The 144179-nt window shown below is 40.1% G+C and overlaps 1 protein-coding gene across 1 annotated transcript; it reads left to right on the top strand.

The window, feature by feature from the left end:
- The first annotated feature begins 28623 nt into the window (after positions 1 to 28623).
- On the top strand, positions 28624 to 125328 carry LOC146319448 (polypeptide N-acetylgalactosaminyltransferase 10-like). Its single transcript, XM_084730044.1, has 13 exons — positions 28624 to 28897; positions 52677 to 52779; positions 56654 to 56792; positions 62044 to 62210; positions 95046 to 95231; positions 98851 to 99034; positions 106296 to 106413; positions 113636 to 113743; positions 117562 to 117783; positions 120785 to 120901; positions 122297 to 122446; positions 123530 to 123764; positions 124558 to 125328. The coding sequence occupies exons 1-12, from the start codon at positions 28739 to 28741 to the stop codon at positions 123692 to 123694; spliced, it is 1818 nt and encodes a 605-aa protein (XP_084586170.1). The 5' UTR covers positions 28624 to 28738; the 3' UTR covers positions 123695 to 123764; positions 124558 to 125328.
- Positions 125329 to 144179: the final 18851 nt, after the last annotated feature.

The following is a 144179-nucleotide window of genomic DNA, read 5'->3' as shown; positions in this document are numbered from 1 at the left end:
TCAGGTGAAAATAGTTGCATCTGCAATTCCAACCTGAGTGCAAAGAGCATCTGCCAAAAAAAATAATGATGGAGCAGAGAATCATGCCTGCCAAAAATACTGAAAAATCAACCTGTTATAATTTCTCAAACAGTCGAAGATGTTGGCACCATCATCCCAGCAGCAGAGGAAAACACTGACCTCAAACTAACCACATCAGCAAAAACAGAGCGTGAAGGAAGAGTTGACTGTAAATCAAATCTTGGTGCTTATTTTGAAATGCTCCATAAAAAAAAAAAGTTTCATTAAATGATTCAATAAATGCTCCTGAAAGTCAGAACAAGGAGACAAAAACACCCCCTTAAAAAGTTAATTCTTTACTCTGACAGACGCACACACATGCTCACTCTGTCATACACTCATACATATTCACCACCTGCAGTCCTTGTATAGAAGCAGCAGACCTAATCTCTGCCACATACTGTTGGGTGTAACACGGCATGAAAGATGCATGCACGACATTTTGGAGAGAGGTTACACCCCACGAGGGAATGACTTTCACTCCGTTTCGTTCAGATTGGTTCGTTGTTCTTTTTCAAAAGTAGCAGATTTCTCCGTGCCGGGCTGCCGAGTTTGAAAGTGAATTGAAAGTCGTTCTGGCGGTCCAGGACTGGGCCTTGTAGTGTTTTATAAAGAATTGAGTTCTATCAGCCAAGCTCAGATGGGTTTTACTGTGGAGGGAAGGTTATTTTGTGGTTTCTAACTAGGTTTTGCTGAGTAATGAAGGTCATTCGGTATCTTCTCTGTAAAAAGGCAAGGAGTTTTATCTCTGAATTGCAAATGGGAATGACTGCGGAATTAAGGTCACCCTGTGGGTCCATAATAATGCGCTGTAATGTTAAAATGAATTGAGTACATTTCCCAAGGGCCTAAATCTGTTTGCCGGTTGAATTGAATCCATTGTTTGCTTCAAATAGAAAATATCTAAATGACCCAAATATATTTCTGTGCTAGTGTCAACAGCTGAAAACTCAGGTCCAAAGCTGTTTTAGCTCTATTTTTGCTTCACAGGTCAGATAAAATGCTCTTAAAACTATAAAAAAAAGAATAATAAGGATCACTTACAGCACTGGGGCCTGTTTAACAAATTATGTATTTAAACTGTAGGTGATGTCATATTTCACAAAAAATTCTCTCTCTCAAATTGAAGATACATTTGCACATCCTATATGGCTTTTTCATGCTTATGCATGGACTGCAGGTGTGGCATTAGTTTTGATTTGTGAAATGTTTTAAAACGAGCAGGAGCAAAATCATGCAATGTTCAAATTCCAGCTTACACGCTGCAAATTTGCACCTGCACCTCAGACCAAAACAAATGGCCGTACATAGACAATAGAAATATACAATAATTTTACCTTGCAGATCATCATTCAAACTTCATTCAAACTCAACAGAAACACTTTCCATTTTTCCAACAATTACCAACTTTAAACCTTTAACTCACTGAGTTAGATGTGAACATATTTGCCCCGAAATGGGTTGCAGTTGCTTTATTCTAATCCTTAGAGGCAACTGTGTAAAGTACATCCCCTAAAAGTATTTGTTTTTGACAGGCTAAGAAAGTTTTTGCTTTTTTGCAGCTTTGTTTAGTCCGGTTGAACCAAACCCTGGAGCATTTACCACCTTGGTGTGGTTAGTTTGGGTTTGTCAAAATGCTGGACTCAAACTCTGGTCTGGAGTAAACAACCACTCTCTCTCTCTGGTCTTCCTTGAAAGGTTGATCCCATTGTATGTGTCATTTCATTGGTTAAAAAATGTCTTCCTGTTTTGGTGACTGGTGAACTAATAGCTAGTATGTTTGCCACCAAAAAGTGGACTGGCAGGGGACAAACCTGGACTCACAACGAAGTGAGAAATGCCTGCATGATTAAATGATTTAATACCTGCTGTCTTATGAGAAATTAATATGCACAGTCCTCTAAAGTCTGTGCAGATCAGCACTAACATGAACAGAATCTGGCAGTACTCAGTGATATTCAGGAATTAAGGACCACACATTAGGACAGAGATACCCCTTAAAAGCAACCAGACTCCAAAGGACATATATAGTAATTTTACCTTTGCCGGTCATTAAAAACCACATTTTTTGCTGCTGCTGTCACCATTTGCATGAAGTGGGTTCCACAGTGTTGCCTGTTTGGCTGGTGGGGAAATATGCCTTTTTAATGTATTAGACAGACATAATGTATAAAACATGGAAAATACATTTGAAACCTCCTGCAAGACCTCTGAGACCTGTAACCACATTATCACAACAGAACAGACTTTACAATGATGACAAGAATTCAAAGTGCAAACTCCCAAAAAAGTAGAGTTTCAGTTATGAAAAACAAACTGAAACAAGTTCATGCTGGTAGGTTACTGTGGATCCACCAATCACAAACGAAGCACTGGAGAAAATGAGGAAACTGAATGCTCAGCATCAGTTAAATGAACCTTTTTTACATGGCAGCTAACATCAGCCAGAAAATAGCAGCCACTTAAATCCTGCAATCTGGTGACTCTGAAAAGATGTGTCCATTCCATTACAGCAATGACCAACAGACACACACGCCCACTCATACATCTCTCTATGATGGTCCAATTAAAGTAATGCTTTCTGGCGAAATGTGCAGCTCTTGCTATATTGCAAAATGAAACAATAAAAAAAGAATAATGTTTTTTGTCTCAGACAAACAAATCTTTTGCTTGGCTCTGAACTGCCACAGCTCAGCCAAGTACTTGTTGCGTGCCAGCGAATCTGTATCTTGAAGGCCAACGTAAACATAAAACTTGAAAAACAGAACCCACTGGCTTGTAACATTTACAGGCCAGTACCCTGGTTCCAAAAAAATGTAATGAATAATAAATTCTTGGATAGAGATAGCCTTTGCCATGCCAAAGTCCCACGTTTTTACTGCAAGCCTGCAGAACTACAGCTGAACTTTCGCTTAACCCAGAGGGGATTGGGAAATTCAAGACTGGCCTCCTTTCAGTTGTAGTAAAGTTCAAGAGCTGGGAAACATTAGTTCTGATACTTTGACAGCATGCAGTAATCAAGAAGGCCGTTCACAGTGTTCATTTTAGGTTTTTTCATACATGAAAACATATGGGGAAAAAATTCTAATACTATTTTTACTTTACTCCCATGATACTTTTTCTCATGGTAAGCCATCTGCATCCAGATGCTACCTGAAGCTGGTGGTGGGTATACATTGAAATCATTTTGGGAAAAAGAAAGTATTTTTCTTTCAATGAAAGATGTAGCAGCAAGAAACAGTTGTGCTAGTTATGAAAAGTCACATAAAGCCCTCTTGAGTATTAACTTGCAAGGCAGCTGGATTTGCAAGATCGCAAGAGCACAAGATCAAGATCATATATCTGTTTGTGTCCCCACCAAAAGTGGAGCAGCCAATCAGTATCCTAGGATGGACTACTGTCAGTTGGTTTTAGGTGTGACATCAGGGAGAAGCATCCATGGAAGCGATTTGTCTCAAACAAATAATGGCGGCTTTTGAAGAGGTCGGTGAAGATATTGCAATAGCATCAGTTATTTCAGAACTGTTATTGAAAGAAGGGCAAAGAATGGCACTTAAGGCCTTCCTTGAAAAGATGACTGGCTTTGGCAAGAGTTTTAATCTTAGCCGTTAGACGTGATAGACAGATGGTTCATCCAATCGCCTGCCAAATGTTTTTTGAAAATGCCTGTCCTTTTCCAAACAGTTTCTAAAGATTATTTCCTAGTGTGACAAACCATCTGGTGTGTCAGGTTACATGAGCAGGTCCTTAGTAAGGGAAAAAGTGAGTAAAGCGGTCTTGTTTCATTACTCTCTCTTCATGCGATACACATGCAGATGAAAAACGATTCACTCATGCATCTGATGCATCGAACTTTAATGTATAAGATAAGAGTGCATCGGTTCAGACGGCCTGTATCAGAAAATATCTGAACATGAATTGAAAACAAATCGATGCAGCACTTGCATATTGATATATCTCATTAGGACGCGCTTATGTTTCATTTTTGGCATCAATGAAGTGCCGCTGTAACTTTGGTCTGTTTTTTCTCCTCCGCCTGCACCGCTCTCGCTGGGCGTGTGCGGCCTTGCTCACCCCTTCTCCCTCCCCTGTGTCTCTTCTTCATTTACTCAAAACAGACGGTGCTGAAAACAGCGACAGAAGTGACACTGTACCGCCAAACTTTCATAATGCGCAAGTGTGGAATAAGTTTTGGGTTTTATGAGAAAGATGAGAAACGCTGCTGCAGATCATTTATGCAAAACGTGTCTGACAGCAGAGAACAGAGCCACGAGTCTGACTCACAGAGACGTCATGTCACTGTTAGAGCAGGTAACACAGAGCATCACTGTTCCTTCACACTAATCAAAACCACAGCACTCTTCATATGAAACAGAGCAGCAGATCATCTTGCTACAGAAATACTAATATTTGAAACAGTTCTCTCAGATCTCATTTACACATGAGACTCAAAATAAGATGTTAACACCGCTGTAATGTCCCCTCTCTATGTCTACTGTTACTATATTTAGTAAAACTATCAGGATTTCTTTTTGTGTCTCATAGCACTCTCTAATGGAGCATTAGTTAAATCAAAATGTAAAGATTCACACATTGCATTGTCTTGTATTGCATCATATTGTATCGTGACAGAGCTAATCGTCGGTCATTTAAAAATTTCTAAGATGTATCGTATTGTGGAACACGTATCAAGATACGAATAGAATCCGTCTCAGTCAGTGAGATACACATCCCTAACTTCCACTGTACCTTTTTGGAACAGGCAAAAATATTACATTTTTATTTTCATGCAAAAAACCTGGATGGTTTTTGCTCGAAACTGGATGGGATTAACATAAAGTGAATATTTCTGTAACAGGGATCATTTGAGTACAAGGGGCCCCCCCACATGGTGACAGTCTGTGATTTGTTTGCACATAGCACCGTGCTGCTCTGTTGCTAAGACACAGCTGGGATCCAGGTATATTTCTTCAGCTGCATTCAATATTAGCAATCACTTAAGGCTTGGATTATAAGCAAGTGATGGGTTGTTGTCATACAAGTGTTTATTGGGAGAAAATCTAACAGACCTTCAAACTCAAGTGTCCTTGTAGATAAAAAAAAAAAAAAAAAAAAATATTGCCAAAATTCACACGTTTTTCTGTAACACAGCACAGTATTGGAAATAATGACAGACCAAAATATGCCCAAGAACTCCGCTCTGTGTATTTCAACACCACTGAGTCTCCTAGAGCATCATTATGTCCAAGACCTCTTTTTATAATAGCAGACTGCAACAGAAAATAAGCCCGGACCCATTAGGACACCATCATATAAATGGGCTGTAACTTCCAATGAAAATGTGCCCTGAAATTCTAATATGAGGTAAATTATTGAACTAAAAATGGATAGAGCAGAGACTGCAGTCCAAAGTGGCTCTCTCCTTCTACATCAACCACAAAATAACACGGAATCAAAACGCAGCGACCTTTCTGTGCGTCATTCATATCCCTTTACTTATAGCTTTGTGGCTAACCAAACATAATGCTCTTACATACTGTGCACTAACGTCACTGTGGCTGGCTGCTCATCACTTTTACAGGACAGCCAATGGAGAAATACAACAGAGACCTACACGGGGCTAGTGAGCAGCATCCATTAGCAGTGAACAGTATCCATGGCAACAACCGTGTTCATTATTATGTCCCTATCAACAGGACACTAATGGCCGATCTATATCAGTTTTTATCTGTTGGAAAAATGCAGGATAAGAGCAATAAAGTGGGAAGGCCACCCATGAGTGCATCCATTAAAATAAAAAACTTGCTATGGGGAGAATGTTAAATATTTCCTTGGCAGTGTGTTCAGAGAGAAAAAAACATTACTTCAATTTGAACCTGTGGTGGCATGTTGTATTTTCTACATGGAAAACTGAGTACACAAAAAACTTTCAGTATTTACAATACAGTATTTACAGTACTAGTGTAATATAACCTATATGTTTTAAAGCCAAGGCAGCATCATGTGTGGTATTATTTTCATCGTTTGAGTGTGTGTGTGTGTGTGTGTGTGTGTGTGTGTGATCATGGCAAAATGTGGTCCTGGGACACCCACTATAATACGAACTACCACGGAAGCACTACTGACTACTCATGAGTTGGAATGTCAGCATGTTGACGGGCATCGTGGCTGTTTAGTCGGAACTTAAGATCTTAAAAAGATTGCCTCCTCTGGGAATTTTCAACATTTATCTTGTAACAACTTACCCGAGTGATTGACATGTTCGAGTTTCTTCCCTCAGGGAGACGATCATCCCTGATGGGTTTGTTTGACATGTGTCATGCAGAACATGCTCTACCTGAAGACAAGCCACTGACTGTACAGTTTTACAATACTGTTGTCTTTAGCTTGGACTTTTCTCGGTTTCTGAGGGTAGGCATGCAGGGAAAAGTTTGGGAAACACTGAGCTATTGCATCAATTTCTCATTCTAACATCAAATCTGTCATCTTTTTTATCCCTAAAAGGTTTCATTGCTGGTTGCATTTGTCTTTAAATGTTTTCCTTTCTGCCATTTTAAACAGCGTCAAACTGTTAATTTATAGTGAAACAATCTTGGATGTTCACCCCGTGTAGTCTCCACTCAGGGACCCATAAACAGTCAGGATGAACCCATTTTCCAGGCGATCTGGCTTAATTTCTTTCTTTCTTTTTTTTTTTAAGCTAGTTTATATTGCTATCAGAATTAATTAGACAATGTTGCTTTGACTGCTCTACATGTTACAGTTTTAAATGTATCAAATAAACATTTGCATAAATCCAGGACTCTAGAGAGAGGCTGGTTATTTGCAGCCTCCATATCAGTGCATAATTATATACTCACAATGCAATTTTGCTGATGCAACGCCGACCCAATCGCTGTCTGTCAATTACCTCTTCACTTTTACTTATTTCTGTCTTTAGTGGCTGTAGGTTGCGATTCGTCTCTGTGCTCTCAGAGCCCCTCTGGCTCCCAGTTATCAGTCATTTATTCTCTAATCTCTCCGTCCAGGAGCAGCCTTGGTCTGGCTCCATATGGCAGAGAGCTGAGGTGGCAGCTGGCCCTTTATCACTGCGCAGAACCCGGCCAGGTTACACACACTGACACACACCAGGAAAACACACGCATGCAAACAGAGACGGTGCAGACTGCAGCAGCACCTGCACTCCTGCAGGCCCTGGCCAGATTACACACTGCGTGACAAACACTCACATGCAGTATAAAATGAACACGAAGACTAACATGCACAGGAACAAAAACACAGGTTGTTCAGGGCAAACACAAGCATTAGTGCGCACATAAATTCATCAGAAACTGGCACAAGTACCCGTGGGAGAAGGAACACGCATGAATGCAGACAAAAAGGTCTCAGAACATGATGTATTAGACTTGAGTATGAAGACTGTGACAGATTTTATTAGATTTATTAATATTACTGAAAAATCTGAATGGAGCACAAACAAATCCAACTCTAAGTGAATACAGTCAAGCACACGGTGACAAAATCTCACATTTTGACCAGAGAATCTTCTTTATTCACAGTCAGTTCAAAATCTGTCTTCTTCTGCAGCTCTGTCACTCTCCTCCTCCATCAAAGGTTTATTTTTGCATTTTATTGAAGGGGGTACAGCTGTTGGAAGTTGAGTGCCGTCTGTGGGTGCCCCCTCTGTCATTTTGAGCAGCTCCTCATTGTTCATTCAAAATGATGCAGCACTCTTCATGTCTCAGTTAGAAATCACTCCCTTTCCTGCACAGTTTGTTGGAAATCCTACAAGGGACACATATTTACCTCCACCTCAGAGGTTGTATTTTTGGTTTGGTCTGTTTGTTTGTTTGTTTGTTTGTCAGCTAGACTACAGAAAAAAAACTGCAGGCCTGATTTTTCTGAAACTTGGTGGAAGGGTGTAGCATGGGACAAGATCCCATAAAAGTTTGGAGAGGATACACAAATTATTTTATTAATAATTTTGTTAACATTGTGAGATAAGTCACTGTAATGGATGGCAAAATGAACTGGATCAGTTGCAATTGCACAAATCCATCTTAATTAATGTAAATAATATAACAACAACAGAACAGCCACCTCAAACATCAGTGTAGAAACAAAATGCGGCAAGTATGTAAAAAAATTGTCTAAATGATCCTTACTGATTTTTCCAAGTTAGTTCCAAAATAAGCCTTTTTAATTATATGCAGACATATAGTGGTTGTGCCTGCAGACATGTACATCAGACTGGACTACAGGTTTTGGTGGAGGTCTTATCATAGTGAGTTTTCGTTGGATGAATGCATCCGCTGTTACACTTCAAATGAGATGAGAATAAAATCTTCTAAAACATGTACAGGGTCAGTCATTCATGTTTTCTGGGGATGCAGAAAACGTCTTGCAAAGAGGTGTGTGATCTGACCGTTAAGGTCTTGAGGATTCTGTCTCACATTTGCCAGTACAGGACCTCTTTGCTACAGAACTGGACAGGAAGCTAGACCCCATGTCTGCACAGAGAATCTGCATAATATCAAAAATAGTTTATACTTTAAACACATGGGAACCTCTTATGGATCTCTGACCATCCACCTAGACTGCTTAGATGTGCTTAGATGACTCCACTAACCATAATGAAATTATTAGTATCATTATTCTCTTCTATTTATTTATATTTTTTTAATTTGCTTTTATTTTGTGTTGATTGTTTTTTTTTTTTCTTTTTGTTCCAGGTTATTATTTTCTCCCCATTAGGCATACCTACTATCATTTTATCTTGTCTTTACTGTCTGTGTACTCATTCTGGCGTATTTGTTTGTAAAATGTTGAAAACAAATAAAAAACTAAAATTTTCCCATCAAACTCTTTCTGAGAAAGTGATCAGTGTATTTCCTAGCATGCTGAACTTTCCATTCATCTGCAAGTAGTCTAAGTAGTCATCTACAAGTAGTTTCTCAATGTTCAATCCCTTAAGCAGACAAAAAAAAAAACTGGTTTTCTCTTTTAAAACAATAGCCGTTTCCACTGCAGTAACATTCCCCGGGGACTCCTTCCACTTCAAGGGAAGAGGAACTGTGTGGCATTAATTTGCCCTCCAAAAAGTCTCTCTGGAGGGGCAGTACTTTCCAAAAGTAGAGGATCTTTGAGGTGGGGCCTGCACGTTTCTGACATTTCTGATTGGTCGAGAATTCAGAGCATTTCATTGGTACATTAACCATTGTAGAAATGCGGAAAATAAAAAGCTCAAAGGACCTCTTAGTTCCTTGAAGTGTAGTTCCTGGGACTAAAGGCAACACAGCTAAAGCGATATCCTTGTAACTGGTCAACTGCCTTTATGTGTCCCAGAAAGTATCTATTATTATTTCATGTGTCTTCATGTCTGTCCAGTGCAAATCTTTTATTTTCCACTTATGATTTTACTTTTTTACATTTTTAGATCTGTTAAATAATTCTGTGCTCCACTTTGAGGTGGAAAAAAATCAAATCAGGTAAACATGTAATTGCTTATTGTGCACAAAACTCATTATTTTGAAATATTTAATCATTGTGAAAATATTGAATCTGTGGTCGTGTGATTAGCTGAAAAACTGTCTTTACATACTCCTTGTAAAGCAGCCTGACGCAAATATTTCCTCCGGGGCGTTGGCTCGTATTTACAATCAATCCACTCGTGCAACCTGGTCCGGTCTTGTCATGCTGGCCGCGTTGTGTAATGGATGGGACAGAAGCTGAATCATCCAGCAGTCTAATGTATTATCAATTACTTGATTTCTGCCCGCTCTCAGTCAGATGCATTGATACAGTGTGGGCTGACAGTGAAAGCTCCATTGTCCAGACTGCCAATAGAGCTCAGCTAGAGGCCAAACTGGCATCACTAATCTATGTAATGAATGTGGTGAGTTAGGACAGAAGACACACTGTGTAAGGGCAGCTCATTAATCAGGTGCAATAATCTACTGTATCATCAATAAGTTGATTGCTGACTGGCCGGAGCCAAATCTATTGATACAGCAGCGAGTTTCTTCTCTAATGTGTAATGAATGGGAAGTGTGTGTGTGTGTGTGTGTGTGTGTGTGTGTGTGTGTGTGTGTGTGTGTGTGTGTGTGTGTGAGGAAAGAACACTGTAGCATCCATTATCTCCATTACAGGCTCATTTGTAACACTGTTCAGGACTTACGCTTAATGCCTGGTGCACGTTAGAGGATTTTCAAATCTTAACCACAGAGACCACAGACATAACAGATTTTTAACCAGTTTGTAATATTTTAACCGTAAGAGCACACACACCAGATGATTCCATTAAGACACAGGACCACCTGCTTGAGGTTTATGCTAGATGATTTCAAAGTGGCGATTCCAGGAATGTGATCTCGTAGGATGGCGTATAAATAGCACACCACTTTAAAGGACATTTCGTGTGTCATGTCTTTGCATTTTACACTGTTAAGTGGTATTTTATGAGTTTTGGGTGGGCAGGAAACAAGGTGACCTATATTGTCATGGTAAAAACCAACAGAAATCTCAAACCATGACACCTGACTATGATGACAGAGCTCATCTTGCTGTTATTTCCTGTTTTATTTTGTAGTTCTGGTCTTCCCTCGTGTGTTTTGTCTTTACTTACTGTCCCGCCCTTTTGATTGCCATTTGTTTCACCTGTCTGTCCACCTGTGTCTTATTAGGTCTTTGTCTATTTAGTCCCTGTGTTTCTCTGTTTCTTTGTCAATTCATTGTTATCTGAGAGCAGATACAACACAAGCAAGGATCTAGTCCCTCAAATGTCAGCAGCACACACAAATTTATGCACAATGTCTGTATGTCTTTCACCATTACACAAACATCAGTATTCACATTTACATCAGAGGTGGGATTACAAATACAGAAGGCAATGTGAAAATGCTTTTACTGATGATATCTCTTGAAACTGTAAGGATTCTTATGTCTGCAGAATGAAATGCATAAACTCATTTCAGCCAAGTCTCCTCTTGCAGCATGAAAGCCACTGGAATAAGCGATCTGTATATCTTTCTCTGTCAATCAATATGGAAACGATCGCTTTGCTCAGCTTTCATGAAGAGAAATCACAAGGGAAATAAAGGCAAAAAGAAAGATGGAATTGGAGTATAAAAAAAAAAAAATCTCTCATTCATGAATTCATTTTGACCAAATCTCCTTGTGCCTGAGTAGTTCATATCTCTGCTTAATGTGGTTTCATGCAGACGAGGATCTGAAGCTGTGAAATGCAAAAGGAGCTGCACAACGGCAGATACCGCGAGTCACTCACAGCCTCAGTCAGAAAGAGAAGGAGGACTTAGGGAACACTGTAAAGGCGGCATTTTCAAGAAGAAAGAAAAAGATAGGATGTGAAACTTCACTAAAGCAAGCTAATACATGTCTGAGGAACTGAACGGCAGACCAACTAAAATCCCTATCCTTTAGTCCTGCCATTGGCAGCACTGTTTTAGCCACGAGACTGTTAATGCCTTGGACACAAAAATGTTTTGCTGTCATCTTTGTGATTTCTCTCTCAGGCTTTTGATAATGTCGATGTTTCCTTGATTTTACAGATTTAAGTAACATTGGTTTTAGTTTAGGTGTTTGTTCATGGAGCCTGAATTACCTGATTCATTAAGTTCACTGACTGGCTGTTTTTACCGACAACCAATGACGTTCCCTGAGGTTCAAGTTTGGGTCCAGTTCTTTTCACCCTTTATATACATAATATTTTGTAACCACTTGTCATGCATATTTATCCATGGATGATAAAATATTGTACTGTATTGCCAACTCCGCTTAACTAGCAATAGGGAACTTGCAACACTCTTTTGATATTCTCCAAACTGCTTTTATTGATCTTAAACTTGTTTTGAATGCACATAAATCTGAGATGATCTTATTCTCTAGAGCAGGACTATGCATGGATTCAACATTGAAAGAGTTGCAGAATATAAATAGATGGAAAAAAATCGTATTGACAACCTTGTTATCAACCTGTCATATTTTTTTTCTATGTAGAAACAGTACTTTCCTATGTTTTCTAGGAAGAAGATCATTGAAGCCTGTCTATTTTGGATTATGATGATGTGATTTATAGACATGTCATTTAAAAGCTCTGTTGCCTCCTAGAGGGCACTTCGCTACGTGGTCTTCACTATAAAGGCACCCTAGAGAGGAATTCATCATGTTTTCACCACAGGAAGGACACCCAGAGGGCACTTTATCATGTTTTCTCCACTGGAAGTGCGCCCTATCTAAACCTAACCAAAGATTTACAGAGAGAGTAACAAATGCATTTGTTTGATTCAAATGCACCAGTCTTTATGTCTAAGAAAAAAAAAAGCATTAAATCAAATAACTCGGCTGTAGCTGCAGGAATCACAGATGAATCTCATATTTATTTTACTTTCCAAAAATGTCATCTAATCTGTTTCCTCCCTGAGACTGAGAGCTTGAGCTGTGAGCTGTCAGTTTTCATCCGCCCAGCGAGAGTTCACATCATGTACACAACCGCCTGTCATTTAAAAGCTCTGTTGCCCGATGTCCCAGTCGTTTTGTCAAACAAGGTGACAGCTGGAGAACAAACACAGCCGCTCACCAAGAACCAGCAATGTAAATCAAAATCACTTTGGGTTTTAAATTGAAGCTGGAAAGCTGGTGTGACAATGTGAAAACTTCCTGAGCAGGAAAAGCAGGGCACCAATCTATTATATATAATACAACAGATATTTCAGACGCACCGTGGGAGTCTATTTGACCTTTTTTAATCCACAGTGGGTTTCAGCTCTGCAACAACATGATCTATTACGGAGGCAAATGTATATAATCAATTAATACTGTTTGCAGTATTAATTGATTAAGACTGAATTGCACTGACCTACATGGAAAGTCTCAAATTCCCCACCCCTCATTTTCCTCATTTGGAGGTAGAAAAAAGCAAAGTAGACCAACTCCTTTATCCAGAACAATGAATAAAAAAGACACTATATTTATTTTACACATAAAGATCAGCAGGGGTGGAGGTTGTACACAGAGGGGCATCATCACGTTGCAAAGTTGTGATGCACTTCTGATTAAACAGTTCAAATCCCCGCTTTAGATCAGAACCATTTTATTAAGTGACTTAAACCTCAACAACTACTTCACCTCTTTAATAAACACATATGGGACCTATTAACTTTTCAACCATTTAGAGGCACATAGAGGTCAGCTAATTTTCTCCCCTGTTGATGAACTGGGATTAAAACGATCATGTGAGATTACGGGAAGCATAAAGTAGGATCCTGTGGTTTTGGATCTTGATCCACATTAGTTACTAGTGAAGATATCTCAGTGAGCTGGGGTACAACTTTAACCTCTGTGATGATTGGTAAATACAGACATTGCACACTCTATTCTCATTCCAACCCATCATGTACTGATGAAATGTAACCAGCACTCTGAAATTGAAACAACACGCACCCACTGGCTGCAGTATCTGACGTGGTCAGAAAGTCATTTTTAGCACGTGATTAACGCTGTGAAAGGCTTGCAGTTTGGTTAGGTTTAGGCACAAAAGCTACATGTTTAAAGAGGCATTTAAGTAGCATGAAGACAAATAATCAGTCAATATTATTGAATTGTTGATTCTGAACCAAAATGTGTAATCAGCCCTAGAAGGAAAGATAAACACCCCAACAAATGACTTAATCTCAGCCTGATCAGCCTTACAAATGGTTTACAGATTTTACAAATGTTTTTCTGTGAAAAACCACCATTCTTTCTCAAATATTAAACCATGTTTCTGTAAGGAGTGAGACGGTAAAGAAACTATAATGAATGTACGGTTTCTTTTTGCTCTATGAATACAGTTAAATTTAGCGCAGAGAAACTCACAGAAGCAGTTTTAATTAACATTCAGTTTCGTTTTTGTTTTACAACTTTTCTAAAGTTGTTTCACTTTAGTCATTTGGATGGAAACGTAGCTGCTGTCCCAGCACTTGGCCCAGCAGGCATCCTGAGTGTTGGATGAGGTCCTGCATTATTTGACTTTAATGAATAATAGATAGAAGCTCAAGCTGAAAACACTCCATTCTCTTTGACTTGAAATATCTAGTATGTCTGTTCGATTACAAAAACAAGGCACTAGCAGGGTTGGAGCAAGAAGGCACTGAAGTGTAGCTGTACAGCATGATCTTATTTCTCATCTTTTTATTCCCTCAGTCTGCTCTGTCTCTTCAGACTTTATAACTCAGCGCACTCTTGTTTCCTCCCTTTGCCTTTCGGCTAAGCATACAAAGCCTCCAGACTGGTGTTTACATATTTTAAGAGTGGGAACACATGGATATGTCTCGGCTTTCAAGTCATATTCACTGCCTCATCATAAGAAGATGTTTTTGTATTTATATCTGATATGCTCATCCAAGGAGACTTATGGATGCATGATAAATAAGCTATAATAATTAAGTTCATAAGTAATAAGTTCATCTTCAGTTCAAGTTGCGCCCTTAATGGTAAGAAATGGTTCGCTAAACCAGTCACCCAGACAGGGTACAATACTATTGTTCTGTCACACCATTATATCACAATAATCTGAAAAATGTCCCACTGGACCAAAAAAATGCCCATTGCTCTGAAACTGCAACCCAAACCTAACCCACACCAACTGAGGTAAAACACTCATGATTTTATTTGTGCATCAGAAATTTATCTGCAACAATAAAATTGTTCGAAATGACGTTTGGTATAAGGCCGGTACGATTAAGGGCAAAACACGCCAATTCAACATCATGGACATGAGCAGTAGACACTGAATTAACAACTTCAGGGAGAATGTGTATTTTTTTGGAGCAATGGCTGTTTGTTTTTAGAATAACAGGCTGTAAGAAAAATGGGCTTTACAATACAACATTTTGACTATTAGGTTTAGGGAATAATGGGCTGTCGGAACAATGGGCAGACTCCCCTCAACAGGGATTGTCCAAAAATTGGGGTTACAGGTTACATAAAATAATTTTCCAACCACCCGTTATTCTGAAACTCCCAGCTCGGTCACATTGCCAACTCATCAAATACAGACGCTTTGTTGCTGCCCCTTGGTGACTCATAGAAATGTGTGCATTTTTTGGACCATCGGAAAAACTACACATCATACTGTCTTCTACTCATCATCGACATGAGGATGCTTCAGCCTCTGTCTCGGGATAATACCATGTATGTAGCTGCTGTGTGCATATTTGGCCCTTTTACAGGCTTCTCAATTATAGGATGTGTTGGCTGGAAAGATTCAAAAATCCAACAGTGTTTTCAACAAGCACATACTTTGCTTAATTAGCAAGCTAGCTGGAGCTGATTAAACCTAGTCTGTCATTTCAGCTGGTGGTGCCTCTGTAAAACCAAGGACCCACTGTTCAGAAAATTACTAAGAATTTTGAGTGATGCATTTGCAACGGTTATCAGCATAAATGCCTCTTGCAGGAATGCAAGCTTGACAGGTGGAGTGACAGTATCTAAGTGAAGCTAGCACATGGACAATTATAATAATCTACAAATATCTGCTTTGGAAAATGGTTGTCAATCTAAAATGGTTGGCACAATCTCTAGCTAATTGGATAAAATGTGCAAAGTCACACGTATGGTACTTTAAATACAGCACTCATTATCTTTCATCTTTGAAGGTCAGCTTGCTAGAAACTGCCATTCCTACTTTGATCTCTCTATCTTAGGCAAATTCAACACCATCTGCCAAACTCATCAAGGCTGCTGTTTGTTTAGACGCTGATGAAGTTATAAAGGGAGCAGTGAGGAGAAAATAAGTCAGAAAATGTGAGGAAATGTGGATTGGCTGGCTATGTTTATGGAAGAGGGGGAGGCTTTATGAAGGTATTTGGTTTGCAGGGGGTATGAATATATTTGACTGGCTGGGTACGATCACCGCTCAGAGTGGTTGATGAAGCGGCAGGAAGGGGCATGCGGCGGAAACAGAGACGGACAAACAGTGGCAGCAAAAGATCAAAGTATTGGGGTGGCAGGGTAGGGACTATTTTTTCTTTAATGGTTCTAATTTTGAAAATGGAGATGGATAGCTGGGGGTGGATCCACATTTAGAGGATAATCAGAAAAACAGAGCTGCAAAGTGACTACAGAGCCATGTTGGTGGATGCAGAAACTCTCACTTTTGTTCCTAATGGAGACAGATCCATCAAACTTGAGATCAGCTATTGTCAAAGGTAACACTCAGACCCCTCATAATGGCAACAACAGTTACATAGCAGTGCCTCTAGCATCGAGCTAAAAGCAGGAAAAACTGTCAGTGTTACTGAGACCATGTAAATGCAAAGCTATTTTAGGGAAAAGATACAACTGTAAGAGAATCTCCAGTATCACTATATCTCCTTACCCATATAAATGGAGCAGATATATCTTAGACATAATTTAATATACAATGCAAAGTTTTTTAAGCTTACAGTGACTGTGGTTAGTGGTGCATTTTAGGTAGATTATCAGGAAGGAGATCAGGAATTTGTGACTCAAATGTTGCTAATATGTAAGGGATAATGTAATGCAGGTCATTATTGCAAAATAAACCCCAACAGAGTGCTGCAGAACTCGAAGGGGTTTATTTTGTAATAATGACCGGCTCACTGTACATTATTGCATGTAATACATAGTTACTTACAAAGAAAATAATTTGGTGCAAAATATGAATTTAAACAGCAATGGCTAAACTTCCATGGGAAGCTAAAATATTTCAGTCCTAATTTTGGGGTCTGCTTCGTCTTCTTTATGGAGATTTTGAACTTCTCCCTTCTGGCCAGAGATTCAAAATACCGATGACTGAGAGGGTGAAGAAGAATTTTATCTTTCATGCTATAAGTCCATTGTTCAGGATGATTCAGCTCATGATCAGTTTCCATATAATATTTATGGGTGATGATGGTGGCCTTGTTTGAATCATGGCTGATTGGGTGGGATGATAATGGCCATCTAATGAAAATTAAATGATGAAAGTTATAATCCCCAAAATTTTTAATTACATCAAACCCCATTTTGATGGTATTTATGGCCAGCATTCCTTCAGGAGTATCTTTTCACTGTATTTGTTGTATTCTTGAATTGCCTCTCTTTACACCTGATGTGTAATGAATCCTTTTAGCCCACGGTTTGTCTGGCTGTGCAGCAAACAGATGGTCCTCTGCGAGCTGCAGCAGTTCAGTGAGGTAGCTGTCATGCACAGGTACAGAAAGGTACAGTGAAATAGCTGAATGGGGGTGGGGGGGCTGGGGCTGCATAATTAACTCCTGTTGCCTGGTTTAAGGTTGCCTCCAGTTTTCTGCTTCTCCCACATTGCTTTCTTTGCAGTCCCAATTAATTTTCAGGATTGGTTGTCTAAACACAAGTGGGGGAAGTAAATGAGTAAAAACCTTTCCTCCTCTAAAAACAATAAGGTGTGAGTTTTTCATTTAGGCATAGAAAGGAGAAAATCATAGATGATATCCAAGAAATACAAACTTTAGGCACGTAAATACATGCTGAAGATTCAGATTTGTCTCCTGATACCATATATACAAAAGAAAGCAATTTTTCCACAGGATGCTGGAGGCTCTTACTTTATTTTTCCTACTTTTGAATAGTTTCTAAACTCCTTGGCTGGGAAAAAAAAAAGACAGGAACCAACAAAAACATGGTCACTCACTGGGGTTTGGTGCTTTTGTTTTTCATAACATTCTCAAACTCTTCACTAACTTGTATATCCTTTAAGGACAAAACTTTGAATAAAACTGGCATAAGTTATGAGATTTCCAGCCATCTTGTATGATACAACATGCATCAGAGGGACAGACTGGGCCTTTGGTGTGCAGAAAAAGAGAACACAGCGTAGAGCAAGAGTTGACTTCTGAAACCCACAAACAACAAATCTCGCATGGCTGCAACAGAGAGGAGGACATTATGAAGAGCTTGGGGGCCAACACTGACACATCGGAGAGCAACAAAAGCCAACAACAGGCAACAGAAGTCTGAAAATGGGCACAGCAGACAGTAAACTGAGACGATGGGGCCTGTCTATTGTCCCACAAGTGAGACTCCGTCCTTGACAATGTTCAAGGCAACAACAGAAGTTACTCTGGGAAAGATACGACCACCTAGCAGTGCCTGTGATATTTCTAAGGACGGCAGCAAAAGTACACAGCCAAAGCTGTCAGGGAAACAAATACAGAGGGAGTTAATATAAGGGACCAGAGAAGACAGATTTACAGAGGGCTCTGGTCCAGGAGCAGCTCTGGGAATGTAGCAGCCTAATCTTTCTTTCTCTGCCAGTTACACCATGAGTCTGAGGGAATACTGATGGCGCATAATTAATTTATACACAAAGAGAGCCGACTCCATTATTGTCAACACAGAAGGATCCTTGCGTGGAAAATGTTTGATTTGGCTGGCACACACTACAAAACAGAGTGATGGTGTTTCTATAATAAAGTCAAGCTGGAAGACTTTGAGTTCATGAAATGAATTAATGAATTCATTCAAGTGACAAATGTGATTTTAATCTGTGACATTCAGTGCATTCCAGGGTTTATTACATGATACAGTGTTGTAACTGACATGGTTTTACTCTCCCTCAGCCTGACTTGTCTGTTGGTTTCCTTCATGTTCCACAACTGGTGCAGCGCCCGTTTAAAACATGAGCGTGTTGATTGCTTGGCCACTTGTTTCACGTCATTTGGGGGCAGAAGCTCACATGAAACAAAGCAAAATCTATGAAATGGTGATGCCAAGGACACAGTTAGGAATGGGCATTTTAGGCAAATATAGCATTCAGCTTAATAGTGAGCATGAGATAATCAACTGGCTGCTGTCATTGCTAGATTTTTTGGATTTTTGTAGGAAAAATAATTTATGCCTAAAGTTACGTTACTGATGCTTGAAGTACATGCGAGAAACAAAAGGCCAAAACTTACAAGACTTTGCTACATCTCAGGTCTCTCTTCCGTAATCTGTTCTTAAATGTAGAGAGTGACAGAGAGCCATTCGACATTTGCCATTTGACAGTGTCGTGATAAAAGTCTGCTCTCAATACGCTACACAAAGGCTCTCTAGTATAATGTACAAGCTCTCTTACTGGTTGACGTCTGTGCCATGGTTCTGATCCGTCCTCCGCACGGCTGCAAGCTCCACCAGCAGCGTTTGAGAAGTGTTTCAGCAGCAGAGCATTTTGCCCGCCTGATTATGTTCACTTGCTCAGATTTTGTTGATTAGGTCCTCCTATATAATAGTTTCTTTTCTGTCGGTCTTTATGATCATGAGGCTGCACAGGGTCTTTTATTTTGAAAATTAACCGGATTCTCCCTGCCTTGTCCGTGTCTGACTTCCTGCCCATTCAGTCTGTTCTGTGTTAATTGATGCAACATCTGTCAAAAATACACTGGCCTAAATTTGAAGCGGAGCGGACTGGGGAGCTGCTTCTGGGACACGCCGCGCCGCTGCTGGTGGCTGTGGATCGCTCCGGCTGCCTCGCCATGGCTGCAAAACAATGCAACCACGCCTAGTGGAAATTGAGGGAGTTAATCTGGGGCTAAGAAGGTTCTAAGAGTGACTGTAAAATACTGTGTATTCCTGGCACTACAACACACTACTAATAAACATGTCCTTCAGATCTCAAGAGATCAATGAACAATGCTATCGATGATTAATGAACAAAAATCACACCAATTACTCATTTACTTTCTACTGCTATCCAGGGAGTCCTGGATAAATAACTCAAAACACATAATAAGATTTGTATACTTTTAGATTAGTTTGTTTCCTTATCATTTCCAGATATAATGACACAATAATACAGAGGCTGCTTTTGAAATCTTTTTTTTTTTTTTTTGGATGACTTTCAGGTCTGTTTAGATCATGTAGAGATTTTATGGCTTCCTCTTTGGGATGATTCTCCTCCCTAAACTCCTCTGTGCTTGCTCACATGATAGATTACTCCGTTACAGATTTTGCCAGAAAACCTGAGCAATTATATAGAAAGCTTCAGATCAGATGAGAATAGTAAAGTGGAACCATAAAACAATTCTGCTTCAGTTCCACTCTTCCACTCAGCATACCAGTCATGCCTGATATTATTTCGTTCGGTCTTGCCGTGTGCAACCGTAATTTCTCTGGTGAATTACCACTTCTTGACCTTTCATGGCATTAAGAAAGGGCACTTTCACACATAAATTGTGTATGGAGTATTCCTCCGCCCTCTTTATCACCAACAGAAAGAAAGCAAACGCAGCATGAGAGTGTCATTATGGGAGGATTTTTCCAGCCATATAGGCAATATTAGTGATTAAATGCAAATTTTTTTCTGCCTTGAATGTGCTTACCACCAACAACAATATAGCATTTGAATAGCATCACTGACATTCATTAAAACATAAGTGTGCACACTGGAAGATGTACACAAATCCCAGGATTCAAGTAAATATTAACCCGTAGCACATCCAGCTGACTCAGAGGGTGTTGTCAAAACCTTGCATGTCATTTTACAGCGTATGATATAGATTTTTTAGCTCGCTATTCTAACTTGAGGCCACAAATTTGTTGAGTTACAGTATGTAGATATACATTTATCAATAAATTCTGAACTGCAGACATACAGCCAAATGTCTCAGCCTAAGTTCAATCAGGAAGACTTTCTTTTTACGCTTTTCACTCCTCCTATTCCCTCTAATCAGTTGATTGTGGGCGTTCACCTTCCTCTTTACTATCCAATCAGATTTTGCCACAGTCTCGGTAGCCAGTCAGTTTGCTGCTGCCAAACTTTAAATCGCCTGTCTCTGCTCCATCAGTTGTCATTCAGATTCAGACAGTTGAGCGACCCTCCTCCAGTCATCGGACCAAGGCAGCAGGAGTCCTGAGCCACTTCACCTCACCAGTTGCACCTCATCACCACCACCACCCATGTAGACCCCAGGGGTTTCTCTTCAATACAGCTCCATCACCCCCATGTATATATTTGCATATTGTTTTCACCACGATGGGGTCTAACCGCCAAAGACTTTTCATATTTTATATATCATGCACGTCAGTAAACTTTTACTCATAGTCTCTCCTGACTGAATTAAATATTAATCCTGCTTTTAGGGCTGCTGCAGTTAATTTAATGATTAATCAAAATCCTGTTTAAATTAATGCAACATGTCCTCATACTTAAATACTGCCAATGACTCCCAGAATGACATATGAGGTGTAAGTATGTGATGCCAGTCCTGTGATATTAATTGTCTGACTGATGTTGTGAAACAGCAGCAATTTGCTGAGGGAAAGATCATGGTTTGAGTTAAAATAATTACATTACTCATATCACATGACATAAGGAAGTGTAACAGATAAATTCCACCAGGTGCGGCTGCGTCGCATTACAGCTGCGCGACATGGAACTTCATCTTTCTGTCTGTCTCTCCCTCTGTGTGAATGGTGTTCTCTAGTGTGCCTGGTCCTACCCTTTTTTCGGCAAAGTTGCTCAATGTCCTCCCCAAACAGATTTGAGAAGTTGGAACTACTAATTGTAGTTAAGCCAAGAGTTTTGAGTAGAGTAGAGTTTTCTGGTTTTTCTCTATTCTATATTATTCTACTATGTATGTCTGTGAGTTCTGGACTGTTAGTAGGACAAAATAAAAGACATTTGGAGGTGTTAACCTGATAATGGAAAATTGTGATGTAGAATTTTTGTCAGGATTTGATGGATTTTGATAAACTGGATTGCTAACAGTAATCAAGTAATTGATAGTGACCCTACCTCATATATTTGTTCTGAACAGCTGACAGGTTTTGCAGGCGAAACAGAGAGGATATAGAGCAGATGACTCATCACCTGGAGCAGTTTTTGAGTCATTGGTATCGATCACCACTCTTATCAAACCCCCACAGACAGTCTATATTAAGGGCATTTTGTGCTGCGAGGCAGACAAGAGTTATCCTTAATTCTCCACAGGGAGAATTTCAGTTTCTCATTTACAGAAAGGTGAGATGGTAGTTTGGCTAAAGCTGCTGGAGCAAAAATAATTACCCACATTTATCTGTTTTGTCTCTGGGAAAACCATGCCAGCAGTAATGTTCAGCTAATCACAGTTGAGCTCAATTAAAAAGCAGCATTGTAATGTTGAGCAGAAACTGAAATAGTAGGTACATGGCACAGGTTAATGGGTATTCATAATGTGACACTGTACTGTTTATTAGGTGTTACAGTGATCTCACACATACACAAAATGTGTTTATGCACCTGTTCTGATAGTGTAACCAGTATATATTTATTTAGTTTTGCTTTTTTGTACAAAAGGTGTTTCTTCAGTCTAATTGCATACTGTGGTGGCAAATGAGTTGAGACAGAGGCAGGAACTTAGTGTGAAAGAGGAACAGTTTATTTGACAAATAAAAAGCCAAAGTGATAATGCATGACCTCCTTCTATAGTCTCATCTGTGTATGTGTGCATGTGTGTCCTTGTTTAAACCCAGATGTCTCCTCATTTGGTCATTTCTGAGAACCCCGTCCCCAGATACTTAATTATTTTGGTGTTCGAAAGAATCACGTTGTATCACAGACTATTAGAGTCAATAACCTCTGAAGGTCACAGAACGTTCATGGCGTACACAGAAGGAATAACACTGTTGTTTGTGATAAAGCATAATACAATATATTTATGAGACATATATTGGCACTACATAACACCAGCCTTCAGTCACAGCCCTTGAAGCGTACAGGACAAAGAGAATAAAAGAACACAATGGTGTATATTCAGACGTTCCAGTAATTAGCCCCACTGCAAAACATCTGTATCGTTCTCCATGGTCAGAGACCCTATGCTTCAGACTATGACTCTATAGGCACCCACCTAGTGTCAGATATGCACATACAGGGCTCCACGCTTAAGTGAGCAATAATAAATATGAAGCATCCAGTTAGACTTTCAAGATAAAGTGTACTAAGATGTTCTGTCCTTCCTGTTCCCCTACCCCTTGGTTTTTTACCCATTATTGTTACTCTCCTCATCCCCTGAGGGCTGCACTCCAAAGGAAACTTATCACAGCCAGGCTTCTCTTTGCATGAGCTGGCTCGACAAAACCTATAACCCCAGTCGTGAGAGATAATGGGTGTCACGATGGCGGTTGTCAACTTGGTTTGTTAACTCTGGCTCTCTTCTTCAGACTCTGTGCACGCTCACAGAAAAAAAAAAGGGCGTTTGTTGCAGCACTTGACTCATCTTCTGCACAAAGTGAAGCGATCATGAGCTGCCCACTTCAGTTAAAATGATCAAGTTGTCATAATTAAGAGATATGGAAAATAATTACTGATCAACTGAATGCGAGGTAATGCTGCTGTTTATGTCTAACATGACAACTGCACATTAAACAGTTCAACAGCATAATGCTTAAACCTGCCGTATAAAGTTTGTCTGACACTGTCCCACAATGACAGAGATATGGAGAGCACTTCTGGCCAGATTAAAAGGCAGCCACCTTCGTGATACTGAAAACCCTGACTTTAGACTCAATATATCTCGCCTTGTATCACACCCCTCTGGACTATATGGGGGAACGACAACATTGACACTGCACTCAACCACTTAAGACTCTTGGCGAGTGTGCAACTGAACTTGCAACATTTCTTCTGTTGGCTGTTTAGTGATAAACAGATTCTTTATGCAATTAATAACAACAAAAACATACACAAAAATAATTCCAAATGGTGTTGATATATGGTTTTGCTCTGGCTGATGCTCGTTTCGTGTTGCTTATGATAGGGACGCACCAACTTTCCGATGATAGTTATTTCACATATCTCCTTCAAAGGAACTTGGAATGCAGGAATACATCATTTAAAAAAAAAAAAAAAACATGAAAACATCTTGCTTGGGAATTAATCTGCTTTGTGCACCAGTATAGTGGCAACATGAGAAAACAGCTGCCCAATTACATACTCTCTATATGTATGAGCACGTAATTGCTGGTGTCAGGTATACACATATTTACACTGAAGATAATTACTGTAATGTCAACATACACTCATGAGTGTTCTTCTAGTGTTTGCTCTGTGTATTTAGGTTTGCATTCGCATGCGATTGTCCTTCATGTCCCAAAGCCTCTCAGCTGTGGTGAATGTGGAACACTCCTGTGTGGGCATCATGCCCGAAGCAGGAAGTAAAAGTACGATGCAGCATGCATAAAGTATGGATTTACCACTGCATATAAGAAGGGCTATAAGTGACCCACAGGACTTGCAGGTTGTGGGTCGGGCTGTGCACCACTATTGTCGATGGGTTTCTAAAGACATCTTGCATTGTGGGGGCCCGGCCATAGGATAATGATATCTTAGGAGCCTTGGCATAGAAATGTTTGGCTTATAAGTAAAAGCTGACCTCCTCTTCTTAACCTCGAACTGCCCTGTGACTCATTATTGTTTCAAGTGGCAGCTGATTTGGCTCTTTCCTGTAACCTCTGACACAAGATGAACAAATCCTCATTGCTAAACCAGTCAAGCATCTCCCTAATCTCTCGTATCCCACGGATTTGACAGGCATGCATATACAGAGTGGGGATGAGCGTGGGTTAACTGAAGATTAGCCACATTGTTTAAGAGTGGACTTGAACCCGGGATGCGTTAGAGTCTCTCCCCATGTTAATCCCACTCTTTCTATTCCTGCTCTGGACACTCGCGGAGAGAGAACAGCTCATTCCTCTCTCGTTCTCTCCATCTGTACCAGCCCGAGTTGTGACAATTCAATCTGTTCAGCGTCGTCCGGCATGAATTATGGATGAACCCTGCAACCTCTGAATGTGGTGGGGATTTAAGCTTTATAACTGCTCCTGCTCGTGTCACAGGCTCAGTGTGGATTTGAAAGAGGTTGGGGGAGAAAAAAAAAAAAAATCAAGGTAATTCGCAGAGCATCAAAGCAGAGGAAATGCCAGTATTAATATCCTCTGATGGCTGAGCACTGATTCACTCTTCTGTGCTGAAAGCCATTAGCAGAGCTCATTCAGAGAGGGCCGGGCCATGACTTCCCTGATAAGCAATTACTGAACGTCAATCTGTTCCAATGAAGTGAGCTGTAAAATCTGCTCCTATAGGTCAAATAAACAGAAAGTTTCCATCAAGACTCTTTAGAGGGACAACAGGAATATAGATATGAAGACATAAGTAAGGTGAGGTAATGGTGCATGTATAAAAGAGCTTGACCGTTTTAATGGAACTCCACTGGTGCACTTAAAGTAAATACAACATTAAACTAGAAGGGAGTGCAGACCTCGACCTCCACCTCTGCCAAGGGCTAATGGGTTCTCCCTTGGCTCATGCTACACACTGAGTTTCATGAAAACTGGGACAGTAGTTTTTCCGTAATCCTGCAAACAAACTGCACCGAACACATAACGTCCTTGGCAAAGATAACAAGAAATCATAAATTTAGAAGTAAATACTTAATAATTGAAGTCTTTGGGAACAAACAAACAAACAAGCAAACTAGTATCACCATTTTAAGAAAGCAAAATGTAACATTAAGAAATTAATTTGGGGGAAGCAACGTGGTTACATAATTAACTACAGCTGCTGCTACACAGTGCAGTCCAGCAGATGGTGGTAATGTACCTGTAAAGAGTTTAAATAAGAGACACTGATTGGACGATCTGGGTGGCTGAGAGGTGGAATAGGGATGCAAAAGTCTGGATATATATGAAGGGGCAAGACCATGTAGGGCCTTGGATATGGTAACTAGTATCTTAAAACGATTCAATACTTGACAAGGTGCCAGTGAAGGTGAGATGTGCAGTTGGTTTTAGTTAGCATCCTGGCTGCAGTTTTTTGCACAAGTTGCAGTGTTTAGGTTCGGGCTGTTATGCTGACACAGGAGAAAATGGCCTTATAGGGTCACCTATAAAGCAAATATCTTTGCCGGTGACCCAATACTACAGGTGCATGTGTTTAATTTTTGATCTGGTTGTTTGGGTGTGTAGGAGAAAGGATGAACTGAGAGGTACAGGGTCCACTGAATACATGTTACATCCCTGTATGATCACAGACCAAATTTCTTTTTCAAGGGCACTGCAGCAGTACAGACACTTGCCTTCTCCACAGTTTTTAGCTGAAATAATAGGTGACAAAAGCCCTCAGTCAGAGTACAGAGTCAAGAGTCAGTGGTGTTAATTAAGTAAGAAGTGAGGATCACAGTGACAGTGCACTTTATAATGCAGTAATTATATTCTGTCTCTATCTGCAAGTGTAGCCTTGAGAAACATTGCATAAGAGAAGGGGGAGCGAGGCAGTGGAGGAGGGCTGAGAGAAATGTAACAAAATGCTCCACACGGACGCATGAACAGATATCTGAGAAGTGTTTCGGCTTTCTATTAAGACACAAAAGAAATGAGCGAATACAAAAAGACTCCGAGATGAGAACAGTGACTCATACTGTTAAGCAACAGCAGCAACAAAATGACTGTCACCACTGGTCTGGTCTAGATTCTCCTTTAAAGACCTGACTGGGAAAATCAGTGTTTCGCTGTCAAGTTTTCAGTTTGTTTGACCTCTGTTGGGTGTGGTCAGACATGACATTAACATGACATTGACATATATACATGAATGCTGCATTTGCATTTGGATTGTATGTTAACATTGCTACCATTTTGGGCCTGTCAAGATTGGCCTGTGAACAAATACATGTAAAAGGGGTAGCATTTTTTTTTTATTAAAAGCACCACATTTACATTTCTCAGCAGTGTTTTCTGGACTAAATAAACTAAACCTGACTTTCAGTCGGCATGAGGGTGAGTAGATAATGACTGAATTCTCATTTTTGAGTGAACTATTCCTTTAATGTCTATGCAAAAATCAAGGGAAAACAGACTTCTTCAAACACAGAACAATTATTTACTTCTTTGTTTACTAATAGTTACGAACCTTCACCTAACTGGTATCTCAACGTTTGTTTTTTGTTAGCAGCAGGACAAAAGTGTTTTCTGAATTTAGTGAGTGCTTAAACTGAACAGTGTCAAAGTTTGTTTTTCCTTCTGTCGAAATGAGAAACTGCATCAAGCTTGATGATGGTAATAAGAAAACCACAGGAAGTTTAGCGATTTAACCTTCAAAACAAAAGTATCAATTCTGGCATTAGCAGGAGAGGAGGAACAGGAAGTCTTTGAGCAGAACAGTATAAATCAAAATACTCGAAAAACAAATAATGAAACTGACAGTGTAGTGGCCAAATACTTAAATGTACCTATAAATATGGAGAACGTCTTAAAAAATGAAAATTTACTTAAGCGAAAAGAGGTATTTATATGACTTTAAAAAGAAAAAAAAACATCTCAGTCCCAGAGCAGTGCCAAGCAGTGATAAATTACCACAGAATGGGAGCTGTGCAGAACCTGAACTAACAGCATGGGTCCTTCCAAACTGTGAGGTAGACACTTTCTTTGTGACTTCCCACTGGCTAATCACACACGGTGCACAGAGCGAGTGCACACTGTATAATTTGGTGGATTGTTTTGACACCAGCTAAGCTCTCATTTCACAGCATTCAGGGACAACTGGCTTATAACTACAGCTGAGTTTGAATAGACATTTTGAAGGAAAGCTGTCTGCTGTATTGTGTTCTGTCATTGTTTAGTTGCGAGATGGATTTAGCTTTTTCTGTACTACAGATTTTCTTTGATTGATTAAATTTATGTTAGTGGTTGTGGTGAATCGGTAACTTTTAAAACATGACCAGGCCCATTAACAAAGTACAGCTGTTCACACTATCAGTACCCATATTATATCCACATTGTAGTTCTCATACATCTTTTTTTAGATTTATTGGCCAGCTGTTGATCTTTCTTATTTTATTTTTATTTTTAAATGGTTTTAATTATTTTTTATTGGCCAGTTGCTGTCTTAATACACTGTATACTATTGTTATTATATTCTAAACGGTTTTAACTTGTGTATTATTTATGTATCTGTTTACTTGTGTGTAATGTTTTATCTTTACACTATCCACATCCAGTTCATGTGGCTGCAACTTTCATGACTCATGCTCGGTGTAGCACATTGTGCTTCCATCTGGAATAAAATGTGCTATATCAATACGTTTTTCTTGCCTTTTTCTTCATTTTTTTAGTCATGGTTTTATATTTCATTTGAACCCATTGCTGTTTGCATCATGTACATCGTGTTTTAATGCTGGTATTGTTCATGTTTTGCATATTGGGGAAAAAAGAGAACAAAAAACAAACCGTGTCTAATAAAATTTTGATTCAAAATCGTAGAATTAACTTTAATATGACATTATGAATGCAAAGGAAATCCTTCAACCGTTGGGAATATTTTCCATATGTATGTAATTCCATGAGCATGCTGTGAATTCTCAATTTTTAATTGTGAAACTAGACTCCAGTGTTTAAAGTTTTCTTGACTGAATATAGCGTCAGTTTAACCTTTACCAAACGCTCTGTGTTTACAGGAAACATGCTACTTACTGTTTGATTGTACAAAAAAAAAAAAGTCAAACGCAACGTTACAGGCTAAGGGGGTTTTATTTTGAAAGTCATGACCGGATGTCGCGTCTGTTAGGGTATATCAGCTGTCTTGAAAAGCAGTGCGTCCCCACAGTCAGAGTGAAAGTTGTCTCCGCTTGGAGAAGCGGTTGTAGTCTGGACTCGCTAGTTGCCACCGTGCGTTTTTTCTCCCGGAGAGATGAGGCGGAGAGAGAAGAGGCTGCTGCAGTTCGCCGGGCTGCTCATAGCGGCTCTTCTGTTCCTCCCAAACGTCGGGCTGTGGTCTTTGTACCGGGACCGAGTGTTCGACAACTCGCCCGGCACAGCGGACGGACCGGGCGGCATCCTCTCCATACAGGTAAGAAGAGCTCGGTTATAAAACTCCGCGCGTCGTTGTTGTTTTTCCCACCGAAGTCTTTGTTACTTCAGGGAGAACAAAGACGTGTCGCATTTTTATCGAGCGCCTCCTCATTTTCTTCAATTCAAAGAACCCTGCGCCGCTCAGGAGTCGAAAAATCTGAAACAACTCATGCGGGCGACTTCAGCAGTGACAGAACCAGAAATCAGTTCATTAATTTAAAAGATAGTAGAGTGTGTCTGTGAAGTACACGCGTTCAGCACCAGTTCAGATTCAGCACCATGGAGAGCGCCCTGGTAGTTCCAGTCATACTCTGGTTCAGAATTACAAAGAGCGCCTCGTTAAAGCCACTGCTCGGGTTCAGCACCACGGAGAGCGCAAAGACTTCAGAAGAACAGGCAAGACAGGCAAAACTAAAGTGATAAAACACGCAAATGTCCAGTCAGGGGACACGGTTTAAGATTATGATCTAATTCTGGGAATTTTCATTTAAATTCCTTCTCATTATTACACTCAAAAGGCTAAAAGTAACATGGGAGATGGTAAAATCTGTTATAGTTAAAACTGGTTTTACAGCAGGTTTCTGTTCTGCAGCACATAAGAAAAAAAACAACAGCTCTCCTCCTCAGACTTGAGGAGGCTCAGGCAGGCTGCAGGAGTGCCAGACAAGTGCAACACTGCAATAATAAATGATGACAAGTCCTACACTGAAAGTTAGTTTGTCAATATTTAGTTCAGCCCGTTACCCTGAAAACAAAAGCCCACTGCTCTGAAAATACACTCTGGAGTTGGACTTGAGTGACTGCTTGACAGATTCTATTATATTACTGCTTAATTTAACTGTTATAAACATCTACTCCTTCTAAATGATTATTATTGATTTCTTACGACTCATACACAGACAATCATTCAGCAAACATTCAGCATTAATTTTAACTCTAACATGAAACTGGCAAACAATAACACAAGTTATAAATAAGTATATTACAGATTTCTCTTTTAAATCAGCGGTTGTATGTGTGGTTATTGTCATACAGAGGTTATTGTTCTAATGTAACACACCGAAATCTGGAATGAGATCCTGTATGTGTGGAAAAATTATCCAAGCATGTATCTGTAAGCCAGAACGAGTGCATGTAAAATGTATCTACTGATGCATTCCTGTCTGGGGTTGCGTATTGGAACCAGATCAGTAAATGAGTTATTGTTTTGATCTGGATCTGAAAATCCAGTTTAACATCTTCATTATTTGCATAGTTCTGAAAGGTCATGCAAGGGGGAAGGTTGCCATGGATTTTAAAGGCTCCATTGTATAGTCCTGCTATTGATTCAGTGATTTCCTTTGTGGTGAGAGACCAAATCGGGAGACACAGTCAGATACTGTTGAAAGAATTATTGCATGTAGAGAGATGTGTCAGACAGTATGGGTGAGATATGGTCTGATCTCGTTATGAACATACAGTAGCAGTAATTGTAAAGATTTCCAGCAGCTCCTTAAGACAGATGAAGAGGCACTGAATGTTAAGAGGTTAGATGCTCATCTGCTGTGCAGTAATGTGAGCCGCTGGTTTTATTTGCTGCTCGGTGTTACTGATCTCTGCTCCAGACAGGGTGGCAGTTAGGTGCGCTGCATTCAGCATGTGTGATTCTCCTTTGATAAGCAGCTGTGGACGGTTTCGTTTAGTGATCGTGTTTTAATTGGTGTTAAAACCTCTCAGCATCTGATCTGCAGCCGTTGCCATGGGGAACAACTGAGGCTGCCCCTGGTTATTAGCACAATTGATCTTTCGGTATGAAATATGAAGATGAATGAGAAACAACCAAGACATGATCAGATCATAAAGTGATGTCTTTGAAACTGCTTATTTTGTCTGATCAACTAAAAGATAAAACAGAGTAAAACAGTTTAAGTCACACTGGGGAAGCTGCAGCCAGTATAATCAATCAGTAATGATTTTTGTGATGAATGAATCTTCAGCTGATAAGAAAGCTAAGAGCTAGTCTGAATAAATCATGCTGAAGTACTTTACGTAATTACTGCTGGATGTGTTAGGTGCCTCCTACAGTCGAAAAAATGCTCATATTAAACATTTTGCTCAGATAATTATTCTTAAAACACGCCACATCACATCTAGAGGATCATTGACATCATCACCACCATCAAGTTGCCGTCAGGTGTCTGTTTACACTGTGAGCCACCCGTAGCTCCAGATCTGATTCACAAAGTGTGAAACAGCCACATCTCCACTTTAAATGAGCTGAAAATGGTAAAATTTCAATTTGTCTGAGGGATCCGCTGCATCCACTGAGTCAGACACACACACACAGTTTTAGTGAGGATGAGCAATTTCATTCATTGTGTGCAATATGGTAAATGGATTTGCATTTATATAGCCCTTTTCTAGTCCATCGACTACCCAGAGCGCTTTTACAACTACTAGTTACATTCACCCGTTTGCTCACACAATCACACACACACACACACAATCACACACACACACACACACACACAATCACACAAACACAATCACACACACAATCACACACACACACAATCACACAAACACAATCACACACACAATCACACACACACACAATCACACACACACAATCACACAAACACAATCACACACACACACACACACACACACACACACACACACACACACACACACACACACACACACACACACACACACACACACACAATCACACACACACACACACACACACACCAGCCATTGGTGGTAATTTGGGGTTCATATCTTGCCCACATTACTAGTGCTACTGTCATCCTGCTGTTCGTGCTACTCTCTTTGCTGTCACTCTGTATTTTCCAGTGTCCGTCTTTGCTCCTCTGCATCTTTGCAAAGTTATTTTTAATTTCTTTATCCTCATGTCTGTCCTTGCTTGTATTTGTTTGTTGTTGTGCTGTGATTCACTCTGCTTTCGTTGCTGTCTGCCTTTTGCTTTTACCGTAATTATGGTAATTGCTATAACTTGTTTTTTTTTTACTTTTAATATTTTTTTTATGTTGCCTACTTTACATCTGGCCAGGTACTATGGATGAAAACTAGTTTTTGGCTATGCATGGCATTATTACAGAAATGTTTAATATGCATTGTCCCTGATAAGTAAATAACATAAATAAATAAAGGACTCTTAGACATGCAGATTTATGGAGTCAGAGATCAAACCACCAATTAGTGGATGAACCACAGCCGCCCCTGCGGCCCCCAAATATACTCACATTTGTTTATAGTGTGTTTATTTAATTACAGTAACTCAGAACTTTTGCTCAGCGTGTCCTCACCAGAGAAATGTGCATGTTGGTCGAATATGCAAGCAGCTTATTGCGACTAATATGTCCGGTTGTTGTTAGGTTGTGACCTCTAGTTGGCATAGTAAGTATGACAGGAGAAACACAAGGAGCTAGAAAGTTGGCCTCTAAGGAAGCACAGAGTTATAAGCATGGGCGTAATGTCACATTAGTTATGTCAAGTGACCTACTTAACGTCGTTAAGGTCCGGTAAGCCCGTCACTGCCGTTACTCTCCAGTAATGTCATTTTGGGAGTAATAGGCAGTATTACAACTTGTTGACAGACTGATTTCATGTCGACAAAATAGGTTGTTTGCCAATTTCACAATATGATTTTTTCGATGAAAAACATGATGATATATCATGAATAATATGATATGACACGCCCCTGCTGTTGTGCACTTGTCCTGTGTATGGTGTAAATGACAAAGTTAGTGTGAGAGTCAGGATGTGATCTTTCTCAAAGGTTCACCACCACTTTTCTTAGATTTCTCAGTTTCTCATTGTTTTAACAGAGCAGATGACAGAAGACGAGAAAACTTTATTAGACTTCATCATAAGGACGACTAACTGACTGACTGGTTAATTTACTGGACAGCGAAGTGTAGGTCTAGTTATGCTTTGTTTGTTGAGATAACATTTTGAAGAAGAAAGCATTCATCACTGTCACTTTGAAAATCAGTAATACTGCAGACTTGCTTTAGTGTTTCAGTTGATTTATTCATTTCCCCCAGTTCTTAGTCATTTATCCCCAAGAGTGCCTTTGTGGCGGTGTTGTATATTGTAAGAATTTAAATGAAAAATTCAGGTGCTTTGTGATTGTGAGACAAAGTTCCATTTGATATAATCCTGAGAGAACATTTTGCATAGATTGCCTTTAATATCCCTCCAGACTTCAACATCATAAGGACAAATTATATAAAATCTCTTTATTTGTGGGTTCAAGATGAATATTCTGAGAGAGTGAGATCATAATCACATTTATCTGTTTCAGTGTGCAGTGGTGAGTGGTTAATTTGGTTCAGTTTGTGGTTTAGACATATGGAGGGAGGAGGATCTTCCTGGTAGGTTGTTAGTTTAATACTGGCTTAGCTGATGCTGTTAAAGGGGTACAAAGTCTGTTCCACTTCAAAGTAGTTAGCAGGGAGGAGGTGGAGCGGGTCGTCCACTAACTGCAAGATTGGCTGTTCGATCCTGGCTCGTCTTCTCCACATGATAAAGTGATCTTGGGCAAAACATTGAGCCCCAAATTACTCCCGACGGTCAGGCCAGCAGCTTGCATGGCAGCCCACTGCGACCAGCGTATGTGAAGTGTTTGATAAAAGCTTGTGTCTTAACTTAACCACAGAAGTGTCAGATCAGGAAATGCAGTTAATTTTTACAACTGATTTGTGATGGCTATGGAGGGCACTGACAAATGATGTTATCCTGCCCTCTGCGATCAGAAAAATATGACACTCTGAAGGGTTATTAAAGTGTTTAGTTTGGAGGAAATGCTCAATAATTGGTTTACACAAGACCTGTGTAAAATCAGCCTCATCATCCAGGGTTGCATTGCCTCTGGATGGCTTTGTAGATCTACCTAGTGGCGTCGCTAGGCCTCACTTCTGTACGATGGCTGCCAGGGGAAGCTCAGGCAGGTAGCTGGAAAACAGGGCTGAGAGCTGGGAATTAGCAACTGAGGCTGGGGCAAAGGGGGTTAAGAGACAGGGACTGGAGCCTGAGCAGGCAGAAGTGGGCAGAAAAGGGAAAACGGCATCAGGGTAAAGACACCAGACATCAACGGGACAATTAGAGACATGTTGGCAACAAAAAGTCTGGAAGCTTAGACTAATTGATGTAGAGACTACGATCTGAAAGAGTGGATGTGGCAGGGCTGGGTATTTGTAGAAGTCTTGATTATGGAATGAGTTGCATCTGGTGGGGCTCTGCTCTGACTCCAGCACACCTGTCACCAATCACACACACACACACACACACACACACACACACACACACACACACACACACACACACACACACACACACACACACACACACATTTTATTCATGTAGCATTTAATTATCTTGAAAAAAGGAGTTTGGCACTTGAGGTGTCTATATTTGTTTGTCGTTTCAGACTCTTGCAATTTTTGGCACATTGCAAAGTTTATACACTGGAGTTAACACAAACATCTGTGTCATAGGGCTTAGATGATGTTGTGGAAAAGGAAACTGGTTTAACACCTGAGGCACGTTCAGTCTGAAAACAGTGCACAGCGTTTTGCTACGGTTTCCAGATTGAAAGGCACATTCCTTCAAAACGGTGCACTAAAGTGTGCAGTGGGCTTTGAGATATGTTTTCTCTTGTTTGGCGGGTGTGCCATAGGTGTTACCCAATCATTTTCTGTTTCAATAAATGTTTTGGTATGTTTTGTCAGGGCTTCACATTACCTCAGAGAGTGATACTGGATTTTTTTAAGTGGTCTAAGTGGTTTTGAGAAGCACTGTATAGGAAGCTAAACAATGTACTGCTGTGGACAGGGCCAGCAGCAAAACATATTTTAGACAAGTTAAAAAAATTAATATCGTGTACGCTATATTTTCATTGCTTTATATTGCCATCAAACAGCCTTTCTCCGACAGGGAAATGAAACTGTTTTATCACTGCTGTCAAAGCCACCAGACTCCGAAAACAGTAATTTCACCTCACAGACGTTTCTGATCTTGTTATACTGTTTAGTTCAGTTCCAAACTAACACAATAAAAGATAGAAGTCACACAACAACACAGACACTCAATCTTTGAAAATATTCTGAAACTATATCACAAACTTAAACTGATATTGTTTTTTAGGTGACTTAAATACTGCTGACCCTGTCCACAGCTGTTCTTTGCTTAGCTTCCTACACTGTTACTCCTTGTACTTCTCCAAACTGTGAGCCAACACCCAACTACATAGGTAATACACTGACTATGGAGAAGTACCTCATTCAATCCAACTTCAAAAGCATCCAGACTAACCCTTTAATGTGCCACTTTTTCATTGTCAGCGAAACACACTGGCGACGCTGCCAATCTATCACCAGGCAGCGCCAACATTTGTCATGCATTAGATTCTATTATTAACCCAGAACCTCTTTTACACAGCTGGAAAAAAGGCTTCGAGCATTCATCTTCTGTTCTGGTTTTTGCTTGTAAACTTTTAATAGCAGAAGACAAATGGAGCAGAGGACAAATGAGAAAAAAGGAAGAAACAATATGTGTGTTTGTGTTCTGTGTTTGAGTGCTCCCTGTGGGCTGTTATGGCTTCACTGAAGTAGATAAAAATCAATACCCTTATCCCATTCAGCCTTTTCCCACATATGTCTTGTTAGAGACATTTGTAGCGGATATTTTGTTCCCCTTGTTGGTTTCTGTGTGCTTCACAGTGCTTAAACCATCAGAATAAGATCAGAGTGGATTAAATACAAACAGAATGAGCTGCAGTCTCATTCATACACAATGTCTCCCACTGATGCATTAGATAAAATAGAATACAAATGAACAGCATTCATACATTTTGTTTTTTAAAGATGTATTTACCCAGGGAAGGCAGCAGTCAGGGACAAGAAGGCTTTTGCTTCAGCAGCATCCCTATTTACATTTATTTGGCTGTACTTTTTCCACAACTAGTTCGCTGCTGTTCTGTTGCCCTCAAGCATTTTAGCTCCAGGAATTTGCAGTTTAGGATTCTTTGCTTGCTGCCTCACGGAAAGCTGCAGCAGTAGTCAGCTTTGATTCACAGCAGGTGACACCAAGTAGTGCCAAATAAGTGTCAAAAAGTATCCAAACATCCGCTGAAACTTCTCAAAGCACTCCTTCAGCTTAATACACTTCTTAATCCATCCTTGACCCACATGCTCAGTATGTCCAGAAACTCACTTCTTCTTCATCTTTATTAAATATATCATGTCCTCATAGCGCTGAAGCTTGGCCAGAAATAGAGTATTTAGACTTTTATTGGGAACATAACGGTTGTTTGACTACAGCTTATTTCCTCTGCAAGGAACCAGCCATCACACTTTTCAGACTTTTCCACCAGCCATGGGATGTTTTACAGAAAATACCTGTTTTATGTCTTTTTTTTTTTTTGAGAAAACTCAATCCAACATTGCTTTTGTGTCAGTTTAACAACTTAATAACAATTTTTTCCCCAGTGATACATACTGAAACATACATTGAAACATGCAATAAATGGAACAAAAACAACTATAGGAACTTAACAGATGAGTTAGAGGTGTTGGTAACATTTGTAGAGAAATCCAAAGATGTTTTTTTGGAGAAATTCACAACAACACTAACATGGGAGATAAAAGAAAGCGAGTGGGCTGAGATAACGGATGCACCGTATCTGGCATCCGTTGTGTAGATGCAATAAACAAGAAGCCACATGGATTAAACAACATTGCTTGCAGTACTGTTATCTACCGGAAAAGTGAAAGTTAGGACAGCTTAATGGTTAAAGTTTATTTCAGATTTTGAGAAGTTAGGATACTTGTGTAATAAACATTTCCTGTTTTCAGTAAGGATCGGAACATTGATTCAGGAATTCTTCATCCTGGCTTCTTTCCTTAATCAGGTCCTAACCCTAATTACCATGGTTACCAAACGCTTAAGAAAGGATCTGCAACTTAGGAAGTTTTTGCAGCACAGTTCCAGATCTCTTCAGGCCAGTCACAAATGTTTTGTTGTTTACAAATGGGTTTGATTCAGTGATTGACAGAGGAATATAACTAATCTAGTGGTGTGTTCTAGTATTCATACTACCATACTATATAGTATACCAGAAAAAGACTTATTATGTCCCAATGCATAGTATATGAAGTGCACATACACCAAAATACCAGGATGTCCTACATCCGGTTAGATTTTGCAGTATGCAAGCCAGCACGCTTTTCTAGCTATTCTGACCCACGGACCTCTGTGACAGATGTATGTTCCAAGCACAAAGCTTAAAGAGGAATTAGCATGTCCCAATTATGTGCATATTGCACACAACAGTATGTGCTTCATAAGTACAGGTGCAGTATGTATTAAACATACAAAGGAAAAACTGCCTGCTAAATGAAATTGTGAATTGTGAACCCACCAGGCTCAATAAACTCAGATAAAACTGTCAAACTAGGTAGTGCTGATCGAATATAAACCAAGATTCACCTTTTGTTGCTCTGATTCGTTGTGGCTCTGTCCAGTTGGCAGAGGCGTTCTGGCCCGTGCCTGTCGAGAATGCCCCTTGGAAATGGAAAATGAAATGAATGAGAGGCTGCGGATGAATTTATATCTGTGAATTAGTCTGGCAATGCCGGACTCCCCTGTGCTTTGCATGTGGCGAACATGGCGTCATCCTCCCTCATTCCTGTCCCTTCCTCTGCTCTCAACTCCTCCAAATGGGGATTTGAGAGAGAGATGCCAGGAGGAGATTAAAGGATGGAAGAAATCTAAGCCAGACATCCTGGCTCACTTCAGTGTCATTTTGAGGAAAACTGCAATTAATCACGAAGAACAGCATCTCTACTGTTTTATAATGTGTAGAAATAATTAAGTATTGACTGTAGCTCCTGTACTGATTATAGATTTACTCACTGTTGTGGAACAGTCAGCACTATTCCTTTAACTGACCCATCAGATAACACCAATAACTAAACAGATACACTTTGAAGTATTGTAGCCATCTGGTAAAATAAAAAAAGAAGAAAACCTTACGTATATCCTTGTTCCTCCACTCACTGATGCATTCAAGGAATTGGACCTCGATTGATTTGTGGGTCGGGCTGGAGGAAGGCTTAGTGAGAATGGGAGGAAGAATAATAAGCTGAATGAAAAGCACTCATCGATGAGCATGAACTTCTCACCACACCTCGCAATCGGTGATATGAAACCATTCACTGATTAAGTTGTGGTCAGGAGTGTGAAATTGTTCAGCGTTTCATCCCACACAGAGCTGAGCAGAAGCACTTTATGTATTCTCCGTGTGAGTTGATTTTATTATTAGATTCTAAATACAAGACTCTCCCAAATTTTGCTGTGAAACAAGGTAAAAAAATGAAGAGGCAGAAGTCTTGTTTGGCGTGCTCTTATTTAAGGAAAGATGGCCTTGGGGTAAATTTCCCCCACACTGCACACACCAACGTGGCTAAATGCCTCTCAGCAGCACGCCGACAGCTCTTTGTGCTAAACCAATTTATTTGCTCCTCTTAACCATTGATCGCTGTAGTAGAAGGGATGGAGCGACCTGTCTGCGGCGCCAGGGCTGAGCACAACGCGGCACGGCTCTGCCCAGCAGAGCAGAGTGAAGTCCGTTTCAAATGGGGAGATGTACAGTATGAAGCGACGCTGGAGGGAGGATTAGGTGAGCTGGTGTCCTGGAGCAGCCCAATACCGAATGGAGCCGAGCTCAGAAGCAACAAGCGGAGACAAGTCAGTCATCTGTGGTCTGAATTCTGCTGACAGAGAGACATTCACATGAAAGAGAAGACTGACACCACTGCTAGTCTGTCATGTCACCTAGAGCTTCATATGTGGCTCTAAAAATACTGACACTGACAAAGAGATTTACTTTTTTTGGTGGCCTTCATTGCTGCAACAGTGATCTGCCTCTTAACTCACATGCATAGACCATATAATATGTAGTGGATGGTAATCTTAGGGGACAAAAGAGCTCACATTCTTTACTCAAGTAGAAATACAGATGCTTGTGTAAAAATGACTCTGGTGACAGTAGAAATATTGATTCAACTTCTTTATTCAAATAAGAGTAAAGAAATAATGCAATGTACTCAAAGTATAAAAGTTATGCATAGTTTTTGTAACATCTATAGGTTTTTAGCATGATGTCAACTGGCATTTCTCTTTTTACATGAGGAGGTGAAATTTATCCCACGAGGAGTTGAAATTACTCATCTAAATGCTCGGTGTATTAGTGAAGTTTGGAGCGGGTCTGTGCAGGCAGAGCGGAGCAGGGAGTCGTGGGGGGCTTATTGCGGCGCCACCGTACAGTATTTTGCTTCTGTTATTCCCATGACTTTGTCCGCCTCAGACATGATAATAAGGAGCTTATTTGAGCAGCTCAGATCAGTTTGGATGGGAGCCAGTGGTCGCTGCGATCCCAGCAGTGCCAACACAGCTGTAAATTACCACTGAAACCCCCCAGCTGGTCCATCACAACATGCTTAGAGCTCATGATGTGTTTTTGTGTTCCATTGTTGGCAGTGCAAAATCTTGTGAGGGTGCATAGAATTTCTTTTATTCTCGATGAGATTTGTCTTAAGTGGTCCCTTCACACAAGAAACATATTTTCTAACTTAGTAGCAGTAGTGTCTGTCCATGCATTCTCTTCTCACTACCAACCCGGGATGATCAGGATGGCAACCACGCCTCTATGTTTTCATTTAAAATGCGTACGTTTTACTATGTTTACACTTTGTGTCCACCCTACACAACCCCTAAAGTGGGGACATTAGGAAACACGGCTGGCCCTGTTTAAGTTTTAAAACTCTGGGATTGCATTTCAGTCTGGAAATGGAGACTTTTGGAAACAATGCGCTCCCTGATTGCATTAATCATGTCAGGGACTGCAGAAGCTCATCTTGTTCACCCATTAAAGGAAAGTAAAGTTTGCTGTTTTCCTGTACAAAACACCTGCAGCACCCAGTTTGATCATGGAGTTTTATGTCTAATAAAAAGTCAAGGAAGGAAGCTTTAAAGATTTGAAGTAATCAGGTCAGTACAGGCTCTTAAAAGCCAAACAAACTCTGTATGTTTGCAATAGAGTGTGAACGTATATCAAAGTGTTCAGTGGCAGCAATTTGAGTATGAATTCAGATATCTGCATGTTTCCTAGTTGTATCCGCCAACAGGTTTTATTAATAACCTTTAAATTGTTCAGGGGCTCTGTGCAGTCTGTTAGCAGGTGATAGCAGGAGTGCATCTAGCTGGAGGTGTGTTTGTGTACAGTTGTGTGCTTTGCTTTTCTCAGACTGTGTTAGTTGGGTCCTTACTTTTATTTGTGCACTGTGTGTGTCCCTTTTGGTGTGCGCTTTCTTGATTGTTTTCTTTTGTTGTTGTTGTTGTTGTTGTTGTTGTTGTTTTACCATATGTGTATGCACATATAGATCTGTGTGTGAACAAAGCCTCCCAGCTGAAAAAGTGAAGCTGCAGAAACAGAAAGTGAAAATATACTTCACAGTCAAAAGTATGTGGATGACCTATGATTGCACCCGCATGTGGCTGTTGAACCTCTCAGTTCAAAGCCAACAGCCTCCACTCCTCTATATTTCGTCTTTTCATCAGACTTTGGAACCTTACTGCGGGGACTTTCCCCCATCCAGCCACAAGAGCATTAGAAAGGACCGACGCTGTTGGGTGATAAGGCCTGGCTTGGTGTGGCTTTCAGTGCTCAGTTCATCCCAGAGTTGTTGGGTGGGGTTGAGGTCGGGTCTTTGTGCAGACCAGCCAAGCAGAGGTGTGGAAATTTCTCAACTGCATTTAGATGCAGAAGTAGAAGAATCTGCATCAATGCAGAGATGTGTTTGCAGCCTACACAAAATCATAGCCATACTGGCATTGATTGTTGATTTTCTGACCTTAAATGGATAATTAAGTTGCATAGTTTTTTTTGTTTTTCTCCATGTTGCAATGCTGCTCTCTTGCATTGAATTGTTGGCAACTGTTAGGTAATGCAAAGAAAGAAAGAGGACCTTTGGTCACATTTAAGATGTGCACTGTAAGGAGGGAAACAAGCTTTCACAGTTCCTTTCTCTGATTTACTATAAATTTGGTTAAAATTTGTGATACACTTAGATGGAAACACAGTTACAGTAAGTTCACATTTGTGTAACCAGCTACTAATGGTAATGCACTTAATAAATGTAAAGAGGAGCATATTGAACACTCTGATGTGACCACTATCCAAATATATGTTCACAATTTGCAATAGTTGATTCCTCTTCTTTTGGGCCTGTTTGCATTTTAAAATGAACCTCTTGTGACTGATGGGATGAGAAATAGGTGGTTGTAGTGATATTTTCTAGAAAGTTAAACCTTTTGCTCAAAGTGCTGCACTCTGCCAAAAAAAGCCACCGGGTGCAAGCGCCTTTCAAAAGAGCAGCTGCACTTGGACTGTTTGGCTGTTTTTCATTGCCCTCTGTGCAGTCAGAAAAAAATGAAACACTGCATGTACAAAATCCATGCCACAGTGTCTGTGTGTCCCTTTCCTTATCTTCCATCTCTACTTTGATTTAATAGTTAAACTCAAAAGAGAGTGACAGCCTTCCTCGTGATTCATCTCTGGTCTTTTCATGAAAACAGCAGGTGGTCCAAACATCTTGTAAAACCAGCGTTACATCACAATCCATCAATATCTGAGCAGGACTCTGAGACCACAGGGGGCGCAGGATTCCATGAGTCCTGGCCTCTCTCTGGTCCTCTGCTTGCTCTCTCCCTCTCAGCGGGACTCTGGATAATGACTCCTTTTGGGAGATAATGGACTGTGCAGTGGCCTGTCTGAGCTCCTCTTTGAGGGAGGGGGTCTGGAGTGTCTCGCCGCAGGAGCCTCCGCCTGGAGGTCCTCCGCCTCAAGCTCATGTCTGGCTCAGACAGAATGGAGAATGAACGCCTAGAGGGATTTGCATCTGTATCACAACAGGGCTGCTCAGCCAGAGGAGCGTTTCCATGTGCTGCTTCTCTGAAAGTGTAGTTAATATAGACGCACCTTATCTGCTTTTCAATGGTATCTTTCATGCGTGCTGATAATGTTGCTCTGGTGGCTGGAAGTGTCACTAGAGGATTGTCTGCTATCATGTTAGCCACAATAACTTAAAAAGATGAGTATTTGTGGAATTCTTCTGCCCTGTAGTGGCAAGTAAATAAATATGAAAACTGACTTCCTGCCAGCAGCACCCTACTGAGATCGTTTTGCAAGATTCTGTTTAAATCGATCTAATTTTTAAAAAACTCAGTAGCTAGAGCATTCATCCTTCTTGCTACAGAAATCGTCTGTCTTTCCGATCATCACGTTAAACACTTGTGATGACTCGTTTTGCCCTGGGTGCTGTCCAAAAAATGTTGACAATACATGGAGACACCACTCCGACTGCCACCACGATTGCCCCAAAATGGCTGCTGGAGATTGTTGTTTGCATGATCCTTTTTTATATCAAGCTTGAGCATTCATTCTTCTTGCTGCAGAGATTGAAGGCTTCTGTCGTTTGTGTCGTTGTGTTTTATGCCTGTAATGACATCATTAAATTATGTTACATGCTGTACGAAACATGGTGACAACATAAGGTGGCACCAGAAGATTGCACCAAAATGGATGCTCAGGATTGCTGTTTGTATGATCCTTTTTACATCGATCTAAAGTTTGAAAAAACAGCAAAAATGATGACATCATTATTTGTGGTTATGTGTGGTACAATATGTGGTGACACAAGGTGGTGCTTTGAAGTAGGATTAAGTCAGTAGTTGTGTTCTTAGGTGGGACATTTTTTAGGATGTGAAACATTTGAAGATACGCCAAGAAATTACGTAACAATAAGCAAAAATACCAATTTAAGCACAGTCCAAAGGGTTTGTATGTTCTACACAGCAACAGAGCATTGTTGGCAAGTGTTTGGACTTATGAGTGGACAGTCCCAGAACTTATTCATCTCTAGCAGGGCCCCTCACCGAACTGAGGAAGGAGAGGGTCAGTTAGTGCACACTGAAGTTTCTTGTTCTTAGAAGAGGCATCAGGGGATTTGTGAGCCTCCAGCACAGATTGACTTGTCTGTCAAGTGGGTGAAGGTGGAGGAGGAGGAGCAGAGGGATGAGGTGGAACAGAAAAGACAGGTAATTGCGTCTCTGGGGTTCGAGGTGGATCTGTCTGTGATCTGACAGAACAGGAAGGTGGAAGAAAAAAAAAGAACAGAAAAGCTTCCTTTTCTCACTGCACAGGAGGAGAGGAAACAGAAAAGGGAAGTATTGACCCACGGTGGTCTGATTCGTCCTCCTCAGAGAATGAATGGGCAGCTCTGTTCTTATCAGACTTACTGCTCTGCTGGTAATACCAGCTTCTCCTCTATGCCAAACAAAGGCAGACCAATAGAAGTCCTCTATCTCTCCTTGTTCACTCCTCGTCATTGTTCAGCACTACAGATCTGAAAGCAGCTGGAAACAAGCAAAGTGTGTCTGTTCAAAAGTGGGTGCTCAGCATAAGAAAGTAACAGTTCCTTGCAAAGGAGTAACAACCTTGGGAGCTGCTATTGACTTTGATCCATCAGCTGCTATCAAAAGGTGTCATAAAGCTTAGCTCTTTTATTTATTTAGCTATTTATTTTACTATTAACCATGTTCTATTTTTTTCTATGAATTGCTGTGCCACACTGTTGCATTGCCCATCATGTCAGAGTTAGCCTACATGCTATAGGAAAAACAGCACTGAACAACAACTTGAACTAAGATAAACACAATCTGTGAACGATCAACTAAATATAGGCAATAGATGATGACAAAAATGTAAATAGTTTGTCCTGCAGGTGGTGCCAGAATTAAAGAAGACTTTGAAAAGGTGCATGATTTTCAGTGTATAATGATAAAACACTATAAATAAGAACATTTCACATTAGAGCAGAGAGCAAACTTGAACAATGCGTACTGTGTATCAAAGCAGCCACAGCAAATGCACAGTTATCAAGTGGTGAAGCTGTTTGGCAGCAATGGAGTGTAGTAAACAGTCTGGGGCGTGCGATCTGACGGTGTTTTGATGGGCCATTTGCAGCATGTCAGGCAAGTAACGGAGATGACATAGGATATATATGTCCATGTAGCAAAGCCCCCCTCCTGCTGCAGTAATCATGACGGTAACAAAGGAGGACCTGGGCTGATGTTTGTTAGAAGGAGGTTGGGGTGGATGGATGACTCAACAAGCCATCAAACTTCAGCGCGGGAGATTTGTTTCCACCTTTTGGCAGCCACATTTTTTGTCCTAGGAAGCTAAGATTTGGCATAGAGGCTTGAGTAATGCCAGTTGGCTAAAAGGAGGTGTGGTAATGGGAGTGGCCTGTTGCAAAAAGGTGCATAACTTCCAAATGGATTCACAGACCCACACAAATTTTTGGGGAAAGTTTGGTCATGAGCCACAGGGCAACTGGCAAATTCATGCTTATTTAAAACCAAGGCCATCGTCATTTCCTCGCCTTTGCATGAGTGTTTATTATTGTATCCATGATCCTAAAGGCCCCCTAACGTTATTCAGGTAGTCATTTAACGAAAACATCCTGCCGATCAGGATGTCAGATCAGAACACTGGTCTATTTGTCATTGTTAAATTTGGAGGACTTGTTGAGGAAAAGGCAGGCTGTTGTTCCCTAAACCAAAAGTATTTGCTCACATAAGTTTGGGGGTAAAGGGGTTGGAATTACTTTGTAAGTCAGGCATGATAAATCACGTCTAGTATATACAAGGCTTTTTATATAGGTAGAGTCTATATGCTGGGTATTCATAATAATTGTATCGTGGGTGCATACAATTTGCATGCTTCCTCGTGGGGTTTGGAACCTATCTCAGGCATTACTAATGCCATGGCTGACTCATACTGTAAACACCAACAGATACTGTGCATCTGCTCTTTCACAAATTAAAACACAAATTTGTACAATGTTGTGATTTCGTGCTCATTTCTGCAGAGAAACGCTCTTGTCATTAGTTTAAATATTTATTGTAAATTGTCGACTTGGCAGTTTAGTTGTGCTCCTGGGAATGCTTCTCACTGCAGTAATAAAGCCTTACAGCCAGCACACACAGCAATATGATAAATAACATACAGAAAGCAATACAAACAATACCTCTGTGGGGTTTACCCGGAAAAGACCCACAGGGTGCTTTCAAACAGAAGACACAAAGCATTTGGAGGCTGGACGGCACCATGTTAAAAACCTTACAATCTAACCTCTGTCTCTGCTAAGTTTACCACTGTGCTTTCATAGAAAAGTTAAAAGGTTAAAGTGAGACCTCAGAGGTCACTGGCATTTTGTCCTGATTTTGCTGTCACTTATTTCTCAGGAGAAAGTTTCTCCCTTGTGCCAAAATAAATCCATTAGAGGAGAGTCTTTTCAGCAAAGGTGGTGCCTCAGAGGTTAGCGTGGCCTTTCCATTCATTGTGGCTTTCACTGGCTTTTGAGGTGTTCGAGACCTTTTGAAGTCTGGTCAGGTACGACGTGTAAGACATTGTCAGAGACCAGTGGGAGACAAAATGATGTAGTTAGTAGACGTCAAGAAGAAGGAGTGTGGAGAAGAGTGCAGCAAAAATGTGCAGCAGGGTAAATCTTTCATATAAAGTGCAACTGAATGCTTGTTTGGCTCCACCCACCATAGTTACCTGTGGTGGACAGTAATGAAGTACATCTTTTGAGTATCTGTACTTTACTTGAGTATTTGTTTTTTTTGGAAACTTATGACTTTCAGTCCACTACATTTTACAAACAAACATTGTACTTTTGACTTCACTACATTTCTAGGAAGGATGTTGTTACTTTTTGACTAAGCAAAGCTTTGAAGTCAGCTGTTGGTGTTTTTTTTACTTTTCTAAAATGCAGTTGTTCACACGCTGTGTTCCTCACAGAAGGAAACCAATATTTAATACAGTTATGTCAGAAAATGACAACAGCTGTCCTTTTTGTTTTCGATTGCATTTCTATGCTAAAGTTTTTATAGGTGTTTCTATAGGGTTAGAATGTATTGATATTAGAAAATGTACCTTGTAATTTGTACTTTTGAATAAAAGCTGAAACTCTAGTACTTTAACTCAAGTAAAATTTTGACTGAGCAACTTTCACTTGTAGTTGAGTAATATTTGACCAGGTGTATCTATACTTTGACTCAAGTACTGGGTTTTTTTTTTTTTAGATTTTCTAGATTTTACACTAAAACTGATGGTCAGGATTCAAACTTTGATTCCTCCTGCCAGGATAGCATTTTTGCAACCCCTTTGGGTTTACAGAATCTTGTTTCTTTCTCAGCTGTCATCACTATCATTGAATTTGTTTTCCAGTGCCATTTTCAAAGGTCCTCCAAACTCTCAAGCCTAGTTACGGATGCTAACCTATGATTGGACAGTCGCTGTCTGGGGGACTGTCTCTGTCCATGGTGCTGAAAGAGTTTGTCTCTTTATGTTTTGACAATATGTCAGTTTGTTTGACCCCCCCACACACACAGACATTCACACACACACACACACACACACACACACACACACACACACACACACACACACACACACACACTCACAAATCCATTAAAAGACTTCAAAGTGGAACTCATAATGTTTATCCCCACCTGGGGACAGATATTTTGTAAGCAGCACACATTAGATGAATAGATGAACGGACCATTAAAAGGCAACATGAAAGTTAATTAGCGATCAGTCATGCAGGTGAAAATGGCCACTTCGCTCTCTGTCTCTTCGCTGAGAGCTGAATGTTTTTCTCGATAAAATATGATTTTCCGCTGAGGCCTGTCACTTATCTGACTCGCTGCCTTGTAATTAATGATTGAACAGTTGATGGAGATAAAACACGGGCTGCGGGGTTCATGGTGTGGCTCCTGTCATGCCCTATTAGCTAGTTTGTGCTGCACCTTGAATATTGATGGAGTAGAAAAGTGCCCAGAGCAGAAAATTTGTTTGTGGCAGCGTGAAGCCTGGTCCCTGTGATGATGGCCATTAAGAAGGAAGCAGCAGAGTACTCAGCAGGGAGGCAGAGGAAGCAACACAAAGACAAGACTAAAGCTTTTAAGAGGTGGGTACTGGTGATGCACTTGATCCTACACAATACAGGCGTGTGGCAGTGTAGATTCACTCCTTTATTTGAAATCCTACCCCACCTGCCTTGTTAGTTGAATTGGATCTGTTTCAAGTGTTGAGTGAATGAGAAAGGGTCAGACAACTCTGGGAGTTTTGTTTAGCATGGCGGACGCAGGGGAGGCAGCGTGAGATAGAAAACGAAATGATGGTTTAGCACACACTCTAAAAAAATATCTAAGACTCAGAGCCAGTTAAAAGCTCCCACAGTGTGATGGCGATACACACATGTTGAAGTTTGAGAAGGAAGGAAATATCCCATCACACGACTTGGAAGCTCAGTTGAACGCTCAAACAGAAGATCCATGGTCGCAGCTTTGCAATGGGTGAAAGATCTGAAATACACCTCACAGCATACATAGTTTGATATGTAAAAGTGGTACGTATAACGGTACGTAAAACCACAGTGACTCTAAACATATTGCTAGTAAGGTAGCTGCAAGGTTACAGTATGATTAGCTGAGAATCTTGCCTACTTAAAGGGTCACTATCTGCAATGGAAAACGCAATTGCTATCTGTTACCAAAAGTGAGTCAAAAAAAAGGGTAATAAAATGTAATTAGTTAATCAAGTAATTGTAAAATAAGATGAAAAATAACGCCCACTCATAAAAATTAAATAAAATCTGAATAGAATACAAAGAGTGCATCTTTCAAGAAGATAAAACCCACTGGATTATTCCAGTAAAAGAAAGATAAATCATCAATCATTAGTTAGTTGGTTGGGGTTTTGTTAAAAGTGGTTGTAGGAATTAATCTTTGACTCTTCTGCAATGGATTTTTCTTGAATGATTGAAGTTTCATGCACAAAGACGGCTCTGGAAAAAACCTTGTAGCTCTTTGAATTCTGAGGGACTGACATTAGACTGACTGACTGCACTATATATATACATTTCTTGTCTTGTATGTCTTGGATTTTTTTTTGATTTCTTGTACTGCATTTCTTGTTATTCATCTGTTCTAGTTTGGTTCCTTCTGTAACCTCAAGAGAAAAGGTGCTCCCTTTAGCTGTGCTCTGGTCTGACACAGAATGACAGTAAATTCAAACTGAACTGAACTGAATTCAATTGAAGTGAAATGAATTGAATGAAAATGAATGTGCCTCTATGGTGGGAAGGAAATGGATGTTCCAGTAGAATGCTGGGTTAATGTGGTGTCCAGTCTCATTTCGTGCACATTAGTGCTGAGTGATTACGACAGCTTTTCTGGGAGTTAAATTCCCCTGGCTGTTTGTTCTCTGCAAGGTCCTCTACATCTGCTGGCACGGTCGCCCCGTTTGAGTTGGAAACACACAGATGGACTCTCGCTTCATGTCAGGTCCTGGTATGACACTTGGGGAGAAAATATGAAGCAAAATGAGAAGAGAAGGATGGAGAGACAACTGGCATTTTACTTAAGAAGAATACCCTGATTCCAAAAACGTTATGATGCAAATGCAAAATGCAACTTCTTTTTGACCTGCATTCAGTCAAAAACAGTACAAAGACAAGCTCTTTAATGTTTAATATGTTGGCATGTGCACCACTGTATTCCATCACCTTTTCTTTTTCAACACTCAGTAAGTATTTGGGATCTGAGGACTCTAATTGGTGAAGTTTTGAAAGTGAATGTCTCTCCCGTTCTTGCTTGATATACAACTTTAGTAACTCAACAGTCTGGAGTCCCCATTGTCATATTTTTTATTTTAAATGCACCACATATTTTCAGTGGGAGAAAGATCTGGACTGCAGGAAGGCCAGTCTAGTGCCTGTTCTGTTTTTATTTACGTTGCACAATGCCTCAGCTTTTTTTTGGAACTGGGGTTGTAAAAAGGTTTAACAGAAACAGAAAATAATGACAACCATTTTCACTTTCAATCTTGCGAGGAAAGCTGCTGTTCTTGCAGACCCAAATCAATGCTGAATAGATATCTGTGATCCTCTCCGTCCTTCATTGCAGCTTGCAGCGCGTTAGCAGCGGCTGCTCTGGTTCAATGATCTCCTCAAACAAATTATTCATAATTGACCACTTACTAACACCACCAATCAAAATAATTAGCCGCTGATTCTTTTTTAAAAGAGATGGCACTGAATAATCAGGATGCTGATTTTCCACAATTAATTAAGCTAAAATGTCTGTAGCTTTGTATTTGAAGTGCCTGCTCTGGCGCAATGAATCCAGACAGTCTGTATTTCAAAACTGTCTGTCTGTGATCATCTCAAACTCAACTGTAGTTACATTTTTTGCATGTAATCAGTATTTTTTTTTTTTTAACATATATAGGAATTAGTTGTTTTTATTTGGTTGCATGCTGCTGCTATCCTCAGATGTACTATTTACATTTTTAGTCCACTTAATGGCAAAGCTTTAAGAATAGCAAAATCTTGACCATGTTGCAACTGTTTAGTCATTAGCAAATATTTAGAACAGGACCGTCAAACAAGGACTGTCAAAAGGTCCGATCTGACCAACTGGATGACTTTGCAAAGTGTGAAAATCGCAGACAAATCATTAATTCTAATTTTACAATAAAATTCACTGCTATGCCTGATATATATATTTTTTTTTGGCTAAAATTGCAGTTATTTTTCTGAAGACCTCTCAGGCTGTTCCTCATCTGTGTTGTAAGCCTTAACCCAAACCCTATATTGTTTTATTCTACCGGGGCAATAGGTTTACTGGTCTGTCCCACTTGAGATCAAATCTGGTTGTATGTGATCCAAAAAACTAAAATTAGCTTGACATCCCTGATTTAGACTTTTAGCTGTGTCCCAAATACATGACTAATTCTATGCATGTTAAGAAAGAAGTGTGTTCATGCTGGAAAAGTGACAAAATGATGTATGTTCAAAACCAGTGCACAAAGGAATTGAAGGCTGCAAAAATAAATCACTGCTCTAAATCTCGTTTTCACTCCCAACATGTCAAATACAGCAGCTTGCTCCATTCCCTTATGCTTCAGACTGTGACGCTGTAGATGCCATCAAAGTCAGCTGATGTAGTCTGAAGAACAAGGGAACAACACAGAATTTTCACGCGGGAGACGGGGGTTCATGTGAAACTTACATACGTAAGTTATATAATGTTATGTTACTCACAACAAGTGTAGGGAGGTGGCAGGAGAGTCTGTGCATAGCTCACAAAATAATACAAAAAATGCAATTACACCTAATGGACAGTGAAAAGGCAACCAAATAAACTGATAAACAAGAAATAGAGAAATTATTTAAGAGCATACAGGATGCTTAAGATGTGCTGGATTATTTACGTTACATTACATTAATATTTATTTTTTTTAATTATCATGGTTTTTGCCAGTTGCATTGGAATATTGGCACAGTGTTTATTCTTGTTTTATACAGTATCTACCACCTTGGCTGATTAGCTTGCCTGTGCCTGAAATGTTAAGCAGACAGGAAGCAGCTGCTGTAGGCACTTTACATTCACATGAACACACACACACTCCCATCGCTCACCGTGCTGGTTTGTTTGACTGCACCGTGGTATCAACTAACAGCCTGGTTAATGGTATTCCATGCAGTCAGACGTGTCGTTTGTATTAACAGCATTTCGCTAATTGCATCCTCCCGTGGAGCTAATTAATTTACCGTTGTGCCCTGATCCTATAATATCTTGAGTCACCGAAAGTCATTTTTTAAAGCGGGGAAAATTTCATAAATGGCTGCTTTTGCATTTTAATGCCGAGTAGAGAATAATAGCTTATGGTGATGAGGGTGTGTGTGCGTGCGCACGTGTGCAACAGTGGTGAAATTGAATGTTATTTTCTAGATGTCAGACAAATAAAAACACATTTTTCCTTTGTGTAAACCGCCAGCTGTCAGCAGCACTTTACAAAGAAAAAAATGAAACAGATTTGGCAGATTTTGACAGCCAAGAGGAAGATAAAGTTGTTATAAAATCTGTTAATCTTGTACAAGTGTGAGTATTTACTGAAAAAAATGAGCTGTATCTTTTATTGCACCAATTATTTTTGAATTGATTATATTTATGGAGGAAGTTTATACTATCCTGGTCTCCTCCAGCGTTTTTAATCTTTTTTCTGTCTTTTTTTTCACTCTCAGTTTTTCAAGGAAACATCTCAAGATTTAAAGGCATAACATCCTTTGTTATCATGACAATAATGCTGACGTTTTTCTGGGTTTTATACATGGTACCCCTGCTCCTTTAGAAAAAACTATTAAAGGTTCTATATGAATCATTTACTCCCACTAGATGTTGCAATAGAGCACCAGAATCTCAGACTGAAAGACTTCATAGAAAAATACAATAATCTTACAAAAATCACAGTAATTTTACCTTGCAAATCATCATAAAACACGCTTCATTCAAACTTGACAGAAACAAAATAAAACTTGCACAAACCATCTTGTTTAGTCTTTCCACTGTTCCAACAATGACTGACTCTGGTTTGGTTGAAGTAAAGTCGTAATTCACGGAGTAAGATGTGAAAATATTCTGGCTCTAAAACTCAACTGGCAGCCACGAAACTGGCGATGTTTTCCTCGGAAGCAACTTCACCCATCAAACCATGTCCACTAAAAGTGCTTGTTTTTTGTCTCTTACAGGCTCAGATTGTTAGTGTCTGGTAACATTATGGAAAGGATCTCTAGAGAGCTTTTCGTCTAACCAGAAACAGCCATTATATCGCCAAAGCTGCAAGACATGGGGGAAAAAAAATCTATGTTGGTCAGTATTTCTATTGCTCCAATAATCATCAACTCTGGTTTGGTCGAAATAATTCCTTAATTCACAGAAATAGGTGTGAAAGTAAACAGGGAGGGATGCACATGTGTGCACAGCCAGACTGGCTACCAAAACAAAGAACAAAGAAGCACTGATTACACACCCAGAGGGAGTGTGACTTCAATCTCTGCCATTACTTCACTATATCTTCACATAGCAAATATGCATCTGCTGCTACAAAAATTGAGAAATCTATAATATATTTACTGTAATAAATCATAAAATGACCATGGTATGTCACCAGAGATTAAGGAAACATGCAAAGTTGAAATACAACACCACAGCCCCAGTGTAATTAGAGTTACAATTAATGCAAAATGTTCGCCAAATGAGTAAGTGTCTGCTTATGAATCATAAGAAATTATTACTAATCTTTTAGAATGAGTAGATGTTTACAACACTTAAATTGAGCAATATGTTTATGGAGTCTGGTGGGCAGAAAGCTGGCAGTATTTTCAGAGTTGTGGGTTTTTGTTTTCAGGGTAACGGTCTGAACTTTACATCATCAGACAGCTGACAGTTATAAACAGCTGATCAACTTGCAATGCGGGACTCGTCATTGCCTGTCGTTGTCAAATTGCAATGTTGCACTCGTCTTGCACTCCTGCAGTGCTCCTGCAGCCTGCCTGAGCTTCCTTGTGTCTGAGGAAGAGGGTGTGGGGGTAAACAACTCACAGTTGTTACATGTGTGTCCTTTAATTTTCAGAATCTCACTTGAACTTCGATTTCCAGACGATGATATGAGCAGCTTTGGAGTGATAAATATAAACTTTGTAGCGTTTTGCGGTTGGTGTATTTCGACAAACCGACAGCTGAAGAATCACGGTGCAATTCTTAATGGTTTTTTCTGCGTGTTCCTGTAGGGGTTGAATCAGATGAGGAAGGTCGCCCAGGTGGGACTCGACGGTGTGCGTCGGACCGACTGGCATGACTACGAGGCAATGAGGAGGGATGCTGCTCGCTCGGGTATGTCAGCTCCAAACTGTTTGCTGATGCTGCTCTTTTATTTGAGTTTGTTTGCTGAGAACATCTGCTCTGTTTCAACACAAGGCCACACACACACACACACACACACACACACACACACACACACACACACACTCACACACAAACTGCAGGACTCGGTCTTAATTCCTTCCAAGTGGATTTCTCTCTCTCAGAAGTAGTGTGAATCAATTCTGCGAGTACAGTTCTGAGTTCATAATTAAACACAGTTAATCTTCTACAATAAGCATTGATTTAGCCCCAGGCCCTGAGTGGGAAACACACCCTTGTCTTTTTATTACAATTGTAGCAGATTTAACTGGCTTTTATATGGTATTAGGTGGCAAATGTGCTGGATTTGTGAGAGACTACTGAGGGGTTTGAGACTCTAAAAGATCTTAAAGTAGATTATGTGTACAAAACAATAGTTTGAGGGATCATTGGGTTGTGATGCAAGGGGAGCTATTTGTTTCATAGGTAGATGTTCTTTATATGTGATGAAAGACGACTCACAGTTTGAGCACTTCCTCTGTGTAGATGGGCCTGAGCTCCTGGTTGAAGCATCAGCAGAAAAGATAAACACCTGTCTGTGATAAAAAGGAAAAAAGTACAAGCCTGTACACATAAACATGTAAAGCGAGGGCTAACTTTGACTCCCAAGGTACATTTGGCTAGTTTTAAGTTCTATTACATGTGCTACCAGTGGCAGAGAGAGGCTGAAGATTACACTGTTAAGGAAACTGATAATATAATCTGCTGTTTAAAAGAATTTGCTTTTGTTTCTGGGTCAATATAGCAACAATGGTGCCAAGCTTTGTTTCCAATTGCAATAAAGATGTGCTTTGAATACACTACAGTCCAGCACCAGCGATCTGTAAGTTCTTTGAGTAAGGGTGTAAAGTCACCGTAGACTTAGTAATTACTAATTAGCAGAGCTGGGATTGAGTTGTTGTTTTGCAAGTTACAACTAAGTCTCAAGTCTTTGCACTCAAGTCAAAATCAAAGTCAAGACAGGTCAAGCCCAAAAATGTCATAATGTGCTCTTCACCAAATGTAACAACAGAGCCTCGACTTACGTTCTTTGTGCAGCTTCAAATGTAAAACAAAGCTGGAGGCTGTTGCATCTCCACCTGCAATTTTTGACCTGCAAGTTTTGCATTCTACAATTTGTATTGCAAGTCAACAATGCACATTAGCTTTCTGCCTAGCATGAACGATGATAGCACATCTCAGTAAGCTAGATCAGTATTGAAATATCATATCAATATATTAGGTTTCTACATCTGTGTTGCACAATGGCTGCAGTTAATGACTAAATTATGCTGTATGGCAAAAAAACCTATGCTTTGGGTATGTGTTAAGTAGTTACTTAGAGTTATGTTGTAACTTGGATTAGATTATATTTTATTTCGAACATAATATTAACACAGAAATCAAGAATTACAGATGAACAGCAATCAGGAAATTCACAATGTAACACATGTCTGAAAAGGAGAAGAAAGAAGTGAATTCTTATCAAATCCTAAAACATTTTCTTTTTATTTCATTGATAAATTTTGTCCTAAGCAATACTATGTGCCTTAGTTCCACCATTCACAGCTCAAACAAATCAAACAAAACTAACAATTCAAAACACAGCAGGAGTAAATAAGCAGAATAAGAAGAATATAGCGGTAACAAATAACATCTCCATGGTGCAATTGCTTTTATTTTAATAATGCATTCATCACAATTCTTGTATAACTAGGCTAAGTTTGAACATGCACACAGCTGCTGCTACAAGCTGCTGATTCGCACCTCTGACTAACTTTTCATCCATAGGAACAGCATCTGAGGCTCACGGGTGTTGAAGTAGTATGAGCCATTTGCCAAGGCGCAGTGAGGGAAATAAAACATGATTTCTGAGAAACAAAGTTGAAATAACGGTTGTAGTGACTGTTTAATGATCCAGTATACTCCTGTGTTTCTCTGTTGAGAAGCACCATTAAAAGAGAAATTTGAAAGGGGAATTTAGAATAGGGGGAAAATATATATTTGGAACCAGATGCACCTCCCACTTTGGAACTCTGTTGCTGTCTTTCATTAAACAGGAAATAACACAACACCTGCACCGTGGGATGTCAATCATGGGACTTTGAAATGTCACCGCCAAATAAACTTCAAAAAGAGACAAGTTATTGAGACAATTATTTTGTTTTCCAAGATCTGTCTAGAGCCGTCTCACCATCACCTCCAATTTATTTAAATTTGTTGCACCTGTGAGTTTCTTCTCCGTTTCTTTTATTCCTTGCATAGTGGAACGTTTGTGCCCACGTACCCATCCCTTGAAAATCAAGAATTTGCATGAAGGTAGTTTTGTCACTTTTCAAGTGTAAAACACACATTTCGGACTCAAAGCCTACTGAAAAAAAAAAAAAATCTAGTATGAATGTGGGACACAGCTTGCGTCCCAAGTGTGTGTCTCAAAACCCAAAACTCTAATAAAAATCCTCGTAGCACCCACTGGTTTAGAGCAGCGTTCAGAGCCAGTGCATCCCAAAATTCATGATGAGTTAAAATATGTGTGCTCGTGTGAAATACATGCACACAGTCCTAAATTATGAGATTCCTTTCAAAAATGTGTGTTTTTAGCGAGGGATTACAGAACTCGGTCAGGGAGAATCCTATAAGATCATTTTCAACTAATTTCTTAAGGTTCAGAATTGCCTGAGGAGGACTAGAAAACACAATTTAAGTGATCTATGTAACAAGTTTATTATGCAGGGGAAACGTATGACATTAAGTAGAAGAGTTTATCTCTGAAATGAGCCATTAAAGTGAGGAGTTATTTTCCACAGTTATTACCTTCAGGAATATAGACGGATCATTTCTGCCTAATGGAACAAGGCAGCTCACTTTAATTTGATGCTCTCCTCTGACTATAGATCAGCCTCCATGTGTGCATCCTTGTGTGTTTGTGTGGAGTGCACTGATGAGTGGCTAATGAAACATGCCGCACAGTGTAATTTGATGCACTCCTGAAGTGATCTCAGTTTTTATAATGTTTGTGTGTGGAAAAGAGTTGTTAGAGACTGATGAGGTACATGCTTAAGTGCTATACATCAAGTATTATATACGATATTGATTGTCTCATTCTAGAGCTGAAATGATTAGTTGATGATCAATGACTCAATCGACTGGAAACGTATTGGTAAATATTATATTTAAGTCAGGTTCCAGCCTCTCAAATGTGAACACCGACTGATTTTCTTGGTCTTTTATCATATTAAATTTAACATATTTAAGTTTTGGACTGTAGGTCAGATAAAACAAACTTTAAATAAGTTAACTCTGGATTTGGAAAACTGTTCTAGGTCTTCTTTTTTTTTTTTTTTTACTATTTTCTGCTATTTTAGAGACGAGATGATTAATTGATTAATCATGGATATAATAATACAAATAATTGTTCATGTCAGCCATTTTTTGCCTGGATTTAATGTAAAAAATATGCCTGCACATGACCTAAATTGCGACTTATTAGCTGAAAAAAAACCACAATGACAATAACCCAGAAAATTTACACTGCCTGCAGTGCAACCAGTATTGATTTTTTTTTGGCCATCTGGGGGCCATGATTGAGGGATTAAACACAACATTGATATATATTAGAAAACAGATGCTTAATTAAACATGGAGCAGGTACAGAGCAAATTTGGCATTCGTTTGATGTCATGTTTGACTCCACATGCACGCACAGTGTCAGAGTACTGATGGAGAGTTAGTTTTTTTCACTGATCTGTATGTGTGTGTGTGTGTGTGTGTGTGTGTGTGTGTGTGTGTGTGTGTGTGTGTGTGTGTGTGTGTGTGTGTGATGCAGGTAACGGTGAGCAGGGAAAGCCGTTTCCTCTCACAGAAACTGACCGGGTCGACCAGGCCTACAGGGAGAACGGCTTCAACATTTACGTCAGCGACCGGATCTCCCTCAACCGCTCCATCCCTGACATCCGCCATCCAAAGTGAGTCCTGTGTGTGTGTGTGTGTGTGTGTGTGTGTGTTCCTTCAGGTGACTGACCACTCCTTAGTCCCGCCCCTTTTTGCCCTGTGCTCAACTTTCTCCTTTCATGTTTCTTGTACTTAAATATGTTCATCTAAGTTGAAATTATTCTGAACCGAAAATTGGATGAAAATGGAGTTCAAATTAATGCTGAATTTTTGCTGAATGAGTAAGTGTGTGTTTAAGAGTTGTAAGAAATCATTAATAGTCTTGTAAAAGGCATAGATGTTTATAACTGTTAAACTGAGCAGAATGTTAATGGACTTTGGTAAGCAGTGATACAGACAGCCACTTAACTCACATCCAGTGTTATTTCAGAGTAGTGGGCTTTTGTTGTCATAATAATGGGGTTAACTTTACACTGATTACATTTACTTTAGATTGTTATTGCCAATTTACAAGGTTGCACTCATCCTGCATTCCTGCAGAGCTCCTGCAGAGCTCCTGCAGCATGCCTGTGTGCTATATCTGAAGAGAGAGGGTGAAGGGAAAACACCTCACTTCAACCATAGATCATTTATTAAACAGGATACAACATGATAGCTACATCATAGTTAGCTAATGTTTCCCCAGGTACCAAGTCTGCTCAACTGTTAATGGAGTACAGAGTAAAAAAGGGGCAGGAAACTGAATAGGTCAACCGTATGAAAGCAGGAAGTCAGAACTAACAGTTGATGTTGAATGCATGGCTAGATGGAGAAATTAATTAAAATTCTGTTTGATTAAAGTTTTGTTTTGTCAGTTTATATTAATCTTATTCAAAATCGAGTCCTGAGAAATTCAGAAAAGCAAGCAGCCAATGCAAGATGCACTGTGGAAACAGTTGCATAGATTAAAATGAGAGAATTCCTGTTGCATGAGATGTGCGAGTGAAAAACGTGTCTGAGCCGCTTGCAGTCAAGGCCGAGGGCAAGGTCGATCCTCTAATGAAGTGAGTGAAAAGTGCAGTGCCAAGAAAATGAAACATTTGTAAAGCAGTAGTCATACCAATATGAAACAGTGTCATGAATCTTCTGAATCACTTTATTCTCTGTAAATAAATTCTGCACTACTCAGAATCATAGTTAAGATCAAACCACATCTGGTGTGATGTGTTGTGCTTAGATTGCTTGATATAGTGCATCAGAAATGTCACAAGTAAATATTGTGGCTCAATTCAGGGAAAAGCAGACGTTATTAAGTCTCCGAACACCAGCTGTGTATTCATTTTCCTGGGAACAGCAGGTCATGGACAGAATGTCTGGTACAGTATTTGTCAAGGATTAATGCTGCTGCATCAGGAAACAGTGAGAAAAATAGCAACGACAACTTCAAAATCTTTTCTAAAGTTTTAGAATTTCTCTGTAAGAAACCTGGACCTGTCCAGACTCCTGTGAACCGTGTGCTCCCTTCCAATTTCAAAATGACATTGTGGAAGCCCTTTAATCACAGTTTTCTTCTGCCTGAAAAGAACTTTTCTCTGACACTTGACCTTCCTTTCTCTTTCATGTGGAAAGCAGCTTTGAACGCTTCCTCGCTGCCAGTTTCCCCAGGAGGACTGGTTCTTTTTATCAGTGTTTATAAAAGCAGGCCTCCCTTGACCTTACACAATTCCCGCCACGGCTTGTCTGGCTGACAGGTACGCCGGAATAAATGCAACATCTCGAAACATTTAGCTGGGCTTTTGTAAGGGCTTGAAATTCAGTTCTACAGCTGACTGATGCAGATGCATGAGAAAAAGTGAGTCCTGGTTTTAGAATAATCAGATAGTGAGAATGTGGTGTTTCAACTTCTTATTTAATCCATTCATACCCATTTTTAACATGCATGCAAGCAGTACAGAGCTGCTTCGAATTATTGTGTAAAGTCTTACGACAAGTCAAGACTCCTTCCAGGCAAGTCAGGTAGTAAAATGTTATTAAAATTATTATTATTAATAACATTTTGACCATTACAATGACTCACGCTGCAAAAACAAACCCTACCAGACAGAAATATTCTTAAACATAATCAGTTTGTCTTGTTTTAAGCAATAAATACATAAATAAATTATTATCTCCAATGGCTAGAATTCTTAAAACTTCTGAATTTTTAAAAGATTGTAATGGGTCTTAAATTTAGAAAAAAAAATTTATTTAGAAAAAAGGTCAAATATTCACTGACTGCTGTAATATCTTATCACGACAAAATTAGATATATTTTCTAAAAATGAGATTACTTTTCTAATGTAAAACTTATTGTTTCTCATTTTAGACAAAGACAGAGAGAAACAATGACTTTTTTTTACTTATCTGAAATTCCTTCTTTTCCAGTGTAGTGTTGAGAGTCTTAAAAGGAAAAAATCCAATGAATTTATAAAAACAAATACTTTGATGCTGCATTTCAGCCTGTTCTCCCTCCTAATGTGTTAAATACGGCAGTTTAGTCAGTGCTATGCTTCAAATTATGACGCTGTAGGTACCCCTATAGTGTCATTTCTGGAGGTGCCCTCTAGTGTTATGTTTCAATATGGGGTAAAACGTAAATTGGCGTAGTATAATGTATATGAATGGGTCAAATAAACATTCACCTAGGAGACCAGGGCTTGTGTCCCCTGTGAAACTATGTTGACTTTTTATAATGTACATAACATGTACATATGTAAGTTATGTGAACTTGCATAACTAACGTACTTATTTTAACCTAAACCATGAACTTTTCCTAAACCTCACCACATGCTTTTTGTGTCTTTATTTTCAAATTCTATCAGGACATTGCATATTTATTATTGCTAACTTGACCATGAAACCCTGCACATGCAGAACTGACCCTAGAAAACTACCCACAGCATCATAAGTCCATTGAGTATGCTGCCATATTTGATAAGTTGGGATTGAGAACGGTCAATTTTTTGAGGGAGGACAATCTTTGTTGCACAAACAGTAATTCCACAGACAAAAAGAAGCAACACCGTTTAATAATTCATCCCCAATGCGCTGAACGGAGCTCAGTACAGCTGAGTGCAGTGATGCCACTGACACGTTCCTCCTGCATCAGAGACTACCTGTAATTTTATTATTTACAGCACATACAGCTGTTACCGGCCGCCGACATGTGCTCCGATGACGGCTTACAGCGATCTCCTTGTACCTGATCATCACAGCATGCGGCTTGCGGAGGAGCTAATCATGGGAAGCGAGTTATGTTCCCCCACTGATGGAGAGAGAGAAAGTGTGTAGTGAACTGTGTCAGTCGATCAATGTCTGTGTTCAACATCAGCCTGCGTGTTATTCATTCAAATATGAACGCTGGCAGACAGGCAGGCGGAGTGATCGACAGGCAGTCGGCCGGTTTAACAAACCCTGTCCAATTCCACAGGGGACGGAGGTGTGTGTGTGTGTGTGTGTGTGTGTGTGTGTGTGTGTGTGTGTGTGCGTGCGCGCGCTTCAATTAAATCTTGTCAGTGTGCAGAAATCGAATGTGTCAGTCGCAGGTCTGGGACAGGTTGCCTCTAAGGCACAGACAACATGCCAATCACCAAGAGGCAGACGTTGCCTAGAGGGCAGAATGGGTGAAGGAAGTCGGTGGGGAGGGGGGGCCGGCCACGAGTTGGCGGGGAGAGCAGGTGTGTCCGTCTGATTGGTCACAGGAGGGTGACAAGACGTCTGGCCCCGGCAGGGGCCACATCAGTCCTTGACGCTATTTGTTCATTTAACCTATTTGCATGCTAATAATTCAATTACAGCCACACAAAAGCAAGACTGGGATTAGAGATAAGAGAGCAGTCATTATTTTTGTAATGGTTTTGTTCAGTTTTGGAAGAACCTGACAAAAATGTTGTCCAGCCAAAGGGCATCAGATCAGAAAATGCTAAAATTTGACATTTCATGAGGCACTGAAAAGCAATATATTTTGTGATTTAGTTTGGAGGACTTAATATAATGGACATCAGCACGTGTTTGTTCAGTCTAAGAGGCAGCCGGGACCTTTAGCCAGTGGTGGACTCAGGCTGTCTGAGGGGCAGGATGAAAAAAATGCAAAGGGCATCAGCACATGGAAAGTTGTGAAGTGGTTATGGTAGTGGACTAGTACAAAAACTATATTGCAGCCAACTGCAGCATTTTTCCCCACCTGAAGACAACATAGAGTGCACATTTTCACGTTTTGTCCACTGGAAAGGGCGTAATTTTGCTTGAAAGAGATTATCAGGTCAAATCAAATGAAAACATGCACAATCAAGGTAAAACAGCTAGTAAGTAATAAACTGTGATGACATACATCAAATGCTGTAGATATTAAGGAATTTGTCACTGCATTTATAGCAGAAATTTAGATGTGATGATAAAGGCTTGAGAGTCTGGAAATCCTGAGCTACACAAATTAAATTACTGTTATTATTGTTTTTATGGGTCTTGTCTGTCAAGACCAAACGTAAAAGCTGAGTTTTTATAGAGCTTCAAAGTGGAGGAGGATGGATGAATGGTCATAACACCCCGTTGGTCTCTGATCTACAGTCAATGCTGGTTTCTTCGAACCATGACATCGAAAGACCAAGCAGTTATTTAAACCACATCATGATCCCCAACCAGGTCATTTTTGACTAACCATATGGTGTCAGATCAGGGTCAGATCAGTCCTGCCCTCAGATCAAGGCAGGCAGCCAACAACACATGTTGCTTTGAGGTTCGTTTTTGACAGATGTTTGCTCTCATGCAGTTTTAGACCTTCAGATTTACTGTTAGCTCACGCTCGTCACTGACAAAATAGCTTTTTTTTATTGAGAATATTATCACCTGTGTTTTTATAAATTGTGCTTCATTATTTTGTGCAGCACACCGGGGGACAATTTAAACCACAGATTGATGTGCATGTATATATGAAATGTAATGGGATCTTTGAAATTGTTTTTTCTTTTCTTTTTTTTTTTTTGTTTGTCTCCCAGAGAGGCGAGCACATACAATTTTCACTGTAATAGCAAATGATAGAAAATGGATTGAATTGCGCTTTCAGGGAAGATTGCACGCGGATTTCAGTGAGCTGAGTAGAACTGCTGTCTTTCAGCCTGCTCAAACACATCCATCTGAGCACTGAATCCATGATGCCGAGGAGGCAAGTGTGTAACCAGAGGAAAGGCTGCTAGATGAGGCATGTGAATGAGATGCTTCCATCCTTCAATAAGGTGTACAAAGTCTTACAAATGGCCTCCGCATGAGTATTAAGGACTATATTTCTGTATTTATTGTGCCTGTGTGTAGATGCAAACAGAAGCTGTACGCAGAGAAGCTGCCCAACACCAGCATCATCATCCCGTTCCACAACGAGGGCTGGTCGTCGCTGCTGAGGACTGTTCACAGCGTGCTCAACCGCTCCCCTCCGCAGCTCATAGCAGAGGTCATCCTGGTCGACGACTTCAGCGACAAAGGTACAGAGAACACACACACACTCATCACTGAACAGAACACATACCTGCCCAGGTGATACCCAACTTTGTTTTTCATTGGTAATTTTGCTTCATTTGTATATTTTGGGCTGTTAGTATTTTCTATTGTTCTTTCCTATCCCTAAATGTATGACATAAAAATGCTAAATGTAAATATCAAATTTACAAGTAAAAGTTCTGGGTCAGATAAATAAAAGAGACAATTTCAGTTGGACAAATCAACAAGTAAGACAGGTTTTCCATCAGGGACTTACATGTACATGCTGTGTACAACTTTTTCCACCGTGTATCACCTCGGACAAAATGAAGCCCTCCAATTACCACCTTGCTGTTTTGCACCATTAGGTGCTAGCTGGTGCGGTGGACACTTCAGTGGCACTTCTTAATTAGCCACTAGCACTTGTGCTCAGGTCGTTGTCGCCCACTTCGTATTCAACACGGCTGCTCAAAGTGTTCTCCTGATCTGCACGTCCCTTTGTAATAGTTCCCTTTTGGATTACAGAATTCTTGAAGCATTCATTTTCAGTGTCTTCATTTAGCTCAACTTATTGTCTTGTTATTGCAGTTTAGCTCATGTAATAACAGCTAGTGATCAGGCTGATATTGAACCAAAAGTACAGGAAAGACAAAACTTACTTTAAATTGCATTTCCAGATGGCAGAAGGCCGAGGACGCTGTGGCTGGGATGGGTATTGTTTGTTGCGTGGACACCTAACTGATATCACTCGTAATAGGCTTAACAATGTTGTTCTGGTTGGGTTTTATTCACCCACTGCAGAGTCCTCCTGTCCTGGTCTGAGCGCATCCCACTCCAGTTTGTGATGTTTGTGATAAACAGTTTTTTGCCTGGAAAGCGTGGAGGCGTCCGTGGGTGCAGATTCTGGTTCATCAGCTGGTGCTGAGGGCTGCAGTCACTGGTCATTTAACGATGGCTGCAGAATTTCCACAGGAATGATTAAAGCATTATCATACCTTACGAAACACACCCCACTGCAGTGTGCGCCACTCTGGCTCACTCTGTTCAGCATGTGTGGGTTTGTTTTTGTTTGTGTATCTCTGACTCCTCAGCAGCTGTTTGCAGTAAACATCTCATTTCCATTGTTGCATAGCTTGTGTGCCTGTGTGTGTGTGTGTGTGTGTGTGTGTGTGTGCGCGCGCATGTGCACACCTGTCTGTGTGTTGTTTTCTCTCTAACTCTCACTCTTCACCAGCCCTCTTTAAGAAAGTGTTTAATTCCTTGTTAATTAGTGCTCTCTGTCACGGTCCCTCGTTGAAGGATGTGTTTACCCCTCGTCTCCACGGTAATGAGATGTTCCGCTGCCTCACTCTCATTTAGAGGTTAACACCCATCAGAGCTCTCACACCGAACCCTCCCACTGCTGCTGCTGAGTGGAGCGGAAACAAAAAAAATGGCAAATGCTGTGCTAAAAATAATGTAGATTTTAACACTTCAGGACACAATTAAAAGTCTTGTTACTTTCAAACGTTCGTGCAGGTAATGTAAATGCTGGGTTTTTAAAAGATTCACAAAACTGTCAAAAATTACCATAAGTCTTCAAGATTGTTTTTTTTTATTTAGCACATTAAAACACCATATCCTTGCAAATAACACACACATTTGTGGTTACAACAGTGGTAGTGGTTAGCCACATCATAGCTGTACTATAGCCTTGAAATCCAGTCTCTCCATGTTTTGGTAAAAAATAACTAAATTGAATTTTTTCTGAATTGCTGATACTAAAGACACATGAAAGCATATTACGCTGTTATCATTAATTTAATCTAAATATATAAACTTTATTAAGTCAATTCAGCTCAAAATTTCTAGGTTTTATTTTCACTTTCCATAACAAGTGATGAGTTGGATAAATGTTTGGGGACAGTTCACAAACTCGTAAAATTAAGTTTCCAAAAACACATTATCAACATGCGAATGCCAGACAATTTAACCTTTATAAATATCTACAGTTTATTCAGTATTCATTTTAACTCTGTGTAAAGTTATTACACATTTTAGAGGAGAACATGCTGGCTGTAGCATTGTTGTCAGAGTAGCCAGTATTTCAGGTTTGCATGCTTACGCAGTCTCTAACATATCATGGTCATTTTATGATTTAGAACAGTAAATATATCACATACTCAAAGGAGTCTTGCACAAATGTCCAATCACAGCTCTGTCTCACTCCCTATATGTCAAATATGGCAGCTTGCCCCCCCAGTCCCCCTGCTCTGCAAACTATAGTTGTTTTCACATTTTGTGGTATGCTGCTTAGAGGATGCACACCTCACTTTACTGACTATAAGCTTGTGTTTTCACATCACAGACGATGAAGAAAGGTATTAAAACATGACCTCGAAAAATAGACTTGTGTGGGCTGATGTTGATCTGCAGATAGTCTGCAGGAAAACAAAACGATCAATAAAAGAGTGGGTAATATACAGGCAAGCAGCTGCACACCATGCAGCATAATCGACATGCCCGCTGGCTCGCCCTGCTCGACTCACACATGTGGCTCACCCAGACTTAGGACTAGGGAGCTGGCAGGGTTAAGTCTGGCCCAAAAACTGCAGACATTACAGCTCCTCCGGGTAGTATCTGGATAATTGCAGAGTTGTAGTGCATGTTTGAAAGAGGTTTATGACGCAGTAGGTATCCCTCTAGGGTATATCTGGAGGCGTCTCTCTGGCATTATGTCTTGATGAGCTGTCAAAGTCCAGTGACATAGTGAAAAGAGTGAGAAAGTGCATGTAGAGGAGGTGCGGTGGATGGATGACTCAAAAGAACACAGGACTTTCACCTGGGAGATTTTTTTTAACTTGCCTATCAATCCTGTTATTTTCAACCCAACCAAGCTGTTTTGGGGCCTTTATTTTGAAATGATGGATGTTGCATAATTTTTATTGCTAACTTGATGCTGGAGCCCTGCATGTGCAAGACTTGATGCTAGGGGTTCCCATGCCATAATTTAAAACATACAGGGCCTTTGACCAAGCTCCAGTATTTGATGAGTTGGGAGTGAGAATATGGCACTAATCAACAGGCAACAAGAGAAATAACAACTTCACCTTCTAAGCTAAACCTTGTGAGCAGTTTTAATCAAAATGAAACCATTTATCCACTAAAGTAAACTTTTACATTAGCATTTAGTCAAAGAAATGAATAAACTTTCCAGACAACATTCTTGTCCTTCTACACTCACATGTCCCCGTGGGTGGGAAGTAAAGAACAACTCAGTTGTGTGAAAATAGCCGGGAACCTGGGACGGGTCTGAGCCCTCTGTTGTTAGGATGGATGGGAGAACATTACGCAACCGCAGGGAAGGGATTTAACCTCTGCAGGCCGTCTGCTCTAACACTGCCTCTCACTGCCACTGTCCTTAGATAAGAAATGAGTCGGGCTGTAATTAAGGCTTAAGAGACATGAGGACAAAGTGAACTTCAATCAGTTCTGGTCCCTGGTTGAGTAGCTGGTGTTACAGCGTCGGAGAGAATAATCCAGGGCAAGTTTCTGTGCGGAAAACCACAAATCAATGCTCGCCATTAAACCCTTGCATAATAAATTAAGCAGCAAGTACATTATAGAGAAGGAGAGAAAAGGTGATTTATTATAAAGTGTGTTTCAGACTAACAGTGTGGCACATAATTTCTGGTTCACACATTAATTTACCAAGCTGAGAAATAATATCCTGTGAGAATGTAGAAAAAGGAGGAAAATGAGATGGCATAATGTGGGTGTGAATGAGTCCTTTCTGTGTCTTGCTGTTGCTATGGCTTATTTCTTTACTGTCTTTAAAGATTTTTTTTCCCAAAGTTGAAGTAGAATTGGCTTCAGGGTGGAAACACAATCCACTGAAATAATCAACGTGGATCTTAATTATTAGACTTAAATTATGTGAATAAAAAAGCCCCAAACACAAAGCATATAGGTTAAAACAGCATCAATAAAAAGATACACCTTACGTCTTTTACAGTAAAGTACAGTGTGTGTAGAAACAACACAGCATGTTGACTCGTTTGTGTGGAAAGAATAGAGCCTTCAGGAACATACAAGCCCTGCATAAAGGTCCACCTACACAGGTGAATTTACTTATAAATGAAAGCAACCATATGTCACGTCCTTGTCTTTAGTTATGTGTGTCTTTGTCACAGACTTAGTCAAAGATGTTACCAAGTAAATGACACGTATACCAATTGTCTGTAGATTGAAGTGAGTCAGAAAATAGTCTTAGTGGTGTCGTAACTTTTTACAAGTTTTTACTGTGAAGAAATATGGCCCACCATAAAGCAGCTGGGAGCAGAGGGTAAATTAATCTTAATAATTCACATAAAGTGAGCTGGCATACTGTCTAATAATGTACCTTGTAAACAGCATGGAGTAATAAAGGAAGTGGAGCTGAAACCAACCATATTAAGCACAAGCGACTATCAAAATAGAGAAAGTGGCTCTGCTTCGCCGCAAATGTAATTTGTTTTTAGTAAAGACAGATTACCAAAATAAAGTGTTATAACAACATAAAATGTGATAGATGTCAGCTGTACATTACAGTTTTCTTATTTTATACATTTAAATTAGCCAAAACCTTGGAATTTGTAAAGTCATGTCAAATTAGATTGGTTGTTTTTAGCCAAAAAGGGGTGGAGGCATGATGCAGGAGCAAAGTACATGGATGGGTTGCTCCATTCTGATTGGTTAGGTTTAGGTGTGCACAGACTGTGTTTAACTGACATCTACCTGACCTACTCATGGCTCTTTGGCACCTTTTTCGTGGGATGACATATGCCTTTATTATTCAGAGTTAGTCCAAGGTACATCCAAGCATAGCTTTGCCTCCTTCAACCTGAGTAGAAGGTTAATCAGCCACATTATCGGAAAACACATGTGAGGGTGTGCGGTGTGTTTAAGGAAGACCACCAGGGACCACCAAGGCAATTAGTCAAACACAACAACATATCCTCAGGCAGAGAGAGCAATCCACAACCTATAATCCATAGTAGTTAAAGGGGATCTTGGGATGTAACACAGGATACAAAAGTTTTACTTTGTACCAGTACTATAATGTTTATAGGTAGAAGGTACAGACGCAAAATCTTGAAAACATTGGACACAAGTTCATTTGGATCTTTTCCATTCTTGGATTACCTCCTAGACTTTTACAATAAATAGTGGACTTATCCTCAAGTAGGTTTCTGAAAAGCCATGATGAAGCCCTCAGTGTGGTAGCTACCTCGTGGCTAGCCATATACCCACTGTCACTCATCTGGCATGGTCTTAATTATGCATTACTTTAAGAATTAATATAATTTAAACTTGTGCATTATATAAAAAAAAAATGTACTCCATGTACAGTTGTCAATGAAGGGGAAACTACAGAGACCAAAACCTGACTTGCTTTTGGAGCCAGCCTCAAGTGGCCATCCAAGGACTTGCAGTTTTTGGCACAACCACACTGGCTTCTTCTTTCAGTCTAATCTTTTTTTTTTTAATCAGTTAATTCCAGTTATTGTTTTTTGTTGTTTTGTAAATGGTCTTAGACCTCTCTTACCTACACTATCTAGATACGTGATGCTATAAATCCCAGTGTAGTCCCATAAACAATAAGCTGCAAAGCATCTTCCATGCAATCAGACCAGATGGGCTAGCCTTTGCTCCCCACATGCATCGATGAGTCTTGGGCACACATGACCCTATCGCCAGTTTGCTTGTTGTCCACTTTTGACGGGCACTTGACCTTTTTGGTCAAAGTTGCTCAGATCTTTCCACTTACTCATTTTTCCCCGCTTCAAACACATCAACTTGAAGAACTGACTGTTCACCTGCTTTCTAATATATCCCACCCCTTAACAGGTGCCATTGTAATGAGATGATCAATGTTATTCACTTCACCTGTCAGTACTTTTATTGTTGTTGCTGATGTAGCTAGCTAATTTAACAACTAATAAAACTTTACAAGCATTATGCAAACTTGCATTCACACATAAACACGCACTTAACACACCACTATAGAGACTTCCTTTTTATTGGGAGTTGAAATAAAAGGTCATTATTCTTAGGTAGCTTGTGATCTAATTCTTATTCACAAAACATAATCAATGTATGAGTCATTAACATCCCAGCCCACCCTGACAAAGACACTTTTCATAACGCACACACACACACATACACAGACGGCAAGAAACCCTCCCAGTCAGTTCTGCTGACGCTGAGTTACCTCGCTCTGCTTCACATCTACACAGCCTACAGTCATAGCCTACTAATGCCCTGTTATATTTATATCACTTCATTATGCATCAGAACTGCTTGTAAGAGTTATCCTGAGGCAAACTACCTCATGATGAGGCAGTTTTTTTTGACGTAGTGAAGTTTGCCTTCGAGGTGAGTAAGATTACACATGTTGTAATTATAGAAATGACCTCCAGTTTTATTAATGTGGTTGTTAAAGGACCCCTCCAGTGTTTGGTGAAAGTTAGCATCATTTTCCATATCAGCCTCTCTCACCCTTCCTTACCAACCTGCTGTGGGTGTTGGAAGCTGTTTATCCATAGCTGAAACAAAACAGCTGCTCTCCTCAGTCCCATTTATGTCACTCTTCGTTCAGGTCATTTAAATCTGTTATGTTTTGGGAAAAAAATGAATGGTTGCAATGCAAGGACAGCCTTATGTCCTGAAAAAATGAGCTGATTAATTGGTCAATCAGTTGACAGATACTGATTCAACTTTTTTCATATTGATTTATAGCTTTATGAGCAATCTCATTAAAACGGCAGACATTTGCTGGTGTCTCAAATGTGACGATTTGCGGTTTTTTTGTTTTATTTTATTGTGAAGGAGATATCTTTGGTTTTTAGACTGTTTGTTGGACAAAACAAGAAATTAGTGTCAACTTGTGTTCTAGAAAATATCCTGCCATCTAATCAGGAACCAGTAACAATTTGGTAGTGGCCCTCGATACTCATCCCTACTTGTAACCTATGTGCACTAAGCACATAAAGTAACTTTCATATGTTACATAAGTTAAAAAGAATTTAATGATGACTTTTGGTTTCACATGGGACATGAACCCCAGTGGAAACCCCCGTGTTCAAAGTCTTGTGCTTGTCTGACCCGTCCATCCAACCAGCCTCCTCCATATTTAGACTTTTTTCACTCATCATACCACTTCACCCGACTTCGAAGGCACATCAAAACATGACACTAGAGGGGTACCTACGGCATCATAGTTTGAAGCGTTGGAGCACTGACCGGGCTGCCATATTTAATGTACTGAGAGTGAGAACAGCCTCATATTGTAGCCCCGCTTTGAACTTCTTCACATTAGAACTTCTGCAATACTGAAGATTCAGGATAATTAAGTAAAATGCAGGTTGAACTGCTCATCATAACTTGGTATAAATATTCAAACATTCATGGCACGCATTGATTGTTGCTCTCTGCAGAATCGGCGGGAGCAGCTGTTTGATCCTTCACCCCTATCGTCCCCCAGTTGAGGCTCAAGAGGCTCTCAATGCTTCATGCCTCATCCAATGTGCTACATCTTTCGTTCCCTTTCTGTTGATGTTTCAGATGTGTCAGAAATTGCTATATTGATGCTGCAGTTGACTTCTGTAGGGAACCAACAAACTTGTTATACATTGTCTCTGCAGTCTTGTACTAGAGACTGAAGTTTCAAGGTTTGGTAACCCTCCACATGAGCCTCAGTTATTTCCATAAGAATGTTTTTCTTAACTTCCTTGGATCACACTACTTTGGCAGATGATAGAGAGGTGTGGATCGCATCCTTTGACATTGACCCTCAATATCTGACCATTTGCAGTAGGTTGGAACAGACCTCTTGTTTAAAACCATTCTCTTTGCATCTGAACAAATTTCCTGCTTAAATGACCTGACAAGACTGAAGAATTTTTGGACTAAAGTTCACCATCACCAGGCAAATCCTTTAATCCTATTATTTATACTGCCTACAGTACATGTAAAATACACAAGAGATGATGTACTAATGTTTACCAGATTCCTGCCAAGGAAAAGAAAAAATCTCTTCACTCGTTGACTTCAGGTTTAGATGCCGTCTGTTTCACAGCAAGCTGCAGATGACAAATGCTATTTGTCAGGTGGGAGTGATGTTGGAGAGGTATCATAGCAACAAGAGCCCTGGAGGTATGGTGGGAAAAGTGGCTGAGGGAGAAAACTCTTGTCCTTCCATTCATCAAATCATCCACCCGTCTATACGCACCTGTGGCTCTTTTTTTTTCTTTTTTGGTCTCAAAGTTCACATTTAGGCTTTTCCATAATAAGAGGGTTAGTCATGGTGAGCCAAACCATGAATGTCTGTGAATAGTCGAGCTAAGCTGGCACTGTGTGAATTTTTGTCCACTTCACAGCACAGCAGGGTATAGTTATTTAACGTGATGACGTGTTGAGCCCTCTTTAGCTCACTGTGGCTATTTGTACTATTCCTTCCTATAATATTTGAAACTGAGTGACTGACAAAATAGGCAGAATATGTCCATATGTGGCTGATTGTACCTGTTTTTGTTGAAGATGCTTCGGAGTGTGACACTGTAAGTCCCTCTAACCTGATTTGTGGTGGTGGTCCTTAAGCATTACATATTTATGTGTCATCAAAGTCAGGTGGCATAATTGAGGAGAAAGAAAGTCTGTGTTTAGAGGAAGTGGAGTGCATGGAGGAAATTAGAAATAAGGGTTCCAAATGTGTTTTTTGTGATGGAATAAGGTTGTACCTATTTGCTTCTGAAGACCCTTTTTTGGTTGTCAAAGGTTGTTCTTTGAAGGTTTGTCAAGGGTTATTTGTACCATAATATAAAAGGGGTCTCAGTGAAACCCCTTTGGTGGGTTCTGGACAAAACTCTTGGAATATAAAAAGATTCTCAGTAGTCTATGTACTATATAAGTACTTATGATTTAACTCAAACCACAATGTTTTATTGCCTAAACACCATGTCGGCTCAAACTATAATATATGTTGCTTGGTAAGGCAAAAGCCAGAAAGTGGGATCAGTCATATGCACCAGTGCCTGTACTAGTTCCATTTGGTTCAGAGCATGTAAATATATACATTAAGATTATTCCCAATCCGTGACTCTGTGTGTTACACCCAAAAGTAATCAAGCAGTGCAGGCAATAAAGTTCCATATTTATCCTTTTGTTCTCCTCTATCTTGCATGTCGATCCCATTTCCCATCTTTGGCTGTGATTAGATTCTCAAACCACTCTCTGTTTTTTAGAGTCTCATTTGGTATGGTGCTTTTCTCAGCCTTTTCAATTTACCAAAAAACGTTCTCTACTAAAAGGAAAGGTTTCATGAGATTACCCCCTGCTGCCAAGTAACAGTGGAAAATCAGGAGGCAGCATCTTCATTTTCTTTTTATTCTCTTAATTTTCACCCTGTGGCAGATTGCTGATTTTACACTAAAACGTTTGTCCTCTCCCTCCTACACGCCATGACCCTTTAGTCTTGTTGTGGAGTAAATAATAAAATCTGCTCAGTTCTTCCTTTTTTTCCACTTTCTTCATATTTCTTTAATTACGTGTTTCAGCTGAGGTCAGTTCACAATGTCAGCGGAGAGCGACGCCCACCTCTGCCCTCACTCTTTTAGTGAATGTACAGCCCCAACACGGCTGAAAGCAAACAGCAAATAGCGAAGCTTATATGTGAAAGTACAAACAGCAGCACAGGAGTGAAACAGAGATTCGATATAGAAGCTACAAAATCTCTGAGAGCTGAACACTGAGAGACTGTTCAAAGCAAGGTTGTTACGCTTTCTTCATATTTTCTTTAATTTCAGGTTTCAGCTGAGGCCAGTTCACCATGTCAAGGGAGAGTGACCCCCCTCCATTCAGTCTCTGCCTCTCTGTTTATCCCTCGCTCTGCCTCTCTCACACTCACTCTGTTACCAACATCTGACCAGCAGGCAGCTCTGATTTACAGCCAGCAGCTCAAGCGTGACACTGAGCTACACACAGTGAGCAAGTGTTGCTATCAGAGCTGACAATGGCTCTTTCATATATCCTCGTTTCAACTCTTTCCTTCCCTCATTTCTTTGCCTCTCCACTACAGAACTTAAATGCAATGAAATGTCTAAATTTAAACCCCCGTATGTAAAATATATTCCAGACTTAGCCATTCTCAGATTTGATAACACAGTATAATGGCTGGGGAACATGAGAATAGTTTGTTTCAATAATATCTAAATCCCTTTGTACTGCTAAGATGCATATAGCACATTTGTATCACTATTTTTATGGATTCACAATTTATTTATTTCCCATTTTCAGTTAGAATGGTGGCGCTGATATGAGTTTGATGTCAGTATATCAAGCAAGTAACAGAAAATTTAAATGATCTGGCTTTCATCCACATAAAGTTTCAATTAAATCAACCAGTATAATGCACTATACATCGCAATGCACTGGCATCTGACCCAACAGTTACAGAAAAGTTGTTTTGTATAGATTCTTGAGTATTCTAATGGTTTTTCAGAGTCTGAATTTTCATGGAAAATATGTGATTGAGTGGACTTTCTAACTTTCTTGTGGACCCTAACCCTACTTTCTCGCTTATGACGGAGTCAGACATGGAAGGGGAAGTGTTTCTGGTTGTACAAAAGCACAACTTTATTATTCACTAATTTGGGTAGAAGTGGATCATATTTTAGAGAAAAAATATCCTGATGTCTTTTGGTTTCTCAGCTTCAAGTCTTGGTTATTTGGCTTTCTTGTTGGATACATAGCTTTAATTTACTCGTTGCTAAAGCAGCTAATACAGCACTGAGGTTTTTATGGAGTTTCCTGTTGGAAATATAGCTAACTTAGCTAACTTACTAAACTAAGTTTAGTAACTTACTAAACTAAGTTAGCTAAGCACTAACTGCCCTTAGCTCAGTCAGTTGTGACTTGAGTCCTAGGATGCTGGGAGGCAAACCCAACAAGAAAACCACCTTGATACTGTAACCTGTAGGTTTTGACGATCTATTCCCTGTCGTCAAACTGGCCTTCGTTGGTCTCTAAGGCTGTTCTGGTCCCAGTCTGGTCATGCTGGGAGATGGGCGTCAGAGAAAAACCTGCCTGCTGTTATTCACTAGATCTATCCAACTGTCATACAGCAGCAGAGAAGAAAAGAAGAATGCCTAGAATCACATTAGATTTGCCAAAATTTAAGATAAATGTTTGCACTCTTCCCATTTAAAATTGTCTTTATGGTACTCTTAGAACTTACACTGCAAATTTAACAACTGTCTCTTCAGGACGAGTGCCTTCCTTTCTCTAATTCTTATTTTGATGACCATCAGACCACCCACCACTTACACCACTGTCTGACTAATAGAACCTTTTTTATTGCTGCTGAAAATCCCCCATCCTCTGTGTCCCATTTTACTCATGGTGTTCCCCAAGGGTCAATCCTGGGTCTGTTACTATTTTCCATTTATATGCTGCCATTTGGGAGAGGCCATTATTAAACATAATGTACAGCGCCACACCTTTCAGTCTCTTTCAGTCAGATGAGTCACAGTCTTGAACCCCTATCAACACACGTTAATCCACCTGCAAGAAATTTGGGTGTTTTATTCGATTCTGACCTTAATTTTGATGTCCAACTAAAGAAGGCTGTTAACAGTGCTAAGAAAAGCCCTATGTAAATAAAGGTTATTATTTTCCTCTGCCACTCTTTGTTTAAATTGATTATCCTATGAGTTGTTAGACCCTTAAAGGTGTTAACCCTAACCCTGACCTTAACCCAAATATCATCACATTATCAGGTGAAAATTATGTCTACATCGCCTGACTCTTCTAATGTGATTATAACAACTCCCCACAGCTTCCCCTCTGCTGTGTAAAGATGGTCACACTTGGTACATGGTTGTGTGTGTCTGGCAGCTTAACACTGGTGAATGAGCGTGAGCGATGAATTCTGCTGGTGGAGCCCAAGTCATTTCACGGATTTATGGCCAGACGGGGCAGAATGGAAAGTAGCTCTAACTTGTTGTACAGAAACAGAAAAGAATAGAAAACCGCCTCCTCCTTCTCCACATTAGGGAAGAAAAAATAAGTGCATGGGAGGCGAACAGAGGGAACGCTGCATGTAAGAGTGTGTGCGTTACACTGTGTGCCTTCAGGAGCTTCTTATGTTCCTTCGTGTCAGCCTTTCCTGGGATCAGATCAAAGCTCCTAAAACTGACTCACGCAGATCCACCAGAATCTGTTTAGTCACTGCAGGGACTCAGTATTCATATTGTCAAACCTCACCTCTACTTTCACTGCTGCAACATGGTGGACAGCAGCCAATGTTGCCTCGGATTCCCAGCAGTTACAATGGTTTTTTAATTGAGAGCCATTTTCAAATACCAAAACATCCACAGAAACTTCTCAAACGACTCCTTTTGTATGTTCAGCATCTTCCAAATGCTCATCACTTTGCCAGTACAGGGGCAGCAGTAGCTTGAGGGTGGCAGCAGCTCAGTCCTTAAGTGGATGGAAGGTAGCCGATTTGAGTCCGGCTCAGACCAAAAAGTATGGAGTGGACTAGCAGGTGGAGAGGTGCCAGTTCACCTCCTGGGCATTGTGGAGGTGCCCCTGAGCAAGGCACAGAACTCCCAACTGCTCGAGGCACTTGTGTCTGGGAAGAATCATCAATCTACCACCTCTCCCACAAAAAAATAGATGTGTATACAAGCCTATGTGTGTCTAAAATTGAAAACAAAAAAACTAAGGGGGACTAATAAAGGACATTCTTCTTCTTCTTCTTCTTTTTCTTCTTCTTCTTCTTCTTTTTTTTTCATCTGTCAAGACAAAACTTACAGTGAAAAGCAATGTTATCTGCATGTTTCTTTTTAGCTAAATTATTGGCTGGTCTAGGGTTAGCTAGTGAACAGTGGCACATATGAACAAAATTACCAAAATGCTAACAGTTATATAAAGAAACACTTTGTTCTCCAGCACCGCTGTCATGGACACACTCTGTCCATAGGGCACCAAACGCTGGAGGGTGCACAAAACAGCCTAATTATGGACATGAGAAGAATGCCTAAAACCAGGTATTTTAAAAAACAGTAATTAATAAAGCATGTGTGCAATCACGCTTCGGGCAAATGCTCACCAGCTGTCATGGTTTTCTCCAAACTATATTTGGTAGAATGTCAGCAGTAAATGTTTGGGCATGTTGGTTGTGGGACATATGATTATAACGTTGCTATTTTGTTTCCTTCTCAGACACATCGCCACCATATTATCACCCAGGATTTTGACACCACATGAACACTCACTTCGGGACTTATTAATGAACCCAAATTAACAAAAGCATTGTTTATTGCTATAGCTGCAGGGAACAGTCGTACACATTGACACCTTGACACCTGGGAGCTGGCCAGTGCGACCACAGCCTGAGTCTACTGGCACATAAACAGGACCAGTAGGGAGGTTTGGGGCTTTGTTCAGGAGTCTGACAGGAGTTAATGATGCAGGGGAAGGTGTTACTCATTCATATCCCTTGGCCATGTCGCAGCAAGGTTTCAAAGGGGTGAACTGAGTTGCCAAGTCGTTGGATTGTTTTTGTGTTTAATGACTATTCCCTGAAAACTATGGAGCAACATTCATAGTCAGAAAAACACACCGCATTTCTCAGTTTAGAGAAGCCTATTGTATAAGTCTGGGTGTTAACTTTTCTCCAACTGGTGCTGCCAAATACTTGAATATCTAACTTTTTTTTGGTCTTTATGCACATTTCATGGATAATATTAAGATATCATTTTGGTGTCTTTTGCATTCTTTATCCCAATTACCACTTTATTTGGGAAGACTGCTGCAGGCTATTTCTGTGATAACAGCTGACAGTTGGCATTGGTCTGTGGTGAGTTTCTTGCTGTTGGAACCTCCAACTTCCATAAACTCTTTGTTCTGTTCTTCTGGCCACTGCTACGCTTCTCATGTGAGAGTGTTCCAGTTGGACTGTCCAATTTATTCAAATTTGTTTGTGGGATTTTTACAGTGCAAAGCCAGATGGGTCCATCCTGTTGTTCTTTTTTGCCTTTCTTAGAATTACGGTTACATAGTACCAATAATGACAACAATCAGAAAATATTTCAGTCAGAATAAAAGTCTGCAATATACACACCCCCGGCTGCTCTGCCTCACCTTTGGGCAATTTAGTTTTCTGATTTCCAGTACAGGTTAAAAAGTAAGATAATGCCTCTAATTTCCAGGTTCCTTAATTTCATGGTAAATTCACTGGTAATTATTAAGTAATATATTTGAAATTTCTTAGAAATTAACCATAAACTACCCCCAAATTTCATGGCAAGTATGTGATAATTTGCAAGTGTCATTTTTATGCAAGTAGGTGGTAATTAGCATTTCACATATTTGAACTTTCTTTGAAATTAACTGGAAATTTAATGTTACTTGGTGATTACCACCTATTTACCATGACGTTGTGGGACCAAAGTAATAAACTGATCTAGGAGATTCTGAATTGTAACAGGTCCTGAGGGTAGCTCATCCTCTCCCACTTTATTAATGCAGTCAACAAATTATTAATAAAGAGTGGCTTCAGGGGAAAGATCACAGTAAAAACTCTGCTGAATGCTCAATCCAGGTTCTTCTTTGAGCATGGTGGACTATTAGATTTAGGTGAACTCTCTCCTCCATGTTTGCCCACTGCAGGACCTGTAAACAGGACACTTTATTCCACTATTCTGTTCCTGTGTAAATTATTTTGTTACATTTGTCAATAACATCGATTTTAATTCAGAATGATAAAGACTTGCGTCATGTAATCACGGCCAGTGGAGGAGCCTGTATTTACTCAGTGGGACCACAGTGGCACACTGCACTCAGCTACTCCGTGATGGAAACCTGCCATTGGCAGATTGATCGTCCAATTACTTTCCTACTTTTCGCTCTGCGATGGGATCAGTTGAACAAATGGCTGCAATACTTCATTTCAAATAAGGGTCGGCCTGTACTCTGCTCTTATGCTGAGTGATTTTTGATGTATTTTCAGCCAGATGTAAAGGGGGTTTGGCAGTCAGACAGCACGACTCCCGGCAGGTGTCAGCACGGCCTCCGACCTAGAGCCGCCACAGAGCTGACCACAGAAAGTCTACTGCTAATTCTGCTCAAATATGTCACTGTGTTCAAAAGGGAAATGATGTAACCTCTGTGCTGCCAAACACAACTACTTGTGTATTTAAGCCACAGACATTTTTGTACAAGATATTATTTTCTGTTAGGATATAGTAGATTTATTTCTAAATCCAGTTTTTAAAAAAGTCAAACAACGCCCGTGTCTGTTAGAGTGGCCTTGACATAAAAAAGAAGAGAGTAATTGGTGTTGTTTAGTGCCATGTTATTATTTTTACACCACACTGTGAGTACAACATGTGGAGAGAATGACACTAATGGAGTCTAAGTGCTTTGATGTGTGCCTCATGGCCCAGACAATTTTTCCTTTAAGTGTCTGTATTTATCTTAGTTTTAAAAGCCTTCAAAACGGTTGGTTGTGTGTGAAATTAGTTTTAAAAAAGCTCTTCTTTTACCACCTCATTCTTTTCAGGTGGTACTTCCCCTCATGTTTTTTGTTTTAAATGTTTTCTGGATTGACCATTATTAACTATTCCCTAAAAGCTGTAACTTTTTGCAAACAGTTCACGTTGAAAGTTAGGAGGATCATCATCCCCAGAATAACCAAAGTTAAATCAGCAATTTATGGATTATTTAGCTATTCTTTGTGCCTTTGTTTGGCTAAAATGATCATAATTCTGAGGGTTGCACTAAGCCATACTCACACCTAAATCAAAGAGTTCATCCTTGAATGTGAATCTCATCGTAACCTGTTCCTTAGATTTTGAGTTGGAAAGCTACACTGGAAAGGGTTCATCTTCAAAATTTTTAATTTTGTATGTTATTAGACAAATGCTTCAAGCTTATGTTTCATTTGCTCTGGCAGACACGTCTGGCCATCCTCCCATTCAGAGAGATTTCCACCCATCCTGGATCAATCACAATCGTGTCAGTGATCTATTCAGCGCACAAAGCTCACAAAACTCAGATCAAACTCTCAAACTTGGCAGAGCTGATCAGATATGGATCAAAATTCTGTTACTGTTGTCTGTTTCTCACCTCAGATGTTTTCAGAAACATATTTTGGTGTTCTGTTTAGTTGTCATTTGAGAAAGTTTGCAGCCAGGCTGCCATTTTTCCTGCTATGTAATGGACCAAACAACACCCCAACTTGATTGTTTCACTGAGAACTATACATTACATGTTTTGTTGCTCTGATTGGTTGCAGGTGTATCAAATTTGTAGATGTATTTTGGTCTGCACCTGCTGATAACACCAATTATAAATCAAAAATGTGAATTACTTTGGCAATGCCAGGCTGGGATATTTTGGCTTGATGGTGGCCATTGAGGAAAGGTAGTGAAAGGACCAAAACCATCAGGCTGCATCCTCTGGAAATAAAGAATATCCAAGGCAACTTTCATCTACATTTTTGATTCATGGTATCTGGTCAAGGACTTGTTTGATCAAGGAGAAATGTTGACTCTCTATGATACTTAGATACCCCTTTAGCAACAGCCAGGTCATGCATCCACCTCACCTCTTCCATACACAGACTCTCTTGCTCTTTATACTACCTCACCTGAGCTTGATGGCACGTAATGCTACAGCATTAGAAGAGTGTCTATAGAAGAGTGCCTCCAGAAATGACCCTGAACAGGTGTCTACAGTTATAGTTTGAAGTGCAGGGGCGCTGACCAAGCTGTTGTGTTTTGTAGTGGTTGATGAAAGGTAGGGGCTCACTTTATCTGGTTTTGTCCTCTTTTGTCCTCAAAGTGTTTGCGGTTACTGGACGGACTGATAAACAGTCCAACTGACCAGCCGACATCACTATCCTTTGCTCATGTCCATTAGCAGGTAAAATGGTGGGGGCGTCTGGAAGTGGCTGCTTAGAAATCAACATGCAAACTACAAACACAGTAAGTTTCTAATCGGAACTTAATGGACTGATTTAATTTCAGAACAGTTTTATTAATGCTTTAGTTGCTTTGGCTGCCTGACAAAGCTGCTGTCAGCAGTGCAGAGCCACTTTGAAAACTCTTATCAACACCAGCAGCCCAACCATCTGCATGATGGAGAGGTGGGGAGAGACGGCGACGGTGATGAGGAGATAAGAGACGATTTGTGAGACAGGCAGCGACTGAAGCGAGTACGACGGGAGAGAGAGGCAGTAATGCATAAATACTGAACACAGTTCAGCATGTTTGTTCATTCATGTCAGTGTGTGTGTGTGTGTGTGTGTGTGTGTGTCTGTTTGTGTATGTGACTGAGGGTGTAGGGAGATAATGAGGTAATGGTGCTCAGTGAAGTGTGACGGAGAGACGAGGGAGAGAGCAATATGAAGAGGGAGGTTGAGAAGGAGACAGACGACAGAGGACAAAAGGAGCTAATTAAGTGTTGCCGTTTAGAGATGTTGAGCCATCAGTGGGAGCTGCTGATCGATCCAAATGTCTTTCTGAAGAGGAGACAACCACATAAATCATATATGCTGTGTGAGGACAAAGTAAAGTCTGTCTACTGTAGTTCTGGTGATGCATTTAATTTTGCATTTTTTGATATGGGGCTGTATGAGGTACTGACAATAGCCTGTGTATTAGCTATAGGAGATGCTGGTCAGCACATTACAAGTTTGGAGAAGCAGATATTTTTTTTATTTTATTGTTGCCCCTGCCCACAGCAGTACATTGCTTAGGTCCATACTGGTGCCCATCTCTGGTTCTACAAATTGGGGTCGTGTTGAATGCCATCTACAGTACATAATACACTGATTATCAATATGCGCCTCACACAACTCCACTTCAAATAATAGGAACTATCCCTTTAAGTTGTAAACTAGAAAATCTGTAGCACTGTTTAAAAGCAGTTTAGCAGATTCACTTGTCTCTGATCTGGCCTTCAGATTATTATTTCTGTATATATAGACAAATAATTTTCATTTCATTTCATTTATTAGATTCCCCATTAGCTGCAGCTGAAGCAGCAGCAGCTATTCTTCCTGAGGATAATGGGTACAAAGAAGCTACAAATGAATATTTGAAATTATCTTCCACCATGAAAAGTCATTGTAAATGTTGCAAGCAGCTGTTTGATGGAGGAACAAGGCTGAATTTGAATTCAGTTTCCTCCATTATCCACTGCCTTAGGGGTAGAAGAGTGTGGCAAGTCAGCACCAGTGCAAACATGATGTTTTTTTTTGTCAATTTATGCATTTCCCATCGACAGTATGGAAAATAGTTTGCATTGTCAACTATATGTGTTTGGTATTAGACAAACTGATACATCCCAAGTAGTCTTAATTTGCATCCACGTTTCCCTCATTTGCATCCTATCCCTTTTCATGGGGGAGCTAAGGGGAGCTCAGCTCACCAGAAAAGGGCATGAGCTCCTCTGAAAGCTGAATTTGGGACATTTGAGGGGAGTCCAATGTTGTGTGTTTATTCGCACATTGTTTGTGCGTGCCACCCTGTCTGCTGCGCTGTCTGTGGTTCTGACACGGAGCAGAGGTGACTCACAGACACACCCAGATCATGTTACTTACTTCCTATTTGCTTTTCGTTGTTGCAAATAGAACTTTCGGCCCCAATACCACTTTCTCCCGATCATAACAATCCACAGACAGAAGGGAAATGATGTCAGGAGACAGTCAATGAGGAGAGAGTGTGTGAGAGAGAGCTGCATGGAGCAAAACAGCTGATTCTAAGTGCCTCTGATTTTTATGAAGTTCTCCCATGTAAAAACAAATGTGAGTTAATTTTGATTCAAGAACTCTCCACATTAGTTTGCATTCACAGAGATCAGATTATGATGTTGATATTCAGCAAGGTCTGTGTATGAGAAATAGAAAAACGTTGCTTGTGTCTCCCTGCTGATTTTTGATTTTGTTTCTTATTTTTCGCTCTGATTAATTTGAAAATCATGTTACTGTTACTATTACAGACAGTTAATACTGTCAACAACATTTCACTGAGTGGCGCATTTCCATGTATGTTTTGGAAGCTGTGCGCACTAGAAAATAGGACTTCGATGTAATTCAAACCCTGGCCCCTTCCATCAAAAACACATGGAGAGATGCAAGAAAACCATGCAAAGAGAGAGGAAACGAAGAAATGACAATGTTTGGGATTCCCATCTTCTTGCAGCTCACACAGGCGCGTACGAAACCTTGTGCCATGTGACTTTAATCTTGCAAGTTGCATCAGTGACATCACATGACATACATAACGTAAACTAAATATTGTAACCCCAAACATGGTCTTATCCTAAATCTGCCCAAGTTGTTTTTGTGCCTAAACCCAAACCCAAACTGCAACTGTTCCACAATGTTAACCACTTGTTAAAAAGGCTTTCTGAGACGGTCTCTGTCATGTGAACAGTTGGGATACGAACAGGCTGGAGATTCTGGGGTAAAGATAGTTAATTGTTGAGTCTCATTCCCAGGCTCAGACTGAATCAATCAACAAAACAGTGAGAGCTAACAATCAACCTAACTCCAAGCATCAGTATTTGACGATCTGGGCCCGTATCCACATATATTCTAAGAAAACTCTCATAAAGCTTCTATCTAAACCTAAAATTGTTTCTGCAAGGAGCCCCAGCTTAAGTTTGGAAATTTAGGAAAGGTCAGAGCAACTCTGAGCGAGGAAGGGACAGAAACTTTTACCTTAGTAGGGAGGTGTGGGTGACCCTGTTGCTAGGTAAGATTCATGCTTTTAAATAATGTGACCGGTTGATCTAAAAAAGAAAAAAAACAACACATTTTTACATACATGGGCATAAGCTTTGCATACAACTTATCTTTACCAGGATTTAGTCTTAACTCTAAGAGGAACTTCCTAGAAAATGTCATGATTCCAAGAAGACTAGAATTTCATCACTAAGAGCGACTCTTTGTTTTAAGGCCCCTGAGAATTAGACAAAAGTATCTTTTTTTGTTGGCACAACTGAATTAAAGCGATTCATTGCAAAGAAGAAAATAACGGGTAAGTAATGGGTGTAGTGCTTCTCCACAATCTTGTTCAAACATGTCAGATGTAGGAACAGAGATGCATTACAGAGTTCAGCTGAAAGTCTTGTGGGAAGGCTGCTCCGATGTGTCCTCGCTCATGGCGCCTTGGCTTTGAGACAGTCAAGGATGAGGACAGAGCAACTTCCCATTCAAGGAGGGAGCAAGAAAATATGAAATAAGAGACAATGTGCCCCAAGTTAGATCTGGTGTAATGGGTAGGGTCAAGTTGAATTTTAATCACTTCTGACTCGATGTTTGGAAGTTTAGCAAAATGTGTATGGAGGGCATATGAGTCTACTAAGACTGATGTGTCATTTGCAAATTTAGGCTTTGATGTTATTAAAAGACTGCTGCACCTCACAACTACACAATACTAAACACTGGTGCGCACCTTGGATTTCAGAAGGTTTTCACATAGAAAATCGGCCTGAGCCCCAGACACAGACACATACAGCTCTCGGTGGACAAAGTCATACAAAGGTGTTTTTATTAGGCTCAGATAAATTTCTTTCTCTACAGTCTCATTGTTTGTGTTTGTTGTTTGTTCAATTTTTTGCTCATGCATATTTATTTGATTTTCAATTTTAGAAAGAGCTTATATTTAGAAAATCAGCAAACAATAGGGATTTAATTATCTCCTCTGGTCTGAACTCTGGAGTGTGATGCGCGCTCAAACTTCTCATAGCTAAAAATCCTCTATAAGACTCTTATAGAGCTAAAATTATGGGCAGCAACTCTTGCTTTGTTTAGTGTGATATTTGACACTATAGGCAACAAAACAAATTTGCTCGGAACACATAAGAAAAGCTCAGGGGAGAAGGTGGAGAACAAAATCTGGCTTCATCAGAGTCTGGAGCTTAACAGAGCTTAACACATGAAGGACCGATTACAACCTGCCTCTGTTGTAAATGTGATGTCTGTAGAGTTATGGCTTCAGAACTCCTTTTAAACTGAGCTGAAACCTCCAAAATAAAACCAGCTGTAGAAGCTATTCACAAAGGATGACATGTTCCATTCTGCTTCACCTTTACCACCACCACTTTCAGACGTTTAGTTAAACTTTTATCCAGACGTTTTAGAACATTTTGCTTGTCTTTTTTTCCATTGCCAGGTTTTAAAAGAAAAAAAAAAGATTTTTGACAAATGTGACAAATGGTGTATAAAAACCAATACAAGTTTAAGGCAAGAATAGGAAAATAGAACCATTTTAAGAAATAAAAGCAGTTTAAAACAGTTAAAACTCAGATAAAATGTTTCAAGCAAAGATTTACAGGATTTATGGACTCAGCTGACCTTATTTCCTCGGGAAGATTGTTCCAGAGTCTCGGGGCCCTGTCTGCAAACAGGCCAACAATATCAAATTCTTGATCATCCTTTATGAAAACTTTGCTCTTCTCGTTGTGACAAGCCTTCAATTCTTTTAACACATTCTGCATATTTGGATAAAACCCTCCTTGTTTTAAATTCTAATCACATTAACTACAAAACATGATGTAATAAATGTCTTAGACTGATTGTACGCCATCATATCAAATGCATGTCTCAGGTTGTGCCCTTGAAAGCGTCTCTTATCTCCTGTTTGCAGGTGCATTTTTTGGTTTTCCACTGTTTTAATGTTAAACTTAATTTTAAACCAGATGCAAAAGTCACTACAACCACTTCTATTGTTTCTGTGTTTCTCTCGACTGTAAAGATGTTGTCATAGCTTGCAGGATTACACGCTGCATGCCTGTAACACTTGGTAAACAACCTTATCTTGCAAAAAAACTGAAAAATAAGGTTAAGATGTTGAAGGACAGCATTCTTCAGTTTAGTCTTTCTCTTATATAACTCACACTTTTTCTGGTGGCAGCTGGTCTCAGAGATATTTTTACTATCTCACAGTGCCAGGTGAATGTTTCCATTAAGATTATTCTGATTCTTTCCTGATTTAATCTGTTTGTGATCATATTGTGACAGTGATGTCGTTTAGAGATACTCAGTCTGAGCTCGGCTGTTTGCTCTTTTGATTTATGGGAGAATGAAAGTGAATATAATAGAATATCAAGCAGAATAAATGTATGACATTCTTAAACATCTTGGTTTAAAACTCTGGACTTTGCCCATGCTGGTCCTTGTTATGATTGATTTGCATTGACAGAGTCTGCAGCCAATGAGTGAAGGGTGTCAGATTTGGTTCCCTCAGGATCACTCTCTGCTTTTGCAGATGATGTGGTTCTATTGGCTTCTATAATAGGAACAATATAAATAAGAGGAAATCTGGTATCTAAACAAGAAACAGACTAAACGTAATATTGATATCGCACAGCTGAAATATTAATATACCTGAGTTTGTCTGAGATTTTATCTTTTGCCCATACATCTAAAGAAGAAAGTCCCAATATGTCTTACACTGAAACTGGTTTATTAATACTTGACCAAGGAGAATGAATAAATAATCAGTACACGCTTTGTCCTGATGTTCCGTTCAATTCTGGAGTTTCGGTCCTGCTGAACCTAGGCCCAAATAAGGTCAGACCCAACACATCTACAGTATACAGAATTAGCCTTTTGGTCTGCAAATCCAAACACCTCTCCGACCGTAGCCGCCATGGTGACACTATCAAATTGTTCCCTTGTTTATCTGAAAGAGGAAGACATAATGTCTCTCTTGCAGACAGTAGATGCAGCTGTCTGTTAAAAGTTAATGCAGGCCTCTCAGTGACTCCAAGCCTTTGTATGACACCTAAAATTGGAAAACTTTCCTAACAAGTTTGATATTAATTGTTTGAGGTGAAAAAACTTCAACCGAAATACTAATGTTGCGCAGCCAGTATACATTGATTGTGCTGTAAAGGTTAGGTTATAACCCTTAGTTCTTTCCATGTAGTGACTTAGATTAGTTAGCAGAGTTAGCATTAACCCTGATATCACCTCAGGTAAAGCAATATTTTAGTGGTTTTAGGGAATGCACTCGCTGCACATTGTTACTAACAGCAGCCTGATGAACATACCCTTCTTCATTCATTCTGTGTTAGAATTAGACTACGTAAGGCGAAATGTTGTGGAGTTTTCCTGCTAACAAGTGTCAGTTATAGATCATCTGCAGGCATTTGTTTGGGAAAAAGTTTACTTTTTGTATTTTGTTATTTTTATTCTTTAAAGGTTGCCAGAATGCAGCAAACAAAGTCTCTGAAATCGAAATTTTTTCTTGGGCAGAACCCCCTGATATTTCACTTTAGTTTCTAGATCACACAGAAGAAACTTCCTTTAATTGCAGTATAGTCAGGTTGGGAAGTTGCTGCCTAACATGAGGGACTATAAATATCCCCCCACAAAAAAGTACAATAAAACTGAGGTTTACATGCTATTTACATCCCTAATCTTCTCGAGTTTCCTGTTGCTAACAATGCAGCAAACACAGACCGACAACATCCACAGTCACTTCCTCGAGAACCAGCTTTTTTTTTTAACGATGGCAGCAAAAATTCAAGTCGGCGCAGGAAGAAAATTGATGGAGTTCACAAGGGCATTGGAATATTTTGCTGAGGGAATAAATGAGCATTTCCAGTCTTTGGTGGTGTGCCAGAGCATCTTGGGATTAATCCACCACCCCGGAAAACAGAGCTCAGTGTGCCATGTTGGTTCCCCTGTGTCTCTACGCTAATTGAATTTTGTAAATAATGCATTAGGGAGGATGTTGTTGGTGGTGTTTGTGGTTGAAGTGTGTGTGTATGCAGACATTACTGTGTTCATCTCTTGAAGAAAGCTCTCACTTGTAATCCCAAACAGCTCATATCACATTTGACAATATGTAATATGGTTTAGAGCATTTATTTAATTTAAAGGCCCAATCCAATATATTGAAATATACTTAAGCATTAGAATTCAAAAACATGGCTGTTTTACATGCTCTGTCTACAAACACATAGAAAACATTAAACCATTTTTGGGAGCAAAATAAAATAAAAAGTTCAAAGGTCCATTAACTGTGAAACTGGCTTTTGGAGCTTTCGACTGCTTGAACGCTAATAAGAAGAATTTGTGACAGAACTAGATCACAAAATTACAGTGATTTAGTGCTTCTTCTTGTTTTTAGTGATGCCAGTTTGTTTATTCAAAAATAAAACTATAAAAATTATTCGTGAGATTGTCATGACATACATACTTAGACTTAAATAATAAGTCATTGTTTTGAAAAAGTTTTGCATTTTGAGATACTAACTTAATATTTTTGATAAGGTTTTTCATTATTTTGAGTTAATAACTCATTATTTTGAGAATGTTTCTCATTATTTTATTACATTATTTTATTAGGTAGAAGAGCAAGGATGGATTCAGCTCACTGGACATGCCTCAATGTTAAAAAAAAAAAGGAAAGCATACAAGTGAGGAGACCCCTGAGGGTCCTTTGTACCATAATATAAAAGGGTCCTTGGTAGAACTGCCTAGGTGGGTTCTAGATAAAATCCTTGGAACAAAAAGTGTACTCAGTAGACTCTCTAGGCTCTTGATGAAACCCTTGGAATATAAAAAAAATCTTCTTGGTAAAAACCTCTTGGTTGGTTCCAGATAAAAGTCTTGGAATATAAAAATGATTCTCGGTAGAATCCCCTGGGTCGGTTCTTTTTGGTACTCTTAAATTAGCTCTCGTTCTTGAACTTGCTCAAGATACCATTCAAGAACCATTGTGACGGGACGGTGCACAACAACCTGTAGAACATGACCTGCCCACCTGCTAGTTTTTTTGGTTCCAGCTGGAAGCAAACCTTTCGGGTTCCAAAGCAATTTATGTTTGTTGAAAATGCTACAAAATCGGTTCAAAATCGGGTGCTTGAACTTGAACAGGGCTGGTTCCATGTTGATGGAAAAGAGCGAGAGTGTTCTCAGTCTAACCATTATGCAATAGAAGGGTTCTCTGTAGAACCTCTCATAGGGGGTTCAGGATGAAACCTTTCACAGATGGATCTAGGTGTAATCCTTTGTGTTGTATTATGGATGAACTGAAAAGGTTTCAAGTGGAACCTTTATAAAAACATTCTACCAGGAATCAAAAAGGGTTTTCCTATGGGGGCTGCTGAAGAACCTTTATTTCTAACAGCATAAGCTACCAACACATGTACGTTTTATCAGGGACATTAAATGCACACAGGCACTTTGACAGGAGCCTGAGGCCGACTGCTGCGCCTTTCATCTGCTAACCGCTAATTCATGTTTGAGTACGGCCCCGTGTGAGCAGATGAAAGACGGCCGGGCAGCTCCAGCTCCGTCCACAGGAGAGAGGAGTGAGTGACGGACTGCGGGGAGGTAGAACGAGAACAGGTTGGATGGTGTAGAGGGAGGTCAGGATTTTTGTCACACTCTTAAAAATAAAAGTGCTAACTACAGCCATAAAGGGTTTTTCGGTTTGTCACGAGGCGAGAGCTCTATCGGAAAGTTCCACCTAGAACACAACATAAGGGGTTATACCTAGAAGCATATGTACAGGTTTTACCCACAACCCACTGTGAGAGTTTATAAAGAGAACCCTTCTATGGTGGAATGGTTTCACCCAGGATTCTCTCTCGGGGTTCTACCCAGAACTGTTCCACATTCTAAGGCTGCTAAAAAGAACCCATCCAGGGGATTCTACTGAGAACTTTTTTATATTCCAAGGGTTTTATCTAAAACTCATCCAGGGGTATCTACTAGGAACTTTCTTTTAATTCCAAGGGTATTATCTAGAACCCACCCAGGGAAATACTACCAGGAACCCTGTATTATTCCAAGGGTTTTATCTGGAATACACCCAGTTGGTTCTACAGAGAACCATTTTATATTGCAAGGCTTCAATCTAGAATCCACCCAGGGGGTTCTACCAAGAACCCTTTAATATTCCAAGAGTTTTATCTAGAATATGCTCAGTTGTTTCTAAAGAGAACCCTTTTATATTCAAAGAGGTCAAGGATTTCCAAAAAGTTTTTTTTGGATGGAATGAGTTCTTAATGGAACCCTTGACAAACCCTTTCTTCAAACAAGGGTTCTTCAGAGGCAAATGGTTCTGGGTAGAACCTCAGCCTTTCAGGAAGGACCCTTTTGGAACCCATATTTCTAAGAGTCCACCAAACTGGTGTGTGAAGAGTGCTTCACCCCTCTGCTCCACGCTGTGAAATGACCCTGACATCCATGACGCCGTAGCCTCCAGTCTCCTCTGCTTCACATTCTAATAAAGACTAATGTGTTTGCCGACATCAGCTCGCTCTCATTAGCGTGATTAATTGCCTCCTTGCTTTCGGTAAACACGATGAGCTGTATTCCAATTTATTCAGCGAAAATGAACCAATCATAATTAAATGCTCTGATCTTTCTCCCCCACCTCTCCCCATACAAGCTCTCTTCACACACGGGGCGAATGTTGGTTGATTAATTTTGCCTCGCTTCCTGTCATTAGTGGGATGATGTAAGCATCGCTTTGTGTAGGCCGAGCTTTTATGAAGAGCCGGAGTCGGCCTCGTAATGGTCAGTTTTTAATGAATGGATTTATTGCGGGAGAGCAAGGGGAGGAGGGCTCGCCTTTTCCTCACAGTTTGATGCTGACCTCACAGAGCCCTCCCGCCCTTGTTGCAATGTCGCACTTTACAGTGTGTAGGTCAGCCGCTGTGCAACACAATAAACACAACGGGGAAAAAATGACTGACCTTCACTGGAGGCTGAGAGAATGTGGAAAGGAGAGGCAAAGACATCACCTGTATCTGAAAACTGGGGCTGGAAAGATGTAGGAATTAGATTTCAGATATTCTTTGATGGAATGATGCAGAGGGAGGCGGTGAGAGATATAAAAAGATGATGATAGAGGGCTTTAAACAGCGTCCCAAACAATCAGCTTGAAGCGATTGGGTTGAAGTGAGAGTTGGTTATTTGCAGAACTGATCATTTCAGTGTCCAACACTAAACTGACATCCTCATGCAGCACAGTGGACGCTGTGATTACAAGCATTGTGTGTGTGTGTGGCAGAAAAACAGCAGCCACCTCTGCAAAGAATAATGCATTAACCGTTAGCACTCAACTCATGAATTTTACTTCAAAAATCACACCTCTTCTTCTAAGAGTCATAACTCAGTCGAACCAGAGCGCAGAGATGTTGTACAAATAAGTCTTTGATCAGTGTATCTTTGATGTCCGTCAAGCATAAACATTCATAAATCTGTCTAGACATCGCTTTGACTTTCTCTTTATGGCATGAAAAAAAGTTATCCAGTCGATAGCTGTCTCTGCATCCATGGTTACAGTGCAAACATGAACTGTCATGGCAAATGCAGCATGACATTTCATGGTGTAGACTGCTCTTGCAGCATTGATCAGCTTGTCAAAAGAACAGAAAACAAACTTTAATATAAGCAGTGACTAACTCATTGATTGAGGAGGCTCATTTCAGATGAGCTGGAATCTTTCACTGGCGACTGCTGCACAATGCATGTCGGTTAGATTTGCGTCTGACTCGATCCTGCACATGTGAGCAAAGATAACCCTAACCCTAACCTCAGAAGAGCAAGGTGCATGCAGTTTTTAGAATCAGGTGCAGCAGCTGCTCTCCACTAACTGCAAACGCTCAGCTGTTGTCTGATCAATTAAATGACTGGCTTTGATTGGCTCTTAGTTTTAGCAAACACCACATGTTTTAGAAAATCCAAATTTTCTGTGTATTTGTAATATATAATGCTATGTAGATACATTTGTCTTATGTTACACAATCAAGGTTCAATCTATTAATTCGTTGTCCGTAACTGTTACCCTTGAAGGGTTGCGGGGGACTGGAGCTTATCCCAGCTGAAGACCACTAATGCGGACACAAGGAGAAAATGCAACCCATTAAGAAGCAGTTAAGTGCTTTGCAGGATGGATATAAAAAGTAGGGGCATCTCTCATTGATCAAGATTGCATGCTTTATTTCTGTTATTTCTGTAACTTTCTAAAAGGGTTCTGCAAACTGTGATATAACTTCATGTATATTATGTGTTGGAGGCACAGCCCAACCAGAGAAAAGAAAAAGACAAACGAGAGAAAAGCACAGTCTCTATAAATGTCAAAAGAAAGCCTTACATATCATAAGCAGTAGTGAAGAAAAAATTAGGTCAGAATGATTGATTCCTGTCATTCTGTCTTAAAGGCGTTTTATGTTTCTCATTTTATTCATAATGGGTTTAAATAGAAGAAACAGAAAAAAGGGTGAGAGAAGAAAACAAGAGGGCCTTGCTCTGTGGAATTTGAAGAATATTATTTTTTTTCAGTTTCCTCTTCCATTACTGTCTCTTCCCTGTAATTCTGATCCTTGTTCAGCTGTTCTTTCTCTCCCTCCCTCTTAATATGATAAAAACAAGATTAAGTTATTTTTCCTTACCGCAGGTCGTCTTCATGTATATTCAAAAGGCAGCCTTTCAGAGCACTTTCTCTTTCTGTTTTTTTCTCTTTTCCTCACTGTCAACTTCAGTTCAGTTATATCTGCAATATTGGCATGAAAGTAAAAAAAGTTTCCAGCAGATGAGGTTAAAAGGTCAATCTCTCTCTCTCTCTCTCTCTCTCTCTCTCTCTCTCTCTCTCTCTCTCTCTCTCTCTCTCTCTCTCTCTCTATCTATCTATCTCTCACTCTCCCTCTCCCTCTCCCTCTCTCTCTGCTCCTGTCAACAGGCAGTGGGCTACTGTGGCTTTTTGTAAAGAAGCTGTCAAAGTTATTTTTCATGTTTTGGCTGCTTCAGCAATGATTTCTATTCAAACCACTGAGAGCACTCAGGGCTCATGTCTCTTATCCTCAAGGATGATTTCAGAAATGTAAGGCAGGGAAGCTGCAACATCCTCATTAACTACAACATGATAGGTTTGCACCATTTTCACAAGAAATCAACACACCGAACCTACTTTTGAACCCTACATGGGCTTTGAAGATAGACAGGCCCATCTTGGGACCTTTACTCCAAAGCATGTTCAACATATCCAGGGTGTCTTTTGGTTGTCTGGCTTCACTAAACCTAACAAAAGTTATCAGGCTAAGCGGCCACACTGTTGCTCACTTCCTAAGTCAAGCCGGGTACTTCATGAAGTTCAGTGCTGTTGAATACATTTTAAAGAGCATTGACTGGTCAGCAGACAGTACTTGTTTCTGTGTTTCTGTCTTTTATCCAGAACATAACCTCTTCTGGAGCAGGTTGGGAATTCAGCATAAGTTACCATGGCAATGCATCCTAGCAAGAATGGTAGTGTGACACTGACTTAATCCTAAAGTTACCTCGCTAACCACAACTCCTGCTTCATAGTACAGGCCCAAGGTCTTTTCAATCTGCATGCAAATACAAAGACTTTGCACATTTAAAAAAATTGTGTGCAGGTGATACGCCAATTCTTCCCATTACCTTCAGTGGAGTGAGATGACCTTCATCATCATGGTGACCTTTCTGAACAATTCACAAAGTAAACCACAATATTTTTGTTAGGTTTAGGCATCCAAAGTATCTGGTAAGGTTCAGGAAAAGATCAGTGTTTGAGTCAAAATAAGTATGTTTAGTAACGACACAAAACTTTTGGTTTCTCCAGTGGACAGTCAGTCCATCCCACTGCCTGTTTATACTAGTTGACATCACTAGATGTGTTTTTATGACTAAGTGGCGTGAAATGACATGCAAAAAAGCAACTGACGTACCGAATACATTGCAGAAATGGCTCAAGACAGAAGAAACAGTTTGTCAAAAAAAAAAAATCTGACGTGAAGCTTTTCATCTGCAAATGGAGAACTTTGTCTCTTGTATCAAAGTCTAATAAAATCTGCCACAAAAAAAGAAACCTTTGATGATCATTCAACCAAAAGTCAACAGAGATCAAAGACATTTTACTAAGAATTATCCTTTAAATCATCATATAAAGAGATTTAAAAATGAAATGAAAATCTCATAACAAAGAAAGCCTTCTTTCTTCAGGGAGAATATTAAACCAATCTGTCTCTATGGTAGCTGAACTTTGCACATTAGAACTCTTTGACTTAGCTCCAGTGATGGATTCGAATTGATTACAGCGGCAGTCACAGGACCCACAGTTGTCCTTCAAAATTAAACATCCCTCTGACTCACGCAGCTGATTTTGACACATCTTTTGGTTATACCGCGCTCAAGCTTTTGTGTCCTTGTTACTGTTTGGCTGGAAGGAGGCCTGCAGCATTTGCTGGGGGTGATGAGTTCACTGTGATCATTTTAACCTGTTAAGAGAGTTACTCTGCAACAGCGTGTAAGAAGTTGTAATAAGTAAGAGCAAATTACATTCTTGAAAAAAAAAAGTTCACGTAGGTTGCAAGATGGATAATCAGCTGGTTATGGGGCTTCAAAGAGGAGATTCGTGTTTGTTTGATCCTCTTTTTTTCCTGCCTCTGTTCTGCACAAAACACATTGTCTGCTTCTGGTCATTAAATCAATACATGTCCAACTCAACAACACAGAGCAGTGAGCTGTTTAGACTATTTATTATTGATGTGACAGTTAACTGACAGTTTCATTTGACTCTGTTAAGACTGAAGACAGAGATGTTTCGATTTTTAAGGAAAAATGTGTATCCAGACATCACCAACCTATCTGCACGGGTTGCTGTGGTATAGATGTCGGCACCAGTAACGACATCTGCTGATGCGGCTTTCCAGTGCAGAAGCGTGAGAAATAGAGATCCAGTGGAAACAATTGCATGGTCGCATCATGGTGCAGAACTCTGTCACACCAGACAGAGCTGGCTAAATTGGACTGTGCACTGTTCTGATGCACTTCCATCATTCTGGATCTGATGTTGTTTTTGTGTGTCATGTTGCAAGTGGTGCAAAACACACAATAAAATCCAATTTGAGTGGCCAGAGCATCTGGACTGAGACACATCTGTAGAAAGATGATCAGAATCTCATTTGAGACACAATTGAGCTGGCAGTCTGAACAAGCCTTAGACTGAAATATAAAGTAAATAGCAAAAAAAAATTTTATGACAAAATGATTTAAACAAACACAAGGAAACAGGTGTTAGGAATCAGTAAAGTCAGTAGTTCAGGGCAATGGATGCTGCAAAAACTAAGAAAAGGGAACAAAAACCACAATGTAGCAGTGTGTGGTGTGAGGAGATCAGCACATTGACTGCTTGCTATTCTGGCATATATGCATGGGGTGCGCCAGGCCTAGGTGTGTCCCATGCAAATGATTAATGCCCTAATTGGTCTGCAGCCCTGGAGACAAAAAGCGCAGCAACAGCAGAGTGAACCAAGCAGAGCTGTCACAGCATTGTCAGTCTGATTCATTGCCCGTATGGTTTAATGTTCTGTAATGTAATGTTAATATTTATAGAGAAGAGAGGGTCGCACTCAGGAGTAATATCATTTAAAAAGCTTTTACTCAATCATGTCTGGCAAAAACTTACACAAAACATTTTCTGCCATGTGGCATTTATCAGTGTGTGCATTGATAATGTGAAAATCCCAGAGGCAGGAAACGGGGGTTATTTTCTCCCCGTCTCCTCCTGTCTGTATGACAGAAGTTTGTTATGTAAAGGCATTGAGGGCTATGTACAACTTTGGTTGTTTAAAAAGTTCTCCAATCTGGAGTCTGTCCTTCACTGCTGCTGCAGTAACCATCCATCCATTTCCTAAACCGCTTATCTGCAGGGGGGCTGGAGCCTATCCCAGTTGCCAGCATGCACTGGGCATGAGGCAAGGTACACACACACACGCCGCCAGTCTAACAGGGTACTGCAGTAACTACCGTACTGAACTTCTAAGCTGCAAACACAACTAAACAGACACAATTTAAAGGAAAACTTCTTTCTTTTAACACAGTCAGCATATGGGTTATTTCCCTTGATTGATGCATCAACACTGTTGTTTTCTATTTTTCATTCCTGTTGTTAAATTTCTACACCGCTACCACAAATAAGCAGTAGCAGAAAAAAAAAAAACAATTCGGCATCAAATATCAGCTTTGCAGTGAACTGCAAATAAAATATCACTTGGCTTTGGTCCTCAGACAGTGAAAAAGTAGCATGCTGTGACTCCACGGGTATTTTTTAAAGGCATCAATCAAAGAGTTTGCAAGTTACTCTGTGTGCTCATACTACACAACTTAAAACTACAAAACACAGTGGTTTTATGACAAAAAATAGCAAAAAAATCAAAAAATTAGATCAAAATGATTCAGTTTCAGTAATTAAATTGAAAAGGCAGAACAACACTACAAGGACAACACAGTGTAGCTTACCAGCTGTTATATCACACTTAGTATCATAGACTTTTTAAAGCTGTCAGTGCTAAAAAAAAATGTTAGAATTGAAAATCAAACCACATTGTGATTTTAAAATCAAAAGTCAAATTGAATTGTCGATTTGGAGAATCATGATACCCGAATTTTGAAATATACAGCTGGTCCTAATTGCAGCTTTTTGAAGCACATCCTTCTCTCTACAGCCAACACTTCACAATCATACAAGTTTCACAAAAAGCAAAGGAGATAAAGATATGAATTGTTCATGAAATCCAGGTTTGTTTGCCGGTCATGTTTATGCCTGTGTGATTGAAATCCCCTTCTCTGTTGGTTGTTTAAGGGCATTCAGGGAAACCAGGAAATAAACTGAAGTAAATGTGTCAGGCTGAGAGAAAGGGAACACCAGGACAAAGCAAATTACACCACTTAACAAAGTAACTCCTGACAACACTGACTTATGGCACTGATGATCTCACCGTCTTCCTTTATCCTTCCTCCTCCTTCCTCCTCTCTGCAGAGCACCTGAAGGTGGCGCTGGAGGAGTACATGACGCGGATGCCAAAGGTCCGTATACTGCGGACCAAAAAGAGGGAGGGGCTGATCAGGACTCGCCTGCTGGGAGCCTCCGCCGCTAAAGGAGAAGTCATCACCTTCCTGGACTCCCACTGTGAGGCAAACGTCAACTGGCTGCCTCCGCTGCTGGGTGAGAGACACAAACGCACACACACAGAATTGCAAAAATGTCCTCACTCTCCAGAGTGTCCTCATTTTCAAAAATGTTCTCTTTCAAAATGCTCCTTATTTCCTTCATACCGTCCTCACTTTTTATAATTGCACCATCTGCAAAATGTCCTTTATTTTCTAAAAACGTCATTGCTTTCCAAAAAAATGTCCTCACTTTCCAAATGCACAAGAGAGCTGACAAGACAGCAGATGTCAAGGAGTCACACAACACGTCAACAGACAGAACACTGTTATGGCTTCTGTTATTTCCATCCAGAAGAAGTTTTCTGGAGTTACAGTATTTTTGTGATACAGTGACATGATTTCACATTGCTCAAATCACAGACTGCTGTGTCTGAAACAACCTGGTGCTTTAACTTACGACCCAGGGGTCTGGGAATTTTTCTGTTTACGAATAGTAAATGTCTAATCATGTACCTTGGCTGTTATTTAGGACGTTGAATATCAACCTAGAAGAGCTTAAATATGCTATTCATTCTGTAGGAGCATTTTATGTTTATGGTTTATGTTTATGTTTATGAACTTTTTCCAGCATTTGATTAATTGCATGATGAAAAAAACTTGTATAAACTCTTTCACGTGTAGCATTTACAACTAAAGTGCAGCTGTAAAATTAAGTAAAATATCTGATCTGTCACATAGACCTAGTGTCAATCCTTAATATCTTTAAACATTAAGACTCATAACTCATCTCATATTAATATTTCAAATTAACACTGATTGTTTATTAACTAATTCCAAGCCCCCCTGTCACTTTGCAAGCGAGCAAAGTGAGTATTCCTGCTCTGTGCTGTTGTTGGGGAGCAACAGGGAGACTTTACAGCCCCGGGTCAAAGTTGTTGCTAACTTCAGAGGTAAATCCTGTCTCGACACGCCTGCTGGTAAACAAAACACTGGAGCTTTGCTTGGCTGTCGAGGAGCTGTAACATGTATGTTACTTGTGTAACTCCTCTCCCATGGTCACCACAAATGACTCGAATGTCTCGTCGCACCACACTGTATGCTCCCTGAGCCGCTCCATTATTTTTCCAACAGTATTCCACTTAAAGAACTGGTGAACCCCTCGTGGCCCCCGTGCCCCCATATTAAAAAAAAAAGTGCCCTCTTATGCTCCAATGGTAGATAAACACAATAAATAGCCCCTCGAATGGTCCAGTGTCCAAGACAATGTGTTAATGTACCCTATATTGTGTCCTTTCAGTGGACAAAACATGATGAAATGCCCTCTATGATGCCCTCCAGGTGACAAAGCATGATAAAGTGTCCTGGGTGACTTTCCAGTAAGGAAAACACGATGATGTGCCCTCTAGGGTTCCCTTTCAGTCGGCAAAACATAACAAAGTGTATTCTGGGTGCCCTTCCAGTGTGCAAAACATGATAAAGTGCCCTCTAAGGTGGCCTTCCAGTGAGGCAAACGCAATGCAAAAAACTTAGTTGGTGTCCACATGCCTCTAAATGGTTAAATTGATAGTAGCACCCTGTGTGTTTTTATTATAAAGGTGTTGCGGTTGTTGTATTTTAAGTCCATATATATTACATATATTCACCATGTATATATCATTACTTTCAGTACACTGGTGCTCCACAGCATACAGTTGGCACCCTTTTTTTTACGCCCCTGCCCCTCAGACAGCCTGAGTCCAACACTGACTCAAAGCCATGAAGAAAGCCGACACAACAGTACGCATTCAGCATCACCAGCAATATCTTCTTCTCGTTAAAGTTACAGCAGAATAAAGTTGCTGTCATCTGTTTCGCCCTTCTCTTACACATACATTGTTTGACAAAATCCATGAAGAAGAACCACTTTCACCCATCCTGTCTGCTGCAAGGTCCTTTGCAAAATCTCGTCACATTTCGAAAAAGTTCTAATTTTCCAAGATGTCCTCTCTTCGAAAATTATGACCGCAATCTCCAAAATGTCCTCACTCTCAAGGTCCCCTCAAAGATTAAAGAAACAGAGCACGCACACACACACACACACACACACACACACACACACACACACACACACACACACATGTACACAGACAGACACACACTCTCAGATTCACACACCACCCCTACTGTGAGACTGAGCACCTCATCTTCTGGCTGATGGACTCGCTCACAAACAGTTTTACTTTCTCAATTACCCTTTTTCCATTAAGGACCCATGTTGAGCTCCGTCTCCCAGCATGCTGCTGTCCCACATGGAACCATTTCACGACGATATGACCCACGTTACCTCCATGTCAAGCTGTTAACACAGTACTTTAAAATGGAATGCGTGTCTGCCGGTGCGAAACATAAACAGGCTTTTGTTGTGTTCATTACAACATGATGTGACGCTGAGAACATTAATATTGGCGAGACGGTGTGGTGACAAAATGATGATTGAAAATGCGTGCATCGTGTGTCATTCAACTGACAATAATATAATTATTTTTGATAATCTAATCTATCATTACAAAAAATGAAGATACATGATTAAAGAAGAAAGAAAACACGAGCCCCCTCCAGTGTATTTTGGCAGTTTATAGTGTTTCATATTTTATGGCGTAATTTCCCGCCAGTCATGATTACCACACGTTTCGGCAAATATGATTGACAAATAACATAATTTTGTGCTCAATGAAAAAAATTAAGCAGAACTTTGATATATGAATATAGCAGAAGCTGCAAGTCATAAGTTATCCTTCAAGCTTGAGGACATGCTCATCCTGGTGACCAGTTCTGGTCACTGGAAGGCTGCTGTGCCTGGTTCTGCTACATGCTAATAGCAGCTAACAACATGGTTAGCCACTTTGGCAACAAGTAAGCTAAAGCTATCTGTTCATCAGGAAACTCTATAACTGTAAATGAATTTAAAAAACAACAATACATATGTGATAACATCACTTAAATGAAGAACCACACGTCCACTGTGCAGTAGTTAATCTGAAAACCATTCCACTGCTGCAGCCTCACCTATAAGTTACCTTGAAATGTTCATACTCTGGGCTACAGATGAGCTTGGACACTGGCCTAGCCTTGCTGTAAGAAATTCTAACAGATATAAATAAGTATTTTCATGTTCAGATTGGGGGCGCAGGATCAGAAAAGGTCACGTTCTAAAAGCCAAAACAAAGGTCAACTACACGGCCAAAAACTTTACCCAGGCCATTTATAAAAAATCGTTTCATAAAACTCCAGGTTATTTATAAAAGAAATATTCCAAAGCCTCACTGAAAAACAACAGAGGAAATGTTGACTGTGAGCAGTGGAGAGGAGCGGTTACATCAGTTGCTCGTCAAACCTTTTCATCTCTGAGTGACCTGCGTCAAAACACTGCCAGCCCTTCTTCAGTGATGGAGGAAGAGCGCACAAACAAACACACACATAAATTCTTCCTTCCTGGACACTCACTGACTTCCTCTTTTTTCCCACCGTAGATGAGGGACACCCTTACACACAATACACAAGCTCAAGTAGACAAACAAACACAGAGTCATGCTGCAAAAAAAACGTGTTTGTGTTTTCCTCTGGTTCTTCATTGAAATCCTGAGCTTTTTGAACTAACCAAACATCGTTCATCTGCCTCCCTCTGTGTCTTTCAGACCGAATCGCCCAGAACAGGAAGACCATTGTGTGTCCAATGATCGATGTGATCGACCACGACAACTTTGGATATGACACCCAGGCAGGAGACGCCATGCGTGGAGCGTTTGACTGGGAGATGTACTACAAACGGATACCCATCCCTCCGGAGCTGCAGGGGGACGACCCCAGTGAACCCTTTGAGTGAGTGACTATACACTTAACCAAGCTATTCATGCTTTTCAATGTGAGCATAAAAATTTTGAAGGTTGAGAGATGAGTGATTCATCACTGAAATAGCAGCATTTTTGTTTTGAAATGATCAGAATGATAGGCCTTGAAGCCCAGTTGAGTTTGACGTTTGTCTTCATGCTCATCCAGCAGGCTTTAATTAAACATCATCTCCACTTCAGCCCCACTGATCTGTTAAACACTTCTGTCTCGATGTATCTTTTGTTTTCTTTTATTGTCATTGTTAAAATGCTTGATTGACCAAAATAATAACAAATGTCTGGTCCTGATAGGACAACTTTTGGTTGGACTGTGACAGATGGCGTTGCATCATTTGACACATGTCAGTTCATATGTGGAGAGGATATTGTGTAGTCAAGGTGCAGTACCTCAGATCAGGAGCGCCATTGTGATAAAACTGCTGCTTGCTTCAACATGTCCTCATACTCAAACACAAAATAGGGTGATTGCCAATGACGTTGGAAGGTACAAGGGACTGGTGTACTGGTCCTTGGTCATCACATGGTTAACATGGTGAACCAGTTGCAGTTTAGTTAGATTTAGGCACCAAATCTAGTTTAGGTTTTGGAATAGATCATGGTCAGAGTCACACTCACCAATTTGGCATGTCTATTTTCTTTTAAGGGGCAGAGGCTGAGTTTACGCCAGAGATTTACACTAGTTTACGCTAGAGAAAGTCTCTGAAACTCAAACTTTTCGGTATCAAGAAAGTCTAAAGTTTGGTAAGTATGGTCTGGGTTAAAATGAATATGTTAGTTACCTAAGTTAAGTTGTGTATGTGACATCGGTCATATGTGATGTAAGTAAACTTACATAAGTTAAAATACCATTTACTTTTGGTTTCTCATGGGACATGAACAGCAGTCTCCTGGATGAAAGTGTGTTTGACCCATCCTTTCACCCCAGCCTACTCCCTACACAGAGTTTTCGCCCTAACAATAAATGTAACATTTGCACTCATGATCTACACAGTAGGTTACCCTTGGTGGGCTGACTTTTCTTGTGAGTTGAGGCTTGTTGATACTGAGAAACAAGACGTTGATATATTTGACATGTGCTTACATATAGACAAAATGGGTGCGGGCGTTCTGTTGTTTGTAATACCTGCAGATATGGTGATGCTCTTTAAACTACAGGCAGAGAAGGGGAACAATTTAGTGTGTGATCACACTGTATAAAATGACTTTTGAAGAGTAATTAAACAGAAACACGATGAGTCAAAAGTCATGCTTGCTGCTCCGTGAGGCTGCGCTTAGGCATAGCGGTGCTTTGAGGTAAATGCAAATTTCAGCATGCTAACATGCTCATATTGACAATATTAAAATAATTATGTTAGACAGGAATAACATTAAGCCTAATCACCATTTTAATTTAGCATGTTATTTGTTAATTAGCAGTGAACACACAGTACAAATGAGGATGATGGAAATGCCATTAGTTTTGCAGGTATTTGATCATAATCCAAAGTACTGGACAAATTACAAATTTGACCTGCATAGCGCTAGACAGAAGTAAATTTATGACCGTATTTTTTACAAAACAGAGGCAAAGCCCTTCCCCTTCTGTTTTGGTTCCTATAACTAATTTCTCCATTCATGACAAAGCTTGATGTTTTATGGAATTTGCCACAGTAATTTATATTAAGGTTTAAAACTTATTAATAATAATGAAGGGCATGTTAGTTTTGAGTGACAGATGGCTGCTGTCATGGTTATATCAGTTGCTTGTGCTCAGATCTGTGGGTGACGTTGCAGAGGCTCTCATCTTCATGGAAAAAATATTTAAGAGAATCTTTCTTTCCAACTGGCTCTTTATAAAGTTGTTGTACGAAATGTCATTTAACCATTTGGTTTCCTCATTGTTTTTCCTTTTCTTCGTTTGTGATGATAGCCTGCCAGAATGTCCTGTAATTGCTCCAAAAGTCCAAACATTCCAGAAAAAAAGCTTCCACACTAGAAACAACCCGAACCATGATTCAGTTTGAGCTTTTGTGTGGACCCAGGTTCAGCTGATTGATCTGGACCTTGGTCTGGGGGAGGCTTCACACCTGTAATTTTAGTTCATATCAAACCGAAAAGTCAGAAAGTCCGTATCAAACATGGTCGTTGTGAAAAGGCCCTTTCTCAAAACCACAAATGTGAACCTCACAGTGATTCTAGAGGAAAAGTCAGGGGATCAAGAAAGTCACTTTAATCAGGAGAGACTTAATTGAAAAAGAGGCTTAAAGAGTAATTAAATGTAATGAATTTGACATGGTGCACAGTAGAGCAAGAACGAAGATAGTCTGCTTGATTTAACTTCCACCAAGTTTCATTGGAATTCATTATCTGGAAACCATAACTGTCTGTAAAAAATTTTGTTCCAATCCATCAAATAGATGCTGAGATGTTTCACTAATAAGTGAAATCTTTGACCAGCTGGCAGCGCTAGAGTAGAGTCAGGGGACTGACTGAAGTCACTGAGATTCATGGGCACCTGAAACCCAGTCATATCTGTAACAAATTTTATGGCATTTCATTACTTTTTAACTTTTCTGCTGAGAGGCCAGCAGGGTGGAAATCCATGCGCCTGTACAGCAGGCAGTATAGTGAGAGTCAAACCTGCCTGAGCTGCCACTTGACTGGTGCACTGCAGTGCACTTCTAACTGTAGAAACTGTGTCAACACATGAATTAAACATTGTACTCACAGGTTCTCCTGCTTACAGCCACACTGCAACACCTAGAAACAGGTGCCAAATGCCTATTTTTTTCTTTATCAATATGTATAGCATCGCTGTCCAATAAAATACACTTATTTCCAAAACGCCAACTTTTCTGGAAAGAAAAAACAGTTTTATGCTTCATGGTGATGTGATTTTCAGATGATCCAGTGACTCACTGTAGTGAGTGTCTCAACTCATAAAAGAGCACTTCCTCCTTCAGTTTTAGTGAAAAAATCAAAATCACCAAATTTGGAGAAGAGTGGTTTTTACAGGACAGCAACGACAATCTGCATTCTGTGGACTTGGGTTTCTTTATCAGCAATAGCAGACCGTTTTTGTGCTGCAGACAGCAAATTAAATGTCTTTCACCAGTCACTCATTGAGTCCTGTCCATTCCAAGAAGAGGTGGGTATTTATGCATCACTCTAGAAAACAAAGAAGCCTATTACTACTGTAGTTAAAGTGTAAAATGTTATTTTCTCCTTGCACAATGGACTATAATATAATTTTGGAGGGTAATTAGGGCTGCACAATGTGGTGTTTTTTTTTTTGTCAGCACAATATGAGCTTTCTTAATTAACACCAGCTGAAATTTATAAAGCTGGTAACTCTGTTGACTCCTTTGCTTCTCTTTGTCTCAGTGGTAATTAAGTCCAACCCCCTGCATTGTTTCAAACTGAACCTCTGTGCTCAAATTTATAATAGTATAGATTTAGACTCATTTTTAGGTCAAGGGGTTATTATTCCAAGCAAACTCAAGCACTTTTGTATCATCTGACTGCAGGTGCTTCACAGAAAAAGATTCTCAGCCAGAGGGGATCTAGTACCTTGTCCACACTGGACATGCTTAACTGATCACACAGGTAGAGTTTGAATTAATAAAACTGTCTTCACCAGCTTAATACCAGTCCATGTTCCACTCATGTCACCTTGGCAAAGTGTCTTTTCAGTCTTTATGCCCTTCCAGTGCTTTTTCATAACTCAGCTTATTGTCACAGTGTTGCTGAACACTAAGTGTTAACAGTGACAAAAGACTGGAGCCGTTGTAATGCAAAGTTACAAAAGCAAAGAAAGCAAAGCAAGGACATGGAAATACCTCTGGAGGAAACTGACTGACTGGATGAGGTAGGTGTGAAAGCACCTGAAGTGTGACCTTCCAGTTTGATCCAAAATTACAGGTGTGAAACGTCCTCCGGACCAAACAACCTCGGCCCGACCGAAAGAGGTGGTCTCCGTCTAGATTAAATCGTGTAATGGCTCAGTTCTTTTCTACTGTGACTTTTTTGGGTGCTTCATACATTCTGGCCAGTTTCAGGAAGTCGTGGCAGGGTAGCGTCAGGTGTGAAACCTCCCCCAGACCAAGGTCTAGATCAGACAGCCGAACCATGGTCCAAGCGCACCATGGCTCGGTTAATTTCTACTGTAAAAACATTGTTTGGATGGTTTGAACAGACCAATTACGGGACTTTGTGGCAGGCTGCAATCAAAACATTAAAAAGACAACCCTGTAAAACAAAAAAAGAGCTGTGGTAGCACATGTCCAATTAACATTTGCGCCGAGGACTTTTTAAAAAATAAGTTGGAAAAATCTTAAATTCTTTCAGTTATTTTCCAAGAGAATGAAAGAGAGAGGAATTGACAACACACTGACATCAGATGCAGGGAAGACACAGCTCATGTAGTTGATAAAAACAGGACATATCATGTTGGGCTCTTTAATGCGCCCGCATATTTCTGATGTGAAACCAAAACTAACCAGATCAAATTTATACAGTGTAAGAAAAACATGCCCCTTGGTTAGGATTTTCAGGTGCATAAGCACTCTAGTCTGGAACGCAAACTTGTTGCAAGCTGGTGTAAATCCATGCTTGTCCACTATATGAGCAAAAGCATGCAGACAGCGTGGTCAATAGTCCATGACATTATTAAACAGGGTTTCCTTAACTTTTTTACAGTCCCATACCCTCTCTGACATTCAACCTCCAGCTAGGTGAGGTGACAGACATATTTACACCCAAGGTGCAAATTGCATTGTTGGCTATGGATACCTGGGTGCTTGTCTCTGCCATGATAGGCTGTATACATCCAGGTGTAAATAGCCACATTAGCTATTCCAACCCAGATGCAAATATTAGCTGCCTTTTTGTTAATGTCTGTAAGCCCTCTCCACACATATGCGACTATGAAGCCTATGTATGAAATCTACTTGAAATACTCAACGCAGGTTAATGAGAAGGCTGTGTTTGAGAGGATGCACAAAACTCTGTAATGTTTGGCTGAATTTGAGAGGATCTGAGGCTTAAATGATTTTCCACACACAGTCTGTGCCTGCATTTTGCAAACACATCTTTTCCCACATACCCGAGTTTGGGAAGGCAGGAGGAGGGGGTTTAGGCAATAGTGTGCTGCCAACTTGCAACCTTCCCACAGTGCAACAGAGCCAGATCCATCGAGAAATGGTTTTCACAGTTTGGTGTAGAAGCACTTGACTGGCCTTCACACAGCCGTGACCTCCACCACATCCAACACCTTTGGGAGGAACTGCAATGCCAAATTCGAAGCCAGACGATATCACCCAACATCAGCGGCCAAACTCACTAATGCTAATGTGGCTGAATGGGAGAAAATCCCTGCAGCCAGATTCCAAAATCTGCTGGAAAGTTTCTTTTAGTAGCATATGTTGAATATAAAACAGAGCTGTCATTGAGAAAGTAATTTGGAAATTATGTTAATTTCATTACACAGCAAACAAAGATGTTTATTTTTCACACATACATATTGTACAGCTGTCATAGTTATTTAGAGAACCATCAGATAGCACAACCCCCAGAGGACACAGCAACCATAAATGTTTTAATCACTACAAACAAATTGTTTTTACTTTAATTACAAAAAAGAATATGTGCCGTAAACAAGCTCCATGAGTGTTCAAATCAGGAGAAAGTGGTGGAGAGAAGTACAGAGTTTTTTGTAATCACTGCTGGTTTCATTTTATTCTTTTCACCCTTGGAGAAGGAAAACTGCAGAAACCAGGCTGTTATCACCCCGGGACTCGTATCTGTGCTCACTGCTCATGAGGCGTGGGAAGCCCCAGAGTGTTTCTCACTGCTGACTGTACAGTAGCTGCCCTGTTTGCCTTTAATTGATCCTCCTCAGGGACGACTCTGGCGAGAGCAGACTACCTGCTGGCTGCCTGCCTTGTACCTGATGAAAAGCTTGTAACTATGACAACCTGTAAGTTCGTATTGTAATATTTCTGCAGTGGAGTGAACTGGGAAAAAAAAGATGAAAAAAAAAGAATCAAATCGAGTCTGGACTGATTGTTAAGATCAGTGTTATATTAATGGGTTAAAGTGAGGCACGTGTTGGAGAGACTTGAGCTCAAAAAGAAAATTGTTCCCCGATTTTTTTCTGCCTCAGGTGTGTTGCGTCAGCTACTATCAAGCACAGCAGTGATACGACGGCTAACAAGCCCCACGCCAAGCAGCACAGAGCTCGTCACAGACAGGAGCCACAGTGTTCTGGAGTGGGTTAATTGGCTCCGCATTGTTCAGAGCATCTTCATTATCTGCTGAGAAATAGTGCCACCATAAATACATGAACTCTGACTCGCTGTCTGCATCTCTGGAGATTTTTTTTCTTTGCTTTTATTCTGACTTATCTTTTGACATTGGAGCTTTTAATCCTGTAGGCTAGAAGAGTTTGTTGCTCCCTTATGTTACCCACAGTCACAAAGGAGTGGTGGTGATGATGACTAAAGTAATATAACAAGTCATGTAACTAATCACTTTTGATACCAAATTTTAAGTAAAGTAATATTATTACTTTTCAATAACTACTAGCCACAGCAGTCAGCAGACTGTTTCTATTAAGCTGTACTAAATAAGATTTTTGACGTGTCATATTATGTTCAAAACTTCTATTGAGGTTTTCGAATTAAGCTTTGAATGTCTGTCATCATATTTTATGACACCATCACAGCATTCCACTATTCTTAAAAGCTTGGTTTTAGTTTTGCAAGAGTGTAAAAAAAAAAAAAAAAGTTGCTAGGCAATGGTGACACACATCATCATTAAAACTGGCCAAGGTAGAAATACTCTGAACTCTTTTGGATTTTGTAATTTTAATACGATGACAATGTTAGAATAAAATACAGGCACATTTAGGAAAAGTCAGGATCCAATAGTTAAATAGGTTTTGTTTCAACAAACTTATTGTATTGCAAAATTCAAAAACAGTTCTAGTGTTAAAGGAGTAATAGGTATAAAATACATTATTACACCTTCTGAGTAAATTGCTCAACACTGGAGCTGGAGGATATTATCATCTGCTGCAATTCTGTGTGAACAGAGAATAAGTGAAAAAAACGTTTCATTCATTTTGATGTTTGCTTTAGCAGAAGGGAAGTGCTAAATGATGCTGCAGCGCTGTATGTAAACAGTTTTGTTTACAGCTATTGTACAAAATGTACTGCAAATAGTAAGCGTGTGTGTTTTTGTGTCTCCTGTAGGTCACCAGTGATGGCGGGGGGACTGTTTGCTGTGGACAGGAAGTGGTTTTGGGAGCTGGGAGGATATGACACGGGACTGGAGATCTGGGGAGGAGAACAGTACGAGATCTCCTTCAAGGTAAAAAATGATCAAATCAAAAGACAGGGAGGCACTGGTTGTGTTTCGATCTAATTGTCAAGTGAATTTGTAAACTAACTCTAACTTGGAGCCACCCAAGTGGTGCTGGGAGGGGGCTTCAGCAAACTGGAGGGAAGATATGATACGATGTGATGCGATACAACTTTATTGGCAATGACATAAAATGATAATAAATCCATAAAAAGGCTGAATTGTTATTATTAGTATTATGACTTTGTGTTTTATCATAACATATAACCTATAATGTTTGTATTATTTCAAATGTAATTGTTATCATTGGATTAATATAAGTAAACTGGAAACAAAACCAGTTGTTTGGCAACTGCCAATAAATTTGAGCAAAGAAGAGGAAGACTGGTCACGTTGGGCATCTTGGAGAGAAAAATGGACAGATGTCTTCATTTAAACTGTTTCTGCTGTCATTAATTATCATGAAAGATCATTACAGCTTCAAATTCATACTCCTTTCTTTTCTTCTTCTCTCAGCATAGAAACAGCTAATCAGTCATGCGAGTAAGATGTTTGATATGTTAGAGCGTCTTCAAAAAAAAGTTTACGTCTTCCAATAAGCACATTAACTGTTTTTTGAAAAAAAGCAAAACCACTTCAAGCCAGTTTAAAAAGAGAGTGAGGAAGGATTTTTTTTTCTCTAATGCAATACTTTAAAATGGACAGAAAAAAATATACTGATTATAAACCTCTGACTAATTTACAAATGTATTAATTTTGTATTTATATCCTTGAACAGCCATTCATTGCATTCGGGTCACACGTATAATTCTAATTAAGTATGTCGTCTTGGAAACCACTGGTGTCCCCATTCAGTGGCATCGTCCTCATTTCCTTTGGCTCATCTAAAACAAAAGCTTTATGTACGGGTTCATTCAAAACAACAAGTGCATTCCCCTTGTTTTGTCTTTGAGAGTCCTACTTTATTCCTAATGTTCCCCTCTGGCCACTCTTTGTCCACATTTAATTAGCTCAAACATGGTCATTCACATTTTAGTCCAGGTTCAGTGTCAGGGCTGTTGACAGACCACGGGGCACTGTGAGAAAATGATGTTCATGGACTTTTTGTCTTTCTTCCTCACTTCTAATTCAGCAAAACAAGCTAAAATCAACTACTAAGCTGGACAAAGATGAAAAACATGTGGACAAACTAACCAAATACACTCAACATCCTTTTGGTGCTCCTGATAAAGATTTATAAACAGTAGACAGTTAGTAGTCATTTGCTTCTTTCCCATCCCACACCAACACTCCATGGAGTGTGTTGAATCTGTTTTCCTTGCCACAATAGAGGAATGTTTCTAATGTCCACTAACCAAGCTTGCATAAGTCTTGCTTTTTTTTTTTTTTAAACAAATGATGTGTCAGTGCTGGCGAAAGGTTGTCTTGGGTGACGTGAAGCTTAGGATATGGCAATAATGCCCCGGCAAAACAGTGTCACTCCTCTGCCAGTTTACGCCTCCTGTCCCCACCTGAATCCACCTTGTCTTCCTTGTCCTCATGGTCATTACATTACCTCAGATGCTGTGAGGCTGTATTCCACCTAATAGGACGCTCTTGAAAACGAGATGGACCATCTCAAGGGGCTATCCACTAATAAACTTCTCATAATAGGATTTCCTACAGGACCACTAGCTGAACTGAGTTAGAAACAGTGTCCCTGTGACTTCAGCGTTACAATAGAGAAGGTCTGTGTTGCAATGATCCTCTGTGCCTAACAGCAGGAAAACATGGCCGACTTTTGATAACATTTGTCATCTCAGCACACCGTCTTCTTCTGTGATGGTATAATGGTTTCCTGGAGAATTGGCACCATAGACTTATCTTCTTGAAATCTCACGAACTAATTTCCAACATAATTTTGTTGGGTTATATAATTAAATCATTAATAATGTATGACACATCAGCCTGCTGTTGCAGTGGTGGTTTTAGTTGTTGAAATCTGATGCTGCACTGTAGATCATGTCCTACACGAAAGGCACCTACAGCTGGACCACAGTGCAGTGAACTGCAGAACTGTAATCCCACCTTAACCTCAGAGTGTACAGGATAACCTTGCACTTGGGCAAAAGGTGAGGATTTCTGACGTTTAAAAAGTGTGAAATGAACGATAGGCCTCGACTAACATAGGTCGTGACCAAGGGGCTAAACCTGGTACAAAAACCTCTTATGTTTTAATACTGTTTTGAAGCTTTTCATCTTATTTAAGTAATTACTGAGATAATATCCCATACCAAGGTTATTATTTTGGCCAAGATTATCATGCCATTAAATTTTGCTATCAGCACACGCCTAGCTGTGCCTCTTAAGTCTACTTTATGCCCTCAGATATTCAATTTGGTTTCCTTTTTATTAAGATCCCCATTAGCTGATACAGAGCAGACAGCCGGTCTCCTGAGGTGAGAAGATTAACAGGCTCTCATACTAATCCTTACAACCAAGCTGCTGCTCCCACAGACAGCCAGGCCGTTTCTCGCATGTGAAATACAATCATTTCATTCACTGGTACAGCTAATCTAAAGCTCCATCCTGGTCACACTGGTATGGGAACATCGGGCTTTTCCAGCTCACACAGTGAAATAATGTCAGGACATACTGATGCACAGAGCTCAGAGGCAATATGACCTCACATGGTGGAGTGAGAGGATGGTGCAAGGCATAAAACTGATGGAAGATTTTTGATATCACTCCTGCAGATTGGGTTTTCAGTTATGCAAACATTTCTCAGAAACAGAGCTGCTCTGGAGGCAGAAATAATTGAACCTCCATGGATGGAGCAAGAAAACATAGTTATTCAGAGTGAAACTTAGCGAACTGCCAAACAGTTGGCAGAGAGAAACTTTTCAGAAAGCATATGTTAAGAGATATATTACCTTTTTCTAAATTCATGACTGCAGAATTTAAAATACCGCTGTTGCTACCATGATAATGCAGTGGCTTTCTGATGTGTGTAACCATGACAACAGCATGCTGGCCAAAGAAAAGGAACGCCATGGTTAATGATGTGGAATTTTTGGCATCCTTCTCATTACCAGCATGCTGTGATGCCCTTTGGTCGAGGTGGCAAAGTAGCCCAAACACAAAAATTAACATACAAATCATTTGTTGTTTAAAGTCGGGCGAGATGGAAAATACCTTTAATCTTTTGTAGATCACATCCCCAGTCATATTCTGCACCTATTTAAAAATACGTGCCAACCAGTTCAACCAGTAAATATCACGACATACACCTGTCAATCAGTCTTAGCAGTGCAGAGCTAAAACTAGATCCCTCTGTGTGTCTTCCAAGAGTTCCCTAAAGTACTGTCACTATGGATCTGCTGGCTACAGTTTCACTTTGGGGAAAATGGTAATCTGTGACAGCAGATAATGCGCGAGGCATTTTGGTGGGCTGCTTCAGCAGTTAATGTTAGCTACATGGAGCATACGATGGGCTAGGGGCCAGGCCTCAATGATTAACGCTACTATACAAAAGTACAACTTCATCATTTGTAGGCCTACAAAAACACAACTTCATGACTGTGTCCACTGATTTGGGTGAAACTGTTTTATGGCTAAAATGCTCTCTTGTTTCCCCTCTGATGTCCTCTAGATGCTCAGCTTAAATCTGGGTCAGTCCTTCTGCTAACTTAGCTGCCATTAGGAGACAACAGAACCAGGATTAGCAGCCTCCCAGTGAACACAGACAGACAGGGACAGAACACGGCCTTTGAGACCAACTGGGAATATAGTACTGAGGTCATTTACCAGATTTCCTGATGCTTTCCTGAGCATCTTGATAGCTTTACTTAAATGCTAATGTCAGTAGCTAACCGCTAACTGCTGTTGGTTGACTAGTTATACAGCTAAGTTATTTGACACAGCCTTGGGGTGCTAGAAACCAAACCTGGCAACGAACCGCCTTTGTACTGTCTGCCTTCGTCATTTATAGACCACTAAACTGTAGCTGTGTAGCAGGGGAGGCATTGTGTTAACGTTCATTCAGCGCTATTAGCTACTGCAACAAGTTCCTCCTTAACTGCCTGTTTTTCCAGGAAACATGTCAATATGTGGAAGCAAACAGCACTCTGAATGGAGTGACCCAGTTTTTTTAAACAAGGTCCACATGAAATGGAAATCAGATTGATGTGGGAGCCAGTATTAACCTTAAAGCGTTACTGTCCTGTTTTGTCCGCAGTTTACATTTATTACTTCCAGCCTTTAGTTGGATCATTATTATTCATGTAGTGGAAGCAAACACAAGCGTGGAGCCACTGAAATGCAGTTTATACTGAACTGTGTGCATTTATGTTTTATTTATTCAAAGGCACCAACAGAGACAACTCAAGTTTTAGTTGCACTTTTGGCCAGTGCTGGATTTTGTCCTGCAGCAATGTTTTATTCATGCAGTTGGAGTGAATTCTGTTGTTTTGTAGTTTTTCCCTCCATCGGGTGAACTGTGAGCACTTGTGTGATCTGAGTCGGTCCGCTGATGATGGAGCTTCATCAGCAACAGACCAGAGAAACAGTGGTTGTTCTACAGTGACACTGCAGTGAACACAGGGTCATGAGGATTTGCCTGGATGGTTTACAAGGCAAATATTAGTCGCTGCTTGTTGTTTTTGTAACAATACAAACTCAATCCAAGTGACTGAGAAAACTTCAAAGGAAAAGAAAATCTGGATTAGATGGTCAAAAATGTAATTTAGGCTAATATGCATGATGAAATTATGCAGCATTCTTGGATTTGTACATTTTTGACATATCTAAGGATTTTGGTGTCTTTGTTTTTTTCACTTCTGTGGCCCCAACCCCTCTAGTTCCTTCTGAAGATGTAAATATTTAAGAACAGCTCATAAAAATGCACATAAATTTGTTTAGCTTTTCAAAAATGCTAAATAAAAAATGTGCATTTGTTTAAAGAAAGGTTAGACCGTCACCAGAACATTTCACATCATCCGCAGGGGACCATGAACATTTGCTTGCTGTCCTACATTCATGTGCTGTCAGAATAATTGGAAAATTGATTTCCAGACTGCATCCGGGTTACTGACAAAACCATGATGTTGGTGCAAACACTCTATTGTGGAATGCTGTAATCATGTTCATACCAGCTTTCGTCTTGTCTTTAAGCAACATTGTTTAGACCTGATCAGGGTATTCAATGTGATGTTTTTTAACTGTGCTTGAGGAACAAAAATCACACAAGCATCTGTAAAGCTGAGTTTAGCAGGCAGACGGGGTTAATCTGCCTTTACACCCTTGTTTGAACTCTTTGTTGCATGTATTTACACCTTGAAGTCATATATAAAATATGTATTTCATGTTTTATTATTCCTGTCCTTGTTCTTGAACTCCCGGCAGCTTCAGCCTGCCTCTAACCTTCAAATAGCAAAAATCTTGTTTACATATTAAAGGGCTTTTTAGAAACAATTTGGAAGCCTTACAACTCCGTCTTCCCATACTTAACTGGTTTGTTTTCATGTTTAAATCCAGCTTTTCATTTCCCTACTTTTCATTTTGCCATTGTCTTAAAAACAAAACCCCTTTTCCGTCTCGCCTGCCGTCTCTAAGTCTTCCTTTCTTCTCCATCCTCTTCATTGCCTCCCTTTCTTTCGCAAGGTTTATTTTCAACATGGCAAGCCCAGAAAGAGAATCATCACCGTTGTCTTCATTATAGTTGGGGGATTTAAAATGAGGAGCCGCTGCAGGATGTCTGTGTTATGTGAGATAGACAAGGGAAGGGAAAAGAAATAAGATAAAATAGCTATAAAGGAAGGTTTGTTTTTACTTGAGACAGAACATTAGGGTTGCTTAGAACATATTAAAATCTCATTGTATAATTTCAATATTTCAGAGACAGCATGCCTCATTTTCCTGAAAAGCTTTTGCAGTTGGCAGTGCTTCTCCAATACCAACAGAGTTTAAACACTCATAAATACTGTACTAATGCTTAACTCAGCAGCTCACTCTTGTGTAATCTGACCCTGCTGCTCAGGTGAAGTCAGGTCACCATTATATCATAATGCAGTTTCGGTGTCTTCTCTTCTACCTCTACTATCCTGCAATTTCATCTTTATTGCCTCTCCTTCTGAATTCACTCCCCTCTCCTCTTCTAGGATTTATAAGCCTGTAGGAACCATTGTACTTCCAGTCTCCTTCTTCTTAGTCATCAGTCTCTTCTTCATCTCTGTTGATCGTCTCCTTACTTCACCTTCCCACAACCTTTGAATGTTAAAGCCGCAGGAAACCCAAATCCACAATAGCACTCTAGCAACATCATTTAGGGCCTCACACACATAATGAGAAGGATCTAAAAAGTATTTGAAATGAGTTTTAATCCAAATTTGAAAAGAATACAGTCATTAAATATCAGCACATGCTAAATATTATTTTCCCAAATGTGGTTTTTGTCATTTTAGGAAATTCTTACCACAGATGTGGACATTTTTCCGATGAGCTTGGTGTTGTTGTTGTTGTTGTTGAGTCGACCAGCTGTATGGGCGGGAACTTAAACACGTGGGTCTAACACTGGTCACTACTGAGCAGACTTTGGCTCCAAACAATTGACTTCATTTTTTGAACAGGTTGGCCAGGATTGTCGAAATGTGACAGGGTTCTCGGTCGAACCCCCTGGATGGATTCTAGATGAAACCCTTGGAATGTAAAAGGGTTTCCCTTACAAACCCCTTGGGTGGGTTCTAGATTAAACCATTTGATATTAAAAGGGTTATTGATAGAACCCCTGGATGGGTTTTTGTTGGCACTATTAGAAGGTGGAAAGATTCTGGATAGAACCCTCAGAGGGAGTCCTGGGTGGAATGAGTGCACCAAAATGGGTTGTCCTTTTAAAACATCTTATAAGGGGTTATGGGTAAAACCTTTAGCAGGTGGTTCTACGTATAACCCTTTATGTCAGGTAGAACCAAGTGCAACCTTTATAAAAGTTTCTACCAGGAACCAAAAAGAGTTTTCTTATGGGAACAAGACAAAGGACCCTTTAGGGCTGTAGATAGCTTTACCTTTACAACTGAAGCCACCGCTCTCAGAATTTTAAGTGTTATGTAAATATGGCAGACATTTTATCTAATAGGCTTTAAGATGGACACAGCTTCTAAATGCTATAGTGATTCATTTGATGAAAAAGCTTCCTCTCTCTCTCTTTCTGTGTGTGTGTGTGTGTGTGTGTGTGTGTGTGTGTGTGTTTTTGTAGGTTTGGATGTGTGGTGGTCGGATGGAGGACATCCCTTGCTCCAGGGTAGGACACATCTATAGGAAGTACGTCCCCTACAAGGTCCCTGGTGGGATCAGCTTGGCAAAGGTAATTCTTCACACTGTGTGCCTCCACAGTACGTGGCAAAATACAACACAGCAGATCAGTCACAGCTCTTCTGTACACTACAACAGTCTGATACAGGGGTTCAGAGTCGGTGCAGTGCTGTCACATCGCCTCTGTTACAGCAGTGAGAGTGAAAACTGATCCGAACAACAGATTCTAATCAAAGCATGATGTTGGTTGTTTAAAGATTGATGCATTCAGATCATTTATTTTATGATCGTGTGATACACCTGCTGTCCACCGCTCCTTTGAGCTCCACCAAAACAATGAAACATACAGTATTAGTAATGCACAGCCTGGATACTGAGTGAACCACAGATCGGAATGAACAAGTAGACAGCAGCCAACGGTCTGAATAAATCATGTTCTCCAACAAACAATAGCAGATACTACACTGTAAAACTCCATTTGAACTTTGGGTATTGTTCAAAGTATCACATAATGATGACAGGCCAAAGGTCCACACACACTGAAACTATATGACACTATACAAAATGCAGTATGATGTCAATAAAGAAAGATGTCATGTAGGATACATTTTTATAAAAACAACCCATATCTTCTAAAATTGGATTAGAATTACTACTTTTATCCCAACATTTGTATATTGCACTTTCATAAGCAACAGAGAAATGTGTTTTTTTGTGCCTCAACCTAACCAAAATGCAACCATTTCACAGCATTATTCACATATTAAAAGACATTTTCATGGATTAATCACTTGTTAAAAAGACTCTCTGGAATCTGATACTGAAGCATAAAGTGACCCTGAGAAAATTGTGTCTGACGCAGCCAAATGGCAGTGACAAATCTTTGTTATGTGACGAGTTGGGATGAGAATGTGTTGGTATGTGCTGACATCACTTTCCCACCAGAACACGCCCCCTCAGTCAGGCTGAGTGGCGAAACGTCCTGCACCAAAGCTTCCATCAGCAGGGGAAACTGCAAAATCAGGAGTAAAGTAAATGATTGCCTGCTGAAATTAAAGGCAGTTGGACTCAACAGTGAGAATATAATGAAATTAGTTAAAAGCATAAGTTAAAAAAAGGTAACTCTGACAAACGTATTATTTTCTCTGATTTAGAGAATTGTACCTCAACCAGTCTCTGTGGGCTATATTACCTTTTTAAAATTATTGTTGAGCAGCACAAGCTTTCCAGGTCATTTCTGTAGTGATTAGAGAGGCTGCTTTTGTTTCCATGTGTGCAGTAACGTCACTAGCAAATACTGTACGACATTTAAGCAGCAAAACTAAAAATTGTAGGAAACAATTAAATAATCAATGAAATTGCGCTGCTGTGTCCTGTGTGTAAATGCACATGCTAGGCACCCTATTTCCCACCTGCAACCCATTTTCTATTAATCACAATGTTCATTTTGATTATATGGCCCCATCTATGAATTGTATCTTTGATCACACTAAGCTGTTTGTGCAGACGAGTGAGTAATACTAACCATGACTAGTGAACTGATCCTTATAAGTTTTATCTGTGCCAGTGTTTAATGTGAATATTACATCAGATTCAGAAGATACAGTAGTCAATATTAACCAACCAATTACTTCAACCAGGCAAAAATAAACCTCCCACCTTCTCTGTATAAGATGTTACTGTTAGTTTGTCCTTCCTTAATTTGGATGTCTAACACTGTTCTTTTTAAGCTGAAGGACTGGTTCGTTTTGGTATTTTTCATTTATCTGTTCTGAACAACAGACTGCAAAGCTCGTCCAAGGCAACAGAACATCACACGTTTGTAATAGTCTATTTAAATTAGTAGTTCCTCTTTATTGCTTCTGCGTTTTTTTCCCACTATTCCCTTTAAAAATCTCTTATCAGTAAGGTTTCTTGATTAAACAAACAATAAATGAAGCAAAATGCAATTATGCTCTTGCAAAATTAAAAAAAAAAAGGCATCTTATCAGCAAAACTGATTTTAACTTTATTAGTATTCTGCTGTATTCACACACAGGGCTCTTCAGAATTTAAATTACAATTACAAAGACACTATATTTGGCTTTGTGCTGGGCTGATTGATGGCTTTATGTGAAACCAAATAAACTGTATTTCAGCTCAGGACATATTTGGCCACTGGAGTGTGAAAAAACACATCACAAACACGGTAAAAACAACTTTTCTGTCCTTGAACTGCACTGAAGAGTGAAACTGAGCTGCAACTATAAGCACGTACACATAACCATACAATGCAAACACTTCACACACACAAACACATACTGTGCACTTATACACACATAAGAGCATCATCCTAGTGTCAGCTACTCTTTAAGTGGTGCAGTATAACAAATGGCAGCATTTTTGTTTCCTATGTCCTCTACTAAGTACTCTCCTCTTTCTCCTCCATGCACAAGAGCACTTTACAGTCAGCTCAGCATCCACTAACAAAAGACCACCAGACGAGAGGCAGCAGTATGCAGTCTATCCACTATCTGCGACTTATAGCCTTTGCAGGTGTTACTGTGAAGAATGAGCTTAAGTTTCTTTGTTCCTTGTATTCTTCAAAGTACCTACATGGAATGAGAAATTGTCTAAAAGCGCTAAATCATCTGGGGTGTAGCCGAACACCATTCATTATGTATGCCTCTGCCGCAGCCTGGAACTTGGCTCGGTTTGGCTCAGCGTGCAACTGAAAGGCACTGGCCTTTGTTTTTGATTTTTTATTCTGACCGGCAGTCTTTAAACAGGACCTCGGTGGAATGCTGATGGTTCTGAATCGACCTGACCCTGCAGATAAAGGAGAACATTTACATAAACATACTTGTTCTCTGTACAGATTTGAAATTGCTGTTTCATTATCATTGTCACACCTTACATTTTTTTTTTGTTTTGTTTTAATCAAGGGCCAACAGATAAGGTCAGCTTCAAAAGGATTTCAATGGTGAAAAGTTTTTACGGCTGCAACAAAGTAGCAAAATTATGCAGTTATGTTGAGTTATTCTGAGGCAGCAGAGGTGGCAAAAGCACAAACACCCTTTACTCAACTAAAAGTACATATACCTGAATAAAAAAAGTATTCCATAAAAAGAGAGGTACTGATTAACCGTCTTTACTCAAGTGAAAGTGAAAAAGTATGGCCTCTGAAATGCATTCAAAGTATAAAATTAAAAAGTGAAGGACATTTCTTACATCATATATTTCACATCTTGTCTTGTGTTTGTCTTATGTCCTGAACATAATTTGCGTCTTATTTGGCATTTTGCATTATTTCCATCTTGTTACATTGTTTTCATTTATATACATCTTTTAAGTCATTTTCATCTTGTTGTGCCAAGGAAACGTCTTTTCTCTGTGTTATTATCTGATTCATTTAGGTTGAACTCAGTCTTGATGTTGGGAAGGTGGCGTACAACAATGCAAAATAAAATAACCAATAATGCCCCTAAAGTATAAAGTATTGATATTTGTTTCAAAATGTAGTAAAAGTTGTCAGAAAAATAAATACTGAACTAAACTACAGATAGCTCAAAAAATCTACTTAAGCACAGTATTTGCACTTAGTGGCATCCATTCCTTGACTCTGCCTCACAGAGGTGGGAAATAACTGATGGAGCAGACTCCCTGAGACAAATCTACAGCACTGACAGCAGACAATGTAAACATTTATGTTCACAAAACAGTCCAATGTGGTTCCACGAGATCATCCTTACTGCCAGCGACTGTGGGATTTTGTGTTTATTTGCGGGAGGCTCATAGACATTCTGGACGATTTGAGATGCCCGCTAAGAAAAGTAGACCGTTCATGTGAATGAGTCTGTCTGCCTGACTTTGTCCTTGGTTTGATTTCAGAATCTGAAGCGTGTGGCAGAGGTGTGGATGGACGAGTACGCCGAATACGTCTACCAGCGTCGTCCCGAGTACCGCCACCTGTCGGCGGGTGACATGACGGCCCAGAAGGAGCTGAGGAGCCGCCTCAACTGCAAGAACTTCAAGTGGTTCATGAGTGAGGTGGCCTGGGATCTGCCTAAACACTATCCACCGGTGGAGCCTCCTGCTGCTGCATGGGGAGAGGTGAGGACTGGTCTCTGAAAATTCACTGATGATGCCGGGGAAATTCAACCTGAGCCAGTGGGACACCCCTTTGATGTCACACAAGGTCCCCTTTAGCATCTATATGAGGCGCACTTGGCTGTCCATGCACTCAATTATTAACCCTGTCATGGCGCTAGAAGATGCTAGAAGCTGATGCTGCTTTGTGCAATGATTGCTGCTTGGGTAGATTTAGGAAACAAAAATACTTGGGTAGGCTTAAATAACAGTATGAGGTAATTTTTTATTAGTAAAGCACAGACTTATTCTTACATGTAGCCATAAAAACCTGCTATAATGGATTACTACCTTTTACATTTCTACTTCCTAAACACACCAGAAAAGTAAGCTTCATTATTCACACATTGTCATTATGTCAGAGATGTTCTGTATACGCTCCAGTGCACATCTGACTGACAGGTGCATGGGAGAATGAATTATTGTTAGTCTGTTAATAAGCTAATGAACTCCCACCCGCTGTCAGTACTAACACATTTAGAATTTCTGTACATACCAGCCCATTTTCACTCATTCTCACTCCCAAAAACACACAAAACTTTTTGTGCCTTTATTTTGAAAGTCAGTCCGGACGTTGTATATTTATTCTTGCCTGACTTGACCACACAGCCCTGCACATGCAAAACTGATGCTTAGAGGAGTACCTGCTAAGCTGAGCCCACACACATGCATACACACCCAAAGAATAAGTGATTCATTCCATTAGCCAGTACAGTTTTCACATTTTTTTTCTTTTAACAATCCAACAGAGTAGGCTTATACACACTCATCCTTACCAAAAGAATAGATTTATTATCAGAGAGCTTGAGAGGTCATGGACGTGTGGCCAATAAGTGGGATGCTATTTTTGAGCATGGACAAAAAAAATGAATATTTTAAATTAGTTTTACATACAGACTTTTGTGTAAATTGTTGGCATGTGCAGATCTAATTTTCGGGGTCGTAGTCCCTCCCTGATTTTTGCCATCTCACTTTAGGGAGGCAAACTGCACGTCCCTCATATTCTTTCAGAAATAAAAATAAAACTGTTGAGTCAAAAGTAAGAGGAATAACAATATCAAAGGAAAAGAAGTTATGTATAAAGGGACTGCTGCTTAACTAAAAGCAAAGTTTTTTCATCCTTTATTTGAAAATGTCAGCAGTTTCTACTTTGCCTTAAATTCTCTCTAAAACTTTGTTAATGCCTAAAGGCTCCTTCGCCAACTCTGGTTCTCAGAATAATCAAACAGGTTGAAATTAGCGTAGCCACCATTTTGTGATTTCATCATTAATACATTCAGAATTAAGTCATGGAAGTACACTATTTGCAAATATATGAGCCACTTACTTTATTTAATGCAAAAATCTGCATGTGCGTATGGGTTCTGTATTATAATTAAATTAACATGTATAAAATTGCCAATAAGAATCATATCTAAATCAACCTTTAAGCACCTTTAAGAGAGCCCTAAAATAGAGTCCAGGTACCATTACATAAATTCAGTTTATCCAGAAATTAACCCAATGTACAAACCCCAATTCCAAAAAGTTGGGACGTTGTGTAAAATTTGAATAAAAATAGAATGCAGTAATTTGCAAATCCTTTGACGTAAACAAGATATTTAATGTTCAAACTTACCTGTTTTTTTAATAAATATGTCTGCAACATGTTTCAGAAATGTTGGTACAGTGGGAACAAAAGATTGGAAAAGCTGTAGAACGCTTAAAAAATACCTGTAAGGACGAGGCGAGGACAAATAGTTCAGCGGTTTAAGAACAACATTTCTCAACGCACAACTGCAAGGAATTAGGGGATTTTGTCATTTGCAATCCATAATATCATTACAAGGTTAAGAGCATCTGGAGAAATCGGTGTAAGGCGCGTACAGGTTTTAGAGCGACATATGCTGCCATCCAGACAAATTCTTTGGTCTTCTTCTGGGACGTCCCTGCTTATCTCAGCAGGACAATGCCAAGCCCCGTTCTGCAGTGTTCTCAGTTCCCAAATGATTACTTAGTGTTGTTATAAGAAAAGATGATGCATAAAAATGTATCATTCACACAAGAGTTGGGCTGCACAAATCTATTTATGAGTGGAGGCATGGAGGCCTAAAGCTGGACGCAGGCAGGGAAGCAATTTTTCTACCAGTGATTCTGTAGCAGAGTTACATTTACTGATGTGTGTGTGGATTGGCTTGACCTGTGGAGTGATCTGTAGCACAAACCCTGCATGGTGCTATAACGTGCACTGAACATGAAGGCGACCATCGTCAAGGACATATCATGTTCAATTCAACGCAGGACTTTGGAGTTATTAAAAATGAAGGAATTTTCCAAGTTGAAAGCACAGCGGTGTGCATCAAGTTGGAGCTCCCAGTGGTAACAACAGACAAGAAACAGTGATGAAACATGTTTGCAATAACAGAGGGTTTTTTGGCTTCTCTTCCTGTATGCCGCAACTATTATCGGGTCGTCCTGGGTGCACGCCCAGGGTCCAAATCAAAAACACTGAACTGCTGTGGGTACAAACAGCAGCCAGACAGCACTGAGTCCTCCGGAAGGTAGGTAAATGTTGAGATATGTATTAAAAAAAGAGCCATGGGGGTTCTCCATGTACAGAGAGCGAGTCCTCTGCAGCAACCGTAAGTTTGATTCCAGTCTGTGGCCCTTTGCTGCGTATCTCCCCCCCACTCTCTCTCCCCATTTCCTGCCTCACAAATTAAAAGCTAAAAAGTCCAAGAAATAACATAAGTTTTGTAAAAAAAAGTTAGGATCAAGTTATAAAGTATTACCCATTCACAATGCAGGGCCACAACACACATGATGTGTAATAAACCAACGTATCAGGTTTGCATTGTTTCAATTTAAAACACAGGGGCCCATGAAAGCAATGCCTGATGGGATCTGTGCTCCGACTATCCGTAACGAAAGAGAAAGCACTTCATGTTTTTGTGACTCCGTTTGCATGTGGTTTTGTGTTTTATAGATACGGAACGTGGGCAGTGGCATGTGTATGGAGATCAAACACTTTGTGTCAGGGAGCCCCATCCGCCTGGAGAGCTGTGTGAAAGGGCGGGGCGAGGTTAGCTGGAGTCATGGACAGGTGAGGGTCTTTCATTACACTTTTGTCAAGAATTCTGTCTCATGAAGTGACAGATTCATGACCTTGGAGGTTTTTGTACCACTAAACATTCATGGTGTTTGGTTGGAGTGCTCTGGTGCATTAGTTGAATTAGGGTTTATTTGGGAAACTCTGTTAGTAAGATGAACCACCACACAGCAGTCCTGTTTTTGAAAAGGGGTGTGGTATTGGGTGTTGCCTGTGACAGAAAGGCACATAACTTCTAAATGGATTCAAATTACATGACCAGACTCTTGATTCCACCACAGTTCTGATGTGTCATCTGCATGGCTCCAAGCCACACCAGCAGTGTTTCAGAAGCATTTCAGCAGCAGAGTGTTCTGCCCACCTGATTATGTTTATTTGCTCAGTTTTGTTGATTAGGTCCTCTTTCCGTGCCCTTTGTGCTTCCACCATGGATAAGCAGGCTACGTGGTTAAATGGTTTCTTTTCTGTCTGTGTTTATGATCACGAGTCTGCACTGGGTCTTTATTTTGAAAATTAACCCGATTCTCCCTGCCTCCTTTGTGTCTGACTTCCTGCCCGTTCGATCTGCTCTGTGCTAAGTGACACAGCATCTGTCAAAAAGACTTGGTGCGTATTTGAAGTAGAGCGGTGTGGAGAGCTGCTGCTTCTGGGACGCGCCGAGACGCTGCTGGTGGAATCAGAATCATCATGTAGAATGGCTGCGATCAGCTCCGGCTGACGTGGCGCAGCCATAACGTGACCCAGAATTTAGCTGTTTGTCATCGACTCTTTCGGGAGGCATCAATGCACTCAGCAGTTCCTTTTTCATTAGTGACTTATGCCCCTACATTTTAGCCATGCCCCCTTTGATGACTAATGAAGCCTTTCTTGCACACTCTTGTGGGAGTTATCATAAGTCTCAGCAGATAGTTTCTGTTTCATTGGTGCCAGTTAGCCTCACCTACTATACTTTAGACATACTCCCTTGATAACCCAGTAACTGTTTGTTTTAGATTCTTGTGGGAGTCATCACTGGACAAAACTGACTGGTGATGGTTTTCATTGCCTCCTATACTTAAGTCACACCCCCTTTTATTCCTTATAATCTGTTTGTCATAGAGCCTTGTGGCAGGCATCATTGGATTTGTCCGACAGTTTCTTTTTCCACTGGAGTGACTTAGTCTCAATGTTTATACAAGCCACAGAGGTCAAGTGGTTGTGTTGCACGTGAATGCATGCACATGTGTTGCAATAGCTGGTCGCAGCTCATTCATACCCTCAATTTAAGAAAGACTCCTTAAAGAAATACTTTCATAGGAAGAAGTAAATCTCAGGAGAAGAAAGAGGACAAGAACAACAGCAGAGGAGTGAAACAGTCTGTGTGTTACAGTTAAGATGTTTTCACTGCAGGTATTAACGTTTGGTTGGAGGGAAGATATCCGGGTTGGTGACCCCATGCACACAAGGAAGGTGTGCTTCGACGCTGTCTCCCACAACAGCCCCGTCACTCTGTACGACTGTCACGGCATGAAGGGGAACCAGCTGTGGCGCTACAGAAAGGTACGGAAGAGGGAAAAAAAAGTGGGAGCTCACTGCTTGAAGGAAATGATAGTATTTAGTGCTGCATCTCCCTTTCAGCCTTCCAGTTGAGCTGCTGCTGTGATTTCTTTGGTCAGCTGAGCGTCACTTAAACCAATTAATAAGTCCTTTCAACATAATGGTGGCCATCTGTTAATTATGTGATTAATTTAATGAGAGGGAAAATTGAAGGATGCATAAACGGAAGAGCTAATAGTCTCCTGTAACTGTTTCTTTAAAGCTAATATATGTGCAAATTTTTTATTTAAGTCAAGCCTCTTTCAACTTGTTTTTATGTTTCTTCATTCACAAAGAAAGTGCTGTCTTGTTTTTGCTGTTCTCAGTGTTTTTGAATTAAAAGGGATAGTTTGGATCATTTGAAGTTGGTTGTATGAGTTACTTATCGATAGTGAGTATACTGTGTACAGTAGATTGTGGTGTGATGGCACATACCCAGTTCAGAGAAGCAGCAGGAGTACCAGTTTAGGAAGCTAAGCAATGTACCGCTGTGGACAGGCCCAGCAGTTTAAATGTATGCTAGATTTAAAATATTTTATCCTTTATCTTCCTATAAGACAGCTGGAAAGCACTGTTATATTGTTCCCTCCAAACCAACCACACTCCCAAAGACAGGCATTGCTGGTCTACCACTGCCCTGATCATTTAACTAGTACTTTTCTGACTTTTGTGAACCCGAACTAACCCTTTAGAACACCAAAGTTACACAATAACACAAACTAACCAATAGATTGCAGTCAGATAAGGCTGTCTGATTTCAAACTAAAATGGTGTGGATTTTTTTTTGGATGGGCCTTTTTTTGGGTGCTGTCTTCAATTGGGGGTATCTTGACAACAAAGACCTCACACATCCACATGAAAATGATACAACAGTCAGTTTTAGAAATAAGTGTTTAATTGATTGTTTTTATTTGCAATAATGTGGTAATGTGGTATGGAATTTAATCTTTTTCAGCAAAATCATATCAAACAGGAAATAATAACCCTGGGAAAGACATTTGCTATTTATATCTGAATAGAGCTGTTCTCTACTCCTGTGTCCTCCAGGATAAGAGTCTGTATCACCCCGTCAGTAACAGCTGTATCGACAGCAGCCCAAGCGAGCGGCGGGTCTTCATGAACACATGTGACCCCTCTTCTCTCAGCCAGCAGTGGCTGTTTGAGAGAACCAACGCCACCGTGCTGGATCACTTCAACCAGGGCGCCATCTGAGGCCGCTGGACATTGAGATGAGGCGTCTTCCAAAGATAAACATCTTGACAGAATGATCACCTTTGATCAGGTGATTAATACAGTGATAACTTTTCTTCCGAATGGTTGACAACAAAGTGGTGATTTCATTTGCTGTTAAATGTATTGTTCTGTCGGTCATTATGATCAAATATCTGAAGGTCTGTGGCCTTAATGCAATTATTGTGTGCTGATAGAATCAAGTCTAAGTTAGTGGGATATCCATTTAAAAGGTAAGCCTGCTGTCTTCATCATCCATGGAGTCAGAGACCTGGTGGAAGCTGCTGTAAGTCACCTCGGTATAGTATCCCGGCCATCAAGCTGGCCCGTGGTTGCCCGTGGTGTAAACACAAACACTTCCCTGGTGCTGCGAGCCGTAGGTTCAGTCAAAGTCAGGTTAACTTAAGGTGTGGCTTAATGGCTAATTGAGCTAACGGCAGCTAGTAGCTACAGCCAAAAAGCAGCAGTTAGCGGTTACCACCTGTCTGTTTGGAGTTAACCAGGTGGCCATATCTTGCATATTGCTCCTTTAAAACTACAATATCCTGCTGTTTAAGGAAAATTACTGAGACTTTTCGATTTATTTGTGACCTTTAAAGATTTATGTCTGCAGCAGGAGCCTGTGGGCTTGGGGCTCAGTGCCAAAGGCCAGGTTGGAGAGTATTAAGAGATGAAATAACACAATTTATTTTGTTCCTTTTGTTGGACTTGTTGACAATAAGAAAAACAGAACTACTCCAGACTCATTCTTTAACCATTGTTAAATATCAGCTTGTCCAGCTAAACGGCACATTGTCTGAGCTGCTGTAAGCTGTTAATTTTGCCTCTGTTTCACTGTTGTCCAGATAAGAAGCTACAAATGAACAATGTGCTGCTTCAGAGACATTCCCCGTGGTACAGCAGTGATCCAGCGTGCTGGCTGAGAGCTGAAGAGTTGGTTGGACCACACACAACAACAACAACAACAACAACATCCAGAGTACAGTCATACAGCGTGTCCTTGTGATGAGAAAGGAGGTAAAAGAAGAGACACACTTGTCAGTGCCACCAGCCGTCAGTCAGTCTACTGTTAAATGAAGAAATGAACCGTTTAATTCATTGTCTGCGTTCTGTTCTTCCCCAGGGTGGGAGAACCCCGGTGAAACCTGATCGTCCAGAAAACACAGAGCTCTCACAAACTGAAGCTTGGACTGCAAGAACTTGCAAGAGTCGAAACTTTGCAAAAAATGCTCCTGTCTTTTATTGCCAGTCTAAGTCTGTCAAACACAAAGTCTGCTGGATTCAACGGATTGTCTGCTCTTTTGCCTCTTTTCACCCTGTCTTTTTCAATTGTTGCCTTAACAAGTACAACAAAATACCTGCTCTTTATGTTTTCATCCAGGTACCAAAACAGAATATGGTGAATATGTGGGACTTTCTAGCAAGTTATAACTCTATGAAAACTGGACAAAAAATCCAAACATCTTAAGTAATAATCCCTGTACAGTGTGCAGATGTATTGCAATGATAATTATGCCTTTTATCAAAGGAAGAAAATCTTGTACATATTCATCTTTGAAGTGCAAATATATTTTTCTACTGAGCAATAAAGACACAAAATTAAATTTCTATCTCAAGATGCAGAAAGTTTTTTATTTCAGTGCTTGCAATATTTTGTGGTGTCCGTATGTATTACAAGGAACATCCTTTCATTACACAAGTTAAGGAAATATATTCCTTAAAGAACAAATCTTTTCTCAAAAAATTTGAAGCAGCTAAATACTCCACACTTCACCCTCCCTTTCCAAACATGTAGGAGGGTGGGTCTCACTTTTTTGAGCATCCTCCCTTTCAGGAAGTTGAATTTCATTATAGCATCAGTTACAACATTCTTTATTCCTCCCTGTGAAAAATCATTCAATCAGCTTAGTTTCACTCCATGTTTTTCGCCGGTCATTCCTGCCCCACCTGCAGTGGCTCTACGTCCCACCAACGGGGTCAGCCCATAGTTTGAGAATCACTGATTTAGGCAGAGTGACCATGCTGGAGACACAGCTGGGGACTGAACTGGGTCTAGGTCTCTGAGGTGGTGGTTGTATCAACCTAACATTTTACTAAAGGGAAACTTTGTCATTTTTCACCTCAGTTGGATGGTAAATGATGATTTCTCAGTGTGTGCTATAACTTGACCAAGAGTTCTACTGCTGCAAAATCTGTCGTTCTTCCTGCATCCCAGGATGTCACTGGTTGTAGCAAAGGGGCATGCTAGGTGAGTATCTTTGCCACCTAAAGCTATATTTTGGCCAACAACATGGGCGTCAGAATCACAAGCTTGCCCGCAGTGCATCCTGGTACATGCAGGCACGGGCTCTGTGAACACCTACTTGAAAAGTGACAAAGTTTTCCTCTGAAGTTGTTTGTATGGAAACAGTCACATCACATCACACATCTTTGTCAGAAGCTGAAACAAAAACAAAGATATATTCGTTTATCTAATAACGATTGGTTGGCTGGTATCAAGTGTGGAATACTAATCGCTATAGTCTTTGAAAAAAGAGGAAAGAAAGAATCGTAACACTTTAGTACTTTTTAATGTGTACAACAATCAACAATGAGGCACGGTGGGGCGGTGGTTCGCACTGTCGCCTCGCAGCGAGAGGTTCCAATTCCCCAGCTGGCTGGGGAGCTTGTGGCTGGGGCTGGGCCTTTCTCTGCTGAGTTTGCATGTTCTCCTCCCCATCAATATGGCTGCTGTGAAAAAGATGTATTGTAATTGGAACTCTATGCACCGCCCCTTTCTACTCTGCACTCCAATAACAGTTGGGCAGGCTTGGTTCCTAGCAGATCCTCTGCCAACTTTTTCTTTTCCTGTTTACTATAGTTACTATGCTATGTGTCAGGCTCATCTATGTTGAAATGGAAACCACATTTTGAAGCTGGTTTGAAGATGCTGCTGGGGGACCTGTGAAGGAGCTCACTTCTTAGGATAGCTATCATTAACAAAATACTAATTAGCTAGCTAATCTACATCCTATCATTAGATAGCTAGTTGCATCTGACAAGTAATGTTACCAAATGCAAGCTAGCTAATCTACATCAATTATTAGATAGCTAGTTAGCTAGCATTTTGCAAGATTTGACTTAAACATCTGCCAGCCTTTTTGTTATTGGAGCACTGAGCGAAGAGGGCAGAAGCAGTGTCAATTGATGTAAAGTCTGAAGATAAATGTCATCTGCAGCTAATAAATTTACATGACAAAGAAACAAAGACTTATAGTATGAATTATCCTACATGATACCCACACATTTTTCTCAACTCCGGCACTGTTTAATTGACCACTCAGGTCTCAGACTCAGCACCTGTATATAAGCAAAGACATCTTATTGGAAATCTGATAAGAAGTCAAGGTCAAACAAACTTTTCATCTCAGCTCAGTCTGGGGAAGAAACCTGCACAGCAAGCTAACATTTCCCACAAAGGACAGCAGCTGCTGCGGAGGCCCAAAGATCATTTGCTTCTTTCACTTTTTTATTGACAGTGACTCATCAACCTGAGTGGCAAATCCAATACCCCGAGTGGGAGTTTGGGGATCTGTCTAATGCCACCAAGGTCAAACAAACAAACAGTGGAACGCACTGCAGAAAATGCTCAAACCCTCGTCTTTTTACATGAAACTGTATTCAAGTACCAGACTTTAGTCAAATGGAAGTCACAAGTTTTATTTCACTAAAATTTTGGTGGAAATGAAAGAAAGCCATCAGCTTTGATATATTCATTCATGAATACTTGCTGACAGTGACACGATGACACCTCAGACTTACTAATATTGTCATATTTCCATGAAAAAACATTGAGTGTGTAATATGGAATTTTAATCAAGGGAAACTTAATTGAAAAGAGGTTTTAGAAGTAATTAATTTACTTGACATGGTGACTAATAGGAAAGTTGACATCATTATTTTAAGGGGGTCCTGATACCATGAGCAGTGCAGAGGTATCTCACCCGAATACAAATATACACTCCGAATATTCAACTATATGCCAATATAGAGTCAGTTTGATGCTTTGTAAGCACAACAGTTGCATTGCCAATGAATATTAGGTTAGAAAATAAAACATCTGCCTCATTTAATGTGATTTCTGGTTACAGATACAGATAATGACCTCTCTATGCATGTTGGCACTTGCACAGATGCAACTTTTTAAAACTCTGCCAATCATTTTCATCGTTTTCCAAATAATAATGAGCAACTTTGGATAGAATAAATATCCATTTCCACTGCATTATTTGTGTCTCACTGAATAACACATTCAGATTTTTGTGTATCTCTGCCCATGGGCAATGGAAATGATTAAAACTGGAGATGACCGGGGTGGAGGAAGGTGCACGAATGTGACACTGAAACAACAACTGACAGCAGCATTTTTAAAGTGTTACAGCAACAACCTGATTGGCTAGCAGAGGTTTTTGCAAAATCAGATTGGCCAAACAGAAAGAGTGAATGAAGCCAGAAAAGGAAGAGAGACAGTAAGAGAATATGAATAAATAAAGTAGAATAGAAGAAGTCTTCTTCTGTGTTCTCCTTTCTTCAGCAGGCTTTGCCAAAGAAAGTTACATCTACCTCCTGACAAAACTGTTTTTTTCTACAAACTTCATTGACAAAAGTCAAATTCAAAGTAGTAAGTAACACATGAACAACCTTCAAGAATAAAAGAAGGGGGAAAAAATGCCAGGGGATTCAATTATGGCGTTTAAAATAATAAAATTTAAATAAACATTCAGAAAGAGACTGTGGAAGCTTTGAAATTCAATAAAGGCAAAATGCTTGCATTTCTATTTTTCAGCTTGAGTAGTGAATTATAATATAGATAAATATAAACTTAAAGTGAGGCAGCATTTAGTTTTTTAGTAGTCTATTTCATTTTATCTACGACCCCAATTCCAAAGAAGTTGGGACACTGTGTAAAACAAATGAAGAACAGAATGCAAAGATTTGGAAACACTTTTTTGACTTGTATTCAATTGTATACAGTACAAAATAAAAATAAAAAGTGGAACTAAACAGTTTTTTAAAATATACACTCATGCTGAATTAGATCCCTATAACACATTTCAAAAATGTGGTGACAGAGGCAACAAAAGACTGGGAACGTTGTGGAACACTCAGAACACACCTGTTGGGATCATTCCACAGGTAAACAGGTTAATTGGTAACAGGTGATAGTATCATGACTGGGTACTAAAGGGGCGTCATCGAAAGGCTCATTTGTCATTCACAAGCATGGGTAGGGTGAGGTTCACCACTTCGTGAAAAAGTATGTGGGCAAATAGTTTAAGAACAATGTTTTGCAACACAAAACTGCAAAGAATTTAGAAATTTTCCACATCTACAATCCATAGTACAATTTAAAGACTCAGAGAATGGGCAAGGCTGAAAACCAACACTGAACGCCTGTGACCAGTGTTCCCCAACACTGTTCCTCAGGGACCCCTGCCCTGCATGTTTTAAATGTTTCCCTGCTCCAACACACCTGATTCAAATGATCAGTTTGTCATCAAGCCTCTGCAGACGCCTGGCAACAACCTGATCAAAGTGCACTGTGGTCTGACGAGTCCACATTTCAGACAGTTTTCGGAAATAATGAACACCATAACCTGTGGGCTAAAAGAGAAAAAAGACCATCCAGACTGTTACCAGTGCTAACTTCAAAAGCCAGCATCTGTAATGGTATGGTGGTGTGTTAGTGCCCACGGCATGGCAAACAGTCACATCTATGAAGGCCCCATTAATGCAAGTTTTGGAGCAACACATGCTGGCATCCAGACATCCTACTTATTTCAGCAAGACAATGCAGAGACACATTCTGCATGTGTTACAACAATGTGGCTTTGTCCTAAAAGAGTTTGGGTTTATTTATTTAAATTAAAATGTGTACCATAAAGCATGACCTGTTTTTTAAACAAACTTCTGCATATCCAAAATAATTTGAAATATATACAATGTAAAAAAAAATAAGTAAGAGTCTTCCTGACTGAAGAGTAAGTTCATGCTTTGAGTCAGTACAAGTCTTCTTCATTAACATGCCTTCTGCCTGGCCGGGTGCTGAATCCCATCAGAGCCTCTTCTGCTTTTCAGCTGTAAAAGTAAAAATATCAGATAGAATTTTATTTAATAAAAAAAATGAAGATAAACATCAAGAAGAACTGTCATGAGCCCTTGTTCTCTTTCTTGCTTTATAAATCTGAAAGGCTGCATGTGTTTTGATGATCACTGAAAAATCGACCAACGGTGGGCTTTTCCGCACAATTAATTCTAGCATTAAGACATGGTGGCAGACATGCCCGCAGCTCGCCACGCTGCTCTGAAGTGAAAGTAGTTTGAAGTGACAGGCAGGGACTCGTTTTGAGTAAACAGAATATTTTCATTCACTGTCTGCTCTCCATTGTGAGTGCTGTTTAAAAAAATACGTGTGGTTGAAACTTTGGCATCTCGGGCTCTAAACAGATGCACAGACAATCAGAAGTGAATGGCGGGTAATCTTCACAATTACTGAGAGACTGTGGAGCCGTATGTGTAATGCACTGTGTCGAGTCAGTTTTACAATGGGGGGAAGAGACCCACCGTCATTTAAATTCCATTTCGAACACATCCTGCTCCACATTCACCTCCATTATATTATGACCCTGCAAATTGCACCCACTCCTTTTGATGAGATGCGGTATGAACATCAGGCGACATGAAATGGAAAGATGCAAGCTGGAGACAAATACTGAAACATAAAATGCTAATTCAATCCTACCCCGACTGAAAAATACAATCATTTTCCTTATTTAACGTCAATTTTTATCTTTCAGATCTGGGAAATGTTTGCAGAAATAGGTCGGGATGAAAAGCAGCTTATTAGCATGTGTGTTAGCCGGGCTAATGGAAGTATTCGTGGCATGTTGGAGATAAGACTGAAAGAGCCCTCAAATGAAACATGAAATGACTCTTGGTGAAAGTGCAGTTTCTCTCCAGGGAGACGCTTGCTGCCAGTCTGACTAATAACCAAACGCTCCTCATGGCTTCTGATTCCTTCGGTCCAGGGAGTCAGGAGAGGTGTGACAGGCCTGCTCTGCTCATAACCTATCAGCTGAATAATTACAGCTAACCTGCTTCTCCACAGGGCTTTGGTGCTATAAACGGCCCGGCTGTCACACACTAATGGAAAATTGCTGCCGTGGCAGTGTCGTAGCGGCAGGCTCGGGTCAACGGGGACCTGGGTGGACATATTCGGGTCAAATCCTTTAACACGCCTCGCTGTTTAAAAAGGCAGATTTGAGCTGTTCTACAAGGGTGTTTTAAGGCCAAGGAACACCTCGACTGACTGATTTTAAAGTTCAACTGAAATAAAAGTACTTGTAAATTACCTGTCCTACACTCTCCTCTAACAGCGCAGTTATACCTAAAAAGGTGAAATCTGTTTTGTTTTACCATTGTTTTTCTGTCTACATCTACTAATTTGAACATCAAATAATTTACTTTTGTGTTCCCCAATGGTCATTGAGGAGATGATGGGAGTGATACTAAGGGACAAAGACGCTTACTGCATTAAAGACAAAATAAACACTTAACGACAAATTATCATACTAAATCAGGCAATACAAGAAAAACAAGGTTGCATCTACCAGGGGAAACTAAAACACAAACATAAACACCCTTCCTTTTAAAAGGGAATGCGGTGGCCCTGCATCATGCTAGCCATAAACAGTCTAGCCTGCCACACGCAGACTGATGTCTGCCACACGGCTCACTGACTCTGTCTTGTTGCTCTCCGCTGATTAACCTCAGCTGCTGCCGATCACTGCGGCCACAAGGAGGGAAGGTGCAGTACTGTGGCACAGAGAACACAGGAAGAAACACACAGTGGACTAGTTGCGCAGCAGACATTTTCATGTGTCATACCAGGGAAGTCACAGGTGTACTGACTGTTGCATTCTGCTTAAGGCAGGCGTGTCCAAACTATTCCATAGAGGGCAGAGTGGCTGCAAGTGTTTGTTCTAACTAGTCAGCAGCACACCTGATTCGACTAGTCAGCTGTTTCAAGACTGTCAGTCAGTGGATTAAGTGAGTCGAGCCTGGTGCGCTCAGGCTTGGTAGGAATAAAAACCTGCAACCACATGGCCCTTTATGGAATAGTTAGGACATGCCAGACTTAAGGTACGTCCTTCTGTTGTGCATGCCAATTAACTGTCAGTGTTACTCAGACTATTAATGGAACTGAGTCATAATTACTGTTAAGTCCACCTGTGTTTTTTTTTTTTTTTCTTGCTTGGACAAGTCTGCCTGCCGAGCAACCAGTCCATACTGTGGCACTTAACAGCCTCACACTTGGAACAGCAGCTTGAATTAGTTTCTTAGCTAATGTTTCCCTCATCTGTTCTAGAAGAGTGGACACATCTTGTATATTTGCTTGCTACCAAGGGAACATCGATCAAATGCGCTCCTAATGCCTTTGCGTGTTAGTCTAAATAGCTATTTAGCTGATGTCCTAAACAAGCCGTAATGTTTTTTTGCCTCACAGCTAAGTAGCTGTTAAGCTAACGTTAGTAAAGCTTGCTATGTAAATAGCCTTGATTTACCATTCTTTGTGCAACTTAAAATTCTGAAAGAAGTTGCAAGTTGTTGAGTAATTTATGACCAGTGCAATCTGCAATTCAGTTTTTTTTTAACATCCTTTTGTATAAAATTCTTCGGTATCATTTCTTCCAACTCGAGCTCAGTGACATAACATTAGTTTATCATGGTACCTTCCTGCAACTTGATTGGATGCTATCAGATTATTTTAAACAAAGTGGATATTGGGATTGTGGGAAATTAAGTGTCGACCTGCTGTGAATTAATGGAGTTAATGTTAGTTGACTCAAGAAATAAAGGGAAATAAAATGATTTGTGGCACACTTTTTACTTTTTTCATTTTTAGGCCTTGGGAAGGTATTGAGTATTTTCAAATTAAAAGACAAACTGAATTTATGAGTCATTGGTATTAAAGTCCAAGTTGAGTCTTAATGTCATCAAATTTGTGACCTGAGTCTGAAATGACTCTGCAGGATGTGACTCGAGCCCAAACCTCTGTCAGTTTAAACAGCTTAAAATGTACCTGCAGATCTCACCTTAGATGTTAAGTAGTGTGATATTTATTCCTTTATGCCACTGCTAACAAAACACTGTCTGTTCTTAATCTGCAAGTCTGCATCTGCACATGTATTTACCAGCATAAGTTTCTTTGCATTGCATCTCACTCATTGCAGACACGGACTCCAGCCCGACCACTCACTGGCTCGAAGGCTAAAGAAGTGCTGATTCTCCAAAGACCTTTTGAAAGAAAATATTGACACTCTTATACAGGGATGATTTTTGTTGGACTGTTCAATCATTTCTGTCATAGAAATTATTTTATTAGTTCTGTCCCTGAGCTGAACTGCTCTTTAACAAAATGTAACATCACTTAAGATGTTATTCTAAAAATGTTTTTTTCAATAACACTTATTTGCTCTGCCCCTTAAACCTTGTTATGCTTTGACCACATAAACACATATTCATCTGCTCAGAATATGAACAATAATCATGTAAAAGCCATTTAAGTGAAGTATTGTCTAGCCTCGGGTTTTTTGCTTTTCATGTTTTTATTTTTTTTTTTAACTCATCTCAATACTTTCATTCTGCACTGCACCCCAGCATGAACCATAATTTGTTTCTCTTTACAGATGCTTTGTGACAGTAAACCTACTTGCACTTTAATATTGAAGGCTCTTAGCCCCGGGGAAATAACTCTTGTCAGGAGTTAATGAAGTTACAACAAAGGCAAGCTGGCACAGTTGAGTCGACATGGAGCTCTGTTGTTCTATTTCAACAACTGGAGCATGTCTGGAACTTGTACAGCATGTGGACAGCTATGCATCTAATTGGTAAATAATCTATGTATACAAACCCTAATTCCAAAAAAGTTCAGTTTCTGTGAAAAAAATGTAAATTGAAACAGAATGCGAATGAATACAGTAGAAAGACATGGTATTTATTGTTTAAACTGATTAACTGATTTTATGTAAACATAGACCAGTTCAGAATTTGATGCCTGCAACATGTTCCAAAAAAGTTGAGACAGGAGCATATACCAATGTGTTACATCACCTTTTCTTTTAGCAGCATCGGTAAGCATTTGGGAACTAAGGACACTAATTGACCAGTCGCTAAGCACCACCTTCCTTGGTTACTGTTGCTATGCCTGACAAACTTTATTCTTGCACTGTATTTATGTGGTTCACAGTGATAATGGTGGTAGATTTAACAGCGAAATTGGGAGTAATTGTTAAAACAGGAGGTCTTTCATTCCTAAGTGACGTAAACAGAAGCAGCTTCTCATTTGTAGCAGACAATGGTGGATTTTGTCGGCTAAAATAATGATTCACAAGCAGGTTTGATGAAGTGTCGCTGGCTCATCCTTGAGTCGGCTGAGAAGTCTCGGCTTTAATGTTTCTGTCTGCCACATTTGAAAACAAGAACCCTGTGAAAGTGTACATGTAAAGTTAGTTAGCCGCTGCGTACATGATGTAACACTGATGCTTTTGAAGTTAATACTGGTAACTGTAACAACTCTGGTGAAGACAGAGTCAAACGCGCACAGGAGGCAGAGTTAGGTTCAAAAAAATACAGCCTTTGCTAACAGTCCAAAAAGTCATACACAGGCAGGCAGTCCAAAAGAGGCAAACAAAGCAGACAGGGAGTAGACAAAAGTCCTTAAATCCCGAAAAACAAGCAAAGTCCAAAAAAAACAGAGAATCAAACACTTGGAGAGAGCGCTAGAACGCTGTTAACACAAGGGAACAAAGACAATCTGGCAGGAGGCATGAGGAACAGGTGAGTGTATATGCACAGGGATGACTGGGGGGATAATGAGGGGCAGCTGAGCAATTGGCAGCAGGTGAGGCTGATGAAGGGCGGGAAAACACAGGAAAACTGCAATGTCGAGACAGGTGAGTACTTCAAAATTAAATGGAAAATATCATAATCAATTCCAGAATGTTACAGTAATGATCTGGATGGTCCTTCCCCTCTCTAGCCCAGAGGACATGATGTCCATGATTTCCAAAAACAATCTGAAACGTGGACTCGTCAGGCCTCAGCATACTTTTCCACTTTTGTCAGTCAATCTCAGATGAGTTTGGGCCCAAAGAAGTCAAAATGATAATCAAGACTGAAATGAGATGAAATAATGAATTGAATTGAATCCTTCCCACCCTTTGTTGATATGATTTGGAAGTGCTGCTGTCAAAATAAGTTTTCATAAGTTTTCAACTCATCCTTCCTGTTGTTTTCACTGTAGAGTAATAGCTTGTCCCTTTCTGCATATTTTTTTTTTTGTCATCCTTCTGGCTGTGAAACGAATGATTTTTTCCTTCCCTGTAGTCTGTCTGAGGCTCAGTGACTTAGTTAAATACCTGTTGTTAAATTTACATAAACCCATTCAGCCTGGGTGAGTAAATGGCAGACTGGAGCTGCAGAATAACAACAGTGTTTTTGACAACGACGCGCAGAAACTGCAGCTCATTGTACTGCAGTCAGTTACTCGCTGGTTGTTGGCGACACACACATGCTGCTGTCACCTCTGCCTTTGAACAGATTTATACAGCATGCTATATATTCTGTTCAGGTTGCCTCCACCAGGCATGCGTCCAAAAGCAGCTCGCGTACAGAAGCCAAACTGCTCTTCACTGACTCTTCAGCCGAGAGAAAGCCATAAAGAATGTCAGCCGGAAATTAGAGTTTACATTACATAACAAGGTCTGTATACTGGTGTTTTTGCATTTTCAGTCTATTTACTACAAATCAAATATTTACTGCTGTAATTTAGGTTTGAGTGTTTCTTTTCACCATCCAGACAGCCATTCTTGTCTACTTACTTTTCAACAGTGTGAAAATCAACTCACAAAGACACAAAACTTGTCTGAGTCAGTCCACGAGAGCAATGACCTTGTCGGGCAGGTTTTCAGACAATGGGCCCTATCTTACACTGATCTAAAGTGCAAGTAGAAAGCTTGGATTTAATTTATTCAAGGAGAGTCCCAATCCACCCTTGCCAAGGCGCAGGGGCATCCAGCCCTGTCCCACCCCTTGCGCTAGCAGGGGTGGGACAGGGCACAAACTCACAAGCGAGTTTAGGCCAAACATGCAATAAACCGAAGATCAGCTCTCATTGCCTTTAGGGGGCAGGTGCGCCAGGAGCACAAGCTTTGACGCCATGATGACTGAGTTACTGGGCAGAAACAAAGGGGAGATTTATGTGCATCAAAGTCCTGTAACGTGTCTTCATCTAAGTCCAAGACACACCCATAACGCACGGCAATGTTTTGCAACACACGACATGACGCAAACAATGCTGTGACCTTCTGAGGGCTGTATTGTAATGTTGCAGCTGACTTATCTAAACATCTGAAATGCATTTTCAGCAATCCAAATGCACGCACACCTGTAGGCATGAGAAACAGTGTAATCAGCTATGTCTTTCGTGGATAGCCATTGTCCCCTAACAGCCACCTGTCTGTGGGAGGGGGGGGGGCGTCCTTTTGAAGACTGTAGGAATGAGAGACTTGGCCAGTACAATGCACTGCAAATTACCTGGATATTGGTGGAATGGGTTCCGTTACAGTTGACAGAGATGCGTGCATTGTCAACTGGGGCATGCAGATGCATGAGTGCAATCAATGGCACCCAGGACCCCAGGGAACCCACACTTAACTATGAACTCCTGTTTAACCCATTCTCAGGTGTCAGGCGTCACGGAGAACTTAATGAATTCATTGGCAGACTAGGCTTGATGTGCTGCATGTATGGCTGAATTTAGAGCAGATTGAGCCATGCCTCCAACTGAATGACCCAATGGCGAGGAAATACAGCCCAGCAGTGACTTTGCCAGCAATGGGGAGAACATTGGGACCGCTGGCAGTGGTCTCCAGGTCATCTGTCAGGAGATGACAGATGTCTGTCACCATCCGATGGGACAGGGGGAGCTTGCAGCTGCACTCGGCCTCACTGAGGGCCAGATATGTGGTCCTTGGATGATGGACCCTCAGACAGTGCCTCCTCTCAGTTTGGACCCCCAAAAGGTACTCCATTTGACTCCTCAGTTAAATACCTGTGCATTTGCTCATATTCTTGATTCTCACAGCCAAAGGAGTCAAAATCCCATATAACCTTGTTGTAAATGATAAATAATTACCTTGTATCCTTGTCTTGACTCGGTCAAGGTCTTGACCTGCTCTCAACCCCTCAAAGTCTTGGTCTTGTTTTGGTCTCAGTAGATTCTAGTCGTGATCATGACTTGGACACACACAGCCTGCTATTCAGCTGGGCCTCAGCCTGTTTAACCTCCATTCTGACCCTCCTGCTCTGACAGATCACCCAAACTGTGTTTTAATACAGCTGAACGCAAATGTGGCTGCTCTCATTTCTTCCTTATTTATTCTGTTGTCATACAACTGAACAAGCATAAATCAGTGATTATGCTGCACACAAAACCAGCTTGTAGCCAGTAAGATGAATTGAGCAGGTGTTGCCAGAACAGTGTCCTCATTTATTTTGATCAAAATTATGGTATCATTGCATGCTGATGCAGTTGTAAAGTCGAGATTGATTTCCATTGCATAACCACGTTATTCTGACTAAAATAAAAGCTGACATTGTATCCACTGTGATGGATTGCCCCTGTCATGCAAATTTTTAAGTCTCTGCAAGTTTCATCATAGCGTGCATAGAGTGCAGGCAAAACATGTTCAGAAATGTAAAGCAGCTATGCTTTAGATGGTCAGCTTTGGTGATAGTAGACAATAGGTTACAAGTTTTGCAGAAAATACAATAAACTTGCAGCAAAACTGGCATGACACATCAGATGTTCTTATGTCTTGACAATTTTATCATTAACAATAACATTTAAAAAGAAAACTTGCCTGAAATGTTTCTGTATGTCTGTTCCTTCAGGGGAGCATCACCAGCAAAGCCTGCAGAGTGAATGAGCATGTTCAGTGGAGCAAGAGACAATACAGATGTTTTATTTCATTCGCCTAAATGAGAAAACCATTTTGCCAGTAACAACCAGGGTATTCTGCAAACTTAGAGCTTTTCATCTGGTAAGCAGGAATCTTGGTAAACCCAATGCATACATATCACTCACTGCACACAGTCCATACTTGTGTATACCTTTTTTACAGTATATGTAGGCCTATGCATATACATACTCCTCCAAATAGAATATATATATATACACATATATATTTTACTAGGGTGCTACTTTTACATGGTATGCTTCATTCTATTGTATTGTATGTTTTTTTTATGTTGTATGCTTTATTCTAATTTAAAGGAGAAATATGAAATGTATTTACTTCACTAAATCAAAATAACCATAATACATCATCAGATATTAAGGAAACATGCTAAGTTGAAATACTGGATTCTCCGACCCCAATTCTACAGCCAGCCTTTGAAATTAATGCCCAGTGTTCACTGAATGATTTAGCATCTGTTTATGAGCCATAGGAAATCATTAATAGTCTTTTTGAAGGAGAATATGTTTAAACAGTTAAATTGAACAATATGCAAATAGAGTCTGGCAGGCAGTCTCTGGACTCCAACTCCACAGTGTGTATTTTCAGAGCAGTGTGCTTTTGTTTTCAGGATAACCGGCTTAGCTTTACATCGACAGACAACTTTCCGTTAAAAACGGCTGATCAACTTACGGTGGAGGACTTGTCAGCTTGTCATAGTCCAAGTATGATGTTGTATTCATCTTGCACTTGGGTAGGTTCAAGCTGATTCAACCTGCTTGATATACTGTGTATGGCTCCAACTCACTCTTTGGACTGCAGGGGGATACAACTGCATTTCATTGTGTAATCCTGTATTGTATAGTGACAATGAAACCTTGAAATTTAAACCTAGTAGTAAACACAGTAGTTTGCTGCAGGAAAGGATTTGCCTCACTGTGTATGGCATGTGTTTATGTTTATGAAGGGAGTTGGACCACACTCAGTCTCTTCTGTCCTTCTGGCAAAAGAACGAATGGGAAGGTTTGAACCACAAAGCTCAGCAGGACGCTACTAATGCTTGCATTTGTATATGGGTGGAACTTGGAAGCATACCCATCTCTCAAGCTGCGCTGTTGTTTTTCTTTGGAGAGCTGCTTCCATCACACTGAGATTTTATCAGTTTGCTCCAAGAAAATTGAGGAAAAAAAGTCAGAAACACCCATCATTGCCATGCCAGAGAGAATCAGAGTATTTGGAGAAGAAATCCAGTGTGAAAGCATCTGCCAGATAGTGGAGAATCAAAGGCTGTTCCCATTTCTAGTTCCTCTGTAGAGTAGCAAAAATTGAATGAAGAAAAGAGAGCAAACAAAAAAAGGATAAGAACACCCCAGGTGTGAGAGAAAAAAGTCAGGAAGGAGATGCAAGTGAGAGAACATCTTCATGATCCTACAACAGGACAGAAAGACCTGTGTGTCAAGGATGGCCCTTCTGTCTGTGATCCATAATGTACAATATCCAGGAAAATTTGGCTGCTTGTTGTTGTTTTACCACTGACTCTATAAACTCACTGACTCGTATAAACTTTACTGTTTTAGTTCATGTTGTGTTATTACATCAAACATCACGCAGGACATTTAAAACTTTTCAAAAGTATAAATTGTATACATGAGTGAGAGATTTAGACTCCTGAGGCCTTGAATCCTCTTAGCACATTGTGGAGTGACATTTCAAAAAATCAGGCCAATCCGCAGAAAAAAGCAGCCCCATTCCTTACCTAACTGTCAGATTTGTACGGGGTGGGCGGAGCTGAGATGGATATGAAGCTTGGGATTCTAAGATCACACAGAAGTGCTCACTTGAAAGCCAGAAAGCTGAAAAGGAAACACATTTCTCTCTGCACCCCTGAGATGGCCTATCATTTTAATTCCATTTCATCTTGTTTAAAGTCACATCTCATGGCATGTGGTGTCCTCAATCCTCAATTTGAAGCATTTATCTGAATGCTCGAGGGGTTTCTGTGGTAGGATGATGACAACTAAAGAAAAATCCACCGTCTCACCTCAGTATATATCAATGCTCTGTGATGTTCACTGCTCTCCAGGAGGTATTTTTGTGATCAAGTAGTATAATTTACTCTTGGTGCACCCATTTACATTTAAACATGTCTTGTCTACTACTTCAGTTGGTAATTTCTTGCCCGGTCTCATACCGGGTGCCTTTTAGTCGCCTCCATACAATTAGTATGGTAATACTTTCAGCAACACTGGAAACTACAGTAATTACTGGTAATGGAGGAAGAGAGTTATGGTTGTTTTTCCGCCCTCTGTGGGAATAGAAAGAGCATTATGTGCTTATTTTTTATTTATTTATTTTTTTACATATGATGATGGTTGCACATTGAATAGAAAATGTCAGCTCTAGAAATTAGGGCTGTCCCCTGATAATCGACGATTTCAATCATCAGTCTGACCCCCATAGTCGAGATTCTTCCAGCTGAGCATTTGTGGTTTCCTTCTTTTTTAGTCTGTATGCATTACAGTTACAGGATAAACAGACAGAAGCTTACAGAAATGCAGAGGGAGAACATTTTAATGAGGAATTAAAGGGAATCAAATATTTTTATCTGAGCTCCTGCATTTATTAAAAAATATCTTCAGGACCACACGCTTGACTGATGAGAGAGGGTGAAAGGAGAGGTTGGTAAACAAGTTTCAGCTTGTTTTTTTTTTTTTATCTGTGTCATTGTGCACAGAGCAATCCAGGCTATAAACTTTACAAACCAAGTCTCTACATCACCACAAACCACAAAGCTAACTGTGATGGAAGCGGAGAAGAGTGATAGAAACACAGAAAAGTGTGACACACTGTCAGACACCTCATCTGGACGCACCTGCGGAGCACACACAGCAGGTGATGCTTGCTCATTTGCTTGTTTCTGCTTGTTTTTGTTACTGACAGGCTCATATTGTAATAGTTGATGTCTGATAACATTAACAGTTGAAAAGGATCCAGACAGTGAGAGACCTTATTGCATTTTGTTTAACCAGAAACAATTGTTTAATCAGTCTCTCCAAACTCACCAGAATACTTTAGCATCGTCATCACCTTCATTCAACTTTACAGAAACTAAATAAAACTCGCCAAAAACATCTTGGTTTGCCTTTCTACTGTCCCAACAAGCACTAACTCTGGTTTGGTCGAAATAAATCTTTAATTCACATCATAAAAGAGCGCTCAGCACGTGGCACAGGTGTTGCTGTGCAGTGGCTCCGGCCATAGGCGAGACGCTTTGCAGGTCTGCTGATTTAAGAACTGAACTATATGAGGACGCACATATTTATTTTATTTTCACATCACAAATGAACAAGCGCATTTAAATACAAGTCTAAACTACACGTAGGCTCAACAAGTGTTTCAGCTCCTCTGCTGTTTTCGACTCACACAGCGAGCTGATCTTTGGATAAAAAGCAGACCATCACCCTGTGTGATAATGTGAGGAGGGGCTTCCCTCCTGGCTGTCTGATCTGCTCTTCTCTCTCTCCTTCTCTGTAGACACGACTGAAACAAATACATGGAATAAGTATGTGTTTTCACAAAACACAGCCACAAGCTGGTGATTCTGTTTTTCTTAAATATAGTGGTTGGGCAGATTTTGATATTTCATCATGCTGGGTGAAAAAAAATCAGGGTAACTGAAATGACAGGCGAGAGAGAGAAATGAAAATAGCTGGAAAGCATGAGATTCATATTTCATCATTTATCAGAATCAGATCATTTATATCATATATATATAATTTATAGTAGATTATAAGTGTGTCTTTATGTCAGATTTGCTCACAGATCACTGGGGATCATCAGGCCACTGCAGAGCTTCATCTTCGGCATTCTCTGTGTTTTTTTTTTATCTAATTAGTTAATATAAGCACTGAATGGAAGTGGGCAGAGCTTCTGTTTTGAAATTCATTTGGTTGATTTTCTTAAACCAGTCACCCTCAAGCTTCCTCTCTGCCTCTCTAGAAACACTCTCGTGTTTGGTCCACATCCTGGTTTTCATCCTCTCATCTGTCCAGTGGAGGTAATTACTTATTTCATATCAGGTTTTCAAAGCACAGAGGTGCTCATTCCTCCAACAATGGAATCAATCACAGGTGGGTAAAACAGACAGAATAAAGTAATATATGGTAATTCATCCTTTCAAAAAGGGCCATCACAGACAATCTATAATGAAAGCGTCTGAAACATCCCTTACAGACCAGGAAAAAAAAAAGGGATATTGTCTTTGTCATTTTCTGTCGCTATATGCTTGGGTACACAATGAATTGAGTTGAACTGAAACAAGAAAGAAAGTTTGCCAATCAAATGAAAGTACTTGAAAATGGAATACTAGAAAGGGGAAACAGAAGATTAATGTTTGGACAATCAGTGCAATCTAATTAACATTGAACATTAGCCATCTGGAAATGAGGTAGAAAGACTAAAACCTAATGCAATGTTCAAGACACCCTACAATACAAACATTTTAAACAGAACATGGAGATTTAGTTATTTGTAGAGCCACACCAGTAGTAAAGATAACATATTAAAACCAAAATGAAATGGGTTCATCTCCTAAGGGCATTAATTTCCTCTGGAAATTTAATTGCAAATCTTCCCATTAGCTTAAATAGCCCAAATTTCAATCAAATTAAAGCCAGTGGCAAATAGGAAAGTTTTAAGTTTTAAATTAAAAGGACCTGAGAGTTGAAGCACACCTCAAGATTTGGAAATTGTCGTCCCTTGTGTCTAGCCTATAAAAAACGTCTGTAGAGCTGACCTTTTCTGAGGGAGATAAAACGATAGCATGGGCAGTGTAAAGGACTATTTCTGTCTGTATGTTTGGGGAAGAGCATGGTGTAAAGTCATGTGGACAATGTGGGGACAGTAAGCCGATCTGTCTCGCATCATCTGAACGGTCTGGTTGATTCATAACATATCAGCAAGTCAGGAGTGGATTTTAAGCTTTAAGTCTAACAGAAAGTTTTTTCTTCTCAACACAATATACATGTTTGAAAAGAGTGAAAACCATGTAGTACTGAGTTGTGGAGTCAGACTTAATATCCATTATTGCTTTACACAGACTTTACCATTCAGTGCTTTTTAAACCCACAGTAGAAAGCCAGTGCAAAGTTGTCAAGACTGGAAGAAGAACAGGGTGAAGGATGTCCAGCGTGAGTGAAGGATCTCCAAAATAAAAAGGCTTTACTCCCTAGCAAGCATGAATATAGTCAGTAAATTTCTTGCAAGTCTTAAACTTTTATGATTCCTTTGTACATTTCAGCAAAGGTCAAAGAAATTGACATTCTTCCGGCAGCCATAAATATTAAAAGCAAATTAGATACAAGCCTGGCCATTACTTTTTTTTAGATACCTCCACATGGAACAAGGTTTGGATCCGTGGGAAATTCTGATCTGAAAGGTCACGTCGTCACCAACATCATCCGGATTCATCTTCCGGGGACCACAAAACCCCAAAGTAGGTTTGTAGTTTGGTCAGCTGGAGTTGCATGGATGGTAGCTCAAAAAAAAAAAAAAAAAGCTTAAATATACCAACTCTTACCGTACATGAATCTGCATCACCAGACAAATCCAGATACACTTAGATAGCTATAACATCTCATGCAAAAATCAGCCAAGCGTACACAAAGCATTGCCTTTGTGCAGAGTGGATGGCAGATATTAAATATTTATGTCTCGTGGTAACAGTTTCCTGCTGAACAACAAGAACGGGGAGAGGAAACAATCACAACCTGCAATTTCAAATGGATTTTGGTGAGGATGAGCTGACCGTTTCATCTGCCATAACAGCTTTGTTATATTGTTTTCTCCTTAAGTTAAATGCAGCTATAGGGAAAAAGACAGAACACATTCACTATATTGGTTTATTCAGAAACCTATTTGCAGCAGACACTGAGCAGAAGGGTTTTCAGAAAACTCATCCCACGGGCTCTTATCCAAGGATAATCTCCACAAGGGAAAAACCAGTGTCTGTAAATGAAAACTTGCCTCCAACACACCCCCTTCAATTGAATGCCCTTTTCTGGAGGTGTCTCTAAGAAACCAGCATCTCGTTCATGAGGATGAATTTGTAACCGTCTGACTGGGAGTGCTTGGGGTGCCTCTTAGGTCAGCGCCCAACAATACTTTGCTTTTGACCCTTTATGTGCAGCTGACAAACTCAAAAAAATACTGACTCACATCCTGACAGAGCATGTAAAACAGAAACTCTTTTTTAAACCCATAAGAATGCACAACCAACAGCACACAGTCACAAACAACACAATACCACTGCAGGTAGCGATTAGTGAGTACTGGGGGGAGTACTCTTTTTGTTCCCTCCAGTTGGTTATGAATTCCTGCCCCAAGTGATGGGAAGACGGGGCGTGAGA

This window comes from Lutjanus erythropterus, chromosome 11 (assembly GCF_056507025.1).
Source record: "Lutjanus erythropterus isolate fLutEry1 chromosome 11, fLutEry1.hap2, whole genome shotgun sequence".
In the NCBI taxonomy this organism is placed as follows: Eukaryota; Metazoa; Chordata; class Actinopteri; order Lutjaniformes; family Lutjanidae; genus Lutjanus; species Lutjanus erythropterus.
Note: the sequence above shows the minus strand (reverse complement) of the source record. Positions and strands in the feature narration are given on the sequence as shown.

Coding starts and splice junctions, on each gene's coding strand:
- LOC146319448 (XM_084730044.1), top strand. CDS start 28,739: ATGAGGCGGAGAGAGAAGAGGCTGCTGCAGTTCGCCGGGCTGCTCATA. Junction 95,232..98,850: donor CTGGCTGCCTCCGCTGCTGG/GTGAGAGACACA, acceptor TGTGTCTTTCAG/ACCGAATCGCCCAGAACAGG. Junction 120,902..122,296: donor TTAGCTGGAGTCATGGACAG/GTGAGGGTCTTT, acceptor TTTTCACTGCAG/GTATTAACGTTTGGTTGGAG.